Genomic DNA, 143,231 nt, shown 5'->3' on the forward strand with positions numbered 1-143,231 from the left:
AGTGCGGCCACTCTTGCTGCAAAAAATCAAAGATGACCGAGAGAATCTGAATCACAGTAGCTTGCTCTGTGTTTCTGCAGCTGTCATTGCTACGGCACAGACTGTGCTGGTCTTGCCGAACGTTTGGCTCCTTCTAGCACTAAAAAATGCTGGATTTCCTGTTCAGAACAATTAGATCCCTCAGCAGCCATCGACCGTGAAGTTGGGCAGAGCAATTCTCACTTTTGTTATTATATGCCCAAGTGCCAAAGGGTGTTTCATATAGGATACAGAAAGGTTCTGTTTCACTGCTGCTTTCTACTCAAGAAATATTATAAATAAAAAGATAGTAATATATATTAGATTTCTTTCCTTTCCAACCTGGGTTTCCAGCATTGATGCTTTTATAACCGAGCTAGTCACAAAACCGCTTTTATGTCCACTGCAGACTTGAATTACACTAGACATTTTCCACAGATAGCTGCTCTTCTTTCCTGTGCCATCTCCTGGACACTGTTTTTGACCACCTGAACAAACAGGCTTCCATGCATAGTATTCACTGGGTTTGTTTTCAGTATTTCTAATGCCTTCACTCATACCTTTGCTGAGGCAGACTCTAGTAGCTTGCAAATTAGCAGTCCCCACAAGGAGCTCATTAGTACAACACCAAGTCAGAGGTCTTTGGTTGATGGCAGCACCTGGTCCATTGGTGCACTGAAGATGCTAGTGCCCACTGTATGAAGACTTTTGGAAAATGCAAAATAAAGACACTGAAAGGGCTGACAAAGTGGAGAGTCTTGATACCTCTCTTATACTAGAAAAATCCACATGATTCTTCATGCCTCCTGTTTATGAAGATAAGCTCTTTTATTATGGACTTCAGAATAGCTGCGATTATGTGACTGTCTAGATAACAAAACCTGTAACTACTGCTTGCTGCTTTTGACAGCAGCTCCTGTCTAAACCGTACAGAATCCATTATCTATTTATCTAGACGTCTATTTATCTAAACGTCTATCTATCTAGACGTTTCAGGAGCGCTGGGAAGCCCCCTTCATGATTTTATGTACTTGTTTCCCATATACATACCTAAGAACACACTCAGATGAAACATTCAAAGAAAACCAAGGGGTGACATTAAACTGATTTTTTCAGCTCATTGTTGCAAGGTATTCTTGCACTCAATCTTCTGGCTTGGTGAAAGAAAGAGTAAGACCTTTAAAATGGACCTACAGGCTCTTGCTGAAGCGGATTGCTAACTCGGGACCTTCCTAATCCCTTAGTATAATATCCAAGAGGTGGTTGCACTTGGAGAATATTACCCTTCCTAATGGGCTCTGAGACACGGGAATATACCAGGCTAAGTGGATCATAAGCGGAGTCCTCCTTCAGCATGTTGTATTTTTTTTTTTGCCTGTATATAGCAGCCATGTGGCCTGGGAGAGAGTATGAAAGTGAAATTTCTCTCAAGATTTGTCATTTGCAAAAGGCCATATTTCCCTCTCACTCCAGCTCCCTCCAATCTTCCCTGCTGTAATGGGGATAGTTTTCATCTCCTGACATCACTAGGAGGACTGAGAGATGTTCAAAGCACATATTCTTGGAAGGAAGCATTGTATGGCAAAGGAAGTATAATTATGGTGACAGTGCAGGGAGAGCAGATACGTCTCCCTAAAAAGATTTTACAGTCTAATTTGCATTTTTAAAAAAAAGATTTTTTTGTTAGAGGCAGCAGGGAAACATCATGAGAAATTCAGCAACTCAAAATATTTCAAAGGGACAAAAAGAACAGGGGTAAAAAAAAGATGAAATCCAGTCCTACCAAATCACATCTAGCTCAAGAAGAGACAAAAATTGAGTGTAAGGGACTGACCAGCCTAGGGCTGATGCCAGAGCTCTCCCACTACAGGAAACTAGGGGGGCTGAGACCCCGTGGCTACGCAGTGTAGGAGCACTAGCACCTTCATTACATCAATGGGCCTGGAGGTGCCCTGAACAAACAACCTCTGACTTGTCCTTGTACTAAGGAGCTCCTTGTGGGGTTGTTAATTCACAAGTTAACAGAGTCTGCCCCAGAAGGGGTTGCACCAAGTAAGACCTCCCGTAGCTCCCCAGGGGGTTCAGGTAGGAGGTAGCTGGGGAGTTGGAATAAAATCCTGCACGGGTGTAAGGGTGATGGCGCCCACGCCTCCCTACCAGGCACTGCCCACCAGGGCTGCCCCCGAGCCCAGCCAAAGCCTCGCTCCCACTGTCTATACCGCCAGCGGCGGTCACAGCTGGGATCCATACGGGAGACCTGTGCAACAGCATGGCAGTGCCGCACGTGCCGAGAGTGCATGTAGCACAAGGCAGTGCTGCTCGTGCTGGGGAGGGTGTGAGGGGGTGGAAGGGAAACTTGTTTTTAAATTCATACTTGTGTGACTGGGGGGAAGGGGGGTTGGTTTACAATGAGAGTTCATCAGCACTGCCCAGGACAAGGAGAACCACCAGCATCTTTGCAAAAAAAAGGTGTGGATGATCAACTGATCAAAATGACCTAACCTGTCATTCCCCCATATGGGACAGGCTTGGTTCAGACTCTGCAGCCTAAGCGTACCGAAATCAGCTGGTTACACCATTAGATGGTGTTTGGTGTATTTCTTCCCCACCCTGAACATTAAGAGGGCATAGGAGAAGCACCAACTCTGCTAACAGTGTCTGGAAAATTTGGGGGACAGATCAGGCAGGTTTCCGCTGTCAGAAGTGCAGAAAAAAATGTTGACGAACAGGAGAATCAGTTTACCAGGTGGACCTGAGCCAGACTTCTCAGCTCTACTCACAATTTTAGCTCACTGCAAAACTACCACTGCTCATCCTCCTTCCTACAGCAAGTAATTGGGATGGAAGATGCTGGCAATATGGGTTCTAAGTGTGAAATGAGCAGAAGCAATATGTCAGCTCCTTAATCACATCTGTATGACACGCTCCCCTTTCTCCCTTTGCCAGCTGTACCTTTTTTGTATAGAGACATAAACACCTGTGGAGCAGTATTTGACCCACCTCAATATTAAGGCTGGATGCCCTGCTTGCTTTTCCAGCTGCGCAGCCTGAGGTTTCCTCCTGCTGCCATGCCCAGCTCTTGGCAGGATTTGCGCATTCCCGTCGCTGCCTGTAGCTAAGGTAAAGCACAGGGTCTCCAATGCACTGCAGCGGAGCTGAATCGGTACCAACACGGCTGGCTCAGCCGTCTCTCTGCCATCTCTGGCTGATTCATTAGGCTCAGACTGTTCAAAGGGATGGAAATCAAATTATATTTAGGTCAAAAACATATTTTGAACAAAAATACCTATTATATTTAAAGTATCTTATTCAGAGACCTTCTGTCTGCTGCCTCCAGGACGGCTGCACAAATACTCACTGTCCTTAATGCATTTTTTAATGATACAGAAGGAGCTTCCGAAATCTGATTTTTTTTAAATATAAATTGGGTTCAGTCTCTCCGTCAATTTAATTAATGCTAATAAATAAGAAGCCACCTTCTGGCAGCTCATTAGGCATCCCAAACAGGAGGGGGGAAAAAAAAATACCCAGATTTCCCTGGGTAACTTTGAAAGAGAGAAAAAAGAGCTCTGCCGTATAGAGCGACAGGGCCGCAGTCCCGGCTGGGCTCTGCTCTCTGCTGCGAGGGAGGGAGGGGACAGCAGGCAGCATTTCAGGAACACCGGTAATGGAGCATCGCTCCCTGCGCTTTGGGCTGCCACTCCTTTTAGGCAGAGGCCTCTCCGGGACACTCGGTGGCTCTGTGACACATGCGCAATCACGTCTTAAAGCGCTTCAAGCATCTGGCTATGCCTCCTATCAAGACTACATGAATGATGATCTACTGGGAGTTTATAAATATCGACCATTATTCTGGAAACAGCTCAGCAGTCAGCAGCCACTCTTCAGCCTCAGCTCCTGTGCTCCCGGAGAGGAGGCTGTGTTCACGGTCAGTACGTTTGAAACTGGAGTGGATTGTGATGCTTAGAGACCCTTGGTTGTCCATGCTTAAATTGCTACGCCAAAGCCTGCTGTGAAGAGAGTCGGGACACGTGGACCCTGCCCAGGGCTTCTGGCAGGATATGACAATACGAGGCCTGCAGTGGCCCCACAGGATCCTTGGCAGCACTTTGTGATACCCCAGCACTTGGTCCCCCTCCTCCAAGGGGCCAAGCCCACCATCTCCCTCGTTTCTGTCAGTGCATACCAGGACACACAACCTGGGCTGCTCACTAACCGCTCAGGAAAGCATTTCAGACAGCCCCGCTGGCTTGCCTTGGTCCTGAAAGGCCGCAGGTCCTTCCACCTGACCATAAACTTTCAGCTCCTGTGAGAGCTTCGTTTCCCATTTGATCCCTGAAGCAATCCTCTCGCTCCTCAGGAGAGCCCCACAGGAGACAGAGAGGCGGGCGCAGCCGCCTGCGTTCCCCCAGCAGGCCCTGTCAAACCCCTCGGCAGCCACCCAGCAGCTGCCGGCAGCGTGGAGCCAGGGCTCCTTAGAAGTCTCAGGGAGGAGGAGATGCTATTTTTCCGCCCTTCCTCCAGGGGATCTTCAATTCCCTTGGCTCTCTCTGAGCAACGGCCTGTTTAATCTGAGTCTGTTTGAAGGGTGCAGCAACACAGGAAAGAAAAATTGGATGGACAGAGGTTCCCTGCTGGAGGAAGCTGCTTCTTGGGAGCTTTGTGGAAATGATTAAAACATGCCTGTTTTCCAGCACTGAGTCTGATCTTCCCCTTCGTCAGCACCTCCACTGATCTGCTTTAGCTCGTTCTGCTGGGACTTCCCTGACCTGCGATGGCTGCGGCCCATGTGATGCTCGGTAGCTTTTATAGCTCTGGAGCAGAGACAGAGGCAGCTCTCACACAGCTGGGAGAGGCACCCGGCGCCCGGGACCTCTGGGAACAGGAATACAAGCAGCTTGAGAAAAACATTTCTCTTTTCTGTTTGAACTGCCATGCCCTGGGCTTAGGCTCACACATCAGATAAACTGCACATTAGGCTGAAAGCAGACAGAGAAACTGGTTTGAATGGGGTTAGACAAGGCATTTGCACAGGAAAGCTTCAGCTGGCCCATATGCACAGTATTATTTGATTAGAATTAGCAGAGCATATGCAGTCCAGCAGCCAGAGGAAACGGCTGGGCCTTCCTCAGGATTGATGGGCTCTAGCCCTTGCATTAGCATCAACCTGGTGGCAATTGCCGGCTGCCAGGGCTTTGCTTGCAGCAGCGACCACTCTTCCTGTTCTGGCATGTGTGCAGAGCCCTGCTTCAGTTTGAAAAAAAAAAAAAAAAACCCTCCCCCCCTCCCCCCCCAACGCTATTGAGCCTACTTCCTCCTGTTCATTGAAGCAGTGTTTGTCATGACAGGAGAGTGAACGCGTATAGCTGCCCTTCAGCAACAGTCCTGACCAGCTGGAATAGAGCAGAGCAGAGCTCCTGTCCAAGAGTCAGAAGCTGTTAAAAAAGATAGGAAACAATGACCGCATCTTCTCATGTATCCCGACCTTGGCAGTACTCCTGGGGGAGATGTAGCAGATGAAAGATGGAAGCCATGCCCAAAAAGCCACGGCACCCTTATGTGCAGGACATACCTTGCTGAATGACAAAAATCGGAACCACTGTGCAAACCACAGTTAGATGATTATGCTGGATATATATGCAATATCAGTGATCTTATAGCACAAAACAGTATGTCTTCACTTAAGCTTTAATAAGCCTACAGCTTGATACTGCAAACCAAAACCTCGATAGGAACTACTGATGAGTTACAAGCATGAATAGCTGTACAGTATTCAGGATCAGTCCTCAGTTTTTGTCTTTGGTTCCTTGTACCTACCTGCACTTCTTTAATGTTAACCTTGAATTCAACCTGATTAAATTCTATACAGACTCGGAAAAGCCCCTCTTTTTTATCAGCTGATTATTAAATCTGACTTATATTCTCTGTGGCTTGATACTAGAAGTATGATATCAGGTCTTGGAAGCCAAGCTGTGCAATAGTACCACTTTAACTGGCAACAGAGGACTCGTGACACCTCTGTCATCAGCATACACTTCCCTCAAGGATGGAGGAAAGGACCAGGAGTGCTGACGAAAGAGGCTCCCACAGCACCAGTCTAATGAAATATCCTTCCTGGAAGGGAGCGTGGAGGATTCCAGGAGGCATTCAAGGAAGCTCTGCTGAGGAGAAACAACGCAGGGTAGTGATTTAATGTGGGATTTCAAATAGTCCCTCCCTCAAAGGAGGGCCTCAGAACAGTCGTTTTCTTGAATTAAGTAAATCAAACTGATAAGCAAAACACATTTCCAACAAAACACATGACAGATTGGAAGCAGACAATGGGGAGAAGTTTCAGTTTATTTATTCCTCTTTAAAATGACTTAAAAGTAAATTTAAAACACTATTTAAAAAAAGGGGAGGGGTTTCAAAATATCAAGAAGCTGAAAACAAAACCACGAAGGAGGCATTACAAGGTCAGCAAAACATACAAAGCCTAGTTAGTATAAAATAGACCTATAGTCTCAGTGAGCAGCAAATCCACCCTGCCCATGTAAATTGAATAGCACTTGATACCAGCCCTACTTTTTGCAACACACAAGTCTTTTATCATTTTGTTTTACTGTACACTGGGGTAAGAAAACACAACAATTTAAAAAAACAATACTTTCAGTTGAAAGAGAAAACATTACAAATATGATATTGCTCTGGAGGCACTGGTACATGTTTTTCTGTGGTAAGACAGTGTGCCAAAGCAGAATTCAAAACGGCATAATTTTTTTAAAAGGATACAACCCTAGTGAGACTGAAAATAAAAATTAGCTCTGCTACTTTTCTGATACGGCTTGGCTGCAGCCCTGTCCACTGCAAACTGCCTGCAACACTGGAGTTTGGATACGGCTAGGGAGAAGCGATAGGCAGTAATGCCAGAAAATGAAGGGATCTCCTAGTAAGTCAGAGTGCTCTGACAGCTTAGGTTCCATGGAAGGCTTTTGTTACAAAGAGTGACAAAGAGTGACTGTATGTGCCTGCCAAGGCTTTCACTCTGGATGCTTCAAGTTACGTCTGACCTTGAGGGACTAAGCATTTCCCACTGAAATGCAGGAGAGCGATGCTCAACATCTCTGAAGAAGCAAGCCATGCTCTAGGTGCTGGTGTAGATGGTCCCTACAGTTACACAGCCTTGTGTGTAAAGGATGGAGCTGACAGGAGGAGGAAAATATTTGTCTTTTCAATTTGAGAAGTGAAATTCCTGAGCTCTGAAACACTGAGGCTAAAACACAGGTTGAAAATCTTGTGACCGTTCTCACAACCACCACCAAGGAACTGGTGCAGAGCTCTGCTTCCTACTCTTCCCCCATCTACAACAGACAAGTCACCCAGTTGTGCTACTGCTCCCTTGTAATTAACATCTCCAGCTGCCCTCCCCAGAGTGCTCAACAACCTGGGAAACTGATGCAGACATAACCTGGCCAGGACACAGTGCAGAGTCAGACATGGCCGTGACTGTAACCTCCCTCTGTAAGAGACCTAGAAAGGAGAAGATGGGAGCAAGAAAAATAACATGGGTTGCTGCCCACTGGGCTGATTAGAACTAACCAGCCCTGTGGCCAGTCGTGGCTGGCAAGAGGTTAGATACAAGCTTTTTGTGCCCAGGCCTGCAGACAAGCCCTGCCCAACCACATCAGCAGACAAGCACTCTCCCCTCCTCGCCCCCATTCGGCACAGGCAGCTGTAATGTAACTTACACCCTCTGCTGCAGAGCACTTTGATCAGACCACGGAGCACTCGCATCCTCTGAGGGCAGAGATGTGGAATTTCTTAGGATCTGCAACAAAAATAGATCTGGGGGAAGGCACTGGCTTAACCCAGTGCCTGTGCAGAGCACCCTAAAGCAGTTTTACCTCACAAACTTCCTCGCTTTTGAGTCTTGACCTCCCCTACCTATTTTGGCACATGCAGCCTTCCTGATGCCCCTCTTTGGTGGGCAAGATGCCTGAGATTAGGAGGTCCAAGCCCCAGTGTCCCCACGGGCAGGGGAGAAAAGATGCACTTCAGTCTGGTTTTACTAGGGAGTCTCTGGCTTAAAAATTCACGTTTTAAAAAATGCCATGGCAGGAAGCAGTTAATCAAACATGTCCTCAAACATACGTCGACCCATGGCTATATAAACCTCTTTCTCCTCTGGCGTCATCTGAGCTACCAGCTCAGGGCGCTGGCTCACTTGGCTGTAAGAGTGTGGACGCCCGGCCACCATGACGGTGGGGTCCTCTGCCACCACCTCAAACTCTTCATCTTCCTCATCATCCTCCAACCCATACGTCGTGGTGGCCATGGCGGCAGGACGAGGGGGGGATTCCTCCTCCGACTCGCTTGTCTCACTCTCGGAGTCACTGGCGTTGCCACCAGAGAGAGGCGCCGCGCCTCCAACGGTGACTGTTGAAGCAGAGGGTGTCTTCTTCTCATGGATAAGCAGGGCACGCATGACTTCCTCATTGTCATCCAGAGCTGCCCGGCCCTCCTCACGCTCCTGGAATGCATCCAGATCCCGGCCACCTGCAAAGAGACACAAAGGAATAATAGTTTCTTCTCAGAGATCAGGGTGCCAGCCCTGAAGGCTCGCTGCATCTTTATTCCTTGCTGCCACTATCCTGTCTCTAAAAGACTGCCCCGAGAGGTGTCAAACTGAGGTGTCCCCTAGTGGGACAGAAGCACTTTCATCATTATGGAGCAGAAAGCAGTCCTTAGGATCTAAATCTGGGTTTCCGAATGCCTGAACTATGCACCTAATGACGACATTTGTCAGACATCCAGCAATCTCCAAGAAGGGCTGTTTCATAGGTGAACAAGCACAAGCCGTTTCATTTTCGGCCCTTTGTTTCTAGGTTGTATGTCCACAGCCTGGAGGACCTTCAGTGATGATGAAGACCCTGGGCTGTTCCAGGAACTGACTATAAACACAGAACCAAAGACAGGTCCTGCCCTGCAGAGCCCTCAGTTTGTAAGGATTAAGAGAGAGAAGCAGATGGAACCAGACAGACAGGAAGTATAAGGGAACAACATGATAAGCCAATATCCAAAGGAGCAGTGTCTCAGAACCTCAGAGGTGCACCTACCAGGTGGGAAGGAGAAAAGTTCATTACAGGAATGTAGTGCTAGTGAGAAGCGTCTTGCACAATGCAAATGAAACTTAGGGCCTGTAGCCAAAGCGCACAGCACAGTACGGAAGGGCTGGGTTAAAACACTGTTCTCCAAGCTGAAATGCAGCCCAGCCACAAAGGTGAGACTGGTCTATTTGGTCTCCTACCTGTAACTCCTATTTGAAGGGGGCTGTGGCTTCCCAGCTGACAGATACAAGGCCTGCGTTCCTGTACAAAAGCGGGGAGGGCTTGACATGGTTTGGGTAAGCAGCATGTCTGCAGTTCACAGATTTCAAAGGTAAAATTCTATTCAAGAGGTAGCTTTCTACAGAAAACCTCTCAAAATCCTACATTTGCTGAGTACTGTGAGTCCACCCAACACTAATAAACCTACAGGCAGTATGAAAAAGAACAACAAACCAGAATAAAAAATGGAATATAGAGAACCTTATGTAAAAACATGGGATAAAAAGTAGGACAGATTCCCCATGGCAAGCTCTCTCTTGCACCAAAAGTCTCTGCATACGAACAATCTCTGGAGCTGAGGTGACGGCATTCTGCCCTCATATATTAATGCCACTGGGCCTCTCTTCTAAAACCGGGTCCCTCATGGTTTTATCACCACATCCAAGCACTTTACATCCAAGTCTTTCCCCATGGGATCAAAAATGCACTTGTTTACTTTTTCCAACTTGAGACAAAAACATGCTGAGAAACAGGTAAACTAAGGAAGTAAGTTTCACATTTAGTCCTGAAAGCCATAAGAGTTTTCAGCTAGTCCTTATCTGTGGTTAAATAAAAGTGAAAAGACCCATGCTAACTTTACTGCACTCATTTTTTTATGACAAACGAGTTTCCATGGCCAATAACAAAGGTATAGACTGAAGCGGCTAGCAATCAGCATTTGCAGGTGTTCCCTTCAGGAGTCCCCAAGTCTAAGGGCTAAGTGTCTACTCATAGTGGGACCAGCCATGGGATGTGGCACGTTGTGTGTCTAATATAAGGGAAAGGCAAGATGAGAACACACGTTGATCCACAAAATGATGCTTTAACTTCTCCACAACTGAGATGCTTTCTTGTGTGATTACGTTCCTATCTTGTCCCTGCTCTGAGGAAAATCCCCTCTTCTCCCCCTTCACATTTTCCTCATTTTTGACAGTTTTCTTCGTGTTAATAGAACCTGCTGTTAAAAAGTGATCAGCTGTCTTGGTGAAAAAAGATGTAGATCTCTTCAGATTAAGGCCAGTCCCATAAAAAGCTTGGCACACTAAGACCGTCTGGAAATAAGACTACAGAATTTGAAGTAGTGGCAACAGGACAGAGATTGCTGGATATGGGTCCATGATTTATGGCTTCATTAGTCTGGTCAAACTTGGACATCATAACTATATGGATCCGCGTGGCAACTTAATAGGAAGAAACAATCTTCTTGGCAGCTGAAAATGGGAGCAAGTAATTCTCCCATTGCAGTTCTCTCTTCAGACAGCTAACATCACTGAGGTGCTCAGGCAGGTCTCGGGTTCTTCATAAGAACTTCAGAATGACTGTGCTCGTTCAAACCAAATAACATCTAGCCCAATTCCCTTCTCCAAGAGTGGCTACAACCAAGGAGGGTATTCAGGTTTTGTTATGCATGGGCTGATGCCAGCCCCTGGGGGTACTAACATCATAGGTGAAGCAGCAGCAACCTGGGTTAGCTCTGTGAGTCTGACTTTGTGGCTGAGGAGCAGAGCTGTCTCCTGCTATAAAGCCTGTTCCTGCCAGATCCAGGCAGTGAACGTTTTCTGCCAATGACCCCACGTTTTCTTTCTTCATGCTTATGCCGTCTGAGAGCCCTGTAGACATGTTCCAACAGCAGCTTCAGGCTATGCCATAAGTTCCCTCTGTGATCTCCAGTAGTTATGGAGATTAAGCATTGATGCCACTGTGCTGTAAGCAGAGGACATACTCCCCCTCCAGGTCCTTCAGGGGCATCTGAGAAACATTTATGCTGTGTACACCAAAAGGCATCTCAAGCAGCCAGTTTAAAAGTACAAGTAAATCAAATGTCTAGCAGGAAAACTGGATGAGAAATCTGGCTGGTGAGGAACAACAACAACATCTGCAATAGACTGCAGGAGGAGGTCTTCCAATCACCTCAGTTTGGTTCAAACTATTTGGAAAATGTTTTTGGATCCATTTGTTTCAAAGGAGTTATATGTGAACAAGATCATTAGATATCCCCTGACCGTTATTTTGCATCCATTTTCTTTTCTTCACCCACTCCACTCATCTCTTCTCCTGAGGACCGCACTAGGAAAGGAAGGATTCCAGTGTCTCATGTTTATGTACGTGACTCCATTTTGCCATTTTTTTTTCCTAGGGCACCGCCAGTTTTATTCTATAATCCTCAAGTGATTTGGAAGATTGTATCTGTTGATTCACCCTCATAAAAATGATAAAAGGTCTCCATTTCCTATTTTCAGTGTTTAAGCTTAAACAGCAAACTTTCCAAAGCATAGTTTTCCTACTAGTGGGTAGAATATCTTGGCTTTGGTCTAGGGACAATTTGACCACAATATGAATGAAAATAAAAGCAAAGATAAGGAGAAACAAACGGAAAGCAATAATGAGTCACCTGCCATGGTGACAGATTCTCCTACCATACTCCCAGAAGCAATACTTCTGACATATAAAACCTTTTGAAAAATAAATGGCAAGAAGAAGGCTGGGAGTGCAAAAACACTGCTGATAGATTTGGCGAGCCTCAGAGTCATCAAATACAATTTAAATGTTATTTTCCAGCAGTGTCGCGTTGGCAGTCAGCTTTCCAGATGAAGCTGAAAGACCCTCGTCCAAAACCAAAAAAGGAGGAAGAATGCATGTTACTGAAGCTACAGGAAGAGGTAAGAGATAATTAACATTTTAGAAGCACAAACATACTTCTGTGGGCAGCTCAGCTTTACTGACCTAGATTTCAATGCTGGACCTAATAAATTAGGATTTTTTACATCTACATACACACAGGTACTTTGCACTGTAGATGGGAGCAGATAAAATCTGGAGGGCTGGGAGCAGCAGCTGTACATACACAGGAGCATACATTTTTCACCGCACTTCAAGAGCATCATATAAGCAGAGAAGCACTTCTCTGTGAACTTTCTTACCATCTTTGATTTCATCAGGGTCATAAGCCCCCTGCACTGTGCTCTCTCGCAGCCAAATTGGCCTCTCTCTGGCTGGCTTTCCTTCACTTGCAGACCGGCTGAGATCCTCTTGGTCTTCCATGCTGATGACAACGTTCTGGGTATACAAGTCCTCATATGAGGGTCCTTTTGTAGTCCATGCTTCCCGATGGTGTCCACCTGTAAGGCCAGCTGTCCCTGAACCAGCAGCAGCAGCACGTTCCTTGCTATATAAAAGTCAAAGGGATAAAAACAGTTAGACCATTCAGAGTAAGCCCTTTCCTGGCCAGCGTTGCAACACATAACTTGAACTATGATTAGTTAGCGCCTATGATCTGCATCGAGAATTTCCATTATCATTTCTTATATGTGGTGCCAGGAATTTCTATGCCAGCTTGCTGGTTTTGGGAACTTGGGGGGGAGGGGGTCCTCTAATTGGAAACCCTACATGAGGTCATGAAAACTCCTACAAAATACACACTGGAAAGCAGAGGCAACATTAAGGCACTTATGTAAAAACAAACAAATCAGCCTAGTTTCATCCCAGGCCCAGAGACCCAGCAAGCTCAGATCTGTGAATTGTTCTTAATCACAAGACTCATGAAGGAGTTAATTCACCATGAAAAACAGAGCTCAACCCCCTGCTTGAAACGCAAGTGACAATGCTCTTGCAAAAATTACCAAATGAAGCTGTATCTCCTGTGCTAGACACAAGATCTATACTATCCACAGACCCAGCCTTGGGAGGACTTAGGAATCTGAACAGAGAAAGAAGAGAAGGCACCTTCAAGCCAGACAACTAGGGCAGAGCAAAGGGTTTTGTACGGTGATGGTGTGTGGGAAGGTGCCAGACAGAACTGTCTTCACAGTGGAAAAACAGGAGAAAGAAAGGTGAGGACTGGCATGAAGGAGCCCACAGTCAGAATCTAACACTCCTATCTTTTCTGAGAGGAGTTGCAGCCTGCGTATTTTCCTCTAGGCACCCATCTAGCTCAGGAGACTGAGGAGGAAAGGAAACAGTCCTGCTTGGATCTGATAAAAAGAGGACATCAGGTGGAGTATTTTCTGCATAGTGATGGCAACAAGCCCAAAATACTCTCTGGCCTGTGCTTTTACATATGGATTAATCAGGAAAAGCAGCAGAATGGAAACTCGCTGCTTTCCCGGTAGAGGACGTCAAACACGACTATTCCTCTGTTTCCAAACCATATTTCATCTTCTCAAAGAAATAGATCCACTGAAGATTGAGCCTATTCTCAACCCGTACTAGATGCCATATAATTTCAGTCATCTGATTGTAAATGGTATCTATGGCTTCTCCTGGACCTGCCTGGACTCCTCCTCTTGTCCAGAGCAAATCAATCAAGGGTACTAACAGGGCTCCTGTTCTGCTGCCAGCTTTGAAACTGAACCAATAGTTGCTGTCAGGGAGCTCATTGTTCATTGCTATCCACTCGACAACCTTTCCTACAAAGGAGAAACTTAAAATAGGGTTGCAGTTGGAGAAGACCTCAGCAATAAGCAATTTTTTAATTCAGCAAGGACTTAACCACTGCTGGATGAGCTGAGTCTGCTGGATTTTCAGGGGTAAAGGAGGAGGGAAAAATATGCAGGTAGGTGACCATTCTCTTCCTCAGATAAAATAAAATACTGGTGTGTACAGTCTCAGTCTGGATTGAGGGCTATGGACAACCTCCTAATGGTGAGGTTTTCTGGGATCTTTTAGCAAAATACAACACCTGTGTTAGTAAGTGTCTGGTTCTCTCCCACAGTCGGCCCCACTAGGAAAGCTTCATAGCAAGCTTGAATTTCTGGCCAGAAGCAAAAGATTTATGCAGGTATATCACTTATATAACCTCAGGAACCACACAGAGCGTTATTTCACAGAGCGTTTCCTCCCAGAGCGTTATTTCAAGTGCTCATACCTTTCAGGTTTCCAAGATAGATGTGCGTTCTGTGAAAAGCACCACTCTGCTTCCCACACAATACAAATCCGTATCTAGCGTTTCCCTGACAATTTTATGTAATCCACTTTCCCCACAAGATACACAATGCAACTCTCCCTCAAGGCCTTCCTCTCCAGGACTGCAGCATGACAGCTAAATATGCAGTAGTATATTTACTCTTTTGCACACAGGTCTCCATAAGTTTATTTGAAATGGACTTTTCTCCTATACAATATCATCTAGCAGCAAAACGCTCATTCCATGATATCAAGAACATTTTAAAAAGGAAAGTAACAACTATAAGAGAAACCTACAATACAAATTACTTTAAGCCATCTATGCCAATGTGTCACATTTACCTGGAACAATCTAAGCGATTAATTCACAGATAGGGCATTTTGTGACCAAAAGCCATGGGAAGCTGCTGTCTACTCCCTGACCTCTGGTGAGCTTTGTAGGAATGTAAACAGGTCCCAGCTTATTTCACTGTTTGTGCAACTGCAGCTTCAATGATACTGTTACTAGAAGTGAGCAACCCCTCAAGGCTACCTGATCAGGGAAATACCCCTTGATTGCAAGAAATAATCTCATATTATTTGGAACCCCTCTTCCAAAACACTGCATTAAACACCACAGATCAGACACCAGCAAAAGGCCAGATGCGCAAGCTGCTTTAAAGGAGCACTCAAAGCAGAAGAAGGGAGTGAACTCTCTGAATAACCTTCCAAGACCTGTTTTTCCCCCTAGCTCTAGACTTTGTATGGCCATCCTGCAACTAGGGACTGTTCAGACAGTGGCAGCTCAGTGGCTCAGACCTTGTATTTGCATTACTACCCAATAGGTTTCTCTACCCCGATGGTCTCTTTTTAACCAGTAGTTAAGTCAGCTTTAAGGCTGACATAAATAACCCTTGACACAGCTGAGGTATGACCCACAGAAACCACACGGTGCAATGGGAAAATAACTTCAAATTTTTATCTCAATCCTGTGCAGACTGTTAATAAAAGGTCTTGCAAAATGGGGATAACTCTCTTGTGCTGTGTTTGAAATAAAGCACTTTTCATTTAGCTGCTCTTAAAACCTTCAACTCAACAGGAAAGAACCCATGGTCCTTGACAGCATGATCACAAAAGCTAATTCAGTGAAGATTTATGTTACACAAAGTCCTGCCATTTTGACAAAAGAAAATGCAGGAATATTAAAAAATATCTGCTTTAGAAAGCCACAGAGAATGGCTTTGGTAAAGCAGGTTTTTTGTGAAACCTCTGTGGGGCAAATTTATGCTCTGCCAAGATTAACAAAATCAACAGCTCCCTAGAAAGACATAAATGAAGATCTGACTGGTTTCCCATGGCAGGTGAATGACAGGCAATTTCACTGTATCCAGCTAGAGCTAAAACTCTCCTGAAAACCCATGAAGCTGCCTGTGTCTGTGCAAAGAGAAGATGCAGGAACTTTATGAGCTTTTTGTTTGTTTCATAATCATCAAATGTCAGTTTTGTCAACGATTTCACTAACTGAAGGCTCCATAAAATGGAGAGAAGAAATAACCAGGGTTTGGCACTTCTTTCAAAAATCTCAATAGCACTTTCATGCAATTAGTTGCTTTGAATTAATAAGGGATAATAAATAATTAAATCATTGTATGTGCTGAAGGAAGTTGTGTTCAAGTAAGCATTTAAAAAGCTGCCTATTTATTTTGTCATGCCTTGCACAGAGCAATTAATCATTTACAATGTTTTTCAAGTATTTAAGAGTCAACTAAGTGGGTGCTGCTGTTTAATCATGGGACTTCACCAAGCTTCTGCTGTGCTAATTTTCTGTGCACATAGATAAGGTAGCCATGGGGAAGACTGAGAAAGGACTCTCTTGTCGGTGGGGTTATCCCAGTTCTAATAGTCAAACTACAGAAAATAGTTTTTAAAGTGAAGTCTAGTGATTCAGCTTGGGAATAAAGGCTTGCTTCAAAGACACCTCGTATCAACAAAGACATGTTGCGTGACCTTGAAAGATCTGTTCCCCTTCTCTGTATTGCTTCTGTTTTTCTATCAGAATGATGAGTAACATTAGCTACATTCTTGACTAGAAAAAGTCAATGAATAGACAAAGCATTTTGATTACATGATTTAGTCTAGCATGAATAGATGAGGAACACTCTCTCTCAAGGTTAGTCTAAGAGATAAAGGAGTACCCTGCCTGCTCTCCCATGAACTAAGGCCGAGCACCCCAAGGCATTGTGGGAACGCTTTACTCTGTAGTGTGTATCTTTTTTCTTGTGTGTTTAATTACTATTTTTTTAAACAGAGAGAAGCGCATCACATTGCGCCATAGCTGACAAAACTGACAGCTCCTCGCATCTTTCTACATTATTTAAAAATCATCTGGTTTTGTACACCTAGGAATGTTCTGAAAGAAAGCGTCATTTCCCATGGGTAGGAATATTTTAAAGAGTCCTTGACTATAACATGGCCTCCCCGCAAACAAGTAGGAGAAAACCAGAAGAAAGAATGCACTTGTACAAGTAATTTCTTTGAACAAGAGTTTTGTTATATGTGGATGTGAAACACAAGGTGTAGAACGCAGACAGCTTAGTTTCAAAAACTGGGTAGGAGCAAAAGGAATAGATGAAAAGGGATTAAGAGAGAAAGACGACAGTGAAGCAGCAAACGGTAGCCACAATCCATTCTGAAGACTAGACAGTTCATACAGAACTTTGCAAAGTGGCTGCAGCTTGCAGTTCTTAAATACTAGGGCTTGGGAAACATAACGAGCTGCAGCTCAGCAAGCAGCAGATAGGTTTGAGTTCCCCATCCCAGAGAAGACACACGCTGGAGACTAGGAAGCTGCTTGTCTTAGCAAAAAATGGTTGCAGCCTTTTGCCTCCTTATAAACCACATATCGCTTACGAATTTGTCAGTTGCTTGCATAGTTAGTGCTAAACAAGTAAGTCCTTACTGCAGCCAGCAAACTGCACAAGGTCTGGGAAAGCCTCACAGAACAGCCAAGCGGGCTACAAGGAAGCAGCGCGCTCAGAGGAGACAGGGCACGTTCCCACCTCTGCTTCAGGGCAGGAATCTCCGTGGGTTCTGGCTCGAGGATTTCATAGGCTAGGTTCACGTCTTCCGTCTCCCGAAGCAGCGCATAGATAGGCTCAATCTGCTCATTAAATCTTGCTACGAGTGTCCTGGCATCCTTTTTGGGCATCGCCGACTCATCTTCTTCCACTTCAGTCTCACAGAAAGTACAGCGGAAAGTCCCTAAAACGAAAAAAATTGCTAAGCATAGGAAGAAAAGCAACAGGCGCAGCTCTTTATGCAGCATTTTTAACAGCAGTGCTTTGCTGTTTTCTTAGCTTGATGCTAAACAGCTTTTCTCACTCTGACAATTCCCTTCTCACACACAGTGCACCTGGTTATTATTTAAACAGAAAACAAAGCAAGCACTTTGATGTCATCCAGTGATACCCAGCCCGAGGTACAGTTTCTCCCTCTGAAAAGCCCTGATGGGTTGCAGTGCCACTATTGAGACATCTCCTAATCTCACACACCTGCTCCCTTGCCACACATTTTACGTTCCATCTAAAATTGGGCTGTGATGCAAAGCTTCACAATATATTCTTAGGAGTTCAAATATCATCTGTTTCAGGTGCTTGCACTGCTGTTTCCAAAGGTATGACCACACAAACGAGTTAATTTGGCAGTGAAGCAGGGTGTAGTTTTACACTGCACTAATTACTCTGCAGTAACTGCCAGTATAACCATTTTCACTCTGCAGCAAATGCAAGAAAAGATGGCTTCTCTTTCTGCTGCAGGGCCAAAGCATGCAGAATAGTCATTACTGCAGAGTAGCAAATGCCAAAGTATATCCCACCTCATCCCCACATTAACTTCCTCAAATTAAGAATGACAAGCTAAGAATGACCGGAATGGCAATTAAAAATAAGCTTGTTTTACAGAGCCCGTTTAGTTAAACTAATTAGTTAAACACAAGGCAACAACTGAACTGGTTGCACGGCAATGCAGTTACAGAAGACCTCCTGAACCCATGCACAGCAGCTTTTCGGTTTCACTGGTCCATCTGTGAGTAGGAACTTCAGGGAAGCACAATGCACAGTAGGACTTTGCCATCTGGTCCACTTGGAGGGCAGCAGCACAGTGGAATGATTTATTCCTTCCAAGTGCTGGACTGAGAAAGCGCTGCTGCCTCCCTTGAACACCTGGATCCAGAGCTATGCCCAGAGACTTGTGGATTTCTCTGGACCCTGTGTGATTTTTTTATTGATCCTTTCTGTGGCACCTCTACATATCTAGCATCATCTCTCAATATCTTAATGAAGCAGAAGATATCTTTTTGCTCACAGGGAGCCCAAGGTCAGCTCATATCAGGGAAACAGTAAGTTCATATATAAAAATCAGTACTACAATCAGTATTGGAGCCTGCTACATCATTGATGCGATGTATAAACACAATCAAAAGTATGGGGTTTGCCCAAGGCACTGGAGCACGATATAACAAAATAGGCTTGCAAGCCAGGGCTTCTGGTATCTTGTTTTGCTGCTTACCCAGATCTGCTAGTCTTGTCACTTAAAACACACACCTATCTTCGCTGTTGACTGTGAGGGCTACACAACGTTTGCACAGCGCTTGGAAAACACATAAAAGCACTGTTTATGATAGGGGGTAGAAGCTGTTGCGCCTCTCAACACAGTCTGTAGAAATGCAGTTTTCTAACTTGGCACTATCTCAATTAGTTTTTGCTTGTTGCTTCTCATAGATTAATCCAAGGGTGTTGCATACGTGGCCTGTAAAATGTACACATTTCCTGAAATAAATTGTCTCTTTAGAAAAGTTCGTTTTGTCTACGTGTAAAAGCCAGAGTGGCCAACAACAGTGGTACGCAAAGCAAAGGGTAAGTGGATAAAGTGCTCTTCTCTCCCATTCGAGCATAAAACACTGTGCTTACTTTTTCAACCTGTAAAAACTGCCACTACTGATGCAGAAACTGTACGTTATATAAGCAGTCAGGCTGGCTAAAACTGAAGCCCAAGTTTGGTCTCTTTAACCCCTATCTCAGACTATCAGTCTGACAAATCCGCACAACTTGAATCCTTTAAAAATAATTAGTGCATCTCAGTTCCCACAACAGGCTAAGCGAACAAACGCTCAGGCTGATGAGGAAAACCCTCCTCGCTTTTTACAACCCCCCTCCCCCGCTTAGCGTCCTGTTCCTGAGACAGCTCAGACTTCTCAAACTTCCGCTCAGGAGCCGCGCGAGTATTTGCAAAGGATTACAAACACAGAGAGGATGGTTCCAACTCAGAGTACCTAAAAATCAGAAATAATAAATACAGCTCTAATGAAACAGGATCCCTAAAGCTAGAGTGGATATACTGCAACTTCTACTCCTTAGCATTCCCAAGGAGCAGAAAATAAAAAGTTAATAGCTGAATTATGTAAAGAACCTGGGAATGATTGAACTGACAAGCTTCCTCTATTAATATGCTGATTTTTTTCAAGGTGACACAGCATTTCACACGAGGCACCTACGATTAGAGAAGTGAGAAGCTGCTTTGCCATGGCAGATGGCATTTATGTGTTACAAATCTCTTTTGCTGGACGTTAAGAGGTCAAAAAATGTCATTAGAGCTTTCATGATATGGCACATCACATCAGCGCTGACACATGTTCCTTCCAAAGAAGCATTGCACATGACTGACGAGAAGTGGAGGCCATCCAAAGGCTGCGACTGGCGCAATGGTCCACTCTGATGATGTATTTCTTCCTTCAGCCCTGATAGAACTGATGCTTTTCCATTCCAGTACATTGCACAAACCAGGGCAATCAGTTATCCTGAAGCAAACACACACAAGGCTTTCCGGCACCTTGGAAATACTAAAGGAGAACACATATATCCTCTTCTTCCCATGCACACTTATTCATTCCATGCTCAGGCACTCAAGAGCTTTCTCTACATGTTAAAAAAAAAAAAAGACAGCCACCTGAAAGAGGTCTCCTCATCTGCTCCTAGCCTCTCAACGAGAGATACACCAGTAAACTGGCTCCCCAAGGCATGCTAGGATTAAGCTGTAGCTCAAGCTTTGAAGCAGAGGGCCAGAATATTTAGAGATAATTCCTACTGACTTGATTTCACTCAAGAAAAGGAAAAGGTCAACTGTCCACATGCATTAGAGACACAGTGCCCAAACATGGCCGTTATACCTGCTGCAATTCTATTGTACGCAAAAAATTCTATGTTAAAAAAGTGCGAGGATACAAAGAGGCGCACTCTCAGAAGTTAGGAGATGTCAGAATTAACAGCGCCCACACTGCTTCAGTTTGGCTCATCCCAAGCGTACAGGTTTAACTGGCCACAGCAGCCTGAGTCTGAGTCCAGGATCTGCTCACAACCCTTCTCAAAGGGATCAAGCGGCATCTTCAGCCCAACAAGGTGTTTTTCCTTCCACCCTCCCCTCCGGGATACTGTCCCACAATCACATGCCTCTGATACTTAAAACCACTTTAATTTTAAACCTAAATTTATTCCCATTCATTTCAAACCTATTTACTGTTGTGCTAAAAACTGTCCCTCATTTCAGCTAGCCCCCACCCTCTTGTTAAACCCTTAGGTATTTTTACCAACTGCTGTCATATTCCCTCTTCCACCTTCATTTTGCAAGGCTAAATAAGCAATACTCCCAGATCTTTTGTCCTCCTTTGTAGTTTCTAGTTGATGAGCTCCAGCTTTAAAGGAGAAGTTTCTGTTAAAATACTAGGTGCACGACGTTATACTTCATACTACAGTCTTTCAGTCCATTTTTATTGCTCCAGCCTTCAACCTCATCCAATTCTTTATTCTTGACTACATAACAAAGCATTAAACTAATATTTTCAAAACCTCCTACAATCTTCTTTTAGAAGTAGCATTATCACCATTATCTGGAGGGTGAACTAAGGCGCAGATAGCACAATTTCAGAAGTATCTGCTGATTTGAGCAGTACTTGATTTGAGACGCCTAAGAAATGCTTTTCTGATACTTCTGTTACAGCAATGAGCACACAGCATTTTTACAAATCATCTTCCAGACTTTAGAATCAGGAACCTCAAATGAGTTAGGAACAACCGTTAATGACAAGTCTTCAAAGAGTTTAGTTTCAAATGACTAGTCCAACATAACATAGGACCTCAGCGGCCCTGGAGAATTGGACCATGTTCCTGTGGCTACCACAGCCATTTTCTTCCAGTAATTCCCTGTCTCTTACACTGAACAGCTTTCCTTCTTCTGCAGCAAACTAGACAAGAGCCCATTAGACGTTCACAGCTCATCTCTCTCACTAAGCGAATGACAAGTTTTGTGGAAAAAAATCTATGTGGTAGAGAACAAGTTACACGATGCATACGCAATACGCAGCGCTTCCTAACCTGGGGTGCTTCATTTGACATAAAAAAAAAAAAAAAAAGGCACTATGAAGATTCTGAGAAAAGGTCAAGAGTGTCCTAGGTTCTTACCAACGGGAAACCAGAAAAATACAAATCACCATGTGATGTTCTGCCAACGCCCATATGGTTAACCAGCAGATTCGGAGCCTTCAGTTCCACACAGACCTCTGTCATTTGACTGGATGAACTAACAGAGAAGACGACAGCCTGCTAGTGCTATATGGATCAGCTGTAGGGGGAAGCAGGCTGCCTTGCCGGCTTGCTTGCTGGCAACAAAGGGAGGATGAGTGAAGGACTTCGGGTTCTGCTCCAGCTTCCTGAAGGAAATGTGTTTTGTGGGCTCCAACTTTTCTACCGGCTAGCCCCAAGCCTCGTATTGCCTACCCAGCATCTCCCATCTGCTCCTGTCCCAGTTCCTGGCTTTTCCCCACTCTGACATGTTGATGGTCCTATTCTCCTTACTAGCAAGCCCTAGTCTCCCTAGTCCTGCTTTTGCGTGCCTGCTTTCTCAGCCTGAACTTTAGAGCCTCTCACTTCCTCAGCCTTCCCTGTCCAACCTTCTTTTCTTGGGCTCCTTTTTCCAATCTCAACTTCTTCCTCCTCCTGTGGCACTCTTACACGTGCTTTTTGATCTGCTAGTCCTATTTCTTAATTTGAGCCCCAGCCTGTCATCAGATCAATCTCCTGTTTCAAACCAGAGAGATAAAACAACCTTTCACAACAAAACCTGTCATTCAGAACATTATAATATAGGCAAAGGGTTACATTTCTCCTGTCTCCTCATCTGCTTTCTTAGCCCCATTCTTCAAAACGGCCATGCTATTTTTTGGCAACGTTTTCCAAAGCAATTTAAACTTAGGTGGATACAAAGAATGGAAAAACTCCGCAGCTTTGACAAAGTTATGAACAAAACAAGAAAATCAGAGCAGTTTTTACCCCTTCCCCTCGCAAACAACCCAAGATCATATAATGGAAATACTTAGCAACCTAAGTAATAGGCAGTGCTGTCAGTACAGCCTATAATTAACTTCCTTTCATTTCTCATTGATTTTTCGAGATTTAGAGGACCACTTATGAAAGCAGCTGAAGGAATTTCTCTCCTGAATCATTAAAGACAGAAACAGTAGGCCAAGTGGCTACAACAGATCTGGGTCATTACTAACCACAACACACTGCATGTGAGGATACAGGGATACTCACCGACTAGAAGTAGCCACCTGATGGTTAAACTGAAGCAAAGACACTTTTAATGACCTTAATGGACCATGCTAGTAACAGAGCTAATTGTTAATTACAGCTGAATTGTTTGTTGATTGTTAACTGGATTATCGATAATGCAGATTAGACTTTAGGAGCTGTTGATCTTTAGTGACTCTCAGGCTTAAATGGACTTCTCAGCCTTCATTAAATGGCCCTTGGCATCTCAATGAGAAAGCAACCCAGTGTGTCTGAGTGAGAAACAGGCTCCTGCCCCGTGGAAAGATGAGTCTCCTATCAATTTTATCTTGTAGCCTTCCCCTGCCTTAACTCTCTCCTCTCCCTATATTTGAGACCTATAGTCCCAAGCCCCTTTATACTCATGCTTGACTTCCAAAAACCCAGTTGCTTTAGGCAAAAAATAGACAAACTCACCAAATAAACTTGTCTCTTACATGTCACAGCAATACCACCCTCTCTGCAAGTAATTCAGTATTCCTCTACGTGCATTAAAAAGCTAATTACAGAGCACACTGTGTTACATAAAACCTAATCATGCCACATCTCATCTTTCTGAGACAGGTTTCATGGTCCACCAGATCTCAAGCTCTTGAGGACATTCTGTCGCCCAAAGCTGACTGCAGTGCTTGAAACGTGACACAGAACATGTATGTTTTTATATTAGTCTGGAACGCCAGATAGTCCAACGCACATGCTACTATAAAGAGGTCCTTACGATACAAGGACACACACACTGGACCTTGTGCAGGGAAAGTCAGCATTTATGAAAGATTTAGTAGCCTAAATTCTGGAATAAAACATCCAGCTTTGCCATTCAAACCTAAAATGCATCAGGTTTTACCCCGGCATTCTGGAAAAGCTCGCTTTAAAATTCTCAGTTATCCAGAAAACAAGTTATATTGCAACTGAGATGCATAACGTTGGCCAGAAACAGTGACAGAGCAAAGCCAAAACAGCCTGGTGATATCTGAAAGTACAGAACCGAAAATTACACAGGAAGGTGCTGCCCAGAAAACATGATCAGCACACATCTGTTAACAGGTTTGGGAGGGTGCCTATGCACTTTTACTACACAACCCTCTGAATCAGCCTTCAAAGAAGGCTTATTTTGTGACTTCAGTAAGTGCAAAAGCCAGCGTTCCATCATACAATTAAACACCATTTCATAATACCCGCACACCAAGGCATAGCTTCTGACTTCCGAGTATCTGATTTTGAGCCTTAATAATGCTTCTTTAACATTTTTCTTGTCAAATATAGATTCTATAGAACACAGAACTGCCCACCAGGTATTAAACAGAGAGTAAACATTTCATTTGGGATGAACATCAATTTCTTTTCAAAGCTTCTATTATTGAAATACTTATGCAGCAGACAGCATTTAAGGGCATTTATGCAGTAGCACTGTTTCTGATTCAAATGAGGTAATACTGCCAGAAACATGTGTTCAAGAGAGTTCAAAACTGCAATTCTTCACCATAAGAAAAAAAATCAAAACAACTTGTTTAAAAAATAAAAATAAGATGGCAAATCAAATGCAACAAAGAAAGAGAGAAAGGCATACTCTTAAAACACACAGCAGTATTAGCAAATGGTGACAGAAACATATTCTATAATTGCCATTAACCAGTGTCTTACTATAATCAGAGGGAAATTTCACTTAGCCAGTGCATATGTTCATGTATTATTTACTCTCTCTGAGAGCAGTCTGCAGATGTATAAAAATTGAGGGACTGGCAGTCCTGGAAACAGAGGTCTCTCTGTTAAGCTGCAGAGTGCATCTTTACTCAAGCAGTTACATTATCCTAGAGATAATCTGGAAAAATGATGGCATGAGAGTGTTATTACAGATGGCCAAAACCAGCATCCAGCACTTCCTCTGGACCCTCTCAGCACACAATGAACCCCTCGGTTAACAGTACAGTAGGAAATGGTATGGTAAAACACCCTCGGCAACACCACCTTCATTCAGAATACATAAGGATATTTTTATTTCTCTCTCCTTGAAAATCCCAAGTATTTAGGGACAGAGAAACAAAAGCAGAGAGGTGTCCAGAGACTTGACCAAGATCCCCCTCTTTCAGCCAAGGGCAAACAAGAAATAACTCCCATGTCTGAGGTCAGTTTGCTAAACTACATCAGGTACTTCTGATTTTCTGGAAGAGATTTATTCTTCCTTGTTTGCTACAACTACCGAACCCCTTTAGTAGCATACAGCGGATTCCCTGAGGAGAGGGATTTACCGTTCTGACACACCTACTGTGTTACTTGTAGTCAAAAAGGGTTTCCACTTCCACAGAAGATGGCTCAGAAATGCCAACAACAAAAAGCCTTTGCTTTCAAATTCTCTTCAGAACTGCTGTGTGGCAAGAAAAACTCCCCATTGCATGAGCTTCCTCCCCAAAGCTGCTAGGGTTGCCAACAGAGAACAATGGATATTAATGAAAGAATTTACAAATGTGAGTTTTCTCATTATAATAACCTCCAGTTAAAAGGAAGGTTACATAGGGGGACATGCTGTGGCCTGCTGAGGCTTCGGGTTTCATGCAAATCTGCTCATGTACACCCAAGACTTCTATTTAAGACCAAAGAGCAAGAACGAAATGCTTAAACCATAGTCCCGAGGCACTATCTGAAAGGCCACCAGGCCAATGTCAAAAGCATGCATTTCCATACCGGTGCTTCAAACAGTGGCAGGCCTTGAAAGCCTGATGGCAGCTGCTGGCAACAGCAGGACTCCGGAGGAGGAAGCAAGGCAGCGACCTCCGGGGCAGCCTGTTGTTCCTAGCGTTCTACTTAACAGCATTGCAAAACTGGCCAACGCAATGAGGACAAGCTGCTCGTCAGTCTACTTTTGCCTTCTCGTTTTATGGGAGGCTTTGGAGGCCTTTCGCAACGAACGACACAGGTTTTCCAGGTGCCAGTTACTTAATATCAGAGACAGTCCAGTATCAGAACAGATGTTGAGTTATCCTCCCTCGCAGAGGTCTGGAACAGCTGAGGGGCAACACTCATAAAATCTGCTGTTTCCTGGTGTAACAGATCCCGCTCCAGCCTGCAGTTTTTGAAAGATGCCCTAGCACGGCCAGTATACGCAGCAGTAGGTGACAGGAATGGGTATTTCTCTCCAACTGACTTCTTGGGATTCACATTCTGCTAGGAATATGAAGGATGATGCAAGTTAGTATTTTCTAATTGATTAAATTGTATTCTCCGTTACATGAAAGGTAACAGACCCCTTCCTGAGACTTACTTGCGTACATACCCTCCAGCTGGGAGTCTCACAAGCTGTGTTGCGTTACCAAGTATTTTTATAAATCTACTAAACTTTTTCATACATTCATATTTCTCACATTTTAACTCATGAGACCTCATTTGTTAGCTGCAATCAAGAAAACTGGAATATCCAGTACTCTTTCTTGTGCCTTCAGCTATTCTGTACAGTCATGGCCCTCCCTGTTCTCTTCCCTTAACGCGATGCCTTTTCAAAAAGCCTTCGTGCAGAAGTCCTTCTTTCCTCTCAAAAGAATCAACTGTCACCCCTTCCTTGCAAAAACTGGATGCGCCAAATGAGACACCCACAACTGGGCTAAGTAATGAAGGGTCGCTTGCCATGGCCAGGAAAGGATTACAGCTGAGCCAGAGCCCACCTGTGGGGCCCCGCTGTGCATAATCCAGGGCTCAGTGCTGCAGCCAGAGCCAGCAGAAGGAAGTGAAAAGTGTAAAAAGAAGCAAAACTGGAAAGTTTCCTCCAAAGATGGTGCACTCAGTAGGCTAAGCTCACGGTCTGCCTGCCCTTTGTGCCTCCCTTTCCATACAGAGCCATTAGAGGTATCGCGGAGATACTGAAAACTCTGACAGAGGCGGTGACTGGCAGGAAGGACCCTGTTTTATCTTCAGATGGGAAAGAGAGAGCAAATGGAAAGGGAGGCTCCAAGCAACTCAGCTGAGCTCCAAACCGCAGGCGGCAGTTTCAAAAAGGCAGACAGGCACAAATACCAGCATGTTACCTGGAGCACAGAGGGAACCTAACAAACTCAAGGCCTACAGAAATGTAAGAAAACAAAAATTGGGAGGGGGATAATAGGGCACCAGGAGAAGCGCACAGAAGAGACTGCTGAGGCCACGCGCAGAACAAAAGCCAGGCCTGTGAGACTGGGCAGGGTGTCTAGTGAAGCCTGGACTAAGGTCTGGGTACATCCTTCCCCACGCTGTCTCAAGCAAAGAAACAGCAGTGAGGGTTTTTCATTTTACCTTTCCACGGAGTGATCTTACTTATTCCTTTTGTTTTGACACATGCAGTGAGAACCACATGGGCTTGCAGAGATGGGAGAAAAAAACTAAAACGATAGCACAGCCTAGTAAGACGATAGCAAGTATGACACACCTTAAAAATAAGTGTTTCTGCTGATAACTGTGCAAAGACAAAATTTCTGGCACTCTTACTTATACTCCCTACTTGGAAAGGAGGTGCTGTTTTCAATTACTGCTCCTTTTAGAGGGAAAAACTTTTGCAGTTAAGGGCAATTTTTGCCTTCTGCACTGCAATCTCTATCACAAGTTCCAGGGTAAAAATGAGTAATGCTAACCAATGGAAAGAGGAACCTCCTCACTACAAGGTTTGAATATACCCCACTGTTACCAGCGTCCAATTACGTGAAAAGATTGCAAGGGCAAGCCACAATTCACACAGCATCCCCCGAGCGCGTAACTCTCTTTAAACTGTTGCCTCACTCCAGCAACTTGCGTGCCAAAAAAAATCAGCACGGAAGGGTAGAGGACGCGTGAAACAAACTTGATTCCTGAAAAAGTGAAAAATAAATGCCACGGGAAAATGCAGGTGCTAGAGGTGTAAAATACTAAGAGTCTGGCCCTCCTGCAGTGGCACAAAGTAGAAAGGCAGAAAGACTAGTCTTCCAGTTCAGCCTGACCTACCTATAACAAGAAGCAAGCCAGTAACGTACTTCATTTCCAGTCTCATCACCTCCAACACCAGCAACAGGGAAAGGACTTGTTCATACCAGGAGTGTTTAGGTCAGGAGTCTGACCACAAGGTTGTTGCTGTCACAGGTACCTGCTGGTGATTTGCCATCTCACTCGTGGAGCTGCTAAGAGATACACTGATGAAGCTCATAGGAAAGCCGGACAAAGCAATAAAAAGCCATCTGGGCATTTGCAAATTTTGAGAGCACAGAGGGACCACCTCCCTTCACACCATTCTATCTTATTTCTGCTCTAAGTGAATCTCCTCTTACTGATAACGTCTCACATTTGATAACCTGAAAAAAGAAGAGCTGAAGAAGCTTGATTCAGCCTTGAATTGCAGTCTACTCACTGCTACATACGGACAAAGCCCTCAGATTATTTGGCAGGGGAAGTGTCTCTTTAGCATCCTAACACAGGACTACCATTTAAAAAGAAAGTATAAAAGGAAAGACGAGTGGTTCAAAAAGAAAAGTGAAGAATGAGAAAACTGAATCCCTCTTTTATATCCCACAATGCATGTCTGTAGAGGATGTGATATCTATGGCAGACTGTACACGCCTGACAGCCTTGGGTAATAAAGTATTTAATGCATCACCTAAAATATCTTTAGAAACAATAACACAAGCTTTCTATAAATCACACTGCACCAAAATGTATTTTTGGAGGTCAGATTTAAAGTATACTGAAAGGATATGCCATGACAGACAGCCTGGAAAATAGAAGCTGAGGACACAAAATAACAAATTTAGTTTAACAAATTTTATCAGGTTAATAAAAAATAGACTGACAGTTTAGCTAAGTGGACTAAGTGATCTAAATTTACTGTGATTCACATTACAAAAATGGTAACCAAAAATGTGCTCCCTATTTTATTTTTTAATTTCATTAAGTAAAACATGGTTTCTGTTAATGGTTGTACCATTTCATTAACCTATTTAATTAAATAGTAAAAAAGAAAAAAAAAGAAAAAAAAAGGTAAACTACTGTTCAGATCCCTAAAGTGCAAGAACTCCTGAGCTGTACCTCTGATACTGCCTTTTAGGTCACTGGGTTGAGTCAGCTTTAGCTTATTTCAGTCCTAGTCCATTTTGCAGGAGTATAGAGAATTAATGTTTGCAAAGTGTTTTGAAAATAGCAAGTGTTAAGTCCTTTCCTGTGACACAGATCACAAACGCAAACAGGCATATCCATGGATAGTATTTCATTACTGTCCATACAGATAGCACTCCTAGAGGTCCTATAAACCTCTTAAACAGTTTTATTCCAGATGTTCCATAATTGCAGTAAGATAAAACCAAGAAGAAAATGACCAAATCTCTCCAGCTGCTTTTAGGAGCTAGGCATACCTGCAGCTATAGAAGAGGAAGGATCATGCATACATAGGAAAACAAAAGCCTCCAAATGTGCTTGTTTTTCTTTTTAAACAGTCTTTTCTCCATGGGAAGCTTCTCCTATCTTGGAAAACAAAGTGCATCTCTGATAAATCACTCACAGAGCTGCTTCTCTCCTCTTCCTTCCCTTTTCCCAGGGGGAGCAATGGTTTCACTGATCATGTGCCACAACAGTTCCTGATTAATTCTGATAGACAACCAGCAGTTAGCTGGCACATCATCATCATCATCGCCCTAGGATGAACAATAATCTGCCTCACCATCTGCTTTCAAATTTATTTTTAACCAGTGGCAGCTCCCTCCAGTGCAGTGAGCACGGCAGGACCGGCACCCTGCCCCCCTGGCACCGCTCTGCTGCGTGGCAGGGGCAGGGGCGAGGGTCCAGCTGCGTGCCACCGAGCATCACAGCAGAGAGGAAACAGATGGATAAATGCAGGATCAAAGGAAAGAAGAACTGCTTCTCCTCCATGTGGGCAGGCAGTTGCCTGTTTGCCTCTGGCAGATACAGAGCACTCTACTGTTCTGCAGTTCTTTGGGCAGTCCTGATAACGTTTAACAGTCCAAGGTGGTGGCACAAATAGGGGGAGGTGATATATGCTGACTACCTGCTAATGGGAATATACGTCCCTGCTTTAACTGAGGCCCCTACAAAATTTCAACATAAAATCTTTTCTCATCGCTTTGGTTCACCTCTGAAAGTGGCTGATGCTTAAAACCGTACAATGCTTAGACAGGCACCGTCCCAAAGGAGCACTCACGTTGTACCAGTTAAGTCTTGACCTACGAAATTCCATATGTAGCTTGGACTTGATTCATTAACTGCCTTTGAAGAGCAGAACCAAGACCTCCCCCTCCCATCAGCCTTAGAAGTTAGCTGGGAACCAGTGCATAGGCTTGGTGAAGGCATAAGGCAGTGAGAAGGTGCGTTTGGTAGCTGCAGGAGCCTGCTCGTTGCCTTCACACTCACTTTCTGGTACAGTAGCATGGTCCAGGAGGTGACAATTACAGAGTCACTGTGGCTATTCCACTGCTGAGAAGAAGCAGTAATGTCACCAGGAAACTGTGGGTAGAAGATGGCACTTTGCAAAACTGATGGCACACTGTACTACACTGTAGACTTTGCAGTGAATCAAGTAGAGCCTAAGGCTTTGTACAAGTGGCAAAATGAGCTATACTCTTTGATATCAGCAAGATCTCATGAGTACCCAACAGAAAAAAAAGGGCGTCCTTATGATGAAAGCAATCTCTGGGGCATGAACAAGACTTCTCAACTTCTCAGAAGGGAAAAAAATCAGAGGGCAAGAAGAAAAGCTATAAGGGATGTAAGAAGCAGGAAAATCATAGGATCGTTCAGATTGAAAGGGACCTCAGGAGGTCTCTCGTCCATCCTCTTGCTCAAAGCAGAGCCAGCTGAGATCAGACCAGGCTGCTCGTGACTTTATCCAGGCAGCTCTTGAAAATTTCCAAGGATGGATACTGCACAACCTCTCCGGGTAACATGCTGCATGGCTTGACCATCCTCATGGTGAAAAGGTTTCTCTTATACCCCGTTGGAACCTCTCTTGCTTCAATTTACACCCATTGTCTACCCTGCACCACTGTGAAGATCCTGGCTTTGTCTTCTTGGTAACCTCCTTGTAAGTGCTAAAAGGCTGCTATTAGATGTGACACAATTTGATTCTAGTAAGACTTCTGAGCCTGTCCTGCATAATAACATCCTCATAAGCAAACCAGGGAAAAAGGCTGAAGATAAATTGACAATAAGGAGGATGCATACTTGAAAAAACATAAGTAGATATAATTAATATATTAAAAAAAAAGAGTAGGTATAATTCAGTAGTAGCTGGGGCAGCCCTATGAAGTGAGGCCCTACAAAGGACTGTTCAAGGTCTGTCGATAGCATTTTCTAGTGATGGGCTGATGAATAAATTATGTGAACAAAACCAGGCCAGAGGGGTTACAAATGCTTTGGAATTCCAGGTGATCTTGATAAACGGAAAAATACCTGCTGTCAGTTTTATGAAATCCAATAGGGACTGGTATAAAAGGAAGGAGTAACTGTCCAGGTAGGACACTGCAAGAAGATCTCAGGCTTACAATGAAGGACAAATTGCACAGAAATTTAAAGTGTTTTGCTGCAAAAAGTAAATGAAAATCTGGTTGCTTCGCATGTTAACAAGGGCATGTGAAAAACATGAGATTAGTATGTTAAGCTGTTTTATTCAGCTCTACCAAGACCTCAGCTGATAAACTAGGTGCAGCTTTGGATCTCTTTAAGATGGACACAAACAGTAACGACTCCAAATGAAAGCAACAAAATGAGGGTTTAATGCATATGTTTCATTAAGGAAAAATTGGAAAGGCTTAGACTTGTTTAGTTTGAAGAAAATGGGGGGCAGCAAACTTTGGATATTTAGTATGTTCTGGTAATGAAAATTAATGAACTTCAGTTTCACACAAAAAAAGGATTACTTATAGCTTTACTTTGGGGTAGGAGTACTTACAGCTAGGGTATTAAGAAAAACTGATGATAATAAGCACTGGACTACACTGGCCTTGGAGGTTAAATTTATCCTGCTTCAGAATAGGATGATGGGCTATCTCTTCCAGCCCTGCACTGTAACTGAGAACAGTTTTCAACTTATTCTAACACACAAATATAGTTCTTATATTGTATATTCCTTCCCTACTTTTTATTTAATTTTCAAAGTAGAAACAAACATAATATTTTATAAATAAATACAAAATTTCTTACTGTATAAGAAAAAATCCAAGAAAACTACTCTCCCACTACTGAGGGTTGTTAGATAAATAAGGGCTGCTAACAACAGCTTCCCTTGGAAAAGTTCTGATTCTGTTTCAGCATTCTGGTTCACAAACAAAATGCTTTATCTCTTGTTTTAGGATTTTCTTCTGTAAGTTTTAATCAACAGAGTTCCAATTTTAGCATATGCATTCCAGTGGATTTGTGAACAGTCAGTAAGCGAGGGTCACAGTACTTGAAGATCACCTCCGGCTCTGTGCACTCTTTATTTCACTGAAACTAGCCCAATATTGTTACCAGAACAGTATCCAGGAAGGACTGGTTCAATATGCAAACTCCATGTTTAACATATATGTTGACTGCCCATATGTGCATATGGACAGTAAATCTTGCACTTCCAGGGGGTACTGGAATCACTGCAAATGATCGAGTCAACTGCTCTATGACAACACAAGAGCTCTAGTCATTGGAGAGCTGCAAAATACACCTCCCCCTTGCTACAGGAAGAAACAGTACAGCCTGCACAGGCTGAACAGTTGCAGACTGTAGTGATCCTAACCAGAAAACTATTGTACATTGAGGAGTTAGATGACTGACATTACAGTTAACCTGAGCAGGTGCAGACCTGTGCTGTGCTGTGCCATGCTGTAGCGCACACAGCACGTGGCCTTCAGGTCTCTGCGGTGCTGCACAGATCCTGCGGCTGCAGGATAAACTCGGTCAGCCAAACCATAACAGAGGAGCCTGTAGGCAGCTCCCACTTGGCATCGTGATTATACCACCTGTGTGTCCTTGTCTTTATCTTAAAGTGAAGCAGCAAGTACTCATGTGAACACTCCTTGGCTTGACAGAAGAGAACAATTCTATTCATCATTTCTGCCAAGAGAATCCTGTAAGAGCTCTAAAGGCCATAACACCAGTGAGCCTCTCCACAGATGGGATCGGCACAGCATGCTGTGCCAAGCGGAGGTCCAAACAACGCTGCACAACTCAGGGTTCCCAGCATCTGAGGAGACGGCAGATTATCTTTTTTTCCTTCTTCTATTAGCTCCAATAAATGGCATTTTAATCAATAACTTACAGAATCTGAGCTCCTGCACTAGTGCGTTGCACGTGCCACTGATATAGACCATCTGCTAAATCGTTCAAGTGAAAGCCACAGCAGCATTCTTGACCTTAACACAAGAGTTTGCATCTGACTGCCGCAGAGAACATCTCATGATGCTCCTGCCCTGTTTTCCCAGACTCCAACAGATGCAGGCTGAAAATTACAGGTTACTTTCAATGAGAAATTCTCAATCCTGACATTCTTTTCCACTGCTCCTAACAGAGGTTCACTTAGAAGGTATGCTGCAAAGGCTAATATTTACCCTTTCAGGGACTGGATAGAGTGAACTTGCTGATTTAAAAGTGGGCTGGAAGAGAACTTATCTCTCCGAGTTCATTTGACTAAGCATAGTGATCACTACTCAAAAAACAAAACAAAACAAAAAAAAAAATCAAACTTCTTGATCCTTTGCACTTCTAAGCAGTTTCAGGAGTAAAGACAAATTTGCAGATGTAGAAGGTTGCCAAAAATCACCTTCCCAGTCAAAATGCTGACCAGAACCTGGGTCAAAGTGTTTGTGGTCTCATTTTGTTACAAGTTGTTTTTACAAATCAAAATAAAGCAAAATAGAATACCACCAATTGGCATAAATACTATTCAGGATAAGATAGTGAGTTTTGGGGTTTTTTTGTTGTTTTTTTTAATAGAACAGGTCTTCAAATGAACAGTTTTCTTTTTAATGAAAACCAAACCCTATTATTTTTATACAACAGCTCAGTGCCTCTCCTAGATTGAACTGCCCTACACAAAAGAGAAGTTTGACATGCATCTAAACATATGTGAGCTTAATTTTTAACATGCACCATTTCAATAGGCTCTCCAGAGTCTTAGAATAAAATTGGCATGCTTAGCATTCACACAGTACGTATGACATCCAGAGGGGATTCTTCCTACTGAACTTCAGACACTTACAACACAGGCATTAACATATGGACTACCACTCGGCTCCCTTTACAGGCAAAGGAGCCCTGTTACACAACACTTCTCTTCGTTTTAACTGTCTGCCTCATTATGAGCCAAACTATTTGAAAACTGCTTCTCTAACTCTGCTGACTTAAGGAAGCCTAGATAACAAGCTCAGGTGTAGATGTCCAGTCTGTGAACATTAAGTTAGGAGAGGTAAATACCTTTTTTAGTATGAATGCCCATGTGTGGAAGGAAACTGTCTATATATCTCATTCATCCTTACTGAATATCTTTTAAGGTCCTGCAAACATACTTTAAAACAAAACCAGTGCTCAGACTAACGTTGGCTTCCTTCCACAGTCTTCAAAATAGCATAAGTGTTAGTTGCATCAGCTTCCTAAGCTGCCTTTTATTCTTATTTTAGTAGTATTAACTCATGAAGAGTGCCACTCTGTTATTTTGCACCAGAGGCAGACAAGAGGATTTACAGTTTCAGACTGTGACTTGAAAGAGAAAATAATAATGCCCCAACCTTTCAGGTCTTCTCTGAGGATGAGAGTTTGGCAGTCTGAACTCAGAGAGCCTATTCTTAGCTTTGTTACCAAGTTATTTCCAATTATGAACACATACGTTTATATACGTGTAAGACTTTGCCAGAACTCACCATAACAATGAACGTCAGTTATTGTCATTAGAGAAGAACATTGACACACTCATTAGTTCTTTTTAATAATTAATTCTGCTGCCAGTAAGTGCCAGAACATTTCAATGTCATACATGAAAATATAGTTTAGTGCAAGCATACACTGTCAAATACAGTTGACAAGGCAGTAAACTCATAATGGAAAAATATATTGCATTGCTTTTCATAACAAAGGGCTTTTGCACATTGTGTTACATGCATACACACAGAAGAAAAAGTTGCAATACCACCTTAACATTGCCAGTTTCCTCATGTTTGAATACCTATTGTCCACAGTTATCAAAGACAGAAAGTGCTGTTTAGATCTTACGTGTTCATTACTGCCATAATTGAATGTCTTCTGGAGTCCAACATGTCAGTAAATTTTCCTCTGTACTGCCTAGCCTCCTAGAAAGGACATGTTTTTGAGAAGCTAATAGTAAAAGGTATTCGAGTTACTACTTTCTTCTCCTGTGAAACATACTTTGCTCTTCAGAGCGAATTTCTAGCAAAAAATTTCTCTTCCCACTCAGATCAGAGGTCTTTCCCTATATAGGCTGCAAGATCCTCTTTACACTTTTGCATCAGTTTTCCTTTTAACAAAACTGACTTTTCTAAATATTTTCAAATTAGTTTTACCTCATTCACAACAATCTGGGGAATGAAGCAATTTGTTTCGGTTCTACTTGAACACACAGAGACCAGGGGATGTTTTGCCCTAGAGCCACAATTTTGTTTTTATTCTGTTCACCTCACTTAACTAAAACCCAAAATCACCTAACCTAGCTCTGTGAGCACCTGCACCAGTCACTTGCTGCACTGTGAAAAGCAGATTTCTGAACAGGAAGCAGGCACAAAAGCAATCACTTGTTATCACTGCAACTCCAAACCAAAATGCTCACAATTCTCCTTGGACACAAGATGAAGAACAGCACTATGAAGTTACATGGTATCCTCTTCTGTGTGGTCCAAGGACTCCCTTTCAGCTAGCTCATCATTTAAAAAGTCACATCCATCCTCATTTAATGTTTGTTGTCTGCCTGATGAACATCCAAAGAGATTCACAAAAAGATGGCAACACAGGTCAAAAATTCAGAGAAGTGTCTCTCCCTTTCCCAAGAAAGTAGGCAGCACTTAGAAGGATTTACTTCGGGGTCAAAGAAAGCCAGATAAACGATTACAGTGAAAATAAGAAAAAATATTCAGATTTTTGACAAAGATGGTCAGCAAAATACTGAAGTACTTCATTAAAAAACAATATAAGTCTTCTAAAGACCACAAAACACTGCCTTTCAAATTCATAAGCAAATCCAGTGTCCAATTTAATCCTTAAATAAAAAAAAAAGATAGTGTTTTGTGTTAAAGAAAAAAAATATATCCATGAGAGGTGATAACAGACTAAGAAAAAGAAAAGCAAGCTTCAACATATTCAGAAAACTAGCATGTAAAGTTAAGTGAGAAGATGATTCAAGGCAAAGATCTTGACACTAGGCAAGAGACTGGAAGGGAGGAGAGGAGAAGTTCCAAGAATCCTCCTCCCAAAAGGTTGAGAAAAGGCTATGTATTCCCTGGCAACGCAGCAATGAATATCATCTACCTTGAGCCAATGCAGAGAAACAACTAGGAAGGCAGTGAACTGCAAGTGGCCTGCAGGGTTTGGGGAAGGGTGGACGAAAATGAGGACTCATGGTTCGTTCTGCTGGGGATTACACTCCGTGATACGCTCAAGGAAAATGAGAAGTTGGTGGACGCCAGAGGAGAATTTACTGATATGGATGGGACTGAATAGGAATAGGAGTAGTTACAGAAAACAAAGTGAGCCCAGTTTAAAGTTTTGGAGATGCCAGCAAATAACGGGGGAAAAACAACAGCAGAAATGCATATTGACCGTGGGGTGGGGGGCTGGGGGGGGAGAAGGGTTCCAACTGTCTTATATGGTCATCAGCAAACTAAAGAAATATAGTCCAGATGAATTCATCATAAAATAATTGCATAACTGGTGAAGAACAACGCTTATGGAATAGGTCATGGTTTGCTGTCAGTCTGAGAGGGCATTTCAAGGGTCTGTCCTGATTCACTTCTATTTAATACTTTCCATTAAAGATGTTGATTGTGGACTGGTATACGTGCATGCAATGTACTAGTGACCAAAAAAATTGGAACAAGCTGCAAATCCTTGCTGGAGGACAGAATTGGAATTCAAACTTGTCTTAATAAATTACAGAAATTGCCAGAAGACAATAAGATGAAGTTTAATAAAGTCCAAAGCATCACACTTTTTATATTATTCACCCGTACCAGCACTTTAGCTTCTACCCTGCACAGTGAAGACTATTGTGAGTCTTAGGATTGGCAGAATAAGGATGAAAACAAAATATCCTAACTCCATTCCTCAGAGTTTATACACTGCAATATTGGTGCCCTTGTAAGGGCCTACACAGACAAGATCAAAGTGAGCGCCTGTGCTTGATAGTGATATTGTCTAATGAGATAACTTCTGAGCAAAAGCAACAACGCCAAGCTTTAACTGCTATACCTTGAACAGGAAAAGCATATCACACAGAACTTATGGAAGGATTTCACATCACAGCTGACAACAGTTCTTAAATGAAGAGTCATTAAGAGTCAAAGAGTCTGCGTTCTAACGCTGAGAAATTGTATAGCATACATGCATGCAAACACTAGCATTAAAAAAAGTGATTTCATACAGCCAAAAAAAAAAGCAAATGCACATTTGAGATTCTTGTCACACATTCTCATTCAGGCAGTGATCTGAGAAGAAATAAAAAAAAAATTCGAGTGTATCCTTTGACACAGATTTCCAAAACTGATGTTCCTGACTCTCAACATTCAGGAGCTTGCAGTGTCTTAAGGTTCCTCTTAAAATCCATTATAAACAAACAGACTGATGTTAATTGCAAACCTCTCAGCTCTCACAAGGGGTTTCAAATAGAAGGCCCACAGTGCTGTTTATTTCCTTTTGCCTTAAGTATGTACTCATATTTGGTACCAAAAATGCTTCTGTCAGATCAAGAAGAGTTAGCACAAGTGGAAAGAAGGCAATTTACTTGCCTCCTTGCTTTAGAAACGCACTCTGTGCAATGACTTCACTAGTATTCTATCTTATTTGGTATAGATTAACTAATATCTGAAAATAAAATAAAAAGGAGTTAAGAAATAAGCTGTTATTCTTTTCCTTCACAGGTGGAATAGCAGCAGTACAATGAACCTGAATGTGTGATAAAACTCATCATCTGTACTCTGAAGAGAGAAGTAGAGTATAAAAGACTCATTTTTGCCAAAGATAACAGAATCTCTTTAATCCAAGAGAAGAAAGGTAGAAAGAAATCCCAAATATCTGAAAACATCTTGTTTATAATTTTCTCTTCTAGTTAAATAAAAGTTTTAAAGATAAATATTTAGAACAGTGCTAAACACTACGAGAGGCTCATTAGTATTTCTAAGGCGTTACTCGTATTTATTGTTTATATCCAGTGGGATCTATAAGCTCAGAGTCACACAGAATTTGACACTTGCACAGAAACACCTAGCGAAACAAATTCTGCCTCTAAAGCTTCAAGTCTAACCAGACAAATCAAGCAAGTGCAAAGAAAAGGTGCTATATATTTTCCATTTTGAAGACAGAGAACCAAAGTACTAAGTCATCAAGCCATATATGAAATAGGTGGTAGAAGGGGATCTCTTGAATTCATGCCCAGCATTTCAACCTGCAAGTTGCTACAGTGGTATCTTAAATGCCAAGCAGTCACCCAATGAACGTTTAGGAGGATCCAAAACTTGCACGTTGAGGTGGGCCTGGGTCAAGTTCAGGCTCAGCCACATCTGGAGTTCCACAACTGAAGCTGTTTGCTTCAGTCTAATGCTCCCTGCATTAGACTGCAGGCTTGACAATGCATAAACAGGTAAATCCTTAATACTCAAACTGATGAGGGTACTACAGATTCAGATGATGATTAGGATTTCATTTTGGAAGCTAATATTAAACTAGTGAGGAGCACAGCGGCCTTCATTACCTGAGAGCAGCAAGTTCCTGCCCTGTTGTGCAAGTTGCTGCTTCTGCATATTACTAACTTTCAAATTCAGGTAAATCAAGATGAAACATCAAAGCATTTCGCAGACAAAGCCCTTTGCTGAGAGGTAGGACTAGACACAGATGAACACATTTCCTCAGCCAAAACATTCAAATCAGGACGTCTGACAGTCAGTTCTCATATAAGTAGTATCTGGATGCTAGAAATCAGCTTGACTGTGTGTGCTCATCTGAGTTTAATGCTTCAATATCTCAAAAAAGATGAGGCTAAACACAGAAGTAGCCCAAATTGTCCTGAAAATTTTAGCTTATATAAGTCAAACACAGCAGGTGAGGATTATGTCCTTCTCCTCTTCATTAGCTTCTTTCAGATATTCTGAAGATTTTATATCAATATTTTTATTCATATGTATCAACCACTAATCAGACATTTAAAGACTTCTCATATGAAGGAAATAGGGGTTAATTGACAGGGTCCCTTCTCAACAATAAGCGTCATATACGCCTGTGATCTTGATCACAAAGCAGGGATAACCATTACGTGAGACAGCCATCTCTGTTTCAGCTCGACTGAGGTAAACATCACCTCATCCCTCGTCTTTTATGGTAAAGCTGCACCCTTGTCCTCCACTCGCTCCACGTTCCTACATCTGCTGCTTCTTACGCTTGAGGGCAGGCAAGCGAACACCTTTTTTATCAGTGTCACAGCTCAGTGAAACTACTATGGAAATGTAAAAAGGTCTCTCTCTCAACTCCAGTGAATAATATAAGTTAGCTAATCATTTGTTTGCAACTTAAAACTACATGGCTCAAGTATTACCATAATCACAGACAGCAGCATTTATTCTCAGTCCTGCAGCCGAACCACTAAATGCGTCTTACCTTCTTGTCAGTAAGAGTGTTTTCAGAGCCAGAAAAATTTAACCTTTTTTCCCCTCAGCCTGAACTCAGCAAGTTAGATCATGCAATTTCAGACTAAACAGCAGAGGAAAGGCAGTCTGCCTTAGCTCCAACCGTAAGCACAACCAACAAACTTCTACTAGGCACATTTAGTCCACAGGAACAAGCAGGAGAGTAAAAATAAGACTTAACATCCTAGGAGGAAGAAAATTTTTGACTGAAGAGGGGAAATAATTCTTCCATGATGCAATTTTAGATTGGCTTTATCGGGTATTACTGAGCCTTCTCTTGTTACACTAAAGCAGCTTCCTATTTCCTTCCTACACCAGATTTCCTTTAATCACTGAAGACAGGATGCTGCGTTCTGACTTCTGACGAAACGCCTTTCCCTGCCATCCCTGGTGGAGGGAAGTAATAGCTCTGCCAATCCTTTTGAAATGCAAATCTTCACCAAATGGGTTTCATGCTACTTCATATTGCAGCCTCTCCCTGAGAAATCGGTTAAGTAGAAAAGGAGACTGCTTGCTTATCTTCTTATAAAATGAATATTGTCTTGAGCTTGCGATCCCTTAATCTCCCTTTTTTCCCCCCTGTTTTTTCCTTCCCAAATCTTGTATTTTTCAAGCACGAAAGCTTGTTACCTCTAGACGACAAAAAAGCTGATCCTCCAGCAGTGCAAATCAGTAATTCCCTTATCTGCATACCACCACAGTGCCACAGAATTTCTCCCTTCAAGTATTACCTATTTCTGTTAACTGGTGAGACTTTAACAGATTAAACATTCAGCCTGCTTTATTTTTTTTTTTAAATAATGTGAAAAGAAACAAGAAAAAAAAAAATCTTCTTCCCCTGCCCCTCTTTGAGGAGTGCTGACAGGGGAATAGCATTTTAATTGAAAAGGAGGAGTACAATTAGAAGCACACAGACCAGTAATCTAATACAGCACAGGAGAAAAGAAAACTACTGAACATTACACTCCCTGGGAGCAAGTGTCAGTACGGAGACTCCCGGCACAGCTTTGCTCTTCTGGTTCAATTTCAGCCCACAGTCGTGGGGGATGATGAAGAGAGAAGGATAATTACTTCCCAAAGTGAAAGGTAAATGTTTTTGCAACAGGACAAAGTGCTCCAGAGTAAGACCTTGTATGCTGTAGGATATTCTCCTGAAGGCAGTGATAAAGGCTATACTGAATTACTAGATGGTTAAAGCAAGACTAAAACGCTCTGAAAATATGTATTTATGTGCAACTCTAGGACGAAGGACGTTGAATTCAGAGGTATTTTCCCTATTTTAGAAATAGGGATTTAAAAATGTATACTATATGACAATGCTTATAAGTTAATACAGTCATGACTTAATGAATGTAATATCAGACTTTCAAATTCAGCCAGAAATTTTCTTTCAAAAATTACACTGTGATTAGCAGCATGCTCAACAACACACACCCTATCTTATTTGTAGCTTTATTTTTTAATGGTACTCAAGAAAAAAAGAAAGCAATGAATATTCCTACACACATTCCCAGTCGCACCTACTCCTCAGAAAACACAGTTAGCAAGAAACAAAAAACAGCATTGCTTGTTGAACTTTTCTGTCCCTTCAAATATTTTAAAAGCATTATCTGCCTAACACTGGCATATACTGCGGGTTCTTCATTTCAGTTGTGTAAGTTATAGATGTACTCGAGGCTGTCTGCTGCACTGCTGATCAAAGAAAACAATAACAACCAACATCCAGGCTGTGAGCAAGAAAGGAATCTCTAAAACAACTTGCACTTGTACTCCCTCCCTGAGGGCTTTGCCATGGGCATGCAGAATGGGCTGCACTTAAATGGAAGAACCAAAGTATAAGCTCCTTGAGTCAGCTGTCAGTAGGCCACATGCCCAGGTTCAGAGAGGATATTTCTGAGACAAGTTTCTCCAATTCATACATCTATCTTCATGAAATTGCTTCAGAAACTGTGGAAGATTAAGCTCTTGTAGTTCAGGAGAAGGCTAACAGAAACAAAGAACATTTGGTTCTATTCGTAACTTCGTCATCCACTCTAAAAGCTCTGGACAAGCCTCAAATGCTGTGCGCCCATGCTTCTCCATATACTACACTGACATTACAATTATCCAAAATGCTGAAGTGTACACAATTTCCCTGCAGTCTGCTGCTTTTTCAGAAACCCAGTTGTCAAACTTCTTGTACCAAGATGTTACACAAGGTACAAGGACCCAGCATTTTCTATTAAAATGAACTCAAATATTGCTTTCAACTCAAGGTTGCTGTTGCTAACCTCAACTCCATATGCCACATTCAAGGCCCAGATTGAATCTGGCTGGGGACATAAATAGTTCTCGTTCTTATAAATGAAACGAAGCAGATTGTGTGAGCTGGCATGGCACATGGGGATGGCAACTGCAAAAAAGTGCATGTTTGGCATGTACGGTGGTGGCATCATTGCCAGATATCAAGCATCTCCATCAGGGCACCTGCTGCAGTTTCGTTTGGCATCCTCCTGCAAGCAACTTCGGCTCACAATACTTAGCAATTTTGAAAACTGGCTAGCAGAAATTATATTCTCATTGCCTCACTGCAACCCCTGTAGCACAATTGATTAGATCACTATGGAAACCCCAGGTTTCTAACTCTCATTCATACAGCTGATATTTCTTCACAAGCTGGAACATCCATTAGGCCTGAACTAACATGATAACAGAAAGAAGAGCTTGAATGTTGCCAGAGGGGAAGTTGCTAATTTTTCAGGCAATGTAATGGATTAGTGGAAAAGGGTATTTGCCCAAGTCCACAAATCAAGGTTCAAATGTATATAACTTGAGTACAGATTAAGTAGCAATATGGACCAACTTTGACCTTTTAAGCACACATGACAAAAAGAATCTATGCCTTTAAAGCATAAAGAGTTGGTGGGGGAAATAAAAAACAAGGAAACTAAAAGCTCTTTACCAGACTAGCAAGAGAACAGCTCTTTCCATCTCTTCCTACCCCAGTTTCCATTGCTAAAGACTACAAGACTTCACCCTTGCACCATAACTACTTTTCCTATGGTTATTTTCCAAATTCAGGCATGGAAAAAGTATGAAAGAACAGAAAAGTACTTCACTAGAAATACTGCAAATTAGGCCCTCCTGAGAAGACAGTGCTCCTTTAACAAGTGACCGAACTAGATGTTACAATTTCTACTTCTATTTGTGGAGGACCTACTTTTCATCCTCAAAAGATGGGAAAGTTCTTTTCATGACTCCAAACATTTGAAACAAATAAGTAAGAACTCCTCAAATCATGGAACTGGCTTTAGGAAGCCATTCTGGGCATCCTTCATTTGTCTTCTAGAGGCCAAGTACAGTTTAGTAATGTTTTCAAGACTATTTCTGCATCCACAGTTGTTTAAACCACATCTTGCTCAGAGCTCCTAAAGAGATGCCTTCAGAACAAGCTGGCAGAACGGCAAGAGTTTTCTGTCAAACAACTCTGGCACATCTGAGAGGTACAGGTACAAAACTCAAAAAAAAAAAAAAAAAATCCTCGAGTCAAATACTTCCCCTTGAAGAAACACCAGGTGGCCGTAACTTTGCCTTTCCACTTCACTTTCTAGAATTTATGAATAGTTGAACTAAAGCTGATCAAAGCTATATAACAAAGCATTTCATGGTAAAGGCCCAGCTACTACATAATTCCCAATATTATAAGATTTATTTATAGACTCATTACAGTATCATACAGGTGCCTATTATATTTCCCTTGTTACTGCACTATGAATTATCATTTTTGACCATCATAAATAAAACATGGCTGATATCTCACCACCCATCAGAGAACACTAATAATGCATTAGCATCACACCTGGCCTGCACTGCACACTGCAAGATATATTTCAGTACAGCATGCACACACTTGGGCCTCTAACTTCTATCCTGATAACAGCACTTCGGGAGAAAACATACCATGCTGTATTACTCTGATGCTTAATTGAAAAACAAAAACACACTAGCTTTTTCAGGCCAAGGACTATGTACAGCTACGCAAAGACAGTCCAAGGGCCCAGTCAGCAGTTTGAAGCACATTTCTCTAGAGCACAGTGGTAAAGTATGCTATCAGAAAACGGAAGGCATGGTATGAGATGCAAGCTAATAAGCTCTGCAAGGAGGCCACAGCAGGGATCGGGGGGGAATGAGGCATGCAGGGTGCTTTAAGGCTATAACAGTTGTGAAATGGCAACTTGATCACAAACTGCAATGTATACAAAGAAAGGTCCGTATGTATTTATTTCTTGGGCATAGTTTAGGTAGCAAACCCCAGAGAATTCACAAGATGCATCAACAAAATCTGCCTTTGCGTTACACAGAAGTGACATTAATCTAGGTTTCATGCTACAGCTTTCCCTTCCTGCTGACTTGAGTTTGTAATTAGAGAACGGAAGCAATTTAACATTTCATGTCTTAAAAAGGAAAAAAACCCTCAGAACCACTTGATATTACCTAGACAAGCCCCATGAGTTACTCATTCATCTCAGCATGCTGGCCAATTTTAGCCCAATAAATTAAAAATGCTGTAACAACAGAATTTTTGAGCATCCAAAAACACTTCTTGAAAAGGTAAATTAAAAGTTCCAAAACAAAAGGCTGCATGAAACACAGGTCAAGTTACTGATAGTTAGGAAGTGCCAGATGATTTCATCTGTATTCAGTATAAGAATGGAAAAGAAAGGAATCCTTTCCTCTTCCCAGTAGGAACTCTTTTTGCTTCAGCTCATATGCACCATCCAGCTGCTCTGACCTGATAAGGAGTTTTTCCTCCTGTTCTACTATGGATAAGCAGAGAAAGCTGTAGTTGGACACAGAGAATATTCAGAGGAAGTTCATTAGGAATTAATAACTTGACTTACTTTTTTTTTTTTTTTTTAAAAAAACTTCAACCAAAAAGACCAGGCCAAAATACCAGCCGTGCCACTTAAATTGCACCCATCAGTACAAGCAACACCACCACAAGTAAAAGGATCCTAGATGTACTCCTGATCTGACTTAAACAGATATCCATGGCTAAAGGGATGACACACTTGGCGGATGGTATTACCAGGCATGCAGCTTCAAAAGAACAGCAAGTTAATAGAGTAAAAGATAGGGATGCTGCAGGTCCAGCTTTCAGGAGATCACTGGAAATGATTTAGCAAAGTTCACAGCAAATCAGAGATCTTACTGTTATCTATTTGGATTTGCAAAGCCAAGAGAAGCGTTGAAGTGATATTCCTTATGTGAAGGGCAAATATTTTCCTCCACTTGTAATAGTTAGCGTTCCCTAGACAGAAACGGTATCAATACTGTAAGTCAGGGCACGCATTAATCAGATATTTTATCTGGAAGGCACAGCAAGAGGTCAATTTAGAAGACCAGAGGTGGCCAGCTAGCACTCTATAGGCAACAGCTCTAAGTCACTGATTTTGCCTCAAAAGAGGCCCTTACAATCCTCCAGCCTGATATTCTGCATAGCACAGGCTCTAACATTACCTTGAGCAATTTCTTCATCAGGCTCAGGAATTTGTAGCTGGACTAGATCTTTCAGAATGGTATTTAATCCGGACTAAGTGAGTTCAAGTCACAGATAATGCACACATCCCTCCTAACTCATCCTAAAGAGTATTCTTATTTTTAGAAAAGCATTCATTAATTCTCATATGTATTGCTCAGTTTTTCCTTCCCTGTAGCTCCAGCCCTTATCAAGCTGAAGCAGAGCAAAGCTGACAAGAATCTCTTGCAGCTTTTGCCAGAAGTTTGAATAGAAACAGAAAAACTGAGCAAAGTATGGGCAGTTTCTCTCTGTTGATGTTTGCCAAGAGTTCTGCGTGGCAGCACAGACAAACAAAATATGTCTGTAAAGTCAAGAAAAAAAAAAATCACACTGATGGGTTTACATACACTGGGAAAGCTAAAGATAAAGAAGAAAAAACACCTTCACAGAATTTGAAGTTGTTTGAAATGGAATTGCTTCAGACCCTTTCTTTTTCATGGCAAGTCTCTGGACATTGTGTAAACTGCCATTCTTTTAGGTCCTGATTTTGCCTGGTAAAGCCTTTAAATTGTAGTAAGACTAAATAGCATATACATAGTTGTGCACAGTAGACAAAGCCATCCAGAATGCCTATTCTGCAATTCATCAAACGTTAAGGTCAAGAATCAACAGCATAAAGAGCAAATAGGAGTGACTACATAGCTCAAATCATGGAATAAATGGCTCTAAGTGATTAGTGTTCGATAACTGAAAGCAGGACAGAAAAAGGAATGTATTAGAAATGGACATAAGAGCTGCAGAAGAGGCAAGGGAACAGGGAGAAGGAAAAGCATAAGAAAAAAATTAACAGGCTCAGAAGTAATTTGAATCAGAGAAGGAAGATTTGAAGCTAGTGCAGAATTTGCCTGAGGAAGTGGAAATTCAAAACAGCAAGAGAAGACAGATGTGCTCTGAATAGCTCATTGGGGAAGAAGCGAGAAGCTCAGCACTAAGACAAGACAGTGACTCCAGAAGTCAACACAAGATCAAGGCACAAGCCAAAGACTGGTCAAATTTCTAACATCCATAACAGGGCCCAAACCATACAGAAGTTCAGCTGTATAGATGTTGCCTGATGTAATCTAAGCTGCCTCGTGACAGGTACAGAAAAATTGCCTTTAAGCACGTTATGTGCAATTCTGCCATGAAGTACACAAATAACATGAGTGGGACTGAAGGTAAAGCAACTGGGGTTAAAAATGAAATTCAAGGTGTTGTTGCCCTTTCTATAAAAGGGTTATTTCCACCTTCAACCCCTTCTTCCCAGCTTATAATATCAGCACAGAATAAGAAAGGGTTTCAAATACACAGCATGCTAACTATTATCATGCATCTTTGGGAACAGTAGGATAGCAGTATCCAGAACCATTTGCCAAAGCAGGAGCAAACTGTAGGAAGGGAAAGAGGCAGCAGACAGTTAGCTGCTATGATTTCCAATAACAAAAAGATCCAGTGATTATAACCACAATTAAGAACATCCTAACATCATCAATTTCCTGATTCATGTCACCTATATACACATTCCATCCTCTTCTTTCCACTATTATTCATGTCTTAACTGAATGTTATGCCAAGTGCACTTACTGTATGGATGTACGCAAGAAAAACCAACTGTAGTTACAATTCACCATTAACATCTACGTTTTCCTCCACAGTAACAGAAATGAAAGAAAATGCAAGACCGCAGGAAAATTACATTGAGAAGGTAAAAGAGGAGAACAGAGAAGAGAAATTACTACATCTGTCCTTATATTTGCTTTCTAACACCAAGTTCCTTTGCTACCCTGGTAAATATCCTTAGGCAGTTTAGTATTTAGAATACTTAATGAAGGAAATCCACTCTGAGAAAACAAAAGCAAAAAACTCCAAACTACAGAGCTTAACACTAGTCAGTATAATTCACTGTGGGATCTCGTTTCTCTCACTCCTTCACTTCAACCCCACGCTCCTTTGCGGTTTCTAGTCACGTAGTTTCTTTCAAATTGACCTTGAATTTGACAATCAATTCTAGCACTACACTAGATTTACAAATGTGATTAGGGTATGAAAACAGGATACATCAGAAAGACCTGCCCCAACCAGACCCAATCAATCATGCTACAGAACACAAATGCATGAAAATAATTTCCAATTCGGTAACGTTTAACACATCCATCAGCCCAAACCTGTATACATAGTGGAAAGAGGGCAGCACCCTCTACTGGATAAGAAAACGCAGCTTCTCATGTCCCTCCTCTCTGCCCTCCACTGAACACATTTAATTCTCCAAGTATCTTAAAAATAAATTCCATCTACATGATGGCATTGAGTTATTTAGATCGCGCTATACTTGCGGGAATTGGCCAACAGAAACTACATTTCTGTAGTTTCTGCATTTAAAAGCACAGAGAACAAAATTCTTCCCATAGGTCTCCATAAGAGACAGATGAAGTAACATCTGTGTCTAGACGAGACACCTGAAAACCCAGTGTCCCTTATATTCTGTTGTCAGCCAAGGTCTGGAAATAGCTAGAGTTCAGCAGTTTTATTCACAGCGTGCATTTAACATCTGACTTTTCATACGGCCATTCAATTAAATTCTTTCTTGTACATCTCTGCCTCAAGAGATGGCCCTTACCTTGCTTAAAGGAACAGCTGCAGCTTTCCACCTGCATGAGGCTTCAGCACAATGGCAACTGCAAACAATTGCTAGCATGTGTGCAGAACAAAGAACAGAGTGGTGAAATATTAGAGCACAGGTCAGACAGCAGATGATGACACAAATCAAAGGCAATGATCAGTATTTTAACCGTCTATAATAGGGTCTTCCGGGAAGATCACAATCTGTTTCCTTTCTCAGTCAATCCATCAAATACCAGACTAAAAGTAACATTTTTCACTCACGTAGCATTATAGTTTTTTCCTTCCGTAAATCTTAAAACATTCACAAAGGTGGGTAAGAACTGTCAGCTCAGTGTAACAATTCAGTTTGCAGCAGTTCCTATGAAAGGCATTGCCAGGTCAATAGATATGATGCAAATGCACAAACTCAGGAATCAGAAAGCTCTTCTTAGCTTTGCTCCAGGCTTCTGAAGTAAACATAGGCAAAATAAAAGCACACTATGTTCTAGTTACTCATCTTTAAAAGCAGAGGACAACGGTACTGCTTCCAGAGAGGCAGCAGTAAAAGCTTCCACTAAAGAGAAAGCATGAAATCTGGGGATCTGTTTAAGCTCGTCAGTTAGAATAGATGCGTTCAAAACTCACGACCTGGGCACATTGTGCTCAGAGCTGGAAGGCACGCATTGGTCATATAACAAAATGACTCCTCCAACACGCTGCATATTTCTTTTCACTTTATTTTAAAGATTCCTTTGTGAGCTGAAGCAACAGCAAAATTCTAGGTTTCCCACCTTCACTTTCACCAACTCATATTTTCTTTAACATCCTATCATTCCTGTCTTGAACTTTCTAAAAGTACCAGACAATGTATTTGTTCAAACTTTGACTACCTAATAATTTTTCAGAGCTTTTTTTTGCATTGAGATGTTCAGTGGCAGGAAAAAGGGATAAAAAAGTATCATAAAGTTATTTTTAAAACTAGGAGGTCACACTCTGAAAGAGACATTAATTATACCATTTTAAATCTACATTTAAAATTACTTTAGTGACATTCAACCTAAAATTTGTGATCCTTCATCATTTCTTCCCCCACTCACCCCTTCCTTTAGTGACTCAAAGACGACTATAACTTGACTTATGCAACAGCATCCTGACAACTAATTTCTATGATTTGGACTACCAAGAAGCTTCAACCTGTTTGTAATAAACCATGTACGTGCATAGTTCCAGAACAAGGTTTTTCATTTGCGCCTGAAGAAAAAGACCTCTGCTTCTGGAAACCTACCACACAAATCTACATGGTTCTTAAATGCAATTAGCCGAGTGAAAGAAAGGTCATCTCACATACACAGAAAGACTACAGGACATTCACCTTGCTTAGGAAAAGCCCCGGAAGATAGATGCAACTTTTAAATCACCACTGCGGGCCTCTACAGTAAAGCCTAACTCTACTGTATAAAGGCCACTAGTTACATCTCAGAATTTCAGTAAGAGAACTTTATCCAAGAGAAAGCTTTAAATATATCTTTTGTTAACTTTTATCACCATTTCTCCAAGTCAGAATAGCAGCACAAAACTTCTTCTAGGCCAAATGGCTTAAGCAATGTAGAAGATTATAAACGCTCAAAGTTTTTAACTTTAAATTCCAAGAGGGCAAAAGGAAAGGCAGAGAGAAAAGAATACGGCTAGAGGATTTCAGACAAAAAAAAGTTCCCAACATCAAGATATAGAGAAGGTAGAAAACTAGCATCAGTACAACACATAGCACTTCCCAGTGAAGGATAGAAACAATCTGATTAGGGAAAAGATTACCTTCTGCAGCTCCTTAAAAAAAAGTTATTGTAGGGGCCAAAAAAAAAAAACCCATCCAAAAAAAACAAACCAAACTCACACACACACCCTTAACAAAACGCTGCCTCTCGCCCATGTTCAGGGAATATAATAAATCAACTTATTTTCCTTTGTTCAAGGCAGATCATAGGTAATTAACTTTTTTTGACGTTTCACAAGTGTTCATTTCTCACCCCTACTTCTTCCCAGTCACATAATTTTCTAATTAAGATACATCAACACTAAGAGGACAAGTACACTTGTTTATCTGTTCAAAAATATCTTAATAAATTGGATGAACAGTAACCAAAGTATGTCTCTGCGTGCCCTGAAAACCTGCCCTTCTTACCACAAGTTATTTTCTCTCAGCAGACACACTTCCACCCTTCAAATACTCCAACAACAATGACTTCTGGGGAAAAGCAAGCACCTCAGTTTATTTCACAACTACTCACAAATGGAGTAAAACAAAGAGCTGAAAAAAACCCTCTACTTGGCAGCCTATATGAAGCAGACCTGCTAAAGTCAAGACAGACAGATATTGCGTAAACAATTAAAGAGCACTGCAAATCCAAGTCATAGACAGACTTCACAAGCGCTCTAAATTCACAAATGGCTATAGAATATTTACAGGCATGGACAGGTGTCAGAAACTTCTTTATTATTACTGATAAGGAAGGGAAATCAGGATAACCCTTCCCCTGACCCAGCCCTTCCTTCATTCTACAAGGATTGGTCAGAGATTGCTTTTGAGTTAAGTAAGAGGAAAGATGCGGAAGAAACGAGGAAACCTTTACTATCCCCAGCTCTATGAGACAACGGCATGGAAGAAGCCAAGAGGCATGTAACAAAATAGGATGTCCTTTAACAACAGATTGCCAGTTTACATGCAGCCTAGTCTAGACTAGCGCAAGATGATGGTTTCCCTGCTCTACCTGTTCTGCGGACTAAAGGACTTTAGCCCTGCAGACATTTTAATTCACAAAATTTTATCAACATAGCTGCAGTCCGGGAACAGCTCAGGTCAACCATGACTGAAATTCATATGGCTTTCAGCTACCCTTAGTGGCTGGACTGCCATGAGTTTCAGTGAGAGAGAGAGGTTTATGCATAGCACTGATAAGGGCAAGAGGTCCTTGGAAAACGATGGCTACTCACTGCCCCAAAACCTCTGGCTCTTCTAGATGTCTCATCCACAAGTTCTCCCTGGGAGAGACCTTAAACATCTTAAGTTCTTTACTAAGATAGAATTCCAGAGGAGCAGAAAATCCATGTGGACAACAACCCACTGCAACAGAAAGCAGCCATTTTCACCATAAAAATAGCCCACTGAGTTACCCGGAGTGGAAACGACAAGCAGATATCTCATTGTTCAGAGGGAATGACTGTGATCCCTTATCCAAACTGGCATTCCATGCAAAAGTTCCTGAGAATCAACAGCATCATGCACTATCTAGATGAAGTTGTTACTGACCTGAAAGTTACACAGGGAGAAACAGAGGCTACATAAATTCTAGACAGATATGTTCTCACCAACATTAAATAAAGTGTAAACTGGCTATCTCATTATTTGTTTTAATACAGACGGAAACCTACTGACACTTGCTGAGAAAACAGCACCTGACTCTTCCTTCCAACAGCGTAACTGCAAGAACTGTGTGCCACTGAACGATTTTGCATTGTGAAGGTAGTAAGACAGTGGTTGACCTGGTCTTGCTGTCAAACTCAGTTCCCAGCATTACTATCTTCTGCATGTTTTTCCAGAGCTGGTTCTTTTCTCTTGGAACTCAGTGCCAACACAGGCCTCGAGAAATAGTCTGTGGAGGTGTTACAGATCCTCACAGGATGACTGTCTCACTCCCAACTACACAGGATGGCTGTTTAACAAGCCCAACTACTTTTGTGCTCCGCACAGGCTCTACTCTTTCCTTACCGAAGCAAACAGCGTAAGCACTGTTCCCCTCAGAACATGGGAAATACCCATGACTGCAGGTGCCACTGTAAAGAACATGTAGTACAGTGGTCAGTATAGAAAAATCTCTGCTGACACTGCTGGTTTCAGTGCTCCACCAGGCAACACTTTCTGTTCAGAGAGCTGCACTGAGTTACAGCAACAAAGGATATTTGACTGGGTGGATCACTTTTCTCTAGCACCAAATATCCTTTTCAGGGCTGTTCAAGTAATAGAAGTTGCACAGTTCTTGATCTTTGGAAGTGGGCATGTTTCCTTCCCCAAAACAGATTAGACATCTGCTGCAAGTCTAGATTAAAAGCTTCAAGTCCACTACACAATGAATTTATATAGTTTCTCACTATAACAACTGGCACAAAGCACCACGCTCCAATATTTTTTTGGACTCTGACTTTTGCTTTTTTTTCCCCCCGAAACAGTAAAATCAGACAAAATACAAAAGAAAAAACTTAAGAAACTAATGCAGAAGGTGGACATTCGGCTCCTAACCTCCATCTTCCCACCCAAAATAATCCCAGACTAGGGTAGTAGAGCAAGAACTCACTGGGTCATGTCTCTTTGCTTTGGGTAGTCAGTGGAAACAAAGGGAATTTTGTAACTGCTCTTTCCCCCCCCCCCTTGTCAGAGAAGACGAAGTATCTGGACTGCCTCAGAGGGTACCAATCAGAAAAAATTCGGGTTTCATATGCATGAGGCACCCTCCACTGAGGGACATACTCAAAAAAAAACTTGTTTATTCCCAATCATGACCAAGATTGTAATTAACTTCTTTTAACTTTCAAGAGTGCGCTGTACACTGAGGAAACAAGGTTGTGCAGTATAATGAAACAGCTCAAAGAAAATTAAACAGTAACAATTTACTCCTTGCACGCCTATGTTTAAATTACAGATTTTCTACATACCACAGTCAACTATACATACGTCCTTTCTGCAAACTACCAATAAGCCACACAGTTTACAGGGAAGATCAGGTTATATTGAAAAGCTGTAAACTGACAAGAATGACAGACTGCTTGATTCTGCCTTGAATTTGATCGTGACAACAAACCTCCATTTCTCTATTGCCTGCCACTCAAGCATTTCTACATGCACTTTACCAATATCACTAATTGCCTGTATAGGCTACATAAGAACTACTGCATCCATCACCAAAACTCAAAACGCGACAGCTGTTTATTAGGTCACGGCAGTGATGTGAGGTACCCGCTTTGCATTTTCCTCAAACATTTGGCACCTGCAGAAACACAGCACCCCCTAGCTCCCACAGGACTCATGAGAACTATCAGTGCTGAATAAGACTGCATTTCCTGCAAGTCTGACACCTACATGACAGGGATAGCAAAAGCGTTGTGTTACCTGAGCACTTACCTGTCCTGGGGTCAAACAGCTGATTGGCCTCCAAGTCTGTGAAAGTGCTGAAGCAAATGGGACATTTAAAAGAGGCGCGATTGGTGGAGTCTCTTTCATCAGTCTCAATCCTCCTCCTCATGTGGTCCAGCTTGTACTTCACCACATTAACCAGAAGGCGGTAGTTGATAAAGTAATAGTTATGACGGGTGGTTTTGCCATCTGGAGCTGTCTCTACCCTCATCCTGCATTTGATGAACTTGTCACCCTTGAGGGTGTTGAGGACAGCCCGCAACTGCTTCCTGTCAAACTTCAGGAGCTCCAACATGTCCTCTTCCTTCACACAGGGGTTCCGGATGAGAATGTCCAGAGCCAAAGCATGTTCAATGCCATAAAAACCACGAACCACGTATTTGGCAAGGCGTTTGAGTGCTGCTGGAACCTCAGTGAGGACATCTGGGTCAGTCATATCAGGTTCAGATCCTGAGTTTCATGTAAACTGCAATGAAAAAAGGTATATGGATTTTTAGCTAGTTTTAGCAGTTTTGATTCAATTACTTATAGACAAGGAAAAAGGTTGTTTTCCATTTCTCTTTCCTCAGCCCTGAAAGCTCTCTTTAGGCGTTAAGAATGCCAACACTACAAAAATAAAATTAGAAACCTTTTTAATTAGGCACCTTTCATTCATAACAAAATGGTGGAAATTTAAGAAAGCAAAGAAATTGCAACCTTAACACTTGGTAGATTTCTGTTCTACCCATCAAGAACCAATGGAGCTGGAACAAGAAATCCATCTTGAAGCTAGAGCTCCAGTAGATGGCTTGATGACCTGCTGAGACTTGTAGCTAGGGAGAAGAAAAACACTACAAGAACAAAGGTCCTAAGACAGTCCAAAAGAGCAGTCTCATCCCCATTTCATGTCACTAGATCATATCAAAAATATGCCTGCCTGCTTCTACTCCTCAGACATCACCAGACAGAGATCTTCTACGAGGACAGCTTGCTACTACAGACTGGTATGCATTCAGCAACGGCTCCCCAGATGTGCTGTAAGAAAGATGGGCTTGTTCCTTACTTTTTAATAAATAGATCATAGTCAGCTGTCTGCAGCATGGCAGCTACTAGCACCATCAATTACTACATCACAAAGAGCTGCAGCCTTGATCCTAGATGAGCAAATTATTTCCTTCCAGAAGACTGATCCCTCATTTAAAGTGTTTCATATTCAGGCCTTAGAATCCCAAATATAATATAAGAGAATAAACAAAGATCAAGGCTTGGTAAACATGAAGGGATGGATCTGTTTAGAAAAAAAAAAGTATGAAGTAATGATAGAAGTATAAGAAAGGTCAATGACATATCTTTTGAGTTACTCACGAAAACTTACTACGCTGTCTGTGACAAGGCAATATCTTCTAAAGAAAATGTATTTCCACTTCATTTTTCTTCAGTTTCAAATACAGTGGCATAAATGGTCATGGCAATTATGTTTCCTTGTATGCCACAGAAGCATTTATGCATCATGCAAGGAATTCATCATTAGTATTGTCACATCTCACATAGATATAAGAAACTAGCTGAGAACCAGATCCAACTCACCGCTGCGACCCTTCTAAAGCAATCATTTTTGTCTAATGGAAAAGGAAAGCGACTCAACACAGTACAGAGCAAAGGTTTATTATGATCTCACAAGGTGGCTTTGTGCATTTTCCCCTCTACTCTTTCAAGACTACCCATCTGTAAGCAACAATAAAATTCCCTTCCACTCATAACGCACTTTGACTTCAGGGTACGAAAGGTTCAAGATAAATGTGGATTATTATAGCTGTTTTTGAAGCACTGATACAGAGGTTAGTATTTCCAGTTACTTTCACACAAAACTGAATAGTCTCCCATTTTATTATGCAACTTATGCTCCTTTAGGATATGAATAGCCATTTCTTCAGCAAAAGGTTCCTTCAACTGGAGGAGAAAAAAAAAAGACCTGAAGTTTTGTTTGTTCTTCAACACTAAGCAATTTCTATCAGTGAACTAATATAAATAGTGAAATCCTGCCACTCTCAATTTTTACTTCTGTTAGGTGTTTCACACACTGAATACGTACCTCCCCAGCAATCCAGTCTCAAATAAAGGAATGAAGAGATTGACAGCAGAAAAAAGAATCCAGATAGAAGTCCCATTTTCTTCACCACTGCCATAAAACACCCAATACTCCTTCGGACAAACCACCACAGAAGCTTTCTGTGCTCTCCAAACTAATAATACATCCCCCTGGAATCACCAAGCTCTAGGTGCAACTAAGCAGCTGCTGACTCACTTCTGCTACAACTACTTAAAACTTTCTAACCATTTATGCCAATAACCTGCTTTGATTTCATTTTTTTTGTGCAAGAATACCGCACCCCACTTAAAACCTTCAATCCATCAACATCACCCCCTGAGGCTTCATGTTTCTTGAATCCCCACCCTCTTCTCTCACTCCTCTTCTGCAGCTGGGGAGGTACGGTTCTCTCAAGGGTTAGGGTCAGTGCAATTACAAAGCCTAGTTGTTTTGCATTGTGGAGCTCAATGGTTAAGTAAATTAAAGCTGTCTGATATGTCCTTGCCACCTTTCAATTAGAAAAATTGCTTTTATTCCTTTCTTCTAAAACCCTTTCTCTTTTAAATGTTCCCTTTAAACTTAAGGCCAAAGGCTTGGCAGGCTGAGAAGGGCTTGGGGAAAGCAATGCTTGTACATCTATTTCCAATTTCTCTGAAAAAGAAATCAAACTAAGATGTGCTCATCATAGCATGAACTAGCCATGAAATAAGTACTTCTAGAGTCATTTAACTGTTTCTCCTACATGTCACAATGGCTCATCTACAACATAAAGAACATTTTTTTTGGAGCTTCCTGTTAAAAGATAAAAGTGTTGGCAATAAATGGTATCCTGCAGAACAGCCATACAGTATTTTTAAAACTCTTAGATTCAATCTGTATATAGTCACAGAACACTATAAAAACACCAGCAGAATGAAATTGATTTTCAGGGACAATCTTACTGTCACTTAAAGCTAAATTTTGGTTTTGACTGAATCTGCCAGGAACCTGCTGATACTATAAAAGACAATGTGAATGCAGAATCTGGCCAGAGGCCTTTATTTACTCACATTCGTTAATTGTATCTCTTCAGAGTGAAATCACTGTATAGAATTAATGTAAACACAACAACTTAAAATATAAAGTATGGGACCCCAAATCAGACTAAAGAAGTCAAATTTTGAAAGATAAGATGCTTTAAAAAAAAAAAATGTTGATCTCAAAAAAAATCTTCTCCCGACCAATCTTTTGTCCCCTAAAAAATCATTGCAGAAAAGTCAGGGAAAAGATCTTGTAGGAGATGCCGTGACCTTCAAAATATCACTTGTTATGAAAAAAGGGGAAGAGCACTTTCAGACAGGAACATTTCACCCTGGATACCTCACCTGAGAGCACAGGTGGAAAGCATTTTCTCTGCAAGACTTTCACTAATAAGAGAGTTACAGACTTCCATACAAGGTGCAGCTTTCAGAACACAGTTAAGGTACAATTCCCTGAACAATGCACTTGAACTGCTCAAACTTAAGACCTACAAAGGACTAATAATCAAAACTTAAGTTTATGCAATTTGATTTCCAGCAATAGTTAGAAATTTAATAATATTTCTTAGTGTCAGATACTGGAAACAATATTACTAGCTCGTGGGGCCAGGAGTTTTTACACAATTGCTATTTCTTCTCTTCCACTGGAGAATTTTAGTCCCATCCAAGTCCTCTATGTTCTCAGGTAATATCGGACACCTTCTTTCAGTTCAGCACTTTTTTCTTCTAGGCACGGACGTATGCAAAGAAACCCCAACTCTGAAAAGTGGATTAACAAGGAATAAATTCTAAATTCTGCAGAAGACAGCCTTTGGGCTAGACAACTAATTGACCAGTATCAGTTCTAGGGAAAAAAAAGGCAAGCAAGGCACCAGAGAACACCCCAGTCAAGCTTCGCTGCATGAGTTTCAACAGTGCAAGATAACTAATTTTGCTCTGAAAATCAGTATGGATACTTGTTCTACAATTACCAAGCTTTTTATTATATTGAGGCCTTAATGCCAAACTGACCAAAAGCTCGGGCTTGAACAAGATTTTTATGATGCAGGTTGTATTTTACAAAAGCCTTCTCGATAATCACGTTCTCAGGCAAGTTATGCAATACAGAAAAACACCATGAGCAAGAACATACACTGTTATAAGAACTCACTGGGGCAGGGTCCATTTCTCTAGGAGAGTTTGACATCCTGTTGTTCTCCCACAAAGAATCCCAGGTTATAGCACAGAATCTCACTTGTACCTTTCACCAGCCAAGGAGAGGGATCCAGGTCACAAGTGGCAGTGCAACACCACAAGAATATCAATTTAAATTTAAGAGCACAGGTCTTTCCATCGTAACCTTGAGCATTGATTTCCTCTTCCATGGAAGCAGTAAGCCAAGCTTGAATTAATTAGGCGTGCAAAGAAATATAGTAACATTTCCTATCAAGCTTTTAATGCATGTGGATCTGTTTCATAATAACGTATGAACAGCAGGGCACTGTCAAGAAAAGAACAGAAAACAACAGCCAAGATAAACCACCATGGGTTAAGCACCTGAAGCACCACTAATAAACCACACTAGATAGGAGGATATTCAGAAATATCCAACTGAAAGATTTCAAAGTTTAAACATAAGCTTTCCTAAGAGACACAGCTGTTTGGGAATTGTTCTGGGTAATTAAGTGAATCCAATTCATTATTAGGGATACATGCAGAAGGCAGACCTGCCTACATTTTAAGAGTAGGATGATAACACTAAATATATGTCTTCCCCCCCCCCCCCAATTGCTCTAAATGGAAGCTAAAATATTGATTTCGCTATGAGAGACACTACTGAGAAGAAAGAACTATAGCTACAAATCCAACTAGATCTGTGGGGTGAAGAAACTCAGGGTCCAATATGCATAACGGAAATTGTACCTCAGGTTGAGTAAAATGCATGAGGCACAGTTCTTGAGAGAGCATACCCAGAGATGCCAGAAAGCAAATAGAGGAGAGCAAGCCACTGCGACCATGAGAGCAAACACACATTTGTTAATGCGGGGACCAGAGAACATATGGTAGCCAGAAATTCAACTGTGCGAGCATCTCCAATGGTCAGGACTTTGTTGACGCAACACCAAAGCAAATGAACTCTTCCTCTCCATATACAGAGATTTCAAGAATTCTTTCATAAATTAACAGGAATTGTGCTAAGGATGTTTGATCTGCTTTTCTTTCTGCTTTTCCAGACTAAAGCTGTGACAAGAGACGACAAATGTTAGAAAGACAATACTTAGCAGCCACAACATGCATGAAAATGTAAGTTGACCAATCAGTTAACCTGAACTTTCATCCAATGCAGCACACAAGCACCATCTTGTTCTAACATATAACTTTGAGGCTTACATTGATTCCACCAGTAACTTCACCAAAAGTTTTAATTTACTAAGTCTCACTGTTCATATATTTGATAAGGTAAACACTTCACAGCAGGATCTTGAAACAGGATGCAGACTACTCTTCAGACTCATTTGGGTAAGGAAACCCTCTATAAAACTCCAGATCTCTTTTAGAGAGAAACTCAGAGCTGCAGGATTGGCAAGGAACCTGGGTCTATCTTCATGCTTGGAAAGGGGAAGGTACTTCTATTCATCCTCCTCGCCCATCTAATCTGTTAGTGCTCTTTCAGCTAAACCTTTCAGCACCAGGCTTTACTGATTTGTTTGGAAAAAGTTTCTGTAGGCTCATGCTGTAAGGTTAAAAAGAAAATTAGGTTAAAAAAAAAAAAAAAGACTTACACTGCTAAGTTACTTGGAAACAAAATACTTTTTGTTCTGTCTGCAGTTTTTACACATGAATTCTGGAAAACTAGTGATCAGCCCATTACTTGATTCACATTAATTTAGCTAAATCATTCACCGTAACTTTTCCTTATTGACTCTCTGTGTTTCTCACATTCATTTTTCAGGCTTGACAAATTCAGATAAAGATAGAGCCCCTCACCCTTAAAGGAGGGTCTCCAAGTATGACAGGCTTCTGTGAGTCAGTGTGTACAGTATCTCACTTTAGCAACCACTTGCAAGTCCCAGATCCTGCTTTTTTAATCTCTTACTCTAATAAAATTTAGAGTTCTGTCTTCCAGAAGATGATGAAGTAAAGCTGACAGGACTGATTCTGAATCCTTCCAAACAAAAGGAGAGAAGGCACAATCTTCTGAACTATGGTGTGGAAATATGCCACCAAGATGCTAAATGTTTATGCAGGCTAACCTCAAACACTAACAGCTATTTGAGCATTTCAAAAAACGGCACAAATCTCCTCCATTCTGAAGTCTTCTGTTGTTCCCTTTCTCTGTAAGGGAGGAGGATCTATGCAATACATTCTTATCATTCAGAATTGCCTTTATTCCAGGTCAGTTTCAAATCTAATGTCTTCTGACATACATCCAAAAGGTTACTGAATTCCATCCCCTGGAGACTTCAGGAACCCTGCTGACCCATCTGCACTAAATCTTGATGGGAGATCTTTTATTTTCATTGCAAGACCTGCCCTGAGGTATTAAAAGAGAGAGAAGCGATCTGTTTTCATGAAAATTCTACCTTCTTTTTCGTGTTCTATAAAGTGAAACCAGGTAGGAACAAGGTAATAGAGGATGATTTTAAGAAGCAGAATTGTGCTGCTGCACACAGAAAGGCTAGGAACGTGCTGAAGTGCCCTGTTGGAATGAAGACATTTTCATTTCATTCCACTAGTAAAAACATATGGAACCTCACACGATAAGGCAACAAAGCCTGACCTTGCAAGGCAGAAGCTGAAAAATGCAAGCTCAGGATGTAATTCTCATTCACCTTCATAGTCTAAACATCCTGTAACAAGACCGAGACTTAGGTAAAGGAATGTATATGTTTGTATACACACAAATGTGATATTCAGAAGTACTTCAAATGCACACACCATTAACAAACAGTTCACAGCTGTAGGACAGCTAGGGATGTGGAAGAGTGAGCTTTCTCCGTGTGGTGACAGAGGTGTTAAATTGACTTAGCTGTACTGTGAAGCCCTAGAATATTTTAACAGTGGATATCAGGATATCAGAAACCCATACAATTCACAATGCCATTTAAGTACATACCAGGGGAAGCACAACCACTATTTTGGAGACTTCTCAGCATTGGTCTGCACATAGCAAAGTGCTAGGGTTCTTTAGGTGGGCTTTTTTTTCCTCCCCCCCCCTTCCTTTTTTTTTTTTTGAAGGGAAAAAGATAAAGGTATTCTCAAACATATCAAGCCTAAGTCATGATTTCAGTATAGTTGACTTAACCCACCATCCCTCTTGAAGTTTCTCAGGGGAAGGAAGCAATAATCCTTCTTAGCATCCTGGGTTCAATGAGAACTGGCACATCATGCTTGGTACCAAAGACTATACGCCCAGAAAGAAAGTGTCTGACTTTAAGGAATTCAGGAAAAAAGTAACACAAACAATTAAGGAACGTGTTTGGAAAAGACTTAGCTCATCAGGATATAGCAAGCTAATAACTCTAATGTACCTACTGGGGATGTAAGCGATAAAGAAATAGAAAATTAAGGAATTAGAGAATATCTGATTAGCTTTAATTTCATATAATTTCTCCATTAGAAGAGCCTTAGGCATCCTGTGTGAGAGCGTGCTGTAAATAGTATCTGAAAGGAGATGGAGGGTAGGACTGAAACTCCCATCAGCCCTTGCTGCTGCTGGAAGGGAACTGGTACACTCTCAAGCACATGGCTCTGCCCATTCTCTTGCACCAGTTCTGACACTCACAAGACCCTTCTGCGCTCCAAATTAACCAACTACCATAGCAGAAGAAAATTTTTTTTAAACTAGATTTGTTCTCTGACATTGTAATCAGTTGAATCAGCTAATGGAAAGGTCTGATAAGCAACAGAAACAGCAGATGCAAGAGAATGCCACTGCAGGGGAAGAAATGAGAGGCAACTCCACCTTTCAGAGGTGGAAAAAAAATCTTAAGTTACCTGTATTTCATGGAATTGTATCTTAACTGGGCAATGCTGAACACTTCTTTCATAAGACACACTTTCCTCACGTATCCTGAGCCACTTGAAATGATACCATTAAATGAACCTACTTAACAGCTCACTCCTGTTGTGAGATGCTCACCTGCCCTTCAGGGAACCATCAACCTTGCTAAGCCAAGAGAAGACCAAAGTAAGAAAACCTTGCAGGCCTAGAGAGCTGAACGGCTTCATTGTGGGGGCTCAGACAATGGTCACACTTGACACAGGGGGATGAGGTTAAAGATATCCCCTTTAACAGTAGCAGGCTGTTGTCTCAATACATCCATCTCATTTCACTGCACCCCAGGCCTCTTGCAGTGCTAATTACTCCTTGGAGTCTATAATCCAGCAGCTCCCCTCAAATTACAAGTCACACAGACTTCCTAAAGTATACTAGGCCTTAGCATTGGCCTAAGCTTTTACACCCATGCTAACCAGAGAAGCCCTTATACTATATGCCCAGCTTCCTACCCTCTACACACTTCTGCGTGTTGAGTTTTTAAACGGCCGGCTCTGTAGGTTCCTCTACGACCGGAGACTCGAGGGGCTCAACAGTATCTCATAAAGGGCGGGGGGGGGAGGGGAATACAAGAAAAGAGGCAGCCGCCGGTTTGGGGCCGAGGGCGCTGGGGAGCAGCACGGAGCCCCGCGGGCGGCACCGGCGTGCACCAACCCCACCAACGGCACCTAAAACAGGCGGGGGGGAGGGGGGACCCCGGAGCGGGGGGAGGGGGAGCGAGGCGGGCTCGCCCCCGCCGCCCGGCCACTCCCCGGTGCGCCGCCGCGTGAGCCCTCGCCCGGGACCGCCACCCGCTCCGGGGAGCCGCGGGCGGGCACCGGGGACGGGGCGAGGGCGGCCCGCTGTCGGCCGGGGCCGGGGCCGGGGCCGGCACTGACCTGCCGCCGCCGCTCCGAGCTCTCCCCTCTCCGGGCGGCGCTTCCGGTGACTGCGCGAGGGCGCGTCACAACCGCGCGCACGCCTGTGACGTCACAAGGCGCCAGGCCCCTGCCCAACGGCGCTGCCCGCGGGGCGCATGCGCACTACGACGTGCTGCCCGTGGCCGGGGCAGAAACCGGTACTAAGCCCGCTGAGCGACAAGGGAAAGAGCCAATCACAGAGCTCCAGGGCGTCCTAGTCGCTCGGGTAAGCAGCCAATGGGCTGAGAAAAATGAGGGCAGTGTGAGTTATGATTGGGGGCGTCGGGAGAGGGCGGGACGCTCAGGGGCTGTTGCTAGGTAGAGTAAGATGGCAGCTTTGGACCGGGTCAAGGTGCTGGTGCTAGGCGACTCCGGTGAGTGTCCCTCCCCCTCCCGCACAGTACGCGCGCGCACAGCGAGGGCGGGGGGACGGGACAGTTACACTCCCCCTCCCCCCCAGGCTCCTTCCCAGGGGGAGGGGGCCCCCCTTCCCCGGTGCCGGGGGGCGCGGCCGCTGCTTCCCGCCGCCCTCCCGCCCAGCGCCGCCGCCTCGCCCTGACGAGAAACCGGCCTCGCTCCACCCGCCCGCGGCCCTTCTCCCGGCCCGCCTGCGTCTCCGGAGACGAGCGGTGCCAGCCGAGCTTCGGCGCTTTGCTCCTCCGTTTGCCCCCCCTCGCCCCGGCTCTGTGCCGCGGCCGTTGGGCACTGACCGTTGGCCGTTAACGGGCGCCTGGCGCGGCGGCCTCGGACTCGCCTTCGAGTCAGGAGGGACTGACGGCGGTGCCCTGGCCGCGCGTTGCACAAACGCGGTGGTTCGTTGAGGGCTTCTGTCGGTTATCTCGCCGCCTTTTTAGCTGTTTTTATCCCAGACACGTCCACTGATCGGGTGTTGTTCTCTACATGCGTTTGCAGGTGTTGGGAAGTCTTCACTAGTTCACCTCTTATGCCAAAACCAGGTGTTGGGGAATCCATCTTGGACAGTGGGCTGCTCGGTGGATGTTCGAGTAGGTGATATTCCAGGCGTTTTTTTTTTTTTTTTTTTAAGTACACATAATTTAAAATGCGAAAGAGGAAATCGACCTTGTTTCCCAGTGTTGTGGGCTTTTTGTTACAAGCTCAACTCTCAGCTGGGCTGATTCAGACTTTCATTCTTCTAAGGGATGTAAATGAGCTTGAACTTAAATAAGCTTGAAAGCAAGATTCTTAGATTTTTGGAATTTGATTCCAGTCTTTAGTTAATTTGTTGTTTTCATTACTTTGCCCCACAGAAAGAGGTGTGTTTCAGTGTTTTGTAAAGTTGAAAACTGTTAGAAGAAAAAGTATCAAATATGTGCAGAGCACTTGTGTGAGCAAATTGTGACTTTACAAGATTGCTAACTAAAGAAGCAAAGATTCTTGTCATTCATAGAGCCTCCTTATCGCAGTGACCACTGAAGTGTTATAAGTTGATGAGCAGCCCATTTAAATCAGAGGATACAGAACTTGCACTACGCTTCCCTGAGAAACAGTCAGTGCACAATTAAATTGTCAGCCAAACATTGGAGAACAGAATTGGCTGTTTGTTTGATTTGAGGATTTCTAGCATGACCATGGGATTGCTTCTGTTGCAGTCTACTCATCACGGCGCCTAGTATCGGGGGACTGTGAGTTTACTCATCTGGTAGTTTTTGGCCTACCTGCAGTCCTTTTGGGATAGTGATAAATGCTTCCTTCCTTCCTTGTATGCAACATTCTCCCTAAAATGCTTTGCGGTAGCTTAGGAATGATCCTGTCCTATTGTCTAGGAGTTTTATCTCAAAGAATGCCAAATTATATTCCCAAAATTTTGGGAAAGAAATGTTGCAGTTGTATTTGACTGTGGAGCAAAACTACGCAGCAAATCCTGGGAGGAAAATTGCTATTTGATTAATTCACTTGACATGTCGATGAGAATTTAGGAGTAAAAAGATGTGGTCAGTCTAAATCTGGTGTAGTCAGCCATGCTAATATTCTTAATTATGCAGTATTGTCATGTGATTTTTAACAACTGCGAGAAATCACAACCTCATCTTTTCACCTGCTTTAGCAGCACATTGTGTCCAAGCACTCCATGAGTCATTAGGTTTGCTAGTGTTTAGGAGGAAAGAATGTTCCCTGCTGACTCACCAAGCTTCATCTCTTGTAGGAACTGCAGTGACCGCCGTGGTCGTTGCCTGACTCAATCCAGTCAGTCCTCTTCTACTTGAGAGATTTCAAATGATGTCAGTGTTAGAATTTACGAATTTCTGTCCAAATGCAGTAGTCATTGCAGCTGAATGTTTAAGTGTTGTGTGGATTAACTCCTGCAAGGTAATGCTGTGATTACGTATGGTCTGAATTTTCCATCAGATTCATGACTACAAAGAAGGGACTCCAGAAGAGAAGACCTACTATATTGAGCTGTGGGATGTTGGCGGTTCAGTGGGCAGTGCCACTAGCGTGAAAAGCACACGAGCAGTATTTTATAACTTGCTGAATGGTAAGTTTGCTTGGAGTAAATCTGTTTTTGTCACTTTCTGCTGTAAGCTGTCTCTTGGCTTTGGAGCAGGATTCCTTGAGTCTGGCTGAGGGCTGTGTTGTTCTCTGTACTCATTCCAGTACATTTATACAGGAACGAGTGATACCATTCTTCAGCAGAATTTTATGGACTCAGTTTTGAACTGGAAAACTATTTCAGGCAAGCCTGTGCAAATGAGCTTCATCCAGCATTTTACTTTGTGTCACTATCCCAGCCTTGTGCAACGGGCACGACAGGGGATGTTTGAAGTTGCAGTGGTGTCCCTTCCAGCTATCCTTGTAGATGTGAGAGCTGGTTTCACCTTTCCAGGTCTAATTCAGAGACTTAATTTATGTTTTCCTTGTCTGTTTGGTTCCAAAATCTAAACCAAGGAAAAGTTTACTGCCCATAAAGCACGTACATGAACTTTGATGGTTATGTCCCACCCTGGCAAGTTTGAACAGATCTCCCATAACATTGCAAGAATCTGATGACCGTCTTGCCCTCTGTTCGCTTAATTTGGCAAGTGATTTTTAGTAATTAATTCTTGCAACTTGCTGTTAATAGAAAGATAGATTTTATGCCTTGGAAAATATGGCATCCCTTCTTTTGAAATAGTGACCTGTAGGTCTAGTAGTTCATCTGGAACACAGAAGTAGCGTATAAGATATTATGAATATAGTATTTAAAATGCAGTATCTCATTAGATACTATCTAGATACTAACAGGTACTATCTATTTGACATGCAAGGACAGTTCACTGAAAATAAGAGTATGCTAGGTTAATGACTACTTCAGAAAACTTAGTCCCGGATGTTCTATTTCGATTCTCATTTCTTGGTCATCATCATCTGAGGGCCCTTCATAATTATGATTATTTCCCCTTTCCCAGGAGAAAAATTGTGCGTAGGTGCCTTTTGCTTACATTATACAACAAGACCCCTCTAAGTAAGGCTGAGCTGAATTGTGCCCTCAAAGCAGAGGCCTTAAAGCAAGCTGCTTTGGTGTATAGAAGAAGTGGATTTCTTTTTGGCACCAAATCCACAATATTACAGTTCGTGTTGGTCAGACTTGGAAATATCCTAGAGCAGCACATGAGGAGATGAAGTTTTGAACTTTTGTATCTGACTTCTAATTGATGGAATTATGAAAATTGGGTTGCTTTATTACCACTGCCCGAAAGACATTAGCCAGTTCACATATGAAAATTGTAGTCTCTGGTAGTTAGCCTTGGCTCTAGTTTCTTTCATTAGATACATTTCTTCATTAGAGCTTGTCTCACAAATTGCCTCTCTTTGACCTGATGCGAGAAGAGGAGCGCATTACTTCTGCCTGACTGCTTGTCCTTTCTGGGCTTGCAGTGATCTGAGAAGTCTGAGATCAAAAGACAGTTAATGTTTGGTTATAGCAGCATCTGTGCAGACTGTCAGGGAGACTTGGTTGCTGAGGAGGTGAGGTATCATTCACTTTTGGTATGGCCACAGATCATCAGCTTTCATGAGCCTGCATCTGTTTTGTGCACGGTGATAGTCCGAGACAGTGAACAGGTAGCAAGGCTGTGGTTTTCAGACATTTATGTAGCAGGAACAATAGTCCTTGGTCTTGTCTGCTCTTTATTGATGTTGACACAGTCTTTTCCGCCGGTCCAACTACTTGTGTAGTTTTGAGCGAGGCAAGTAAGGAAACTGACCAACGAAAAGTGTAAATAGGGGAGAGAGGTCGTTATTTAGGTCAAGGATGCCTGAAAGAGGAGGAATTTTCTTGCAAGTTATGCAGCAGTGCCTCTGAATCTGTTGCCATAAGCCAATTTTTTTTGCATCAGGCTTTCTCTCTCTGTACTGGGGGGTGGACGCAAGGTCAAGTTGCTCTTTTTCTGCTAGTACTGAGATAAAGGCTTTGAAAGAGTGATACTGTTGTGACATGTTGGGGGAGGTGCTCGTTTTCTTGTAGAGTTCTCATAGGAGTCTCTGTGCAAAGTAGTGTGGGGTAGTGGAGAATGCGGCTATGTGGTTTGCTCTTAGTGTTTACAGTGGGTGGCATCTTTGGGAGGTAACCGATGAAAGATTAAATGAAATAAATTTTGTACACCTGTGGGCTGTGAAATGTGTATTGAGAACAAATCCCGATAGCGATGAGAGGTATAATTGCATCTTATCCTTGAATAAGTGATGGTTTAAAGTCTGGAGAAAGTGGGAGCATTCCACAGGTGGCAGAAGGTGTGAATAAATAGAAGATATTTGCTAGCAGGAGTTGATAATTGAGTTAGGAACTCTGGTTATCAGAAGTGGGTGTCTGTTAACAGCACAGCTAGAAAGTTTGGCTGGCAATTTTCCTATCTCAGGATTTACATTTTGAAGGCTCACGGTAATGAAAAATGCTAGAAGCTTTTTCTTGACTACATGGAATCGTATTAGCGCGTGTTCTTACCAAGCGTTTGGTGGACTGTGAAAGTTCATCAGAGCCTATTTCCCCTTTGGATACCTCCACAAGTGCATGGCATTAGTTCTTGAAACTGTGGGAAGGTAATAGTGCTCTGTAAACCCTTCAGAACCCACCCAGCCCCAAAACAGCCTTTCTGTTTCTTAGATTGTGTGACAAGAAAAGAGTTGTGTGTTTACCAGCTAGGTAGAACAGTGAAAGGCTGAATTCTCTGCTGTGTTAATACAGAGTTTCAGTATCATTAGGATTACATTATTAGAGGATTAGAACAGAATTGGGGAATGCCTGCCAGCCTGTTGCAAATTAAAACCTAAGATGGATGTTCTGTTCCTCCTTTCCTGGGTTTTTCTTCTTATCCAACTCCTGAGAAGGAGCTTTAAAAAACTGCTGCATTTTCGTATTTTCACCTTAACTCATTCCCTGTAGTTCAACGAGTTATCTTTCCCTGTCTTAGTTCCCAGACGTCTGGGAACCTGCAGGTGCCATTTTGATAGGAAAAGGAAAAACTGTATATCATGAAATAGCATCTTGCTGCCTGCTCTTTTACTTTAGGGATAATTTTAGTGCATGATTTAACCAACAAGAAGTCATCCCAGAATCTGTATCGCTGGTCTTTGGAAGCACTCAACAGAGATGTCGCTCCAACGGGAGTTCTAGTGACAAACGGGTGAGTGAAAAGCATACTTGTGCTCTATGACACAATGATTCTAGGCTGTTTTAGAAGTATTCGGTCTTCCCTAAGCTACTTGAAATCCATAGGAAATTAGAGAGGGCTAGACTCGTAAGGAAGAAAGAAGAAAACGGGATACGAAAGAAAAATGTTCTTTTTTTCACACTGCTGAGCAGGTCATTCTGCATCTAGATTCCCAAATTATTTGACTGTAGTCAAACGTGGTTTAAGCGAAAAGATCTTTACTGTGTCCTTTATTTGTCTGAGGCCTGTGTGAGAGTGGGTCCATTTCCTGATACCCAAAGACTTGTATACGTCTTTTTCTGAGACATGCGAAGCCATTTTACAGGAAGTGTTATGTAGCATCTCTGTTCCAACAGGCTTTCCCTCACTGCACCAGGAGCAAGAAAGCTTGCTCAAATTTAAGCCAGGAGTCTGGCTTAGAAATCTGCTTAAAGATCATGGTCATAATTAGCTTCCCACTGTATTGTCAAGTATTTCCTGCTATATCTTCATGCTGCTGTTATCCATACAAGCAAGGAGGTTTTCAGATAATGGATAAATCACATGCATGAGCACTTCACACAAGGGGGGGAAAGCCACAATTGTTTATCTGTCTGTGCTGGTGTACGGGTGCTTTTTTAGAAACATGTGAAAAGGAAGAGGGAGTGCATTACATGAGCTGCAATTTTCTTCTGTTTTCTCCACATAAAAACTCCTTATGACTGTTTTAATTTTTGAAGGCTTCACTTCTGTCAGGGACACATGCCTAGTCTGTGGCAATTGCTGGACTAAGTTCTCAGTGTTAATCTTGGCTTAAATAAAAAGGAAAGACAATTGAGCATCCTAGTTGAGGGGAATGATTGGTGCTTGTATTTGTAATGACATATTTTATTACAATATTATTTATCTTGTGTAGGGCATCTTTACTAATTGTTTGTATCTGAATCAAGGCTTGTTGGAATTCAGCTTACAGTAGCTATCTTTACCTGAATGTGGACAACTTAGTAACTTGACACCTCAAAAATATTATTGCAACTATCCTTGGTATAACATGGAAACAGGTAGTGTTTCACAGTGGCAATTTATTTCCTCGTCCCTCCTTAAAAATATTTGTAGGAACTTTTGACGTTCAGAGATGCCAGCTCCCTGAGCTGTGCCGCTTAGATGGCCATCAGTCCATCCACGATTTGTATTTGTTTTCTTCAACAGTGACTATGACCGTGAACAGTTTGCTGATAACCAGATTCCACTGCTGGTAATAGGAACTAAACTGGATCAGATCCCAGAAACTAAGCGGAATGAAGTTTTAACCAGAACAGCTTTCCTGGCTGAGGATTTCAATGCTGAAGAGATCAATTTGGTTAGTATTTTTGCCACCAGCGTTATTTCTCTTTCATGTAGCAGTGATTCTGTTTTTCAGTAGGCAAATGTCTTGTTAGAAAAAGTGGGCTTCTGGAGAATTTCTCAGTAATGCTGGAGTCATGCACATTTTGATTGGCAGTCCCCCTTGCTTGAAGAAGTGATAGGCTGTCTTTCATTATAGGGATATGTAGGGGGGATAGATAAGCTGGTCTGAGTTTAGAATTGATGGCTGCGAGTTAAGTTTTCTCTTTCCTGTTCTTAGTTCTGACACAGACTATATTTGAATGAAATGTCAAGACCCCATGTTACTTATTTTGATGCATATTTATGTGTGTGTATGCTGTATGAATGCCTGTATGCACACACAAACTTGTATGCAGCCTATAAAAATCATTAGCTGGCTGTATAGCTGGTGGCCAAAGGCAAATGTGAAGAGCAGAGGGAGAGTCTTGGAATCTTCAGGTTGCTTCCTTCACAGCAGGGAAACAGGCCTTTGCTCCAGTGCGAGGAGCCTAACCTCAAGGCAGGCTGGAGATATGGGACAGTGTTAAGGAAGGTTGCTGCTTCTACTTCTTTCAAGAAAAGTCAGTTTATTGTGCAGGTCAGGCTAGTATCTGCTCAGTATCTGGCTAGGGTTATATCTATATCATCTCCTGATATTATACCTCGAAAACCATTTGGCTACTGTTTGTCTTGAGGAACTAAGTTTAGATTTTGTGTTCAAACCTCCCATCTCCAAAACTCTGTAGCAAAGGAAACATTCTTCTATATCTAAATTTAAAAGGCTAACACTTGGTTATCCCTTCCCAACCACTTTGGTCCACTTTATTTACAAATCATTGTTTTTCTCTCAAAGGACTATGAAGCTGAGATCAGAGCAGGTATACTGTATTTGCCTTAAATGATTGCATGTGCCTTTTTCAGGGAAAGGGGTTTGATTTCCCCTGTGTATGGCTTCCTTGTGTTGATTTCCTTGTGCTGAGTATGTTGTTGTCTTTTGTATGTTCTAGGATTGCACCAATCCTCGTTATCTGGCTGCAGGCTCATCCAATGCTGTCAAGCTAAGCAGGTTTTTTGATAAGGTAAGTCAAGTCAATTAAGTTTTACTGTTCCGTGTATTGAACCCTGTCTGTGCTTTGAGCATGGAAAGAATTACCTACTCTTTTCACTTTCCACTTTTTGAGCTGGTTCAGGTCAGGTATGGGGAGGCCAAAGATTACTCTGCTCTTGGAAACCTGATTCTTGATCTGCATAGAGCAGTGAAAAAGAATTCACAAATGTGCAAAAACTCTGCATACACTTTTGGAATCGATTGGCAGGCCAGAGGGTTTGCAGCATGCTAGGGTAGTAGCGCAGGGCATTGTAAAGCTATGGTTAGCACTGTTGCTCCTGTTAAAGCAAGCCTCAGGAATGAAAAAATGTGTTATTCTCCCTCCGGCACAGGAGAGCACATCAAGGCGTACTGTGAAAATGACAGAAGAAATGCTCTGATTTAAGCCGCTTTTTATCCCCTGGACAGAGTGATCGTAACAGGTTGTGCTTTAGAAAAGAGGAAATTTGTCATGAATTTCCTTTGGAGGAGGGAACAGATTGTACAGAGTGATGCAAATTACTTTTGATTCTTAGACTGACAGTATTGCCTCCACAGGTATCCTTCAGCATAGAGAGTGTGGGGGTCATTCCTGGAGAGCGAGTCAGGCTACCTGAAATATACCTGATGCCTGGGGGGCTCCTCAGAACCATTGAAGTTGTTATGGCACCTGCAGAATTTCCCAAGTATGAGCTTTGGCAGGTGCCCAGAACCACCCTGCCTGCACAGAGAGGTGGGAATAACATTGACTCTGATGCAGTAAGGAGACACCCAGAACTGAAGACCTCCATTACTAAAAGGGGCTAATTACATTAAGTGTGTAGAACTTGAGGATAATGCAGCTTTTCTAAGGATGCTGGAGATGTCAACTCCTTTTATATGCAATAGCCTAGCGCTTAGAGCAATAAGCCTTGAGCAGGAGACTTGGGTTCAGATCCCTCTTCCCCTCACTTAGCCATGAATTTCAGTGCTCATGTGTGAAGCGCTGATTGGAGTCCGAGGTTATGAATGTGTTGTGCCTGCTAAGATCATTCTCTGATTGTTTTTCCCAGGTCATAGAGAAGAGATACTTTTTAAGAGATGGCAATCAGGTTTGTTATGTTTTACTCCTTTTTTGTTTTGTTTCTCCCAGTGTAATGCTGTCTGCTGATAGAGTTCTGTTTAAGATACGGGCTTTGTGTGACTTGAATGCTAATTCGTGCTGGTAGCTGACTTTTTAAATCTGTGGGAGCACAACTGCTTTGCATGGGCAGAAAATTGGCCGACTTTTGTCAGTGAAATTATGATTGGCAGTGAAATAATTAAAAATGCTAACGCAGTGGAATTTGCAAGACTGAGATAAAAGGGGAAAATAGTATCTCTTTGATCTCGCAGCTTCACTCTGATCTGTTGCAGATTTAGGCCAGAGATGCTGTCTTGAATGTCAATCAAAAGGCCATTTTCACAGCTGGACCCAGCATTTTATGTTTTCTGCAGGTAGTTTTTGTAGAACAAGTGGAGCCACCAGAAGAATGGCAGTATGATACCAGCTGTAATTCATTCCTAAATGGTTGAATTACCTGGTTTCAGTGAAGTTGGTGAAGAACTAGCAAAATGGCTCTCTTGGTTTGGACAGGTCACTTCAGCTTTCTTCTGCCCCTCGTTTTCCCATCTGCAGTCTACCCTGCAGAGGATAGTGAGGTTTTGCTGATCATAATTGCAAGGTGCTTGCAAATTACAGCAAATAGCACCACTGAAATACAATCAAAAGTATAACTAAATATAGCTGTGCTGAAAATGCCTTAGGGAGAGTGGGGAAAAAAAAGAATCAGGGATTACATAATGCTTACTTTTCATGAGGATTTTCTTCTGCCTTTTAAAAACAAATTTACTTTTTCCCATTTCAATTCTGCAAGATGCCTTTTTCTGCCCCCGCCTCCACGTTCTAGTAGAAGGAAGTCTCACTTTCATAGAGATAATAGCTTAATGCAGAAATCTGCTGGTATGTTGGCTGTCTTTGATTCATGATGTAAGATTTTTATTTATCTTATTTGATCACTTTTAGTGATTAACCAGAGATTATATTCATTCTGGTCATGTGCCAGAGATTACAGCTTGCTGATGACTTCTTTGATCTGCTTAACTGTCAACAGCTCAAAAGCTTAAAATGAATTTTAAATAGTGGACAGTCGCATTTAAAGAGACAAAATCCAAATGGGAACTGAAAATTTCAGTGTAACCTCTTAATGTTATTATTTGAAATGATCTATTTAATGTAAATTTTATAAATGCATTTCTGGGTATTCTACAACAGGTCTCTTCCATGATTCATGTTTTAGGTCATTTTTATTATAGAATTCTTCAGAGTGAAGAGCATGATAAGTTCTAAATTGCTTGCGGCTATGATATCAGTCAGATCTAAGATAAAGAGATAATAGTTCCTCTTAATTAGTGACTTTAATGTTAGAAGTGCTAAAAGAGAGAAATTTTTTGCAAGAGTATCCTGCTACTTCTGAGTTATAATGATTACATTTTTCTTTCCTGAATTCCCAAAGCAGTTTTGATTAGACAAACTGTTGTGTGAAATTGCCGAGTTTTCCCCTGGGGATAGTTGCTTTTTAGAGTTGAACAAAATAATTCTTTGATGAATACATTGCATATCTGTTTGAGTCTTGGGCCTGAAAACCCTTATGAAATTTAAATTACGTAATCACAGAACAGTTGAGGTTGGAAGGGACCTCTGGAGATCATCTAGTCTAACCTCCCTCTTTAAGCAGGGTCGCCTAGAGCAGGTTGCCCAGTACCCTGTCCAGACAACTTTTGAATATCTCCCAAGAAGGAGACGCTCAACCTTTCGGGGCAGCCTGTTCCAGCGCTCAGTCACCCTCACAGTCAAGAAGGTTTTAGGTTCATATGGAACTTCCTGTGTTTCAGTCTGTGCCCGTTGCTTCTCGTCCTATCGCTGGGCACCACTGAGAAGAGTCTGGCCCCATCCTCTTTAATTTAAATTTTTAATTTAATCTTTAATATATAAATTGTGTTTCTTCAGTGCACTTTCATTTTGGGTAAGCTCTTTAGCTTTTTTGATTTGCCAATCAGGTGTGTATCTTAAGCAGTCTGCTTTGTACTGTAAATTGCATTCTCTTTGCATGCTATCCGTACATGCCCACATTCTCCTGGCTTTGGGCAACTGTTTGATCTGTAGTGCTTGGCTGACACCTTCCTTCTTAGTATACTGTATTTGCTATGAAAACATGGGATTGCTTTTGGAATGCGTTTACTTAGTCTCTGATTTCTATTTATGTATAGTTAGAATTACTTCTAGACTGTAATCACATCATTTCATGCTGTCACCAGTAGGACAACCCTCTAATACAGTATTAGAGATCATTGAGTCTCTTTTATGGGATTCATGAGTGCATAGAATTGCAAATCTGTTTGCAATACCATTAAGCCAGAGAAGCTTGTGATGGTTTGGAGTAGATTTTCTTTGTAAGCACTGATTGTCACAAAGTAAGTAAGCTGCGTCTGTGCAAAAGCAGAAGTGATAATCCTTTGCATTGTTTGCAGCCTTTTCTCTTCTGACGGTTTTCTTAAAGCTTTTCACCAACTGTCCTTTCAACTTCACTAGGAGTGAAGTGCTGCTGTCTCAGGGTAGGAGGGATTAAGTCTCAACAGCCATTTATTACAACATGCTAACACTATTTTGTAGTTTTAAAAATTAGGGGAAGAAAGATTCCTGTATGCAATTGAAACTGGGATAAACAGGGACTTGGAAATTTCTAATGAATTTCTGATGGTTTAGCATTTGCCTGAGAAATTAAGGCTTTCGTTGCAACCCTTGCCAAAAGCCTTAGGGAACTCTGAAGCACAAATGATCCAGGCTTCAGTTTTATATTGTGTTTTATAGATGTTGCTCCTCTAGCAGTAGGCTGAAGCATTTCTTCAGTCCTGATTCAGGAGCCCGCATGGAAGAGGAAGGCATTGTTGCAGTTGGCTTGGTAACAGGCACACTAATGAGGGCTGGAGGGAGTTCATGCTGATTCTGATGTGACATCTTTTCCATCTCTAGATTCCTGGCTTCACAGAAAGGAAGAGGTTTGGAGGAGGAGCGCTAAAGAGCCTTCATTATGACTGAACATTGAGAATAAGTTGAAGATGGATTTTTCTCAGTGTCTAACTACGTTCCCATTGGATGCTTAAAGACAATAATGCTTGTGTCGGGCAGAATGAAATGAAATCATGCTTTGGCTAGGTAGACTGCTGAAGCTACTTCTGCTGCAAAAGACTTGGGGAAGAATGTCCAGAATCTAATTTGAGATCTGGACTTGCAGGCCTTCTGGATATATGGGAACTTTTGGAGGATGTGTGCAATAAATTCAGTGCCTCCCACATTGCTGTGGGAAATGTTATCATGCACGGCATGTATATTTGATGTCTTTTTCTCCATTCTGGAAGATTTATGAACAATCTTTGCAATGAATTACATTCATCTTACCTCCAGCAGAAAGATGACACTGAGTGGGCTTCTCATTTTCAGTAAAGTGAAAGAAAAACAAGAGAGCAAAATGTAGAGATGAGTAAGGAATGGTCTGGAAAATACAGAATGCTATTACTAAATGAATGCTGTTGTCTCACCTGGAACACACTGTTCAGCTCCACTCAGAAGTGATAAAAGAGAAATAGACAAGAAATGAAAAAGATTTGAAGCCCCAAAAATTATGGGTGGAAAACAAATGGTATTAATTCTGCTGCTTTAATTAAAATTGTTTACTTTGGAGAGGACAGAGAAAGTGAATCGGGTACTCCCGTTTATCTTCTCATTATTGAAACTCCTTGCTCTTATATCAAGTTAAAAAGGCAATGCATTGAAAGTTGATGGGAAAAGTATATTTTTATACCATGCTTATGTGGACCTCAATGTGAAACGGTCTTACTGAGTCTGAGAGCTTAGTAGGTTCAGAAAACATGAAATATAAGAACATCCACTGTTGAATTAGAATGGATAGAAATTTTAAAAGGATATAAAGCCCTGTAAAGAGTAGGAACCAAGTAAGCATGCTTAGAAAGAATGAACTGTGATAGGGCAGTTTTGTTGACACATCTAGCGCTAAAGATGCGGCAGACTTGACAAAGAGGCCTGCTGGTCTGATCTGCAGTGCCAGCTATTGGCTTTCTAAATATCCTTGTCTCTGTATAATTTCTCATCTCCCCAAAACTATAAGGAGAGGTAAAAGCTAAGTTCATGGCAGTTTCTTCTTTTCCCTTCTGTCCTTCCTTCCTCATAGTTACCTCTAATGGTTAAAGCCTCTGGCAGAGGCTGACTAAGAGCTGGAGTTAGATGTAAATACAGATTAATAATAAATGGGAGTAGAAGAAAGTAAATGCTGGTGTGAAATTGACATTGAGCTGAGTTCTGCAGTCTCCAGATTACATCTGCCTGCAGCTCTTCTCTAGCAGCTGCCTGGAATTAAATGGGAAACTGCCTATTGCCACTAATCAGGCACAAAAATGACAGCTAGGTGTGCTAGTCAAACTTATTAAAATTAAAAATATGACTGCTTTGCTTTTCCTTTCTTCAGGCCATTTCCTAAAGGGTCTCGGAGCGTTTGCAAACGTTAGTGGCCTACATTTTTAGATGGCAGTATGAAATAGGATATTAGTTTACATTTACTTTATGACCAGGGAAAATAAGGTTTTGAAATATTCATACCAGATAACCCACGCCCAAGTTATGCAGCTCATGACAGCACCAAGTCTGTCTCAGCTCCTTTGACAATGAAAGCTGGAATTATTTTCCCAAGGTCAGACAGTATTTTAGGGTAATCAGATCTGGGCTCCCTCTTGTTACCAAGGAGCTGCAGAAAAAAACAAGAAAGCTAGGCCTATTTTCTCTTTCACCTTATGGCTTCGTTAAGAGAATTGAAAGTGTTGCGGAGTAAGGGAAGTCAAGAGCACCCGTTTAGACTAAGATATTGCACTACCTAATGACAAGACAAGTCTTCGATTTCAAGGAAGAAACTTTCCAAACTAGCCTTATTCAATTAATCAAAAAAGGAATGTTGTGCAGTATGGTGTAAAGTGGCCTAAGCCCTAGTCAGGACTTAACTGTATTTGTGCATTTCACTGCAGAGGCTCCACAAAGAAACTCTCTTAGTATGAGAAATCTTACAGAAGTGAATTCATGCTCCAGGAATAGGTCTAGTGCATCAGTGGGATGGAAGCTAATGGCAGTCAGGATTTTGGGACAAATTAAAAAAAATACTGTCATGATAGGAGGGAAAGATGATAAAGGGAACAAGAGCTAAGGAGGAGTAGCGTACATCAGCAAGCTGTAGAAAGGCAATGCTAGCAGATTGAGAGGGCAGTTTGTTCAAGGCTCTGGCTCCTGCTCTAGGCCCAGCTAAGTCTATCAGCATGCTGTCATCCACTTGTGAGCTGTGAAAACTTGTCCCAGGATATTTCCATCCCCTACTGAATTGACTTGCTGCATGGCCTGACAAGTGACTTCGCTGGTCAGTCTCACTGTTTCCATCTGCAAAGTGAAAGATGCTTCCCTGGAGGCATAGTCCTGATGTATCTGTCTGTCAAACTCCTGTGCTTTCAACACATTGCGAATTAAAGAGTCCGTATTTTTGTTATTTCAGTCTTGATCATTTACCTTGAAGAAAATGAGGACCAAAGGTGTACCAAGCTGTTTGTATTGTAACAATACTTAGTCTGATATGACCACCTTTAACTCTGTCCTGCCATAAACTCTTTTAACTTCACTACAGTTAGTTTTAAGGCACTGAAATCCTCTATATAGCCGTCATGGTTATATTTCTGACAGTTAAAGGCTGAATTTCTGTGCTGTTCTCCATCAGTAGCCCTTAAAAATGACTGCAGACCCATCTGACCATGATCAGTGTTTTAGCATTTGTGGTCACAGATTAAATTTCTATGTAAAATATCCATGCATTTTCCCCCTATATATTTTTGCCTGCTTTTCTTTTTGTAGCATTCCAGCAGGGCCAAGTTAAAGTTAATAACACATTTTGAATTTTCTTTAACTAAAATCCTGAAATTTCGTGGTTTTCCCATGCTTGGTGTTAGGATGATTGCAGTATCCCCATTTTGTGCTTCATCTCTGTGACCACCACGTGCTCTCCGTTTTAGCTCTGTTTAAATGCTTCCATACTGTTTTTGCTTGGAATAGTGGCTTCTGTTTTCCTAAAGGTGATACAGAGGAAAGCTATGCAGAATGGGCAGAGAGAATAATAAATTAGACAAATGGGAACTGGCATAAGCCCTGCCAGACACCCTTAGCCTGCTGAGTAGGTGTAGTGTGGAATTAGGTGCATCTGTCTCTTTATTTTAATCAGCATGGGTGGCTCCATACACAAGGGCTACCAGTTTCACATAGTGCCTTGGTTATACCCATATTGCTGTTGTGTAGATTCAAGAATACCTTGCGCCTCCTATGATGATCAAATGATCAGGATCCAGCGGGCAACTTGGAATGACCATCCCTTTTCCCAGATCTTTTTTCATCCATTTTCCTCTTCCTTGCTGCCCCATCCCTTCCATGCTTCTGCCTTACACCTATTTTAAAATCTCTGAACAGCTATGTTGAATTGTCACTAATAAAGCTGTGTTCATCTTTTTCCCACATATTCAGTGCCCTGCCCAATCCAAACCATTTGTGTTTTTTTATGTCACAGGCAAGAGCGTAGTGATTGTTTCTTACCTGTGTTAATACAATATATTATAAGTCCAGCATCTTAGGTATTTTAATATAAGTAGATCTCCAATCCAGATAAAGAATCTTATTTGTTTAGACCTCAGCAGGTAACCACAGTAAGGCGTAGTCTTTCTTTTTAGGATAAGAAATGAGTAATGGAGTCATGTATTCTGGTGATGTTACGGTTATTTTTAAAGGACGTGCTAAGTTCCCCTTTTTTGAAAATAGGAGCTACCAGAGGCAGTTTGATTGCTCTTTGCACCTCACCTTTTTCAGCTGCCGACAAAATGCTTCAGCTCCAGGCTTGGGGCCGTGCTACCAAGTGCTCTCCCTGTGTCACGCTTCACTCCTCCTTCTATATGTGTTTCAACTTTCTCTTCTTTGTCCCCCTCTCCCTTTCTGTCCCCCCACCTCATCTTCTCATGCCCTCTGTGATGCTTTGTCTACCCAGCCTCTGTTTACCCCATCGCCCTTTCTCTGGCCCCAGTTTCTATCCTCCTTCCTGTCCCCCCTCCACTGGCCCCTCATATGACCCCTTTGTGTCCCCACTCTCTTTGTGTTTCCTCCCACTTCTCCCACTGGCCTGCCCTTTCTCCCCATCTCTTTCTCTCACCTTCCATCTCTGTCTCTCTCCTTCTGTCTCGTTCTCTGTCTTTCCCTGGCTCTGTCTGGCAGTTTCTGTATCTTGCTGTTTCTGTCTCTTGCCATTTCCCTCTCTCACTGGCTCATGTCTTGCTGTTTCTATTTTCTCTTTTTTTTTCTCTCTTTCTATCCTTCCTTTTGTCTGTCTCTGTCCCTCTGCTCTGTCTCAGTTTCTCTCTTTGCTTCTGATTTCTCTTTCCCTGTTTCTCTCCGTGTCTCCTTCTGTCTCGCTCTCCCTCCCTTCATCTCTCTCCCTCCCTCTCTCCCTTCCTCTCCCTCTCCTTCTGTCTCTGTCTCTGTCACACACACACACACACACACATCACACCTCAAAACCTTTTCACTCATTTCCCTTAAATTGGACCTACTCTGTCTATTTCCTCAGCGGAAATATATGCCCAGACACTGTGTACCTAATGTCCCGTCAGTCTGAGTTGTCAGTGAAGGTGGTTCCTGCATACACTTTTGAGATGTGTTAGGCTTTCCATGCACATACAGGTCAAATGTACAGCAAATGAACAACAAGCCTCCCCTCTTCTCAAAAGGTTTGGCACAGCTTTCTGGTCGATTTATGACCAAATTGATGACTGTGGGCACAGTCAGAAGTATGGATATGTCCAAAATATGGAAAATCCCCCAAATATGCCTTCTGATTTCCAAACAGAAAAATAGACAACCCATGAGCACTTAAGTTCCTGAGTATACATTTTTGTTTTAGGAGCAACAGGATTGCTTGCTTCTTGCAGCAATCTTGAGCAAAGATGCCAGTGGCTTTAGGGATGTAAAACCCATCCAGCTGGGTTTTGGGTGCAACTGTAATGCAAGTGTTCATTATTGATAATAATATTTGCAAAGGCAGCTGCACTATGCGCCATTTATCACAAATGAGTTACAAAGTGCTGTTTCTTAATCAGCAGTCAATAGATTTTTTCAGTTAGGTACAGTGAAGTCAGTGCTTGCATCATTTCTCAGTTGATAAGGAGGTGATAGACTTTACTGTAGGAAAAGCGGCATCTTTTTTCAGCAAAGGGAGCTTTATCCTTCCATTTCTTCTTCTTTTGTTACCCAGCACTTCCTATTAGAAGTCGTGTTCCTGCCTGGCTTTCCTTATTAGGATGCTGGTTACTTTGATTTCTTTATAGGGCTGAGCATATCTATGGCTTAGTGCACTAGTTTTCTTTGACATAAAGCCATTATCATTATTGATGAACCTGTCACTAGCTGGCAAGTTACCAGCAAGTGCGCAGAGGTAAAGCTTTTCTAAGGCTGTGCTTTGCTACAGCACTGCGCACTAGGGCTTCAGATGAACATGTGTTTTTGGAAAAAATACTGGATAGATGTTAGATGGAAGAGGGGAAGGAGAACAAAACCAGTGCCAATCCTGTTTAATTTCAAATGCCTAATCAACTGCAGAACTCTTTTTACCAGGTGATGAAAACATTGGCCTTACAAACTAAAGCATTGCTCTTAGTATTATCTACTTGCATTCGTGCGGGTTTATCAGAAAAAGGGGGAAGTGGGATATGGGATCCCTCTGTGTTTCTTTATGGTACATGAGAATATCCAGTGAAAGAGAAGTTGCTGGATAAAGTCTTCATCACTAAGCTTGAGTACTTACACATGGAAAAATGATAAGCAGAGTAAGGGCTTTCCAGCTGAGCATGCAAAGTTGCAATAAACTGTGATTCCCAAAAACTGAAGCCTAACAGATCTTGAAATAAGATGTAGTTTCCTGACAATGAGGGTGATGACACTTGAAATAGTGTATGGAAGAAAGCAGAAGATTTATCATTACTTCGAATTTTTCAGGTAGAATTGGGTGGCTTTCCGGAGGACGTGCTTTAACATAGCTTTGAAGAGACGTCCTCCAGCTTGTTCACGCATGAAATTGCTTTAGATGATCAGAGCTCTCCATGCTCTCCAAAGAGTCTGTGAAATCTAACTTCTAATAGGCTGCTTAGCCTATTTCTGCTGCAAATACTATTAAATATAGATATGTGCTTTCTTTTTCCTGCTTTGGTTTTATACCAGTGAAATAAAGCTTGTTGCACCCCTTGGGCTCATCAGTACACAGAAACTCTAGTTCCAAACCTAGTAAAATTGCATGGACAAATTCTGATATACCAGAAGGCTGCGCTGCCATTCAGAGGGACCTGGACAGGCTGTAGAGTTGGGTGGAGAGGAACCTCCTGAAGTTCAACAAAGGCAAGTGCAGGGTCCTGCACCTAGGGAGGAATAACCCCATGCTCCAGGACAGGCTAGGGTTTGACCTGCTGGAAAGCAGCTCTGCAGAGAAGGACCCAGGAGTCCTGGTGAACAAGTTAAGCATGAGGCAGCAATGTGCCCTTGTGGCCAAGGAGGCCAGGGGTGTCCTGGGGGTGCGTTAGGAAGAGTGTTACTAGCAGGACAAGGGATGTAATCCTCCTCCTCTGCTCAGCCCGGATGAGGCCTCACCTGGAGTACTGTGTCCAGTTCTGGGCTCCCCAGTGCAGGAGAGACATGGCGCTCCTGGAGTGAGTCCAGTGAAGGGCTACGCAGATAATGAAGGGACTGGAGCATCTCTGCTAGGAGGAAAGGCTGAGAGAGCCGGGCCTGTTGAGCCTGGAGAAGAGAAGACTGAGGGGTGATCTTATCAGCGTGTATAAGTATCTGAATGGAGGCTGTCAAGAGGATGGGGCCAGACTCTTCTCCGTGGTGCCCAGCGACAGGACAAGAGGCAACGGGCACAAACTGAAGCACAGGAAGTTCTGTCTGAACATGTGGAAAAACTTCTTTGCTGTGAGGGTGACTGAGCCCTGGAACAGGTTGCCCAGCGAGGTTATGGAATCTCCTTCCTTGGAGATATTCAAAAGCTGTCTGTGTGCAATCCTGTGCAGTGTGCTCCAGAGGACCCTGCTTGAGCAGGGGGGTTGGACTAGATGATCTCCAGAGGTCCCTTCCTACCTCAACCATTCTGTGAGTCTGTGATTCTGTGAATTCCTACTGAGCATACTACTGCAGACTTCCTCAGAAAGATGTCTACTACAAGACAAACTCCAGCTCTTTCTTGACTAAATTAACCATCCCAGAGTCAGTGCAGTGTGGGAAATCCAGCTGAAAGATCATAGTTATTTCTTTTGACTAGGAGAAGGAGCATGAAGTAAAGTAGTGTGTGAATACCCCACGCACATCTACACTACCTTTGACCTGAAAGTTAACATTTACAAAGTAGAAATGCACTGCTAGTTTTGGGTTAAAGATTTATTAATGGACAAGGAGGCCTAGTAGCTTTGGAGGTTAGGACTAAGTTCAGAGTTTTTATTTTGCTGTTTGACACTCTCTTTTCTTCCTGAGGCTTGTTCTGCAGTGGCTGACGTGGGCTTGGTGGGCAGCCCTACCTAGGTGAAACTAAAACATCAGATCACAAAATTTAATGACTATCCAAAATTAGCTCCCTCCTTGCCAGTTGCACCAGAGAGGGAAGGGCAGAACCGGTCAAAGTGACTAATTTTGTTCCTGACTCCTAAAAGTGGTTCTTCCAGCCTGAAGGCAGAAGCATCACAGCAAGGTGCAGTGAGCAGGTGGCTTCTACAGCCTCCATCCATACAGCATCTGCTTTTTGCCTAAAAGGCATGTGTGCTCTCTACTGCAGACAACTCTAATGACCTTTCCTACACAAATAAATAGTAATAATTAACCTGTCTGGCATCTGCTGCTGAATGGCCCTAGAAAAATGACAAGGACATATTTCATAACAGCCACTCTACAAAAATGTGCATGTTATTCAAAAAGCCTGGTTCTGCTGCAAAGCTGCTGGTAGTGACAGAAAAGTACAAATATTGCTTTATTGTCTTCTTATATTATGACCAAAGGTTACAAAAAGGGATTCAAATGAGCTAGTACTAAGTGGTATACTAGCAAATAAGCAAAAGAGCTGCTCTAGAGAGCTCCTGTAGGATTTGGCAGTGCATAATGGGTTAACATAGAATAGATGAGAGTTAGGGAGGATGAGATCATAGAGACAGGTGGGAATGAATATATTAATAAATATGTACCTTAATGAATGCATTTTATCTGGACAGTGATAGGCAGGAGATGAGAACTGTCCTTTTAGAAACAAGATACATTACTATGAAAAGCAACAGTCCATTGCAACAGCAGGACCATGACCCCACCAGGAAGGATTCCTGTCTCAGTCGCCTCTTGCGCACATTGCACACGTGTGCCGAGTCTGGCAGTTTACCTGAGTAAAATTGCCAGATGTTTCAAATCTTTTGCTCTGGGATAACATCCACTGTGGTTTCCAGTATTCTGTGACATATGGTAGAAGATGGCACACTGGATTTCTAGCAGGGCTTGTTGCCTGCACCAATGACAAAAACCATTGCTACTGCTCCGTGCTGCTGTGTTAGTGCATGCCTGGCTAGTCCTGTTCATAGGTGCCTAATAGGTAAGTACCCAGGTGAGAGGACAAGGAGGAATGTACAGCCAGGCCTCTGTCACGCATAAGGAAGCACACATCGCGTAGGAGGATGCTAATGGAGAGCATAGTGAAGCAAAGGGGCTGCTATTGCCTTATTTCTCCTCCTCTTTTCTCCAAGGAACCCAGATCATTCACCCCCACATTGTGCCACCACCTGAACTTGCAAGTGATATGTCAAGAAACAAAAAGGCTTTTAACACACATGCAAAGAAGTCTAGTTATTTGAGTCCCCTTTGTCTACTGGATCAAATACAAGCTGCCTCATCTTCACTTTCAAAGGCTTTTCCCATTCTCCTTCTCATCTTTCATTCGCTATTGAGATGTTGAACAGTGGATGCCATTTTGCAGTTGATAAATTTTCAAACAAGCTCCTGGTGTTTTCTCTCATTCTAACTTTCTGATTTAGATGAAGTCCTTGTAAATTTCCACAAAGCTGCCTCAAGATGCTTGTGAAAATGGTTCATACGTGGTAAGCTGCTGATGTGCAGGTACCATACAGGTGCATACACATCATGGGATAGCTAATACTGGTGCATTGCCTTCTCAGGCTTTTTTAGGATTTCTCTCTTGGGTCTTGTCATGTATTTCAGCTGGAATCCTTTTAGGGTAAAGACCACATTAAGCCTTGCACTGGACAGATGTCATAAACTCTGAAGAGTAGCTGAGAAGATGCTACACTTCTTTACCTTTAATTAATTATGCTTATGAATCATGTTTATATGATAACAAAGTTGCTATAATATTAATGAAGTTCATGTATTCTGATTGGCTGGTAAGATCTATATTTAAGAGCTGCTGCAACTAACTAAAGGGGTCAAAAACACCATGTAAGGACATAAGGAAAACTTGCTGACCAGGAGGACAATCAAGCAGTAGAATGCACTGCCAGTGAAGCTGTGCAGTCTCTGTCCTTGGAAGTTTTCAAGACCAGACTGGAAAAAGTCATGCGCAGTCTAGTCTGATCTCAGACCTGACCTTGCTTTAGGTAGGAGGTTGGACTAGAGACCTCCTGAGGTCCTTTCCAACATGAATTATCCTATGGTCCTGCGATCCTAAGACCAGGGTTGACAGCCAAGGAAAGCTAAGATGGAATTTGGTCACAACATACGGCTCTGGAAAGGGCCAGCTCTACCCCTCCACCGTCAAAAAGCAGAGAATACAGCTGCTTTAGGCAAATGTCTGTGCGTAGCGCTGGGACTGAGCAACGGCAGACCCCCCCCCCCCCGCAGACCTTAAAAACTGGCAGCTCTCTGTGTGGCTGAAGTGTTACTCAGGGTTCTTTAGAGAAGAAAAAATTTCGAGACCTGCCGCTCTTGGAGCCAGAGCTCCGTCTGACTGCCAGTGGGCCCCGCTAGCTGGTGACTGCTGTGGGGAGTGAAGGCTTGGCTTCCAGGGTGTTTTAGGAGAGGACCAGACATTAACAACAGGGTTACATTCAGGTTTCAGCGTGTTTCTCCGAGATTTCGTCCTGACAAGACCCATAGAAGAGTAAGCCAAAGAAAGGAGAAAATATTACTTTTTTTTTTTTTGAGGAGAGAGGGGAATTCAAAGTAAAAAAAAAAAATCAATCTTTTTTTCTACAGCTTGTAGAAATGCAAAGTTATTTTTATTAGTATTCTATAGCTACTTGCTTGCTTCTGCTCCTGTCCATATTCTTGAAAATGTAAATATTTCAGAATTTTAAAAGCCCTCTTCACAAGCTCTAATCACTGGGATACAGAATCCTCCTTTGCTTTTGGCCTCAAACTGCTGTGTAATGTTGCTGTGCAGGGTTTCACAAATATCACTATCTTCACCAGAACTGAGATGTGATCCTTTCTACCCCTCAGGTACATAATGTACATAATGTAACATGGCTCAGAAGCATAATGAACAAATATTTGTTACACATTTAGAGTACCATATATGAAAATTCCTAGAAGTATAATTTTCAAAAAAGGCTTATAAAACAGTGGCGAAAAATGGCTTTTCTTTGCTCTTATGTGTTCTTTAAGTACCTTCTGTTTTTCCCCATATGTAAGAACTACAGCTCCATTTTTAACAGCTAAGGGGAAAAAGAAGCAGTGAGGGAGCTGTGTCCCTCCACCCCCCATTTATTATCTTTAAATCAGTCCCTGGATTGGTTCAATGGAGAAAGGCCTGTATTTGGTTAAATGCAGACTAGACTGAGTAAACAGTCTGAAAATTCCTTTGGACTTTCTTACTTACAGCACAGTCAGTTTGCAATCAGCCCTGCTTGGTCCATGCAGCCCCTGTCACCCGAAAAGTATCAGCTGGCAGGATTTATTTGAAGACGGCAGTGACGGATCATTTTGGCCGAATACCTGCTTGGGGTTTGCATCTTCTCAGAGTGACAAAGGAAGCAGGAGAAGATGCCTGGGCTGAAGGTAAGGGACAGGACACCTGTGAGCTTTGAATGGCGGATGTGGAAAACACCCCTTCTCGGCACCTCTGTACCTCTGCTTCGTTGCTGGAGGGCAGTTATGTTTCCACCGAGCTCTTTGGGTGTTTGCTGGAATTTGCCTGCGGTGAGGCACCGAATGTGTGGAAGGGAAGTGATCCCTGTAGAGGGAGATTGGTGAGAATGAGGTGGCAGCAAACTGTCAAGCTGAAAGTGAGGTGTGGGGTTCGGGTTTGGGCTGGTATAATTTTTTTGGCCAGACTATAGCATGACTATTTCATTTAGTTTTAATGTGCCTCTCTTCTGTGTTTAAAGGTGTGTATTAAAGCTCTCTTGGGATAAAGGCTTTTGCTGAATTTCATTTGAATAGGTTTTTAAATCTCTCTTCCCATCCTTTTGAAATCATTCTTGATCAGGCTGTCCCAGCTCACGAACTTTTCAGCACGATATTTGTTCTCCCTTCCCTCCATATACCCTCCTCCTCCTGCTCTGGCTGCCAGGGGGGTGTTTCCCCCTCAGCCTATGAGATCTGGCTTGTAACATCTGCCCAGCTTTTGCAATCTTCACTGTGAACTTCCCCAGCAACCCCAGGCACCAGCACTTGCTTGGCTGTGGGAATTCCCGGTATTCTTGGAAATGCGTTGCCAGGGCATTAGAGCAGGCCAGGACACCTGGGCTCCAAATTCAGCTCTAGCACAAGCTCCCTCCACCAAGTCATGCCTTCTCCTCTGAGCTCCAGCGCTCCCAGTTTGTGCAACAGGGCAGCCAACGGGAACTTTCCCCTCAGCGTTTTGTCAGAGTCTACTGTCAGGCGTGGGAGAGTTTTAGAACAAGGGCAGGAGGTTATTGTTTTATTATTTATTCATAAAGAATAAAGATTGCCATCCTGAATCTCATCAGCGCCTTGCTGGCTTAGCAGTGGGGGTCAGTCACCCCTGTGTCATAGGGACGCATGAATAATGCCGTAGCAGGCAGTAACGGCACTGTCTCCTCCCACGACTGCTACAGGTGTCAAGAGCTGGTACAGCGCTGCCCATGTTCTTCCCCAGACTTTGGAATTGCCATTGTTTTTAAGCCCTTGTCAAGTTCTGGATGTTCATGATACATATGCATGTGTATATATATAAATGCATGTGTGGTTGTATGGATAAGTACACACACACACACACACACACACACATATATATATATATGTATGTATAAACACACACACACATATATATACACACATATGTATATACATACACACACAAAAAGGCTCGGTTTCCCTGAGCTTTTCAAAGAAGCAAGTTCCCTCTACCAACTGGAAACTCAAATGCTAAAACAGCCCAAGATCAGCTTGTTAATGGTGATCTACCCACTTCCTCCTCTCCCAGCAGTTAAGTGTGTGTTGGCTTCTGCCAGCGACGTTCATAAGCTCTGCAATACCATGACAGCCACAGCCAATGGCCATAGGCCTGACCCGGAGTCCTGCAATCCCGTGGGGGCAGAGCTAAGGTTGGGGCGCAGTGCCTGTCGTCAGTGCTTTTTTCCTGTGTTATTAGATGACTGCGGAGCCCCTCACAGGCCTGCCCTGTCTGTGGCCTTGTATTTTCATTTCCTTGGTTTTGTGGGTTGTGTTAGATGCTCCTGTGCTGACTAGTCTGAGCTGACACAAAGTGCTGTGCTTTCCTGTATGAAGCTGTTGTTTTTCTGTAACCCGCAGCAGTAGCTGATAGAGAAACATAGTATGTAGTGTTTGAGGAAGGGCCTCAATAATAGAGTCTGTGTGTTCAGACTTCAAATGCATTTTTCCCGTGCCTGCTTTCTAATCTGGTGAGCAAAAGGTTATGGATTATAGGTCAGAGCACGACACCCATTGAGACCACTCTGCTTTGCATCTCAGTTATTTAAATCGATGAGTGTTGCTGAGTTTTTTACACTGTGCTGGGCTTTTCTCTCTCCCATTTTATTGAAAAATAAAATGCAAAACAAATGCAAAGTGGAATCAGATGAATTCCTTAGATCCTATTTACATAAAAAGCTACAGGATCACAAACAAAATATTAGCAATGGTAATTAAAAGCAGAAGTAAAAACAAAGGACTATAGGGAACTTTTTGTTTTACAGAGAAAGCATCTGTTCAGTTACCCAAAATAGTCCCTCATCAACCTAGCTGACCTGGAGCTGCTCAGAATATTGCTGAGGAGTCGTGGAGATGAAACAGGGACCTAGAGGGAGGTCACTTTGGACTAAAAATCCTGTTTCATTTAATGGAAAAGAAGGGTTAGTTTTCATCTTTCTAGCTCTTTTTACCTTAGACAGATGCTCCAGTGTGGGTGCCAGTCCCACCAGCAAACCTGGGCGGGCAGAGCTCCCCGTGTCTACTGGGGCCCACCAAAGGGAGGAGGCCTCCTGGAACCTGGCTCAGGATCACGGTGTGCAAAGTGAGTGGAGAGCTGGGGTGCGTGTGCTCAGAGGGCCACCAGGGAGAAGGCACATGGGGCACTTGCTCCTCGTGCCATTGCTCCAGACTGGCCTACAACAGCAGAGGTCATGTGAGAACCTGGGAGAACATCCTAGAGAGTGAAGTGCCACCAGGACAAATGATCAAGCACTGGGCCCCAGCACCTCCCAGCGCCCCCTCCTGCTGACATGGGGAGAGGACGGCTGGCCCGGCAGCCATGCCTGCTCTGTGGAGCCAGCAAATGAGAAAAGTTATTTGTTAGGACCAGGTGAACCTACCAGCTTTGCTGGAAAAGCCCCCCCTTACAGCAGTCACACGATGGACATCATTTTAGTCACGGTCTGCGTGAGCTGGATTCAGAGCTGTAGCTGAGCATTGGCTCAGCATCTGAGTCCTTTCACATTTGTATCATCTCCCAACACTGATTTTTGAAAAAACAAAAAACAAACACACACAACCCCCCCAGCCATAACATGAACATTCAAATAAGTCTTGAACTCGCCAGCTCTATGTTTATACAGGAGTGCTGGTGTGGGATTTTTTTTTGGCAGATTAAGTAGTATTTTAAACTGACCCTTAAGGGATTAAAGAAGAGATGAGTCTTTCTGAGGTCTCTCATAGGGAAAGACAAAATATAGCAAGTGAGTGAGAAAACCCACACCAAACAACCAAGTGAAAACTTGGAGCCCAACTCAGTCTAATAAATCACTGGTAGGACAACGTCTCCTCTCCCTCAGCTACAACCCTGCCAATGAGAGGGAAGTGCCTTTTTTTCAACCTTCAGTGTAGTTACCTGAGGATATTTTTTTTCGTAGCAGGAAAAAATGATTTGACCAAATAGTGATGCAGCAGCTTCCCCCTAGCCCGGTTCCCAGCGGTGAGGTGGGGACAGCAGTGCAGAGCTCCTGCAGCACGAGATGTGACCCTCCCTCCCAAAAGCCAGCTCCTCCTTGGCTCAGCTCGCTGAGTCACCTAAAGCCCCTGCAGCTCCCTCCCTGCAGCTGTCCATCCAGCCTGGTGGGAACCTGTCTGCAGCCTGGAGATCCTGAGAGCCACCTGCTCCAGGCTGCACAAGGTGCAGTGCAGCACCAACGTCCTGCATGGAGGAGCTGCCAGGATGAACCACTTGCTGCTGGGTTTTTTTTTTCTTTTTTTTTTTTTCTTTTTTCCTTCCCCTGTTGCAACAAGCAGTAGCAAAGGGGCTCTGGGGGGAGGCTAATTGGGATGCAGTGCATGGGACAGGTCAGCTGTGCAGATCGCTGGCTTTTTAGCCTGAAGGCTGGGTGATGGGTTTTTCACAGCACAAACTTGGTGCAGCGTGAAGCCTCCGTCCCCCTGGACTCCTCCCGCGCTGCTCTTGCTCTTAGCACGGTGGCACGGGGTGGCTGTGGCGCATACCCAAGGTACCAGATACGCAAACTGACCGTGTTGCTGAAGAAACACACACTGTGCCCTTCCCCCTCTCCACCAGCTTTAATTCAGAACATTTTGCAGGTATGCATGATATCTGGCAAAGCAGCAGGAGTGTTGCATTAACCCTCTCCCTGCTGTGCCAGTGGCAGAGCCTGCCAGGCCTTGCTGGCTGGGCCCTGAGAAAATAAGAATAACCCTCCTTCTCTTCTTCCCCCTTTCCTCCCCCTGCTGTTTTGCCAAGGCTGTCGTGCAGGCTAATGCTGCCACCACCCGTACGTTGTCAGCAAAGGTGAATGCAGCCAGGAGGACTTGGTTAATGCTGGAACTGCTGCAGTCCCATCAGATATTGCTGCATTTCCGTTTAAAAGAAAAAAAAAAAAAGAAAAAAAAAGAAAAAAAAAGAAAAAAAAAGGGAAAAAAAAGAACAAAGGAAAGAAAGCAAGGAAGAAATGCTCCAGTACAGTATACTTGCCAAGGCTGCTTAGGTGACCTGCTGCTTTGCATACCAATATGCTTCTTGCAGAACCCAGTAGAGAACAGAGTCCTAGCAATGTATGTTCATTTGTAAGAAGAAGTAGAGAAATATCCTCCTTTAGCCTACCGAAACTAAGATGCTTTCAGGTTCAGGTCAAGTAGGGCTTCAGCCAGTCTCGGTCTCTCTGGGAATACATAGACTTTTCTAACAAAGTTCAGTCTGCAGGCAAGACCCCTTCAGTGTTTTTCAGCCCCAAAGGGCAGCTGCCCAACCCAACACGCAAGCACTGGAGGCCTTGGCGTGGTGCTGAACCTCCCTCACCCCCATTTACATGACGTCTTTCCCCCCTTCACGTTACAGCACACCAATCTGAGGGTGACTGGCATTTGCTGTGGTTTGTCAGTGCTTGAACCTGGGGTTAGCTGCATTGATGCAGGAGTATGGCAGAGGTGCAGCTTCGTTGGTGTAGCTGTAGGTACCACGTGAGTAGGGTGCATGAGTGTATATAAGCCCGAGTGTTGGGGCTCCTGGGCTTTGTCATCCCAGCTCTGCTGTGTTGAGTCGGACGAGCAGCCTAGACACTCTTGCAATTGATAGAGGGGAACATTAATATTTAACTCTCTCTCCTGGCCTTGACGCTGAACCCATGGATCACTGCCAAAGCACCTCCGCATTCATGCGGAGTTCAATGGAGTTGTTTCACGTCTTTCTGTAGGGTGTGAAGGGACTGTATTTACATTTCTGTCAATGCAAAGTTGAGCTCTCTGTTACACCTTCTTCCCTCCTATGTCTCAGGCTTGCTGTGGGGCTTTTCTCAACAACACAAAGGTGGGGGCTGCAGTCTCTGGGGTCCTTGCAGCTTTTAGCCTGCTTTCCCATAGCAGATGTAAGCAGAGCAGGCCTAGGAGAGTGCACAGGTCTGTTCCTTCTACGTACATGTCTCTTGGGTGGGCCCTGCCTTAGAAGATTGAATTATAACCTGTTAATGGTTTGATTCTTGCTTGCTGCCGTAGTGGATGGTAACAGAGTTCAAGCCCAATTGGGTGACATTCATTTAGGGCAAATCGGTGACATAGTTTAAGTCCCAGTAGAGTTTCCTTCCCCCCTCATTCCAACAAAGTCCTGATCTTTTTCTTGGTGGTCATGGGGATGTATCACAAGACGTATCACAAGGACCCTACAGCCAGATGACTCCTAGTTTCAGTCCCTAAGTATCTGAGGGCCATGACTCAGTGCACTCATTTACAAGACAGTCTGTAGACTTTAGAACGTTAAAGAAATTCACTTTCAAATTGGTATCAGTTTTAACTTTGACAGTGGCTACCATGCCTCCATAACATTGGTGTGTACTTCTTTCTCCCGTACATCACTCTGCTGTTCTTGAGTCATATCGTATATTTGTTATTTGGCATGCTTCTAAAGTGGTGCAAAATGTGATCAAAACATACCTGCAGGTTTAACAGAATAGGAAATCCTGCCTGTTTTTCCCAGTCAAACACATGGTTAGCTAATGAAGGCAGTCTCACACTGAGGAGCTGTGAAAATGGTCCATGGAGATAAACAAGTAGGTCACTTGAGAAAGTCTTAGTACATACAAAGGGTTTGGAAAAAAACTTGGGGAAGGGCTGGATTACTTGGGGAGGTTTTGCTTCATGTTTTAAATCACTGGTGTGTTTATGGGGTTTATTTTACAGTACATGACGGGATTTGGAAATGAACATGTTTCTGAGGATCCGCGCTGCCCTGGAGCTTTACCAGAGGGACAGGTACCAAGTTCTTTAATGTGATTTTTTTTACTGTCATGGAGAGGAGTGGCTATCTGCTCCCTGTGTTTCTTTTGTCTGAAAACATTTCCATTCTTTTCTCTGCCACCACAAAAACGTTCAGGAGCCTTTTTTTATGCAGGACTAGAATATTAAGATGCTGGCAAAAATCAGAATTAAAGATTTCTGTTCAGACTCTATTCTCAAGTTCCTTGTGATCTTCCCAGTCTCACCTTGGGGTTTGAGGCTATCCTGACTTACTTCTGCTCAATAGCATTTTTTTTCAGAAAGGAGTTTGGAGTAAAAATGACTCAGCCATGTTAGGAATGAAGCAATTGGCTCTAGCACTGGAATAAATTGGAGTAGAAGCGTGAAGCTTGGCAGAGAGATGGTGCTCACACAGAGGACTTGACTTTCAGGATTTCTATAGAACTGATTTTGAATAAGCTGGGGGATAAGCCTGTGACAGGACAGCAGCTTTGCTGTAAGGAGGGGACAGGAACGCATGCAGCAATAAACTGACAGTTTTATTGCTAAGAGTGAATAATTGTAAACGTGTTAGATTACGATAAATTAGGTTGGTTTGCTTAGTTTTAAAGAAAGGAATCACCACCCCTGTGATGCTGTCCACTCAGTCCACAGATCTGAGAACAAATCACTGAAGAACTGAAATTCTCTCACCCCCTTTATGTTGGTCTCCCTTATAACAGCATAAATTCTGTGAGGCTGATTGTGCCCCTGCCTTGGCTCTCATGTAATCCCTTAGATTTGGATGGCAGCATTTTGTGCTCACTTAAGGATTTCCCTTGGTGCAAGTCAGCTCTTCTTCATCATCTGTGCAAACATGCATGCAGAACGAAGCTTGAACAGGGAACTTCACCCACAGCATTTCCTGAGTTTTTGGATCTCCCCACTTCTGATGTTTTACATGAAGTGTGCCGGATGGATATTAACACACAAGACCGGGATGAGTGAAATGTATTTATAGGTCCCCTAAGTCTGCATTACAGCCTACGGTATACTCACAAGAAAGAGAAATTGCTATGGATCAGGATCAGCCTGACTGATGGTTCAGCTAGCGTAGTATCTCGTTTCTGAGAATGGCTTTAGCAGATGGGTAGAGAAAAAAATGTTTAAAAGAGGAACCTTGTAACCGGGAGATCGATAGCAGTGACTACCACTCTGAACAGGCAGCGCTCCAGCCTCCGGCCAAAGCATGCTCCCTGCCTGCAGGCTGCAATCTGTAATTTCCCATGGCAACACCGTTCTCTTCAGGGCAAGGACATTCGAAATTCATACCAGTGCGTGTAAATTAAATGCAGCCCTCCAGCTCCTGGCTGAGGTACCCTCATCTGGACGGGCTTTGGACTCAGAGTCAAAAGAGTTAAAAGAAAATCTGAGAATGAGTGCGACCAAAAAAAAAATCTCCAGTCCCGAGTGTGGATCCTTTCCCCTCTGCAGTATTTATAAGGCTGGCATCTGCAGTAGCACTGGCTAAGATCAAAATGACAAGGGCTATTGATCCCCCTGCTTCACTGTGTACCCACACTGACAAGATAAAAGTTGGAGGGCCGGAAAGCTGCGCGCGTTACGAGGGTTTTACCTCTTCCTTATGCTCGCCTGCCAGGGCAGTGTTTGATACCGCATGAGTGTCTGATCTGCTCAGCCACAGCAGGATGGCAGGATGCTAAACTGGGCCCTGTAAGGGGCAGCTGGGACAGCAAGTGCCAGATGGCTGTCCCACCGGGGCATTTCCCCTGTACTCAGATGCCTTTGCTTCTTGCTGATCTCAAACAAATAGCTACTGGCCTACTGAGATCAAAATGTTTAGCTGCTCTTCTCTGAGAAGTCATAGACTCATAGGAGCTGTTAAACCTGTGCTAGGTCATACCCATGGCTCTGCAAAGGGGAAAGCGCGTCCTTGGCGCTGCAGAGAAGGAACGTCATTGCCCAGAAGCCCTTCAGAAAAGCAAAGACTCTCCCACAAATCACTCCCGCTCGTGGGTAACCAGCAGCATTGGCAGAAGGCAGCGTTACACCATGGACACATCTGCTCTGGGCACCCCTCCTCTAGGCAGAGGGCAGAGGGGGAAGGGGAGGCTCAGTGCAAACATGCAGCTTCTGCAGGGTGGGCGTCCTTATCAGCTCTCAGCCAAGGCCGCAGAAATGTGATGCTTCCCCACGCTGGGGCAGCCCTTCTGGATATCTGGTCTCTAAAAGGTGTGATTATTTTCTTAATAACCTGCTTTGTATCCTGTCAGCTTTGTTATTAATTCCCTTTGCCCACATGGTCTTTTCACAGATGCTCCCAAACGCTGCCCTTTACGGATAGCTCCAGCAGCTGGTGTATCTGCCCCTGGCTCTGCCGATTCCTCAGGGCACCGCTTGAGGCTCTTGCGCGTGAGAAGAAGTTTCAGGGTCTGGCTGATACCTGCTGGGTATCTAAGCCTCATGAAAGCAGGAAAAAATCGCTGCCCGGTCGCACGGATGCTGGCATCAGGCTGCCAGGCGTCTAGTGCAGTTTCCTGAGAGTTGACCCCTGGGCCGGTGCGTCTCACTCTCTGTTTTTCTTTCCAATTCAGAATAACCCGCAAGTCTGCCCATACGGCCTGTATGCAGAACAGCTCTCGGGCTCTGCTTTCACCTGTCCCCGGCCCACAAATAAGAGAAGGTACGGTAACACTGACCCCCGGCAGCGACCAGGTGATGTGTGTGCATGTGTGTGTGTGTGGAGGGAGCAAGCAGCAGGGAGTGATGGATGGGCTGGCTCTGTGCAACCAGCCTTTTCAGCCGTGGTCCGTCGGGGACACGGAGAGGACACATTCAAAAGCTTCACCACTGGAGCTGGCATTTGTAAGCACCTGATGGACAGTGTCAGAAATACGCCTCGACGCACGGATCTTCTCTCACCCTGGGAGCAGCCCCTGCTCTCTGGCCAGGGCTGGCGAGGGCTCGCACCTGTTTTGCAACTGCCAGAGCCTGCCCCCGGCCGCTACTCACTGCCTTGCCGTCCCAGCAGATGCTGGAGACAGCTTGTTCCACCCCGAAGCAAATGTCCTGCAGCGCTCCATTTCGGACACCTCGCGCTGCCCGTTATCTGATTGCAGAAGATAGTTTTATCGTTTTGCTTCTCCCACAGAGGCTTTTCCATCCCTTCTGTTGTTCCTTCAAGTGAAAGGCGAATGCATCATCTGGGCTGCCTAGCAGTGCTCCGCTCACCGCCCTGGTGCCAGCTCTCACCGTGCGTGGGAAAGGGGATGAATCATTGTTTGCTGCACGAAAATGTCCTTGGTGGCAATTTTCCAGCTCTCCAGAGAGAGCTGCCTCCTCCCACCCAAACTGCAGCCAACACACATCAGAGGCTTTGGCAGCCCTGCCTAGCTCAGGCTTTCGAGCTTACCTCTGCTCTCCTGCCTGGTTAAAAGCCCTTCTTCTGGCTTGGCTGTGGGTGTACACGAAGCGTGTGTGCTGGCTGTGATGCCCGGTGCAGAGGGGAAGCAGGGGCTGCAGCAACAGGCACAAGGAACAGAAAGGAAGGAGAAGCGACAGCGCAGAAATCCACGTTCGCTGGCCCGAGGCATTGCTGCATTTCTCTCTTTAGAGGGGTGGCAGAGTAGCCCAGGCCATTTCCCCTCGCTTTGACCCTTGCTGCAGGATAGCGAATGGCTCCGGGATGGCTGGTGACCCAGACCAACAGGGCCAGGAGGCCACGGTGGCTCTGCTGCCGCACTCTGCCTCAAGGGAAAGTGGCCCAAGCTCATCGACAGGCCACTCAGCAAACCCTGCAGCTAAATCACACAGGGCCAGCGGCTCGCAGTTCCCACGGCCTGAGCAGGGCCAGTGCTTGCACAGAGACCTCTAGAAACAATCCCGGAGAGTGATGGAGACACAGGGGGCCCATAGGAAGTGTCATACATAAAACATCCGTCTTGACTGCCTGGGCTCACTGACGATCCTATGGGCGCAATCAGCCAAGCATAGGATGCTGCTTTCAGTAACCCATCCAAATGCAAGTGCTGGCTGCGATCTGCTGTCTCCTGAAAGCTCCTCTGAGCTTTCAGTTAGACACTGTGCTCTTCCCTGCCTTCTCTGAACAGCTTTGTAGCTCTGGTTAAATAGCCCTTGTCCTCCACCCCAGAGAGAGCTGTGTTTCAGCCACAGATAAAGCTTTATCTTTTTATTTTATACGTATACACACATTTATGTGTGTTTGTGTGTATGTATATATGTGTGTGCGTGTGTGTGTATATATATATGTATATTATATGTCTATGTGTACGTATGTAGTTATATATAAATACACATGTAGACATCTACCTATATGTAACAGCAGGTTTTCCTGTGTGTATTCAGAGCCTAGAAAAAATCCTTATCTTTCTGGAAGTCTCTAGCTGCGAAGTATGTTTGATATTTAACATTCCCTTTGGTTCAGTTGCTGCGAATGTGAATTTCATTCATGTCTTGAGGAGTTAAATCAGCTAGCAGTCATTCAGAGAGTTTAATCTCCTCCCTAGCCTAATTCAAGTCTTTCTTTTCCTTCTTTCTAGCTGGCTGTATCGGATCCTCCCATCTGTGTGCCACAAACCCTTCCAACCTCTTGAAGAAGGCCACTTGACACACAACTGGGATGACGTTGAGCCTGACCCCACCCAGGTAACCACGTCGAAAAGTGCCCTGGCCTGCCCTGTTGAACTCTGCCATGGGTTTTACAGCTAACATGCAGTAGGAAAATGCACCATGTGTGTGGTTGTGAGCATCTATCTGCTCTAGCCAAATTCTAGTTGAGTTAAATCCCCAAAGTGGATTTAATAGCTGCACCCTCTCCATGTCCCATTTGCCCCATGAGAAGTTCATCATGCTCCAGCCCGGCAGGCAGAGCAGCAGTGTGTTTCTGCTCTCTGTCCCCTCCCTTACCAGGCTTTCGGAGAGGCTGCTGGCTTCCAGCCTGCTTCTCTGCAGCCCTCGTGGGAAATCAAGCTTCATTCTAGAGAGTCACACAGGGACATGGCATTTGTCTTCCTCTCTTATGGCCTTGCCATCATCTTTAATTATGATTTCTTCCCTGCCAGCCCCAGAACATTTGGCTTTACTAATGTGGCTCTTTCCTCCTGCCATTCTTCTCTCATCATAATCTCGCGTTTGTTGGTTTTAGCTCCTCTCAGGTTTTGTCCTTTGATACATCATTATTAGCTAATTTCCAGCTTTCTGGCAGCCTTGCCATTTGTCTAAATATTTTCCCACTTCTGCTGGAATATGTTTTCCAGTCACTCACCAAGGAGTGGTGACAGGCTCATATTCAGGTGACTTTGGTGCTCCTTCTTAAATGAAGCTCCAACGACTTCTGTTATCACTTCATCTGTCCCTGATGCCCTTTCATAACCCACATCTAAGATTATGGTTATTTGTGATTACGGTATTTCTAAGGTGCCCATCTCTCAGGCATTGCAGGCTATTTACATGCAGTACACCTGCTTCCTGAGGGACCAGCCGTGGTGGGGGCGGGGGGGAAGGGACACTCATACAACAATTGCTGAAGCAGGAGAAAGCTCCCCAGCCAGCAAAAGAGATGACTGAGGGAAGCTATGCCTGAGGGGCAGAAGGAAAGTGAATAGCCCTGACTAATGGCAAATTCAAAAAACACAGGACATTGTCAATGCTAAGGGTTTAAGTGGGTTCAGAAAGTAATTGGACAAACTTGGAGAGAGAAAGCCTATTAAGTAATACTAAACATGGAGATACTATGTCTCAGGAGGGCCACAGATCACTGGAGTCCGGCAGAATATACCAGGGAAATAACAATATAAGCTTCCCCATTTAAAGCACCCACTGCCAACTGCTATTGGAAATTATGGACTTTTTTACCAACTCAGTGCCCTCATTCTTGTATTCTTACATCTGAGAGAGCCAAATACAACAGAGATGCACCAGACAAACGGAGCACGAAGCCCAGCAGCGACCCAGCAGCTTGCAAGCCCTTTGGAGGAGAGGGAGCAAGATACCATTTTCTGCTATGATCAATCATCTAGGTTATACACTGATTTCCCACTATCCTTGTTCAGCAGTAATGAGGACTGAGGAGGTCTCCAGAGAGACCAAAGTGAAAATGAAGCTGTTATGTGGGAACTGCACTACACTTGTTATTTAATCTGTAGATTTACTGTCATCTTTGATATTCCTCAGTGAGAAAAATTTGCTCCCCTTTAGGCCAGCTTTATAGCTGACATTTATTTTTCTTCTTTTCTCTGTTCTCTTTGTCTCTCTACTGTCTTCTGGGTCTTCTCTCTCCTTCCTTCTGTGTGTCCTTTCTGCCAGTGGTTCTCAAATCCCAGACCTGAAAGCTTACAGCAATCAGCAGATGAATAGTTCATATTGACATGTCATCATTGGCCTTTGCAGCCGTCACAGCCGTCAGGAGACAAGGAAGTTTACACTGCTGAGTCCTTGCTTCAGGCTGGCAGCAGACTCAGGAACATATTCTGGCTATGCTTTCCATTTACACTAGGTTCATATTTGGGCAGTTGTCTGGGCAGACACAAAAACAAAGGAAGCCATGCTTTGAAGAAGTTAAAAAGCCAAAATTGAGGTTCATTGCTATTTTACTGGCTCATCTGGTATGTGTAAATACCTCACAAGGGTCACATCTGACCTACTGGCAGATGCAGTTGGCCTCCCCTTCCAGAACAAGCAACTTTTCCAGCAGCCTCTTCCTCTCTGCCTGACATTGGAGCAGTTTGACCCGGAGCAAACACCAGTACTGAGCTGCTCAGGTCTCTTCATGAGGCAAACATGCTGTTTTCATGCGACTTAGGGGAATTTAGTACATCTTTAAACCCCTCTCAACTTTAGCTGAAATTTTTCCACAGCGTTCAAAACCATTAGGTAGGGCAGGCGCATAAAGACACAGTTCAGTAAGCCTTGTTTTCTTAGGAAATCAGCCTAAAAACATTGCAAGAGCTCCCAGGCCACGTAGCTAAAAGTAAGAAAGAATTCCTGTGGATACTCTGAGTTGGAGACACTTTAATCTGGGGTAAATCATATAAATGCAGGAGATGCTTCTCCTGGCTGCTGGCAATGTGATCTGAGACCCAAACACATCCTGATGACTGCAGGTGTTTGGGCTGGTTTGCACTGAAATGCTTCCCATGGTAGGTGCTCGGCTGCAGTACTTTGTTCCCAACAGCCGTGAAGAGGTACTGATGATGATATTAACAGTAATAAATACTTTGGACTCCTCTGACACCTTCTGTCTGAGAATCTCTACAGGCTTTGCAGGAATTAATAGGCAGCTCACAGCTACCTGTCACGTATCGCTACGTGTGCTTCAGATATGGGGAAAATAAGGTGGAGCAAGAAGAAGTGTTATGTTCAGGTCATGAAGGGAACGAATCATCCAGCACAGAATAAAGCACAGGCCCATGGAAATGTGGTTGTGGAAAGCCAGCTCCTTTGAAATTCTTTGCTCTCAAGAGTGTTGTTAGTAATAGAGGAAGAGATAGTTTTTTTCTTTTTTAACCTTGACACCGCACAGGCCAGCTAATTATTTTACAAAATCATGCTTCAAAAGGAAAAAGCTGCATAAATCAAAATACACTTGTAAAGAGGAAAGAGAAAGCCACCTGAACTAGCAGGGGGTAGGAAAGCAGGGGGATGAGGTCTGCTTTCTTCTCACTCTTCATCATTCATGCTATAACCACTGCCGTTTCTTTCTTGCTTTTGGTTCGCTGGAATCTAGCTGAGGTGGAAACCTTTCGAGATCCCGAAAGCTTCCCAGAACAAGCTGGATTTTGTGAACGTAAGTCAGGGGGCCTGAACTTCCCAGCATCCTCCACCTTCATTCCTCCCCAGGGTTTAGATGTGAATACTGCAAAGTTTGCCGAGGGGAAACTGAGGCTGGGACATGCCCAGGGTCATAGAAAGGGTTAATGGCATTGCTGAGGGCTGTGCAAGGGTGATAACGAAGAGTTATCCCAGCTCGCATTGGCGCAGGCACAGAGGTACTGTCCAACCTCATACGCCAGAGCGGGTGGGGTGCTCCAGCCTCTGGCAACTGAGTACCCAACCTCGGGAGGAGGGTGCACGCTCCTCTCCTTCCCGCAAGTCCCTAACTCTTTACGCTTCCACGTAGTTTTGCGCATTCGCACCATCACAGGGAACCCTAAAAAAAGCAACATATTCTGGCAGCAGGTGCACTTTGGAGGATGCTCGAAGTTCGGTCGTCAGCAGTGGTTTTACACCTCTTGATTTGCAGCACATTCACAGGAGGGGAGCTGGGAGGAGAATCCCAGATTTCAACCAGCTGACAGTGGATTTGACTTTTTCTTTACCTTTCAAAATAGCCCCAAAGCCCAGCTCTTCCCAGACCGTGGGCTGAAAATCATCAGCTTACAGGGATTTCTAAGAATCCCTTAAGAAGTTAAAGAAAAGCCAACAACATATTCGGACAAAGGCCGAATGTGGAAAGGCAGGAAGTGGGGAGAGGGGGGTAAGACCCAGCTAAGTAGTGGGCTGAGGGTAGGAAAGGGAGCTGCCCTCTGCCCAGCTGTGTGTCACTCACTCCAGATGTTGTGGGTTGATCCCTAGGGACTGCACACTTTGTGTGGTGCTGGCGAGCCGCGAGGACGCAATGGCATCGCCGTCCATATCTTTGTCTGCAACACCTCCATGCTTGACAGGTCAGTGACTGGTATGTCAGAGGCTCAGGCTTCCCCGGGCTGGTGCCTGCATGCGTACAGGCCAGGAAAATGGACTGCCCATGGACAGTGCGTGCTGGCTGCTCTGCTGGCAGCACTCGCTCTGCGTCCCTGTGCTCTTGTGCACACAGGTGACGCACTTGGCTGGCAGGCATTCGTACAGCAGGTCATGCTCCAGTGCTAAGCATTGGGTGAATGGGTGGGGAGCCACGGAGAGAGGGAGAGAGTTGGATGTGGGGAGGCATCAAGAAAGGATGAGCTAGATGGAGGCGCTCTTGCCCCAGGGTCCAGAGTTGTCCTGGAGAGATGAAGAGCACTGAGTATGCCGGCAACATCTCAGGGGCATCACTAGCTCCTTGCAGCACTTGGCGAGGGAGTCAGCCCTATTCCCCAGTTTACAAAGGCTGATTCACCCAAGCTCACAAAGACAACGAGCTAGCAGAGCTCGGAGGAGATCCAGCTTCAGGCCGTGCCCATTAAACCTCCCTGCTTCCTTTGCACCTGCCCATACATTGCATTCACTGGCCATTTCTGCTGCTGAAGGGGACACCTCTGCCGTGCCAGTCTCTCAGCCCCAAAGACTCTCTGTGATAATCTGCAGAGTGTGCAGTGCCTGGGGTTTATGAGACCTTGAACTCCCCATTCTTCTTTCTCTTTAGATGCTTTTATAATTCAGATGGTGACTTCCTGATTGGTAAGTAGATGCTTTGGCTTTTCATTCCCCCAGGAGGGTGGGAACGTGGGTATGTGGGTTGCCACCTGCCTGCCTTTTTTTTCCTCCAGAATTTGGCCCCTACAGCCAGCTGCAAGGGTTTGGAGAAGAGGATTGGCTTCACTCTTGTGCCATCCAAATTCGATGGTTTGGCACAAGCTGAGCTGTTGGACCTGTTCGTCTCTCTCACACAGCTCAGAGGCTGTATGTCTAAGCCAGGACTCAACTTTGTTTTTGAAAAGTGACCTCGGTTCCTTGGCAAGGTGTTCAGAGATTTTTTCTAGTGTTGCGGATTGGTACTGGACACACTGTGGAGGTTTTCTGGAAAACATAAGCCTTAGGATTACAAAACAGCTCACAGCTAGGTTTCTTCATTGCTTCAATCCAAGACTATTTGGCAAGGCAGCTTAGCTCCTGCATTCCCCTAGCCTCAGGCAACTGTGATAAGTGCCGTGGAAAGTCTTGAGGTTGGCACATGAAATGCAAACATGCTGAAAAAATATTCTGACCAGTGTTAGGAGACTGAGAGTCTGATTTTTCCTTGTTTCTTTCTTGACTGATGGACAGAAATACCTTGGGCTCCCTAGTAAAAAACATTTCTCCCATAACATAACATAACATAACTCTTTGATTGTGCTTGTTCACCTCTCTCACTACCACGAGGTAAAAGCACTAGGACAGGTTTTGCAAATCTGCTGGGTTGTCAAGTCAAAATGTGAGCTGTCCTGTACCAGGGCGGTCATGGAAAAATAATGTGGACATAAGTAAGTGGAGTACAATTTCTACCCTCAGGTGGCAAAAAGAATTAGTTATTCCCAGACATCTCACACTACTGCAACATGGCAAGGACAGGTACATGCACCATTTTATGTGAAGATTGTGAGATGGACAGGTATGGCCACAAATATATCAAGTCCCATTTATCTGGGGTTCATATCACTAAGCTATTGCTCAGGACTGTGCCTTCTAGCAAGGCATTCCCCCAGATGCAGAAAAACACCAGAGCTTCTGTTCTGGTCACCCACGAGGTACGTGGAGCGGGTTGATCCACTAGCTGGCTGGGTCTGGCACACAAGGTCCTGGAGCAGAATAGATGCTACAGCACCGCATTGCAGAGGAGAAACACTACAACAAGGGAGCACAAGGTGAGGGAGGGCCGGTCCTCATGCTTGGTGTGGCAGGTCTGGGTACAGGGGACATTTTGCAGTGGAACAAAGGAGAGAGAGGTGCCTGCTGTGAATGGAGGACCATGGAGCCAGTCTAAATGCCCTCTGCACAGCGCAGGCACCTCTGCTGAAAGGCCATGCACGAGAGAGCTCAGGGAGCAACCCTTCCTGACCTTGTGCTGCTCTAAAGCGGGGCAGAAAGGGCCAGCAGCACTTCCAGCAGATGCTGCCCGGGGCCCTGCTTGCGCTGTGGGCAGAGGGAGGATGGCATTCAAGCTGCCGCTTCCAGCCCCAGAAACGCCAGCCAGAAACCCCTTGCCCGTGCATCTGTCACTTCAATTTCCTTTACCTACGTTTTGTCCCTACAGTGCCTCAGCAAGGGAAACTGCTCATCACAACCGAGTTTGGGAAGCTGCTAGTGGAGCCCAATGAGATCTGCGTAATCCAGGTGAGGGCACAGCCTCGCCTGTGGCTTTGGAGCCTGATTTTGGAGCAAGCTGCTGAAACCTGAGTTTTGAACAGCCTCTGGTGAGCTCTGAGGGCTGGACAAATGCAGCTCTGGGGTGATCTGAGAGCTGCCTGCTTAGGTCAGTCCCTGCATCTGGCTCACAAAGCCACAGCGTGTCTAGCTCCTGCATGCAGCTCTTCTTGATTTATCAGCCAAGTCCTGAGATGATCCTGGTGCCTGCTTTATTTTTCTCGTTACTCCAGCAAGGAATGCGTTTTAACGTGGAGGTGTTTGGTGAGACCAGAGGCTACATCCTGGAGGTGTACGGCGCACACTTTGAGCTGCCTGACCTGGGACCCATCGGTAACGATCTCCCATCAGACCTACAGCGAATTTCACAAGGATAGAGTGAGGAACTGCAAGCCAAAAACTGAAAAAACATGGTGGTCTGGTCATCCCTAGATTCCCCTGGGACTGAAGGCACCATTTCTCTTCCACCAACATTTCCACTTTCTCCCTTCTAGTTTGGGAGTCCCAGTCTGCTGGCTCTGAACCTGCTCATACCAAAAGAAACTCCAAAAGCCCGTCATTGATGCTTCTGATTTATGGGTAGAACATAACTTGGAGTAATTGGAGAGCATTTACCTGGCAAAAGGAAAGGCAGAGTTCAGAGGCAACATTCTCGAAGACCCATTTTAGACTTTATCAAGTGTTTTTTTCTCACTTCTGTTCACATCCGTCTCAGAACCTCACTGCTCCAATGGCTGGACTCTGCTTTCTAAAGCACAGCCTGAGTCTCAGTGCAATGGGGAAGCCACGTAAAATGCCAGAGAAAAAATGCCCTCCTGTGTGCACAAGCAGTGTTAGCCTGTGCAACCCTGTGCTGCTGTCCACAGAGGGACCATATCTGATTAATGTAAATGCTTGGTCAAAAACCACAATAGTGTATGAAACTTTCCTTTCTGGAAGGGAACTTGAAAAAAATACTAAACTATCTATCTGTAGTTTAGTACCATGTTTTCCTTTATATTCTGCTCTATTATAAACAAGGGGAGGAAGAGGAGGAGGACGTGCCAGCTGCTTTTCCCTCTGGAAAATTAGAGATCAATAAAGTGAGCAGCATAGACTCAGATCAGCAACACATTCATATCTCCATGTTCGGCGCTGGCAGAGTGAATCTGTTTTCGATGACCACAGGTCCAACTCCCTCATAAATCATAGCTCCTCTCTGCCAGCAGCTTTCCCTTCTGTGCGCTGTCACTGATTGGGAAGAGACCGTCTATTGCTGCCACAACAGAGGTTTTGCAACAGTGAAAGGCACCTGAACTTCATCTGAGGGTCTCCCACCCTCACTGATGTGATTTCCCAGCCAACACTGAGGTGTTCAGCTCTGAAGTTTTTTTCACCTTCCTCGTCCCCAAAGTGCTCATCTCCATACACCTCTTGCTGAGGAAACACCTCCTACTTCATTGTCCTGGTTACTGCTACTAAGATAGTATCAATCAGTGAAGTTTCACTTCTCTTAAAACAGCTAAAAATACCTGCCACACTAACTGATATTTCTTTACTTTCAGATCAGTGTTTTGGGGAGATTTTTTTGTTTTCATTTCTATTTCTTTCTGCCCTAGACTGAGCTTGTTTGGTAGCCCTCAGTGAGATCTAAAAGACTGGCCATGCTTGAAGGAAATTGAATAAACATTACAAATCAGTAACACGTTTGGCGTGGCCCATCCGCATTCAGAGGGTTTTGCAAATGTCTCTTAGCAGTAGTGAACCCAAAGCTGGCCGTTCTTCCAGTTAGAAATGGGCCCAAGTAATTTAATTGGGCCCTGCTCAACTACCTCTCCTGGGAAAACAGTGCTCTCCCTTTCCGCACTGAGTCAACAGTGATTTTTCAGCAGCTTTCCTTTTAGCAAGCTGAGATACCCACTCTTCGCCCTGCCTGCTCCACTTGATTATTGATATTGTTCCATCTCTCTATTTGTAAGAAGTTTTCCCATTAGCCAGTTTTTCAGGCACCCTTGGGGGGGAGGGGGTTGTTTTGGTTTGGTTTTTTTCAGCCTCCACGAGGCAGGAATCTATTATAACATTTACTTTCTGGAGAAAAGAAAATGAGTGCACTTGCCAGTAAACCTTTTCAGGAGCTGGTATTCATAAGAGCTCCTCTCCACCTACCCATCTTCCTCTCAGAGACCAAGATCCTTTGTATTTCATTCTTACTTTATTCTAACTTCACTTTCTACTTGAAAAATGACAGCTGGCGGAAAGTATTGACTGTTAAACCTTAGCAGCAGGTAGTAATGTCTTGCATTTTTATCCGAGAAATTCAAAGCACTTTTTAACAATAATACTAATGAAAAGAAGAATGCTTTAGCACCCATATGGTGCTTTGCACTTTGAAAATGCACTCCTCACACTAACCAGCCCCACAATATGACAGGCCTCTGTAAGTATCACCAGCTTTTATTTTATTACTTTCTTCCAAGCATATAGAAATGTATTAGGCCCCCTCATGACATGTCTCACAACTTCTGCATGGCTAAATGTCCAACCAGCAGGTTGTTCAAGAATAGAGAGCAATTCCTCCTTCATTTTTTTGATTACTTCCCAATTGTTACACACCTTTAATTGAGGATGAAGTATTAAGCTTGTTCAGAAAGGAACTAGGGGACACCAGTCTTAGCCACATGAGGGGAACATGGTCTTAAATTCTAGGCTGTATTATAATTACCTACTCATAGTGGCTAAAGCACATGAATGTTTTAGGTTTCATGGTGGGCTGAGAAGCAATGAGAACATCATTCAAAACACAGAAGGACGCCCACAAAGCCAGGAAATTGCAACAGCCTCTCCCTTTGTCAGCAGGTGGCCCAAAGACCTTTTTTTTCTCTCTCCTAGGAGCCAATGGTCTGGCTAACCCTCGTGACTTCTTGGTGCCTGTTGCATGGTACGAGGATCGCCAAGTGCCAGGGGGCTACACAGTGATCAGCAAGTACCACGGCAAGCTGTTTGCGGCCCAGCAGGTAAGGACATCAGGGAAGACAGGTAACACTAAAGCACAGTGACTGGCACAGCCTGATGTAGGATAAAATTCCACTGGTTTGCACAGTCTTAGTAACTGGCCTGACCTGCTGCTGCTGAAGGGAGTGATCTAGCAGCACTGAGCCCATGCCTTGTTGGCTTATTTATCTTTCCAGCTGTGGCTCCTCAGCCTGGAAAAGATGTTTGTAAAAGCTTAACTGATCTAAAGACTCAGTGCAAGTCTTTGCCTCATACTTTCCACATCTTTCCAGTGGCAGAGTAGAGAAGAGCTGGAGCTGCTAGGAAAAGCCACGGTTTCGTTACTAGAGAGACAGTGATGCAGTTGGCCTTGTTCATGCACAGTCTGTACAGTCAACAGCCTTTGGAGACTGAACCTGCTCTCCATCTCTAGAGGGAGGACTGAGGCTCATTGGGTGGGAAACCACGGTGAGGAAAACCATGTCCTCGCAGTGCTGGGCTGTGGCTAACTGGCTTCACGCTGCAAGCTGTCAGTGTGCTTCTTACCAGCACTAAACCTATTTTAATCTGAGAAAGAGGAGTGCCCTGTATATGTGCAACATGTTGGAGAGGCCTGTATGGTAATCCTCTCTCTCTGTTCTTATTGTTTTGATAGGATTTCTCCCCCTTCAATGTTGTAGCCTGGCACGGGAACTACACACCATACAAATACAATCTGCATAACTTTATGGTCATTAATGCCATTGCTTTTGACCATGCGGTAAGTTCTGGAGCTGTGCAAAGCAGGGCAATGCTTTGTGGATACCATATGATAAACACTCGTCCTGAGCTCCAACGGCTCATTACCTGTTAAAAAATATATTGTCCTGTAAGAAATTGTGTGAAAGCTCTTGAGCTTGTTTCTCTGGGCTGATCCAAGCTCTTTTAGGTTAATACATCCTCCTAAATTGACATAACTGGAGGTGAATCAGCTTATTAAATAGCTTTATGCAGCTCAGCACAGAGTTTCTTTGCCCTCAAGGAGGGCTGAACGCTGAAGCCAACATACACCAAGCAACTCAGATGTCTCTGAGTTCTCAGTTTCTCTGAGACTTTTTGCTTCAAATTCTTGTCTTGATTTATCTCTTACAACCGTACAAATTCCTTCCCATGGTTCCTGTGAGCCCAGGAATGGAACTGTTTTGAAGAACTGGCAGCTTTGAGTGCAATAATTTCTAGATCTCATGGAAAATAACAAAAGCCATAATCAATGTGAACAGCTCTCCTAATGTGGAAACCAGCCCAGTAGGAGATGTTCCGACAGCTACGCCATCTCTTGGCATTGCTCCTGCAAGGGGATGTGCAAGGAGACTGAAGCATTTCTAGTGAGACAACCAACAGAAACTGTTGTTCAAACTCCAGAAAAGCCTGCCGGGAGGAGGGTTTTGGAATCAAAGTCCAGAAAATCAGTTTACTGGACAATAGACCTCACAGGGTCTATGAGGCTAAATTCATTAAATGGGATACTCCTGTCCTCTATAACATGCTAAGAAAGAGGTATCACCTCAGAGGAGTGCTGAAGACCATGCTCCTGCAACTACAATATCTCACTCTTCAGTCCCAAGCAAGTCTCATTTGCTCTGTCTTTCAGCTTCCTCCTCTGCTCAAGGAAGAAGTAATTTTGACCTGTTCAGAGGAGAAAAGGGAGGGAAAGCAAACTGACTTGAGCCCCTCAGAATGAAAAAAAGTAGGGAAAGGCCAAGGACTACTATTACTGCACATCATGTGCTTCATACCCTGACACTTTCTCTCTGCCCCCCTCCATCAGTAGTATCCAGATCCAAAACAGGTGCCAAGCCCATCTGAAGATCCCACACTCACCACCTCCCCACAAATGCCCTGAGTGGGCCCCCTTCCCAGTGTGACTCCAGGGCACAGACATGCCAGGCTTCTGGCCAGTGCTGCTCTCTGGGCTGCATCTGGCCACAGAATCACAGGACACTTGCCAAGGTTGGCAGGGACCTCTGGAGATCATCCAGTCCAACAACTCAGAGCGGGGTCAACTAGAGCTGTTTGCTCAGGGCCGTGTCCAGATGGCTTATGAATATCTCCAAGGACGGAGACTCCACAACCTCCAGCGTTTGACTACCCTCACAGTAAAAAGGTTTTTTCTTGTCTTTAAGTAGAATATCCTTTTTTCTAGCTGGTGCCCTTTGCCTCTTGTCCTGACAGAGCTGGCATAGAGAGATCTTTCCACCATTTATACCCTCTGTTCTCCTGTCTGTGAGTCTCACTCTCTCCCAGCTGGTCTCTCCAGTGTGGGAAGGAGAGGAGAGGAGTTGCAAGGCTGATGTCAGCATCTTCCTTGGGCAAGGAGGAGGGAGAAATTCAGGGTGCAGGGCAGTCCCTCACCTGTGTTTCTGCCTTGGACTCTGAGGGTCAAGGCCAGGTGCAGAGAAGACTCTCTGAAGGCAGCCAGAGGAAGAACCAGATAGTTTCATCTCTTGCCCCCCTGTTCAGCATGGGATCAAGGTGCTGAGTGGTCTCACACACAGTTACAAGTCTCACCCACACCCTCAGGTGGAGGGGGTAAAAGTATTTCGGCAAGGGAGAGGCTGCGTTATTCAGGTTTACCAGCAGGACAACCTGAGCAGACAGTTCTGAGCCCTTCTCTCTTTCATGCTTTTCACTTTGTTTTTTTTCAGGATCCTTCTATTTTCACTGTCCTGACAGCCAAGTCTACCCGTCCTGGAGTGGCACTTGCTGACTTTGTCATATTCCCCCCACGATGGGGAGTAGCTAACAACACCTTCCGGCCACCCTACTACCACAGTACGTCTGCTGTTTATTGTTTTTGTTTGAGTACAGGCATGTAGAAAAAACAAGCCTCCATTTTTTTATGAAGATGCACAGAGAAGACGCTGTTTGTTGCCCTTGGCACAGTTAAACTCAGTTTCTTGGAGTCAGTGCGTCTTCCTTGGAAAAGGAACAAAACTAAAGCCATTCCTATTTACAGTGTCTTAGGAAAACTGAGAGGTGATGGGCTGTTTGTGGCTACATAGACTGATGTGTCTGTACTCAAGGGGCTCCCACTGAGATCAGGTGCATATTGAACTTTGCATTGCACAAACACATCAGAAATTGTCCTATCATCCAGCCATATATTTCTTAGTATCCCGTTAGAATATGTAGATACAGAACAGGAGAAAGGAAAATACTACATCACAGGTCGAGAGAAGGACAGAGAGCAAGGGTGAGATCATTTACAGCAAAAAGGACTGAACTGGATCTCCTGAGCCCTTCTCCCACTGTCACCTGGTGCACAGTGGTGCACTTCGGTGCACTCAGAGTCACGGTTTTTCGTGTTGCTTTAGCTTTGCCCCAAGTGTGAATAAGTATAGAGTCGTGGTGTTCCGAAAATTTCCCAAGCTGGTTTCTTGTTGACCAGATGATTCTTCCTAAGCGATATTATGAGTCATACGACATACCTTTACCATGGTAGGCACACTGGTAATCAAGCTCTTACGGTCTGCTCCTCATTCTGAGTGCTCCAAGCACAGTACATGAGCGAGTTCAATGAAAAAATCCATAACAACCCAATCTTACATGAGATGCTGACAGTTTAGGACGAAAATTAATGATTGTTTGCATACATATATAGGGCAACTGTGCTTTGAGCTAAATTAGTTTTGTTGCTAAAGATTTCAGACCCTGAATTATACTTAATGAAGACTGAACTAGTGGTGAAAAAGGCCTATATTTAACATAGCTACAAACGCATGTCCTGATTTTGCAAAAAAAAATGACCACTAAGCATAAAGTTGCCATATTGTTTAGTCACATCAGGTCTACCAAGGCTGAAAGATTGAGATGGCAGTTGTTAAAGCGTTTCCTCTACAAGGAGCATAACTTAATAAGAACTGGATGATTAGATTTAGCCATCCCTAGCCAACTTAGTGGTATATTACTCCATTGGTTTCAGTGGGCTTATTTTTCCTCAGGGAAGGACATAATTTGGCTCCCTGTCATTGGACGTAGAGTGGCTCTTGAGAACAAAGTAGATAATGGGAGAATCTAAATCATAAGATACTAAAGTGCCTGGTTGGACTGGAGGTGGAAGGAAAGTATGGAGCAAAACAATTTCACACCTAGGAGTTGGGGCAGCAGACCAGCAGATTGCTAGCTAGGCCGCAGCCTTTCACTTCTCCGTTTTGTGCCTCAGCGCCTGTAACACAGAGGAATTATACTGAACTTCCTTTCCAGAGCTTTAGGAACTCAAATCAAAGCCTATAAATATCAGGTCAGGCTATGCAGCCTATGTGTAGTTTTGATACTTACATAGCTCCAGGTAGCAGGAAAAGCACAGGTTGACCAACACCAGTGCATCTTCATTAGGGAAGCTCCCGTTTTCTGAATCCAGATAATTAAGAGTGGAATAAAACCTGTATGCAGCCCAGCTTTGCAAGCATTGCCCATAGGGTGACCAATATCTTCCCTTGTGATACATTGTTAGGAGCCTCCACTCCATACACCGCCCTCTCCGTATACTGTGAGCTACAAGCTCATGGCCCAGCTGCAATGCCTCCAAACCGCACCACGTTGCAACTTCTCTTTGCCTGCTCCCACAGGGAACTGCATGAGTGAGTTCATGGGGCTCATCAGAGGCCACTACGAAGCAAAGGAAGAAGGCTTTCATCCTGGAGGGGCTAGCTTGCACAGCATGATGACTCCTCATGGGCCGGATGCTGACTGTTTTGAGAAGGCAAGCAAAGCCAAGCTGGAGCCTGAGAGGGTTGCAGAAGGGACTATGGTAAGAACCCGAGGAAGACAGCAAGGTTTTGTATACAGCACGACCTACTGCCACTGTGGGACTCTCAAAGTATAGCTGAGCTTCTTGCAGGCAAGCTGGATAAGTACTGGGATCAAACTGTTGCAGTACTCACACCCCTTACTGATCAGCACTGTTCAGTTCCCAGGACTGTCCTTGGAGATATGAGACACTAGGCAGCTTTGATCATCTGCCCACATCAATTGATGTCTGAGCAGGGAGCTAGGAATTTTCATGCTGACTGAGTTAATTTTTGCCTTAGCCTATGGACAAAGTGAAACCCCTGGCTCTCCTCCTCTCCTGAACCCCTAACGCATAATAATGATGATCATCAACAGGCCCTGTGCCAGAGCTCTTGGAACAACACGGCCTTACTAGATGTGGAGAGAGTCCAAAGTCACATCAGAGACCTAATTGATATCAGTATTACAATGCCAGCTCTCAAGAGCTTTCATAATCTCTGCTGGGAATTGCTTTCCCCCCCTGGGCTGAGCAGGTTAGAGGCAGAGCCACCTTGCCTGAAATCGAACCCTCTCTCTCTCTCCTGCCCTAATGTACCTTCCTTTTCCTAACAGGCCTTCATGTTTGAGTCTTCCTTCAGTTTGGCTGTTACCAAATGGGGCCTCAAGACCTCCAACTGCCTGGATAAAAACTACTACAAGTGCTGGGAACCTCTGAAAAGCCATTTCAATCCTAATTGCAAGTAAAGAAATTGTTGCTTGCAATACACGAAGGAAGACAGGGAAATCCAGTACGCCTGCGTGTGCTGGGGTAGTCAACTCAGGCAACACAGAGTGATCCAGTACAGAATGGTAATTCCAGCAGCCACTGAGTCACTGAAAAGACCGTGCCTATGTAACTTGGGAAATGCCATAAAACAACACCACTATTCTTAGTTTTCATGTATCCAATTAAAGCTTTCCTTGTGACACATCGAAGCTGAAATGCTTGTATGGCCCTCACTATGTGAAGTTGCTGTGAATGCTGTATATCGTGTGGTTATGAGGTGACAGTTCCATTCCACAGGGGCCTCCTGGAAATATGACATGAGGTGTCCTCCACAGGATGGGTAGCCAAGGATCAGCAAAGCGTTACGCTGTCTGTAAGGGAAGAACTTTCAAAATAAGAGCTGAAGACTCTGCCAGGCCTACCTTCTATCAGAGCAGGGCATTTCAAGCTGCTTTTCTGTGGTTGCCAAGAAAAGCCTTTATTGTCAGGAGAGTATTCTGCAGATTGGAAGAGATTAGAGAATCCTAAATGCTTCACTGCTAATTGAGGGAACATTACCTTTCCAATCCCACATCCTAGCCATCTTTCTACACCAGCTTGTTTGTCAGCACTCAACAATGTTTTTCCCAGTTATGTGCTAATTTGCACCTTAGAGAGAGGGCTTGGCTGACCAGCCTGAACATTTGTTCCTGTGAAGAAAAGTCGAGGGCAGATAGCTTTGAGGAGGACCTCAAAAACCATTGGAATATTCAAGCCACCTACTCTTCGTACACGGTGATTTCAAATCACCCTCCTATCCCACAGGATGGAGGCAGAAAGGGAAGCCCCCAGTAGGATAGGAACCAGGTGCGTGGCCCAGGAATCCCAGCCCTCAGGCCTCGGCTGTAGCCACATACCCACTTTGTCGTCATGTCAAAAATAGGATTTGGAGGGATCAAGTTTAGTAAGACAGTGAGGTAGTAAATGTTGCTGTCAAGCCATTTGTCTGTCTCATTTGCATATGTGCTAAACTATCCAGTTGGCTTACAACACACGCTCATTTATCTTCTGTGTGGACCTGATTTCTTCTACTGAGCCCACCAAGACTAAAAAGAAATTTGGATAACAGTCTAGGATATGAATTGGGTAAGTTTGGTCCATCAGGATCTATGCTTCTTACTCCCAAAGAGAGACAAACTTGTTTACCAACAAAGGGAGGAAATTTGGACCTGGAACAGCTAACTTCAATCAGACACCTCCATCAGTGGATTTGGACCTGCACCGGATTCTCAGGGAGCAAAAAAGCATAGGCTTTCAGCTAAGTATTACATTATAAAATCCACAGGGAGATGTTTACTTTAAAATAACCAACTTAGAAGACCACAATCAAGAGAATCAATTTGCCAGAGAAGTTGATTTTATCAGACTGATCCAGGGACAAATACTTCACTGGCAGAGGGGAAAAGCTTGTTTTCAGTTTGGGACATAAATTATTATCCAGTGATCTGCATGCTTGAGTTTCCCTCGCTATAGACTCATCGCCGAAATAGACATGGGTGGTAATACACCAGTCAAGGGTAAAATTCTGTGAGGCACTATCACTCTCTGTCTTCGCCCCACATTTCTGAATTGAAACACCTCTTTGATTCCTCTAAGCATCCAGTCCTACTGCCTCAAACCACCAACCCGACCTCCAGGAGCGTGATACGCTCCTTCCAAAAAACGGCTTGGAGAGTTCTGCAAATAACAAGAGAGAAAAGTAGGGCAGCCTTTCTCCAGGAACCGCACTCAGATCTGCAGGGACATAGCATCAGACAATTTTGTCTGCAAAGGAAAGGGCTGTGGCAGGTGCAGCGAGCCAATCAAAGGCTGACCTAAAAGACTAGAGGCGCTGTACTCATCTACAATCCATCCCGAACAATTTGTTCAACCGGCCTGAAACAAATATAGCTGCAAGGGAAATTTTACATGTGTGGCAACTCAAGTTCCAATTAACTAAGGAAATGGGTCCTGGGAGATCAAATTAGTTTGTGGCTGCAGGAAGATAGTTAATTTAGCATGCTGAGACAAGCAATTATTTCTTTCCCTAAATACCACTTTCTCCATGCATTGCTGCCTCTCTCTCTCTCCATTGACCCACAGCCATATCTTGTAATATCATTTGTGACAGTCTTTTAGAAGCAGTTCTGCAAAGAGAATAATCTGGGTTTGTTTTAGTTAAGCTAGCAGAAGAGCAAATTGCAGACGGGCCCAAAAGGGTTGCTGAGAACACATATGGAATTTGAAATGCAGGGCACAACCTTGAACAGCTGCTGTACACAGAATTAGTGCCAAGCCCCCCACTGCCTGAAAGTTTCAAGACTCAGACAGGAAGAGGGAAAACTACAAGTTTATCAATTCACTTTCAAGGAAGACTGCAAACATCCCATCCTTACACCCTAATCACGCAGGAAACGAACTTATCAGAGCTGGCTTTGCTTACTTCACTATCCGAAAAGTAGGTTGCTTTCACAACACACACAGGCTAGTTTTCAACCTCTGCAAAAAAGCACTAGGGCTTGACATTGACCTCAACACTTGGAGAGAAACCTCTTCTTTCTCACATCTGACAAACAAGGAAAAGGTTTTGTTGTTGGGATCATGATGGCACCTAGAGGCCAACTGAAAATTCAAGTCTGAATGAAAATCTTTCGCTCCCACTCAAAAGTTTCACTCTTCTGACAACAATGACTCCAGAACCCTCCTCAACCAGATATCCTGGATAGAAATGACTTGTGTTCTTATAGAAAATTAGTCGAGAAGACACCTTTGCAGGTACAAAGTTCACATGTACACAGCTGTACATAGTGGGCTTTTAATCGTGCCCCATTTCCAAAGGTAAAATCGAATTCTCCTAGACCATAAAGGAATCCACGTCAGAACAAAATGCCTTATCTTTTTACTTTTTGTTCTACACTCACAGGAATCAGAGAAGTAGTGGAAGTGCTATTAATCAGATATAATATGACAACATTCAGCTCAGTATTTCCAAAGCTGGTTCAGTAATTTTATCCAGAAGTTTACTGCAATAAAATACAAGCCTAAATCCTGTATTTGTTTATTAGGGAAAAGAAAAATTAACTCAACTTAGAGGAAGAAGTCAGGCAGGCTCCTAAACAGCTACTCAAAATGTACCATAGCGGTTCCCTATTATTTGATTCAGGCAAGCTACATAGCCAAATTGACACCAGGAAGAAGTAACTAGTACTCAAGCAACACAGTTCTTCAGAGATCAGCCTTGCGCTCACTGAACATTTTAGCCTGCTATGAATTTTAAACTTCAGTTCAAGCTGTTCTTTGTCAGCAGCAACTTCCACAGTTTAAAAGGAGCTTCTCTGTGTAGACCCAAAGGAATAAATTGCTGAGTTCAAGACACCCACTATATATCTGCATTAGATATGAATATTCTGTACTGTTGCACTTCCTGTAACTGTTAAAGATATAAGACAACAAAGGGGTAATTAAGATTTATTCTTAGGAAGGAGAAATGACAGCGTACAATACATCTTATTTATTTTATTTATGCCCCAACAGCAGCACTGCTCGATTCCAGCACTGATTCCAGGAACTTAAAAAAGACTGAGTGGCCGCTTGTATTTACCTTCTTTGATAAGCTTCTCTTTACGATCCTGTGGAGAGAAAAAAAAAAGTTCACCATTACCCTACTAAAGACGACATTTAAAATCAGCCTAGGATAAGAAAAAAGCAACTCTAGGATTTCAGCATAGAAAAGAGGAAGATGGCATCACAAAAGTACAGATTCTGACAGCCATTGTAGTTAAAAAGTAAAAGACAAAACCAAAACAAACAAACAAGACATTTAGCTTCACCTATCAGCTAGGAAAGCAGTGCTCAGATTGATCTCTTTGCACATCTACACGTTCTAACAGGCCAGCAGGGTCCAACTCCTGTGACGTATTTTTCACCAAACTAGTTATTTCCAATTCATTTATAAAATCAGTTTCTACTTCCTCCTTCTGGGTGAGTAATCCACAGCTTAAGAGGTTTCTTCACAATGAAATCTTAAATAACTTGCCTAAATGCTCCTTTGTTCGCATTCACCCCGTTTGTATCTCATTCTGCAATCACGTGCCCTTCTACTGATAGGTAGAGCGATAGTACCTAAAACTTGCAGATATTGCCAAGATTCCTTCTGCTGCGCAAAACCAAAAAACGATTCCTATTTAAGGACTTAAGTTTAAACAATTTAAATTTATTTCGCGCTTCCCTAGGACACTTCTTAGAGAAAAGAATGTAATAACCACCTTGCTTTATATAATATTGCAAAACAAACAAAGAAATCCCTCTGAACATCAGTAAAGGAACTGGAATAAGGAAAAGGAATTGTCCTGTAAACTGCATCAAAGATTTCAGCTTAAATTTTCCCAGGCATGTTTAGATTTCACTTTCATTCATTCAACTTTATTTTCAAGAATTTATATGCTTAGCCACCCAGCCACCCAAGTGTCACAGAACCAGCACGACAAAATGCTGTAGAGATGCTAAGTTTCAAAGACATTTATGTCAACGTGTTCTGTAAGTTTCCTAAAACCTGTATTTTTGATTTATCTGAGAAAACAGCATTCCTTACAAATATTTTAACTTTAACTGAAGTTTGTACTTCCTGGTCTGTGATTTGATCTAACAAAAGAAAAAAAAGTTACTTTTTGCAAAAGAGGGAAATAAAACTGTTTGACAACAGCCTCAAATTCAGTATTAAAAAAACCTACTGTCTGCCAGTCAGCTATTATTTTCTTATGTGTATAGCTGAGCATTTTAGGAACGATCTACCGGCGCTTAGACTACGACATACACATTTCAGGAGCTTGAGGTAAAGCAGGATAAACCTTCCAAAAGCTTAAAAATTCAAGTGAGATCAGGAAGAGTAATCAGGGTTAGTACTCCTCATCTACTTTATGAGGCTGGAGAATGGTCACAAAGACCTTGCCAGCCTGTTGTTCATAAGCTGTCTACTTATTTACTAGAAAAACCAGCTACTGCGTGTCAACAGCTCAAAATAATATGCTATGAACCATTTACACAGTGCTAGGGAGAACTTTGCTACAACCAAATATCTCAGGGAGACTGTGACTCACGATATCTATAGGTACAAGGCAGGACCCTTAGCACAGCTGGACTCTGCAACTAGTCACAAGGCAGAAAGCTCAGCACTAGCCTTCCTCCCCTCATTGCTTTCCTGGGGTTAAGCACCCTTGGGAGCAAGGGTCTCCTGTTAACTACGTCTCCAGGCAGAGCTCCACGCCACGGCCCAGCTTTCGCTGAGGTCCCGTTTCGCGAACGAACTCACCCTGTCAGCCTTAAAGACAGAAATCCAGAAGAGGATGGGCCCGATTGCGAACACGGCCCCCAGGAAGGACGTCTTGGGCGTGGGGCGGAAGGTGGGGTACACGTTCTGCGTCCTCGCGTAGGCCCAGCGGATCAAGGCAGGGTCTTCCTGCGGGGCGAGAGAGAAAGCGGCAGTGAACCCCGGCCCCGGCCCCGGCCCCGGCAGGCCGCGGGGAGGCCCCGGCCACCCCCGCCGCCAAGGTCGCCGCGAGGGCAGCGCCACCCGCCGCACTCACGATAACGGCCGGCCGGTGCGGGTCGTTGAGCTGCAGCTGGTACTGCCGCTTGAGCTGCGAGCGGATGGCCAGGCGCTCGGCCTCGGCTCGCCGTTTCTCCGGCGACGCGTCGTACGCGGCGGGGTCGAGCTCGGCCGGCAGCGAGACGTAGCGGTTGGGCCGGTACGCCTCCGCCGCCGACCGGCCCCCCGCACCCGCCGCCATCTTGCGCAGCCCGCCGGCCCCCTGCCAAGCAGCACTGCGCAGGCGCGCGAGGGACGTTCACCGCGCCGCCCGCAGCAGCAGCGCCCCCCGCCGGCCGCGCCGGGCAGCGCCGCTCCCGCCTCCGCCGCCGCTGAGGCGGAGCGGGGCCCGTCCCCGCCGCCCGCCCTTCGCCCGGCGGGGACTGGTCGCGCTGGCCTCGGCCTTTCGGTCAAGCGACAACCTGCTCCCGCCCGGCTGGCGGCAGGCAGCTCCTGGGGGGGCAGGTAGTCGCCTGAGGCGGCCCAGGCGACCGTTAGCGGCGACCGTTACTGGTGGCCGTTACTGGTGGCCGTTACTGGCGGCCGTTACTGGCGGCCGTTAGCGGAGCGGCCCCGGCGGAGGCAGAGCGCCCCAGGGCGCTGCGGGCGCCGGCTGGCCCTTAAGGCCTGCGGGGAGGGCTCAGTGCCCCGGGTTAGCTCGCCGTCGGGAAGCTGTGGGTAGTAGGTGCTGCCATATGCTGTTTTCTGCCTCTTGGGCATCTCGACGTTTGGATGTCAGTGGAAGGTCGTTTGACAACTGAATGGCTTTTGCCACTCTCATTTCGCGCCTCAGAGCTGAGGAACCTGACAGTTCCCAGCACTCGACTCCCAGCCTCGCAAAATTTCTTCTTTAAGGTAGGTAGGTAACCACTTTCCGCGGCAGGGAAGAAGAGCTGCTGACAGGGGATGTGATTTTCTACAACAGCGTGAGAAGTGAGCAGCCCAGCTCCACCAGAAGCCAGCTAGGGCTGTGCAGTGACCCACGGGAATGTGCTCTGTTTCAGTGTCGCGTGTTCGCGCCATGGGGCTATGAACAGTCTTCTTGTGAAAAACCTGAGATGGCAGGTGGGAAACAGCTGCTAGTGTGGCTTCTAGGTCTGCCATTTCTCTTAGCTGTTTTATATCTGTAAGTACTTCCAGTTGTATACTCTGCGCTCTTGTCGATGGAATTGAGCTTTCATTGTTATGTTGGACAACACCTACAGCTACTGGAAGAATAATCTTGGTGAAATTAGAAACATGCAGAGCCAGTCACAGAGAGAGGAGCACAAAGATTAGCGGAGAGCAGAGCCTCTTGCTTTTCTCTTGCTCTCTGAATCCAACACAGACTGATACAGATGTAATCTTTTTCTCCTGTAACAGTTCTTGGGGGGGGGGGGGGGCTCACATGAACTGATTTTTAGCAAATAGATATTCACATCAAAGGCAAGTTGATCCCTTGTTGACAACAGTTTCAGGTTGAATGGACTCTGCCTTCCCTCCTGAAAAAGGGACTTCCAGGGCAGAGCTGAGGTGTAAGGAATGTTGTGCTGGTATATTTGTTGTGTGACCAAGCACAAACCCAGATAATGTGTTGTCTTTCACAGCAGTACACTATGCGCATTTAAACAAAATACTCAGGTTCTTGTTACATAGAAGTTATATCACAGGCAGGTTGAAAGTTGTAAAATCTCATTGTCATTGATTTTTATCTTCAAATCATCTCTTTGATTCTTTGAGCAAGGCCAGGTTGCTTAGATATTGCTGCCAGATAACCTTCAAAATTATCTTGTGATGACTCACTGCTCTGATAAACTTTATTGACAGGCTCACAAATCAATGCCTGCCGATTAACACAAGATGAAGAAAGAAAGCCCTGTCCTGCAAGTTTTGGCTTTAGGAAGTTTCTGTTTTGTCAGTATTATGAGCTTTTTGTTCTGCAGAGATGTAAAAGCTATATGCAAATTGTCTTTCCCTTTCTGGAATTAAACTTAACCAGTTTTTCTACTTTCTGTATACAGAAAGAAGCAGTGATGGTAGTTACACTGACTGGAACCAAGTAAAGTTATGGCTGTATATATATCTTTATGATCTCTTTTACACTGGGGTAACTCTTCAGACTCAGGTAATGTTGGATGAGGGATTACAGTTTGCTCCTAAGCACACACAAAATAATATTGCTGACTTTATTTCAGAGGCTGTATTTTGACACCACAGTAATAGAGCAGGCGCTTGCCTCATACCATATGATTTCACTCTTTTTTTTTTTTACCTGAGCACTTGCAAAAATAGATGATCTCCTCTTGCTCTGAGCAGCTAATTAGGAGTTGAGCTTTGGGACTTGCTTCCAACAGGAAGATATCTGAGTTGGATGTTTCTTCGGTTTTTGATATCTTGAGCACACCAGCACAGCAGGATGTACTTTTCCCTGTCTCAAGCACAAGCCTGCAGTGTTCCCAGAAGCTTGCTCTCAGCTTCCTCTCAGTGTTTCTGTGGCTTTTCCACCTTAATTTTCTTCACAGACACATAGCCACAAATCCAAGTGAGAATTTCAGCTGCTTCATTTGCAGTCAGCTCCCAAGGAGGTATTTCCTACATGCCCAATTCTGTTGTGTCCTAGGGCTTTCAGCATGGCCAGTGCTTTGGGCAGCGACTTCTATTACATGAACAAATTTACTCCCTTTACTTTCCCATTTCATGACATAACAGGACAATTTAATGAGCTCCATGATTGTCTCTAGCTCCACGATTGTCTCTCTCCATAACTGACATGTATGCTGGCAGCTACTGAGATACTTGAGCAGCACAGTATGCATACCAGCAGCACTGCCATGTGGCACTCCTGTGGTGCTTTTTCTCTCAAAGGATTCCCAAACACTTTTGCAGCCTGTGTTACCCTGCCAGTACAGTTCTTTCACCAGCATTTAAAAGCTATTCCTCCCTGCGCTGCATTATTTCTGAGTAACTGGGCACTTGCAGCCTTGAAACAGAGGGAATGCTGGCAGGAATAGAGGTGTGGGTTACAGCTAGGAAAGAAGATTAGCATACTGGAAGGGATAGCGGCTCCTGTGTGAAATGGTGGGTGTTTTTTCCCCTCTCTGCTGCATCACAGAGTAGAACAGGAAACTTCTATCCCTGCAAATCTCCGAAAGGACTCCAGAACAACCAAACACTTTTCCCCTAGTCTGTTGGCTCCTGAGGTCTGCAATGGTGTGGGACAGTTCCTGTGGACAAGAGCAAAGATGATCTTGTAGTGAAGTCACTTGGCAAAGGCAGTGGGTTGAGTTCCCAGCTTTGTTACAGACACTATGTGATCTTATCACATAGTGCGAGTGCAAGCTGTGCCTTCTCCCTCTCTCCAGAGCTCACAGCTGTGAGTTTGCATGCTTGGCATGCAAACAGTGCTGAATTAATTCTACTGGGAGAAAAACAGAAGGTGAAAAGCTACATTTCCTTTAACCGTGTAATGTACTGTATTAGAAAATCGAACAGCCAGCCACTGTGCTGAAAACACCTTTGCATTTCATCTGTAATCACTAACTCATGCTCCCTCCCAAAGGATCAAGTTCCCTACAAGGAGCCTTTTTTGAGAGATGCCACTTATTTCATGGGGTAAGAAAATAACTAAATCACTTCCAGAGATGCATGTTCTCTGACTTCAGGCCTCTGCATTGCAAATTGCCATAGTCATTCCTCCTGGTGTGATATTGTGCGTTTTCTGTGTTTGATAGCACACATCTCTAACTTTCAAATACCATCCTTCAGCAAAAGCCCGAATTATCGGGCTAAAATTTGCAAGACAAAGAGAAAATACTGCAGTCAAAACTCTTAACAGAAGTCAGTGATAGTTTTTTTCCTGGCTGACAGGAACTGCTCTGCATAGTGGAAACCGCTACAGCAACAGACTGAACTCTAACCAGTCCCTATGCAGACTTCCAGTATTATCCACTCGTTCTGAGTTACCCTGTGGCAGATTGGAAATATAGCATGAGTGCTACAGCAAACCATCTTTGAAAAAAAACATTTTGCAAGAAAGAAAAAGGCCCATCTTGCCCCTCTCTTTGCCAGCCAGGGCACAGCTTTGCATTTCTAGCACAGTCTCACCTTTGGGGGCATCACTGTGGTGCTGCCAGTCTCCAACCTACGCTTAACCTGGCTACAGCTGTTGGGATGTCTTGCGCTACACAGCAGCCTTTTCTCCAGGTCAGCTGCAAGTCTTTTAAACCCTGTGCTCCCAACACAGTCTCCTAAAGTGCTGGACTGTTGCAGCGCTTTCTAAAATAGGGCAGCTCAAGCACAGGCCTGGGAGATGGGCCTACAGCATGATACCAGCAACAAGATAAGTCCTGCTGCAAGCCTATCTATGAGGGAGAAGGGACAGCAAAACTAATTGGCGTCCTACCCACAAGGCTAAGAAGAAAGATCCATGAGTGCCCAACACTATTCCTAGAAATATGGTCGTATGCCAGCCAAAATGCAACTGACTTCTCTGATAAGTAATCCAAAATCAACCATGCTGGATGTAGGCACAAATTTTATTTAAAGCCCAGAGGGTAACAAGGAGGATACAACCCAGAGGAGATATTAGGATATAATTTGAAAAAGCAGGTTTAGAAAAAGGGCTAAGGGAATTGTAGTCCCCCTCCTCACCTTCCTCTCTATCCCTTCAGTTTATATTGTCCAGACAGAAGCAGACAGTATTCAGGGGGGCTCTGTCCTTCTCCCCATTGCTCTGATCACTGCCATCTTTGACCTTGTTCAAAATCAGATATTGTCCCAACCTGTCAGCATTGATGTCGCTTTGACTTCGGCACAAACTCTACAACGTTTGTTTTTAAGCATTAGTCACCTTTCTCTAAGTAAAATAAATACATCTCTAGCTCTCAGGGTTCCAGAGAAAACCTTGAAAATATGGCCCAAGGACAGTGTGACTGAAGGCATGGCTTCACGTCACATCTAGTCTAAATCTAACTGTGGTCCTGCTCTTCTCTGTGTTGGATTACATTTGGATAGCAAATGGATAGCAAATGCATAACTGCAGAATGACTCAGATCAGTTGTCTCATCCACTGAAAAACTAGTCTTCTTGAGTTTCCTTTGTCAGGCATCTTTCTAGTGGTCCATCAGAATAACCCAAATTCCTATGCAGGTTCATGCTCAGTTAAGCCAATTTAATGTAGGGTTCCTGTCTCGTCTCTGTCAGCACAAGCTGATCCTGAGGACTGCTAACCTTTGTTCGTGGTAGGTTTTCAGCCAGATCATGAAACTCTTAACTCTCTTCTTGGCTGCACAGTAACTTGTGTTGACCTAAGACAAGCAGCAGGAATGTACAACGGACACTAGCGAGAGTCTGTTACCACTCTCACAAGGGCAACAGTCTTGAACTAGATTAGGCTTATCATAAAGTACATGCTAGTGGGCTCAAGCACCGAAACTTAAAAGACAAGACCCTAAGTGCTTTTTTGTGTTTTAATTAGGGCTGTTGGTTATTGAATGTTTGAGGTTGGCAGTACTGAACCAACCTGAGAGTTCGCCTATGAAAGTGCCTTTGAAGGCATCATCTATTTTCTTTGTGATCAGAGGTATCCAAATTGAGTGAATCGATCAGAAAAATTAATCTTTGTGTGGAACGCGCCTTGAAAATTCAGTCGTAAACACACCTGAATTCTGAGACTGTTCTGATCCAAATTAGAAATCTGAAATCAGAGACACTTCTGTGACAGATTGTTTTGTTGAAGCTGCACCTACCTTTCAGCTTGAGTTTTAAGTAACCCAAGATAACAACATTAATTTTAGACCCATGTGATTTTGTCGGTAGCTTTTCAGTCATGTTCCAAAATATACACAAATTAAATTTGTTCAACGATATATACAAAAGTCATGTCTTTTCAGAACGGCCAGGCTGAGTGGCTGTGTTTCGAGTGAATGAAAGGAAAATTAAACCAAATCACAGACCTGAGTACCTGCAGGATGACTGTGCATCACACTTTCTTAGAAGAGACAGGATAAATCTGTTGTTATCTCCAAAAATACTTGTCTCTGTCAAACTTCTGCTGAATGCTAATGGCTGCCCCGTTTGCATTAGTTGTCAGATTGGGTCAGAATGTTGCTGGGCTCTGTTTTGAATTCTCACTGATCTTTTTCAAAGAAAGCAAGGTGAAAAACGGGGCAGAAGCTGACAAGATCACTCATATCGCAGAAAGGTTCCCAAACAAAGTCCCTTGCTTCTAATTCCTACCAGAAATGGACAAGAAGGGTCATTTGGTTCCTGCTCCAATTCCATATGGATGAATGAATACTGATGTGTGTTTCCTGCCTTCTTCTGAGGGGAATCAGTATCAGCCATCCACCTGCACAAATAAATCCATGATAAAAAGCGTACTTGAGTAAGAAGGGGAGCAGTGTAAAAGGTATTAGGATGCAGCTTATCTAGGCTCAGATCTAAGGTCTGTAATTGCAGTATGTATCTATACTAATTAATTGTCTAGATAAACGTAATTCATTCTGTGTTAAGAAACGAAGATCCTAGTATCTTTATCTTACAGTTGTTTAAGGAAAAGCTGGCACACAAAGGAAGGAGTTAACATGGTTAGGGGAGTTATGAATAGTTCGATTGTTATTGCAGCCAGCAGGCCGCCCATAAATATATATCAAATGTGGAGCTCAGCAGGAGTTAGTTACAAAACTAGGACACTTAATGAGTCATAAAGTGCCAGGAATAATGAGAAACGGCATTAAACAAACCATTTCTGCCTCTCCTGAGTTGGTGACAAGAATCCCTCTGCTGTCTCAGCTCTTCCTACTGAAATAAAATTTTAGACTTACCCTGAATTATAGCTCTGGCTGAGTTGCCCAAGCCAGGGAGCTGGTGCTGTTGAGAAGCTCTGGTGGAAAAAGAGAAGCTGGCAGTGAACATCTCTTCTCCGCTCATTTGCAGGACATCGATTGTAGCACTTCCTAGTATAACTTGTTTTCTTAGCTCTCCCTCTGCTTCCAACTCCTTGCAAGAGAGACTATTAATAGTCATGTAATGTTGGGGGAAAGCTAGAGTGGGAGCGGAGGAGATCTTAGAACGAAGCATGCCAGCAATTAAAAAGCTGAATATCTGAGGATGAGTCATGTTACTGGCTATGACTATATATGTGCTAGGCGTGTGTAACCAGTCCAGGGACAGCATTATTTCTGGACTTCCCCTTGCTATAGCAGTCGGTACCCTGAGTATACCAAAAAGCCCTCGCTACCCAGACCAGCCACACCTGGGCCCTCCACTTACGCACCCTTCGTCCACTGGCCCAAGAGCTGCATTTAAGCTCAGACCCTTTGCCTTGGCTCTTGCCTAAGCTACGTTGTCTGTAGCCTCGGACCTTATTGACCTGACTTTCCAGCTTGACCTCAGACCTGCCTTTTTACTTTGGCCTTTTCTGGCAATGACTGCAGCTGATCCTGGTTACTGTCACTGGACTTGTCCTGCTCATCTTATCTGGGCACTGTGGGGTGGGCCCTTGTCAGTGAGATCAGTGCCCTGCCTGCCTCTGTCACCCTTGGCACCCAGCTCACCTTCCGTTGTGGAGCAGCGCATTCTTGCTGTTCTCTGATTGCATCATCGCTTAGGAGGTAGTGCTCAGTTAATCCCATGACTATAGGGGTTGTCTCCGGTGCCAGTGGGTGAAGTTATATTGACTCCCGTAAAAATTCAGAAAGTTGACTCCCAGTACAGGCAGCGAGAGGAAACTCAAGTGTTGCAGGAAATGTCTCTTACACTATGCAAAGAGGAAAATCTTTTCTGACCTGCTGCTCCTGACACATCACTGCCAGCAGCTGACATTTTCCCCCCTTTTCTCCCCAGCTGTTTTGCTCTGTTCACATCAGAAAAGGTGGATCTGTCTGCTTTAGTTACAGCATCTGAAAGGTAGAGGTGCCCACTGTGAACTCTGTCTGCTTCTATCTAACAGGATGGAGGGAGCTCAAGATCATGAGGCATCCTGTCTTGAGACGTGGCTAAGAGGCTGTGAGCCATCCCCTAGGGAAGCTTGTCTTTCTTCATGGACTGGAGTGAGTCTAGTTTAGCCTAGACACTTCTAAAGGCCTAAAATTAGAGGGGGTGAATTCTTCTACCTTCCCAACCCCCAGAACACCCAAAGTGTGTCAGAGTGCCATGGCTTTTGTAGCTTGAGGCCAAATGCTACACGGCCTTTATTTTACCTGGAGGATGTTCCTTTAAATTCTGCCTAGAACCACAGGTAAAATCTTCACCTTGCTGACAGCAAAAGAAAGCTCTGCAACAAGTAGTTCAGGCACACAAAGCCGTCAAATTATCTGCAATGCTTGCTGGAAGTTAGTTAGTGGGTTTAGCTGTTTTTCCCTTCCCAAACAAAATCGGAGTTTGAAGAAAATGCCAGTGCTATGTGTGGAAAGGTCCAACCAAGAGGGCCAGTGAGACCAATCCTTAACAGACATGGCCACTCCTCCTAAAGACAGAAATACAGTGCCCCAGGGGTTAGTTTGTGTGGTGGAAGACTTACGTGTCCTGCTGAGGACCACCTGTTGAGCACAGTCTTGAAGGAAGACTCACTTTGTGGGATCATCCACTCCAAAGCTTCTCCACAGCTTGAAAATCATTTTTTAATTGGAAAAGGAGTAGCCGTTAATAACAGTTTAGGAAGTCAAAAAATTTCTTATTTGTGTAGGAAGACGTTGAAGCCCTCTGTGGGGAAAAAACAGCCTGGAATCTGTGATGGATCAGCCTTGAAGGAGAGCAGTTCCATTGTACAGTTATGCAGAGAAAGAAACTCACTTTATTTTGCTTTATATGTTTGTGAAAAGTCTGGAGCTTAAAATTTAAGGCAAGGCTAAGCAGACCATCAGTATGAATAAAATATGTTAGCAGGGACACGCTGAATTTAGTGTGACTGTTTGGGAATCTCTGTATCGCAGTAGGGAAGTACTTCGTTGTGGCAATGCAGAGTGGTTTTTTTTGCTCAAGTAAAATACAGAATACAAATGAGGCTGTTTCTGCAGAATGCCAGCTAGAGGGAAAGATATACAATGTCCAGCCTGGGTATTTTAGTGTTATAAGAAATTGTGGCAATACTAAAATCTTAAACTTCTGACCTATAGAGATGGCAGAGCTGTGCTTTCCTTGGGCTCTTGTTATCATTTTATAAATTGGGAACATTCGGTGAAAAAAAAATCCTTTACATTGCAGAACCCTGTCTCTATCAGGTTTCACCTGCCTAATTGAGGATATTGGCTAAGGCAGCTGCCAAGGTTAAAATTTGCCTCCTAAATTGGTGTCTCTTACATCTCTAGATAACCTCCTAGTAGAGAAGTTTGCTCTCCGGATAAGCCACTTCTGCTTACAGTAGCATGTGCCTCTAGCCTAGCCAGTGTAACTGTGATTTGCAAACCCAAAGTAAAGATTTTTACCTCTGATGTGGCCCTTGCAGGGCCCCTTTACCAAAAAGGAATAGTGTTTGCCACACTCTCCTCATGCCACTTGTTCCATCCCCTCCTCTGCATCTGCTGCTCTGCTACTCACCTGCAGATGCTTCTCCATTGCCCAGCCCTCTCTTCCCACAACTGCTGATGTGCTCTTTGCTGTTTGAACATATGCCTGGCTTCCTCTGCCTCTTTTGTTTGCTGCTCAGTCTTCTCCCTGCTCTCTCCTGGCCATATCTAACTCACTTTCTTCCAAACATCCCTTCGTCACCAAAGCTCCAGTCCTTGTGGCAGCCTTTTGCAAGATGCTGTCAGCAGTTGGCAACTGCCAGCCTTGTGGTACTCTGCTGCCTGTTTCTTCTCCTCCTCTGTGCATCACGCAACCTGTACAGGAGGCATCAGGAGTATTCATGCTCTTCCTGCCTTGTTTTCATTTACTTTAAAGGCTTCCTGTGGCCTGAAGCCAGTGGAAGTACAAGCAGCCATCATATTGTTTGTTGATTCTCTGAAGACCATGAGAACGGGTGGCCTGGTGTACCTCGAGTTTCTGCAGCCATCTCTTAGTTTTAAAGGCCAGTGTCATGGTAAAGGTTATGGAAAAAGACCTACCCATTCCTATATGAATGCTCTGCCTGGTTAATTCTTCCTTTCTTTGTGTGTCATTGTACTGTCAGGAATGAGCTTGGTTTTGCGCAGGCATGGGTATGGCCTTCTCCATCATCATTTGCTGCGTGGGCCTTGCTGGAAGCTGCTCCAGTGAGGCAGCTCCCTCTTGCTTGTGACATGCTCCGCCAGTCGGTGCGGAGTGACCAGAGCTGCCCACACTGCATAGTAACAAACTGAACGAGCCCAAGGGAATTGGCAAAGCCTGGTGCTGATGCGTCTACATTGGTCTTTCACAGCTGGGTGAGTTGGCTCTTCTGTTGGACCAATTAATGGCGAGGTTGCATTTCTCCAGAAGTCATTTGGGAGCTGAACACATCCCATCAGGTAAGGGAACAAGAGTAGTAACTTACCTCTCAGCCTGCCTGATTCTTTCCTCCCTTCTTGTTTCGGTGTTTCTAGCTCTCTAGGGCGTTTTCTGTGGGACTCTTGTATGAATCTGTGTTTTCGGACAATTTTGGTGTTTTTTTTTCCCTTCATTCAGTCTAAGAGATGGACAAACAGGATGGTCCTTCCCACCAAGAACTGAGAATATCTTTGAAATATCCTGCTATGAGAGTTGTGTGCAGACCAGGGGACTTAGCACACGGGAGAATCTGATATGCTGAAATCTGTTTGTCTCAAATCCAAATGAAAATTTGAAACGTGAAAAGTCACTCTGCACAACGCTCACCAAAACTTCAGTTCAGAAAAGGCAAAGTGTTTTTTCTTTGCAGTTGTAGGCCTCCTCCCCAGCACAGAGCAAGACTCCATTTGATTGTCCATCCTTCCGCTTTGCCCATTTCCCAAGACATTGCTGAGGCTAGAGCAAGACTACCTCGATTCCTTGATCATTACTATTTTTGCTTCACTGTAAAAGCTTGGGCAACATGGGAGAACTGAGCCCCTGATCTTAAAAATCTCATGCGCATTCAGTGACTGTATCTAGATTTGTGAAAAGGTTCAGGACAAATGCTTTTGACCTGCTGTTCATGTGGTAGCTTATACAATCTTATCACATGTCTTGTGTGTGATGCACAGATACACAAATGCAAGCTGTGATAGCGTGGAGAGAGATTCTTTCCCTGGGACCTCTTGGAGAGAGCTGTCACTCAGCACGTTCTCTTGACCTTGTTCAGAGGGAAAGGTGCAGAAGCCTTGCTTGGTCCTAGAGTCTAGACAGCCACAACTTTGATTGGTGTGACCACACTGAGTTTAAGCAGTTTTCCGCAGAGGGTATTGGCCCGTACCCTGAGGAGACCTTCAGACACTATGTGCAGCCCAGGTTCCTGCAGGGGGAGATCTCTTGCGATTTAAGGCTGACAGATATTGTTTGCATCGCCTCGTCCTTGCCTGCTACCTTATCCTTTGAGAAAAGGAAAAGTCATGGATTGGGTGAGATCTCCCTTGGTCAGAGCATTAATTGATCAGAGCATTAATGCTCAGAGGTGGCTTCTTCTTGCAAAGGCTTACAGTCTTGTTTGAGAGTTGCTGGTGGTTTGCGCTCTGTGGTAGTGAAAGACAAAGATGTGACCAGCAAAGATAAGCGTTCGTCCGGTGTGACTGGAGCAGTGAATTGCCAGCTCTACAGCTGGAATCACCCTTGCAGCATTGCTTGAAATGCCCTCCTGCTTTTATCACCTGACCCTGACTCAGGAGTTGCGGTCCCTGGATCCACTCCAGGATTTCTGAAATTGTCAGTGTTACCTCGCAGTGGGAGAGAGTACTGAAAGCATAGTGGGTTAATTGTGATGGTGGTGAAGATACTGTGTCAAAAATAATTGGACAAAATTTCCCCCCAACACCATTTCCACAGATTTTCTATTTTGATGCAATGTTTCTGTTTTATTTGGCAGAAACAGAAACAGACTCTCTCCCTGCTATGAAAAAAATATTTTGTTTTGTTTATTTTCATCTACTTTTCTCCTCCTTATATCAGTTGTTGAAGAAAATGAAGGAGTAAATAAGAGGGGAGAGTGAGAGGGATAAGGGAGAATGAAACAAGTCAGATATTGTTATTTTGGAGCTGTTTTTTCATCTGAAAACAGAAACACCATCCTCATAAAAATAAGGAAAAACTCCCTTCAGCAGAAGGTATCTGTTCTCCACCCTCCCTCAAATCAATTCCTGCTGCATTGTGTGTCTCTGAATGTAGCGAAGGCAGACTAACATAAGGTATCTGGAAAACGTTGGCCTCTGATAACATCCTCGATTCAGTTTTAGAAGTGCAGAAAAGCAATGGGAAATAGCTAATCCTATTTATTGCCTTAACAGTTATCCATAACTGCTACTTCACTCTTTACGGTAACTCTGAGTTGCTTCTTTCTGCACTAATAGTGAAAGGCTTTTAAGACTCTACATATGCTGATCTGTAGATATGCTCTAGTTTAGCCTCGTTTGCTGGAGCACGCTTCAGTCCTACTCTAAGAGGATTGTTATCAATCTGAAATTTCTGTTGCCTAGTCTGAGTCAAAATCAGTGAAGCTCTACAGAAAGTAAGAGGTTAATAGCAGTGACACAGCAAAACTGTTGACTGGAAAAGGGGATCTCTTCTACAAGTGTTCACAACTACCCTGTGGAGACCAAAAAAGAATCAAACCCTTTCTGCAATTGTACAGGTCATATCAGAAATTTTGTAGCAAAACTAGTGTTCTTTAAACTTCAGAATACTTTTCTATTAGGGCATCTTCTCTGGAGGTAAAAAATATGCGCAGCTGAATGGAGTTTTGAGCGATACAGACAGAGTCTCAAACTAGTAAAATAGTGGAAGGGTTCAAAACGGAAGGGAACGTTGGTCTAATTCAAAACTCAGTGTATGTTTTCAAGATGCATCTCTGCTGCAACAGTAAAAGGTAATAAGGATCAACAGTAATTCTGGCCAGTTTTATGTGTTTCAATTCAGTTTTATGTGTGGGTCTCAACCCAAAGCAAAATTCCTAGAGGGAGAAAATAAAGGTTTATAGTAGAAACGCTGACCAGACTGGAGCTGTGATCAGTAATGCTGCATCTACAGCTTCATTCTGAACCCTGGGCTGCTTTCTGCTGGTAAAAATGGCTGCTGCCAAAATACCAGTTACTTTAAAGGAGCTGCACTGTTATCACTTCTAGAGGACCTCCCTATTGTTTCTGTGTGCAGCATTAAAATAAGTTGCTGCTTCAGAAGATAATATTAGGATTGCAGTAGAGCTCTTCCAGATGCTATTTAGTTTTCACAAAGAAAACAACATAGGGAAAATTTGAAATACAAGATCCTTGCTTAAACAGAGCCCTCTCATCACTGTAGGCAAAACTGGCCACATAAAATCCTGAGCTGACCTCGGGCCCTGAGGTTCTCATTCAGAGCGGTCCCTGACAGACAGCTTTGCTGGGTTTCGATGACAGAGGGAGGCTGGAATCTCAGCAGGAATACAGTGAAGCTAAGGACTCTGCCTCTTCAACAGAAAAGAGGCTTTTTCCTTGACCCTAAAAAAAGGCATACAGGGAGAAGGACAAACAATCTCTCTCCACTTGCTCCTGTAGACAAACCCTGTCGTAAAGATACAGTGTGTAGGAGGGCTGGAAAGAGACTGAAATACATTTCCAGGCCCTGGTCTTTTGGATTATTAAATGTCAAAGCACGCTGCTATCTGGTGATGGGGTCAGCACTCTTCCTTAGGGCTGCTTTAAAAGGTTCATGCACAACATGCCATCCTTCAAAGAGGTGAGCAGGAGCCGTGTAGCCTTTCTTTGCCTCTCTCCAAGTAGAGGCAGAAGAGCTCTCTTCAGGGCAGGACTGTGCACGCCTGCTGCCCACTGGGGAAGGCCAAGAGGCTTTATGCATTATGATTTCCCACCAGGGATGTGGAATTTACTATCAGCCTGCACTAAGGGTGTTGCCTGTGATGTGCAGCCTGGCCCACGGCCCCACTAGCCATTATAATTGGGGCGATCATGTTCAAAGATGTATGTAGTTCTTATCCATTAAACTGAAGTGACTGATGTGCATTTACAGTGATGAGGGTTCATCTCTTCTGTTTATCCATTTTATTTATCCATTTTTGTCAGGAGTTTGGGGAATTATAAGTGCAGCACATCCTGTCTGCTGGAACTTCTTAATGTAAATTGTGCATTCAGTTTTGCAAGGAATCCAGGAGTTCTCTGGAACATTTAGTGTGTCATGGTTGCTCCGTAATTATCTTGAGGTTTAGCTCTGCTGTCGCAGGTGAGATAGTTATAGACCAATGTCTAAGAGCTGGAGCAAAAACGTATGTGTAGAAGGTTCAAAAAAGAATCCCCTCTAATCATTGCAAAGGTACCGTTAGGACAGGTTCCACCTTACTGAAAGCCTAGATAGGAAAGAGAATTCTGCACCTGTGATATCTAGTGTTTGGCTGCTGAGGTCAGGAGACGGTGAGCTTTTTCTGAGTTCCTAATTCAGAAGTTTTGCCCAGGGACGTTTCAGATTACTCACATTGCCTAATATTTGGAAGTACGTATAGAGCCATTTATAGCACCAGGCATCTTCATCCAGGATTAATGCAGTGGAATCTCAGTGTTGCCAGAACAAAGTCCTCAAGTACCATCTATATAGTATTTTTGGCAGAGAAAACATGGAGACATTTGGCAACTACAGGATATAGGATTGAAAGCGGACAGAGATAATGTTTTTAGCTGCCTCACGTTAGGCAGGAGATATCAAAAGAAATCATGGGTCACGTCACAGGGGTTTCTGACGTGATGAAGATGTGTTCTCATTGCTACTGCCTCTGGTGGAGGAACTGCAGCCCTCAAGCCAGAGATCTACTGGCGGAGTGCGAGGACTGGCTGTACCACGTCGTGGGTGTTCTGCCCGCAGCATCTGCAGGACCCTGCCTTGAGTTTTTGCAGAGCTTTTGCAGCCCTCAGTTTTAGTGCCCGAATTTCACGAGCCCTTTGGGAAGAATTCCAGCAAGCCTCTGGGAAGATGCCCCTCAGTTGTGTGCTTCTCGTCACTGATAATAATTGCCTTTCCCTTTTTCACTTTCCAGGGGTGGTTACCTGGCAGCTCCGTATTCTCAACAACAGCCAGTGTGGATGGAGAGACAACTTATCAGGGAGAGAGGAAGAAAATAGTTGTTTAAGACACCACTGAAGACCTGCTGATGCCTTACAGTAAGCTTTCATGAAGTGCTGATTTGTAGACATTTCTGCTTATATAAAGCAGATCCTCTCAGTTTCTTTACTTCTCCTAGTATTTTTAGTAGCCTGAACATTTGCATGGAAATACGATCTTGGTTGCCTGGGCAATCTGTAGATCATAAGTCACCACTTGCACACGCCTAATCCTTTCCATCACAACAGGCTCTGATAACTGGCACTTGGATGTAGTAATGACTTAGAGTGTCTTTTATTTTTATTCTTAACCATTGAATTGCCAGAATCCAATTCATATCCTTGGTGTCTGCAAAAGTGCAACAATGTTTACTTGTGTTCTTCCCTATTATTAAATGACTGCTTTGGTAAGAACTGTTTCTGTCTTTTGCATGGATTTTTGTTCATGTGGATGGAAAATTACTGTTCTTTATAACTCCATATATATTTGCTTCTGAACAATTATATTGATCGTGACCAAAATTATTAGTAGCTAGTATAAAAGGACTCTTAGTTCATCAAACTAAAAGAAGAATATTTCACTAATTCAGTTTTGTTTAAATGAAAAGTTTTTACGTTTAAATTAAAACGTTCATTCATTCTAATGAAGAAGCCAAAAAAAGTGATGATGCCACTGTGGGATACCAGTCATACGTGTCTTATAAGGAACAGCGAACGATTTGCCCACACCTCACAACCTGAAATGTATTTGCATAAATTCTTGGATGAACACTCATGAGTGAGAAATATATCTAGAAAATTAGTACCAAGTACTCAAAGAGCATAAAAAAGCCCATGCTGGTTTGGAAATGCATTTGTTGAAGGAAACACGGCCAGCTTTGCTGCAAGCTGAAGTTTGTGCTCCCCAATGGCTCTTAGAAAGCCGTATTGTAAACCGAGTAGAACTGAGCCTCCGTCTAGTGCAAATTACCATCCACACAGTGTTTCTTCTGTGCTTTGTTCTCACTGTTACTGAATTCACCTTATTCTGACTTCCCAGTGACATCACTAAAATCCTATATTTTAGCCTATATTTTTGAGGCATTTTTTATTTGAGATAATATTTAGGATAAAAAATGAATAAGACAAAAATGGTTCAAATCCCACATCACTCTGGTTAGATTTATCTCAAAGCAGAGGTCCTACTGACCATCACACTGTGCTGGAAGTGTTTGCTAAACAAGAAATAAAATCAAACTTGCTATTTTCCAGATGTTATTTGCAAAGATGGTCACTGTGCTATTACTCTCTGCCCTACGTGCTGCTTTTTGAAATGGCCATGAGGGCAAATCAGTACCTGGTTGCTTCTTGCAGTCAAGAGCTGCAGAAAGCCCCACACACTCGGTCTTGATCTTTATCTTGCCTTTGAAGCCCCAGCACCTGCCTACCAGTGTTCATCGGTGTCCTGGGGTTTGAGGCAGAGGATTATGACTTGAAACAGAAAATAAGCAGCAAAGAAGTGGCCAGTGCTGTCTTATATGTAAAAGCCCATTTCGAAGGGGAGATGGCCTGGGGCCCCTTTGTTCCCTGGGGAATACAGAGGGGGATCCACTGACTGGGGCTCTCCTTATTCTTCAACCTGCTGTAACAAGCCTTTTAAGTCCTACAGTTGCATCTTTCCTTTGCCTCAAAAAGGGACCAACCCTGACACTGAAAACATAGCAGTGCAGGCTAGCATAATTTTAGGTTGAGCTGGTCCTTTGTCTTTCTGAACAGCCCTTTCAAGGTCTTTACAGTAAGGAGGAGCAAAAGGAAATGGCTTGGTAGGAAATGCCCTTAGCCTGTGAACTCCTCAAAGCGGGGAATTGCTTTCTAATGGATCTGTCAAATGCACAGCTTGTCCTGTGGTGGCAAGAGATACCGCTGACATTGAAGTAGAGCTCCTGATGCCTCACAAACCTGCAGCACGGTGCAAACAGGGCCAAGCAGAAACAGCAGACATGGCCTGTTGGCAGAACTGTTCCTAAATGGGATCCATTCTGATTTTCTAAGCAGTATCAGATGCTCTTTCAAATAATGCAAAGTGATGGTTGGCTTTATTCCCTTTTGTCTCACAAGCTGCCAGGTCTCTAGTAGCAAGGAGTCTGGTGAGGAAAATGACTATCAACAGTCAATAGTGGGTATGTTTTGTTCCCCCGTTCCTTCTGAAAGTGTTCCCTTACGAGAGCTGTCTTAACAACACGCATCTTCTGCCCAGACTATGTTGGCTCTGTGTTACAGAGCCAGATAACTCCTTCCACTTATGTGGGTAGTGTGGGACTTTTGTTGGTGTACAGAGACCAGGAATGCTGCCATCTCGGAGGTATATGCCTTCCCGTCCTTCCCTCACGGCAATCTCTGTGGGCTCTTTGGGGCTTTCCAGCTCAGAGATGGATCCAGGCTCTCTGTGGGAATTTTGCAGCATCACCCTCTGTACCTTGGGATTTCTTTTTCTCAGAAAGATTTTTAGATCTTTAGGTATTTTTTTTTTTTTTAGGTACAGCCAAAGGGCTGCAGCCTGAAAAGTATGGATGGAGAAAGGTTAATAAATGAGACCAGACTTTCATAGCAGGCAAACGTCTGGAATTCATAGCTGTAACTTTTCTGCTTTTCAGGAGAGTGAGCCCTGCCCTCTGGTGGCAAAACGAGGAAGAAATAATTAAGTTAAAAACCTTTCAGACTCTCCAGTCCTCATTGCAGCACCAACAGGACAAGATCTCCGCACTGTGACCCTGGCTAAAGCACAGTGTTGGGCCCACAGCTGGGATCTTATTGTTCTTAAATTTCAAGCAATTCTCATGTTAGGTGGACTCCCCAGCTTCCGTCAAAATTTCCTTGCTGTGGTCAGAGGAAGATATCTTTGGTTTTCTTAGACACGCTGTCTTTCAGCCAGAACAGTATGATTATTTGTATGATACCTGAAGCAGCTTGTTCAGAACATGCCCTGTTTCAGAGTTCAGTTACTTTGGCTCCTAGATATGTGGCCATGGCTATTAGCATTTGAGAGCTTCCATTACTGCCTCTGTTTCTCAGAGCTTTTTAACAAGCCCTTCCTACAGCACAGTTAGGAAGTTTTTAACTATCCATGGTGAAAGATTAATATGTGGGCAAAAAGCAAGCAGAGAAAGAAGCTTTGCTGTTTGAAAGGAGAGTTTGGACCAAATGGGATTTGCTAACAACACCTGACCTATGATTAGCGTGTCTGAGTTGTCTGTGGCCACGAAACTGTGAAGGTTTTTGTGTTCTGTGCACGGAAAAAGGCATGCTTCTAAAACAATCTCCTTTTGGCCAGCAGCTACTTTGTTCGTGACATTGGTGGTAGTTGTTCCACAGGGGACCGTGTCCTCACACTAACACTAATTCCCGGGTGCTTTCCTTTTGTCGTTACTTGCTTCTTTCAGTGTGAACTGAAAGACACTGAAAAATGAGTCTCTTTTGGTTGCTTTTCACCTAAAGGAATAGAGCAAAATGTTTAACATGTTTAAAGCCCTTGTTTCTCACTGATGTATGTGGTAGAAAGCTGTTGCAGACGGGTGTCTTCCATCTGTTTATACTGCTTTCTGTGCTATTCCTACAGTGGAATTGGTGAGTGCCACACATGGAGTCAATGACTTGAGCACTGAGGAAGAGTGCATGGAAATACAGTTATAGTTGCTCCAGCTATCAGTAGTATCTTCTCTGCTGTCTTTATGGTTTTGTGCCACAGCTGCACAAGACACAGCCTTTCATGTGTTCTCAAATTTAAAACCATTATGTGTGAAGTACCTCAGTGCAGTATTTGAATGTCACTTGAGCAACTGACCATCTGCTTCCTCTCACAGATGCAGCATGGCACAGCACAGACAGGAGCCACTGCTCTTGCAGCTGCTGTTGCTGATGTGACCTAGCAGCCTAAGTTTGGGGGATCTTTAGTCTGCCGACTGCTTGCATCTTGGATGAAACAACATTGCTGTTCATAGGCACTCAGAGCATCAAGAGGACCCTGACAACTCCTGATTCCTGTAAGCTTTGCCACTAAAGGAGATCAGCAGTGCCCTTTCTCCCTCCTCAGAGCCGCAAAGCTAAGACTGCTGCACGTTCCCCTCCCTGCACTTTTCTTTGCACAGACAAGTGAGTACAGACCGCACAGGCTCATACCGGTGCGATTAGAGAGCGTGATACTTGGGGTTAGGAAGGGACAGAGAGAACAAAGTAATTTTGTTCCTTGTTCCCTCTTGTCCCCATTGCTGTGGCTATAACAACCAGTCAGTGGGTGATATTACTGCAGCATTATTTGGTGCCTTTCCTTTGTGGGTCCATAGCTGTGAACAAAGGAACTTTCTATGCAGTTGACCAGATCTGTTTTCTGGTCAATACAGTGGTACAGTATTACTAGCTGTAGTTGAATACTCAACCTCTTGACTTTGAAACGTTAACAAGAAGCATAAGAGAGGAACAGACTTTCCAAGTGAAAATACCCACTTTCCTGCTATCTGCCTAACCCTCAGCATTACAGCAGTTTGGAGCGACAGAGCAATGATAGCAAAGACATGAGATTTCTGTAACTTGGTTTTGGATTTCTACTTGAGCAGGCCCGGGGCTTGGTTCTTGATGCAAATATAATACTGGCCTAATGCTGGAGGGACATGGAGCATGTTAGTAGATATCTGAAGAGGGTTGCTCATCACTGTGGTTGCAAAGATAACTTGTTAAGGAGAGCTGTCTGTGCTTAGGTATTATAGTTATGTGGTTATTAGGATGTTCTGATGTGAAGTCACACTCAGGAGAGTTTAGGTATAGCATTTATAGCAGTCTTTGAAAGAATTCAAGCAGCTCATCTGAGAAGACTATATGGTCAGTCACAACCAAAATTAATCACTAGAGAGGGCTGGTGCAATAGTCTGTTTGTTAGCTGAGAAATGATTTCTCTAGCTCCATGCAGAGTGGGCTGCTCAGCCTGCTAAACCCAGTGGACCTGGGAAGATTGGTTCCAAATGGTAGAATAATAAATTGAAATTTATTTTTAAAGATGTCCCACAAACAGGAAAAGAGTGCAGAATTGGACACTTTTGATTTCTTCACAGAATATATTCGGAGCCTAAAACTGTTGACTTGTTGTTTTAATTTTTTTTTCTGCTTAATTTGTGCTTTCAGATAGGAATGCCAAGCCTGATATTCCATTAATATTGTGGAGGTTTTACTGAAGCTCCAGCAGTGAAATTGGATTTTTGTCAGGTCTGAACTGAAAGGCTAGACACTGGAAAGATATTTGTTCACCTAATTGTTTGTCTGCCATTTGACCTAAATTATTTTTAACATAAAGCGAACAAATCTCGTTTTAATAGATTAATAGGAATAGAAATTAATTCTCAATTAAAATTTGCACTCAGTAGTGTATTATCTTTGTGATAATACTGCTAATTCTTCTGTTACTTGTAGAAAGTTCCAAGAAAAATAAGAGTACGAAATTCAGAATATATAACATAAGCAACCAACAGGACAAAAAAAAGTCATTATTTGGAAGAGGACTTTCAGCTTCTCTTTTTGTATGATAAGTGAAAGTTATTCTTGCCCTTTGAAGGCAATTTTTAAGGATTCTAGATTACCTGAAGAAATAGAAAGGAGTACTTTCAGCTTCCGTTCTACCCTTTGGTTTTGCATAGATTTTTCTTGTTTGGGGACTGTATTTTTGTCACATGCACTCAGAGTAATAATTCCTTGAATTATTTATATATTGCAGGATGGATCTAGAGCCAGTGTTTTGGACCCAGATACACATCTGGCCTATGTAGTTTCAGACTGCAAAGGGTTTTTTATAGCTAGATGTTAAAATATTGTCTCAACTCACTGGTCCCTGTGGAATCATAGCAACAATGTGGAAAGTCTGTGTTTCCCTTTAGCTAATGGGGAAATAGGTGATTTTGCAGAAGATACTCCTTTTCTATGCAGTGGAGAACTGCAGGCAGCAGCCTTCTGCTAGAAGATTTTTTATCTGAGAGGTAGCATGGTTGGTGGTTCTAATTTCTTTACTTGCTTTAATACTTCTTTAACAACAGAGAAATATTTGTGTATAATACTGCAACAGTGATTTCAAAATGGTATTAGTAATCAGACACACAAAAACACCCCTTATAGTGCCAGACTAGTCACTTAGGGGTAGTCCGTTGCATATGATAAACAACACCAGGCCTTCCAGGGAAGACACAGAATCTCCTGTGTTTCATTGTGTGTGCCCTCATTAGCTGTGCCCAGATAGCAAGAAACAAAATGCAAAAGTCCTCATCTGAGGTAGGTATAATTCCATGTTATTTAGCATAGGTTGTAATGTTGAATCATTTTCTCATTCTAGAAGAACGCTCTCAAGCTTTAAAGGAAACTTCATGCTTCTTTCTGGCCGTTTTCATCTGCTTTAGCTGTGAGGAACATCTCATGCAAAGATTAGATCGGAAAGATCAGGTTCAGTTCCCTGCTCTTCTGTAAATTCCCTGCATGGTCTTTGACAAATCACTTGCTCTTGCCATGGCTTAGCTCCTGAGCTGTAACAGGGAAATAGAATATTACTAACCAGTCTCCTGTGGGGGCAGAACTACCTGGCTCACAATTACTATAACAATGAGACCATGAATTGAGGTATATACTTTCTACCCACTGTGCTAGACATCCAGGACAGTATTTGGTGGTCCACAAAGCTCTGCCTCTTTTGCTCCCTTTTGTTTCTCCCCTTTCCTCATTATACCCTGCCTGCTGGCAGTTGTGTATGCAATGCAGCCAGCTGCTTTCTAGGCACATCAGGTTGTGCAAGGGCAAGATGTCTAGAGGTCTAACTAAGCTCTTCCTGCTCAAGACACACAGAATAGGATGGGACAGGGTGGAGGAGACCGCAGAGAGAGGCTTTGGCCTGAGAGAAAAAGAAGGGGTTTCTTTGTTTTTTGTTTTTTTTTTAAAGCAAAAAGCTCAATAGGGAGAGAACAGAAGGAGGTCAAAGGGGAAAGAGGTAAGAAAGAAATGGAAAAGACCCTGCGTTTGTTTTTAAGCAGAGCCAAGCCTCCCTTTGAGGCCCTCCTCCCCCCACCCCCTCACCCCCCCCGGCAGGTATTCCCAGTCCATCCCGTGCTGCGATGGGAATGCCACCAGGTTTCTGTGAAAGGGGTTGACAGCAGAAAGTTCCCTTCGGACTTGCATGTGAGTTTAGTATTAGCCACCAGGTGCACCTGGGGAAGGGAAGAGAACCCACCTTGGTTGCTCAGCCACTTGCTTGCTGAACGTTTCCCTTCTCTGCCTTCTGCAAGCAGGTGCTGACACAAGAGCCTCCGGGGAGCATGCAGCCATCTGGCTAGACTGTCACATCTACACAGGCAGGCTTGCTTGTCTTTATGAGTAATACAAGTCTTCCTGCAAGGCTCCCTCTTGCAGTATAACAGAATGATAATGAGAGGAAGACAGTATCTGGAGAATCCTGCCTGCAAATGCCTGCTGCCAGGCATTGCAGACTGCCTCTCTTCTAGACTGCTTGGCCTGAGGAAAGTCAAAAGATGTGGGGCCACTCTGCTAAGCTTTCCACTCTGCAAGGGGGCATTCACATCTGGAGGAGATCACTGGTGGCTTGGGTTGTGGGGTGAGTCTCACCAGTACCAGTGTTTTCTCTGTTACTCAGGCTGGCATGTTTTGTCTCTCTCTGCTCTGGAGAGATTGACTTAGCAAAAGTGCATCAGCAGAGGTTGGTGAAGGAGCTCTGCTTCTCCTATGCCTCTCCCCGAGCAACTGTTCACCTCCCTGAGAGGAGCGCTACTCCCCAGAATGACGGAAGCACTTCCTTTGTTTGAACAGACTGCACTGGCTGGGAGGGAAAAGATAAAATTTGAAGGAAAAAGAAATGTTTCTGGAGAAGTTTCTTACTTCAAATACGCCGGTCTGCTTCCAGTCTTAAACAATCCCTTTGTTCACAAGGGTGGGACATTGCTCTTGGCCAGGGAGCAGAGACACTTCAGTTTGCAGCTAGCACTTGGCACATACTTTTGCTATAGGCTGCAGAAGAACGAATAAAATGAGCTTTGGGCTTCCAGGAGATCTCATGGCCTCACAGTGTGGGATATTTATTATGTCTCCCTTGTACTGAGCATTCCTTGTTGGCATGCACACAACTCTACTTTTTAGGTTCTGAGAAGGCAAATTCTTTTCTTTGTTGTTTTTTGCAAGAAAAAATTATTGTTATGACCTTTCTTTCAGGGGCTGTGTTTTGCTCTTTGCTGGTTACATTGGGCTAACATTTAGTCACAGCTCACACAAAAGTACACCAAGTTTGTTTCACTGTATTAGCAGTTATTTTGTTTATACTAGTAAATCTAAACATGATCTCAAGCACCAGTCTACCATTATCTATACTATTTAATTGTTAGTGCGCTCCCTGGCTGTATTTTGGCCTGTGCCAACTAGCTCTAAGCTAGAAAAGGCCCAGACACAGCTTAAATGAGAGTTTGTGCCACAGACTGTTCCCATTAGTTCTTTAGGAACTAATTAAAATGAACTCTGAGTCTTGTCCCAGAATTCTGTTCATTTCAAAGCCCTCTGTACTGGTCTGGCATAAAGCCCAGGATTCACTTTTAAGGCTCAATACTCATTGTATGGGTATAGCACCTTTTCTGGTGTTCGGCAGTATCTCCAGGTCTACAGACATATCTGCAGGTGAGAGAGGTTTGGACACAGCTGTCCTGTTTTGGTGGAGAATTTGGGTGGGTGAATACAAGTCATGCTGTGCCCTTCAGCCGGAGGGCCTCTAGTCCTGTTTTATTTAGTAGTATAGATGTAATCAGTCATGGAATGGACCAACACTTGGCTTGAACAGTGCCAGGCAAAAACAACTGCCAGGTAGTCCTTTGGCTTCCCAAGGCACAACTGCTCTGATTCCCAGATGGACGGTGCTTGTGGGGATTGAAGCACGAACCTTGTGTGTAGTGAAGCAAGATTATTTATTTCACATTTCATCCTCTCTTATATACCGGACCCTTATTATGTGAGAATACAGCTGTGTTTACAGATTAAAGTCGCTTTGCTACATTACTACAAGCCGCGTTCTGCATTAAGGTTATCTTCCCGCTCTCACGTCCTTGCCCTAGTTTCAGTATCTGCACTCGGATAGCTCACAGGCACCTGCCCGTCTTGGCACTGACACAAGTCTTCATATTATGCGCACTTTCCCAGGGCTTCTGGCACTGAGAAAATACTTTGTTGCTGCTCCTAGTCCTCTTCTGGTACACATCGCCCTGACAGGTGCTTTCCTTCAGTCACCAGTGCAGAGGCAAAGCTAGGGGCTATGCAGGGAACTCATCTGCCTGCTGTGCAGCGTGTAGCAGGTTCCTCCAAGATCCAGTTCACTCTGTAGTTATGGGCTGACAGCTTTTGTAATGATTCTTGGAAGATATTTCTTTTACACTTCTGGTTTGGCCTTCCCAGTACCTGTGCAAGTCTCCATGATCCAGCTTTAGCATGGCCTGAACAGAGATAAGTTTATACGAGTGTCAGTTTAACACACAAGAAATCCGAAAATCCAACTCTGCTATTGAAGTGCCACTGCTGAAAATACAGCAGAATGTATATGGTCCCTGGCTATGAGAGATTTGGAGCAAACTACACCCTGAGATTGATGCTAGCTCCTGTCAACATCTAAATCCTCTGTGAAAACCTGGTATAAAGCCCAGGATCCACTCCAGATTGAGAAAAATTCACCATATTGATTGTAGCACTTTTCCTTGCGTTGGATGGTATTTCCAAGCTTACCAGTGTGTAAGTAAGGGAAAACAGCTCTGGCGTCAACCAGCTCCTGACTTTGTTATGCAGGCCATAGTTGTTTTGCTACAACAAACCAATCTGGATACCAGAGTTTGTTTTGCCCAGCTAGAAAAATGAAGCTAAGTAAGCCTGTGAGTATGGCAAAGGGTTCACACATAATGAACCTTGACTACCTTGACTTCAGTAAGACTTTTGACACTGTCTCCCATAAGATCTTCATAGGCAAGCTCAGGAAGTGCAGGCTAGATGGGAGGACGGTGACGTGGATTGAGATAACTGGCTGAATGGTGAAGGTTGAATGGTGAATGTGCTCAGAGGGTTGTGATCAGTGGCACAAGTCTAGTTGGAGGCCTATAGCCAGCGGTGTTCCCCAGGGGCCAATACTGGGTCCAGTATTGTTTAACTTATTCGTGAGTGACCCGGACAAAGGGACAGAGAGCCTCCTCAGCAAGTTTGCTGATGATACAAAACTGGGAGGAGTTGCTGATACACCAGAGGGCTGTGCTGCCATTCAGAGGGACCTCGACAGGCTGGAGAGCTGGGCAGAGAGGAACCTCATGACATTCATCAAAGGGAAGTGCAGGGTCCTGCACCTAGGGAGGAATACAGGCTGGGGGTTGACCTGCTGGAAAGCAGCTCTGCAGAGAAGGACCCAGGAGTCCTGGTGAACAAGTTAAGCATGAGGCAGCAATGTGCCCTTGTGGCCAAGGAGGCCAGGGGTGTCCTGGGGGTGCGTTAGGAAGAGTGTTACTAGCAGGACAAGGGATGTAATCCTCCTCCTCTGCTCAGCTCGGATGAGGCCTCACCTGGAGTACTGTGTCCAGTTCTGGGCTCCCCAGTGCAGGAGAGACATGGCGCTCCTGGAGTGAGTCCAGTGAAGGGCTACGCAGATAATGAAGGGAGTGGAGCATCTCTGCTAGGAGGAAAGGCTGAGAGAGCCGGGCCTGTTGAGCCTGGAGAAGAGAAGACTGAGGGGTGATCTTATCAGCGTGTATAAGTATCTGAATGGAGGCTGTCAAGAGGATGGGACCAGACTCTTCTCCGTGGTGCCCAGCGACAGGACAAGAGGCAACGGGCACAAACTGAAGCACAGGAAGTTCTGTCTGAACATGTGGAAAAACTTCTTTGCTGTGAGGGTGACTGAGCCCTGGAACAGGTTGCCCAGCGAGGTTATGGAATCTCCTTCCTTGGAGATATTCAAAAGCTGTCTGTGTGCAATCCTGTGCAGTGTGCTCCAGAGGACCCTGCTTGAGCAGGGGGGTTGGACTAGATGATCTCCAGAGGTCCCTTCCTACCTCAACCATTCTGTGAGTCTGTGAATGATCTTGCTATCAGCTGGCCTCAGATCACTGTATGCTTAGTAAATAGTGCAGCCTGGAGAAGAGGCTGGTGACAAGGAATAGAGGCAGGTGTTGTAGTTAATGATCTGCCAGCTCCAACAAAGAAGTTAGGTTTTTCAGTCAGTGGTATGAAGGCAGGTGGGAGGGAGAGGTGTGGGGAGAGCTGCCCTGGTAAGAGAGACAAGCTATTAAGTGCAACAGACGTAATCGCTATTTATGCAATTCTAATAAAGTTTCTTGCCTGGGATTTGAGGCTGATGAAACAGTTCTTTAGAGCGTCAGAAGAGGATATGCTACAAACTGCAGGACAGTTTGTAGCAGTGCCTTGCCTGCTCCTGTTTCACCACTGGCAGCTGCATCAGACCTAGAGATCAACTAAAAGCTGGTGCATCTTG

General features: G+C 43.8%; 4 protein-coding genes across 5 annotated transcripts; 2 read left to right on the forward strand and 2 right to left on the reverse strand.

Moving 5' to 3' along the window:
- Nucleotides 1-6,345: 6,345 nt before the first annotated feature.
- GTF2E1 (general transcription factor IIE subunit 1) lies at nucleotides 6,346-63,030 on the reverse strand. Of its 2 annotated transcripts, none has more exons than XM_009689645.2 (5): nucleotides 62,759-63,030; nucleotides 53,013-53,490; nucleotides 17,303-17,504; nucleotides 12,284-12,528; nucleotides 6,346-8,553 (listed from the first exon to the last, which is right to left on the reverse strand). In XM_009689645.2, the coding sequence occupies exons 2-5, from the start codon at nucleotides 53,458-53,460 to the stop codon at nucleotides 8,123-8,125; spliced, it is 1,326 nt and encodes a 441-aa protein (XP_009687940.1). In that variant the 5' UTR covers nucleotides 53,461-53,490; nucleotides 62,759-63,030; the 3' UTR covers nucleotides 6,346-8,122. The 2 variants fall into 2 exon arrangements, with proteins under 2 accessions (XP_009687940.1, XP_068814078.1); XM_068957977.1 differs by lacking the exon at nucleotides 62,759-63,030 and adding an exon at nucleotides 62,028-62,138.
- On the forward strand, nucleotides 62,302-76,747 carry RABL3 (RAB, member of RAS oncogene family like 3). The gene is made up of 8 exons (XM_068957999.1): nucleotides 62,302-62,422; nucleotides 62,961-63,052; nucleotides 64,416-64,545; nucleotides 67,555-67,669; nucleotides 68,885-69,035; nucleotides 70,048-70,119; nucleotides 71,180-71,218; nucleotides 74,179-76,747. The coding sequence occupies exons 1-8, from the start codon at nucleotides 62,377-62,379 to the stop codon at nucleotides 74,242-74,244; spliced, it is 711 nt and encodes a 236-aa protein (XP_068814100.1). The 5' UTR covers nucleotides 62,302-62,376; the 3' UTR covers nucleotides 74,245-76,747.
- An 8,295-nt stretch (nucleotides 76,748-85,042) lies between these two features.
- Nucleotides 85,043-111,192, forward strand: HGD (homogentisate 1,2-dioxygenase). The gene is made up of 14 exons (XM_009689646.2): nucleotides 85,043-85,320; nucleotides 91,363-91,434; nucleotides 94,014-94,102; nucleotides 95,979-96,084; nucleotides 99,164-99,223; nucleotides 100,012-100,103; nucleotides 100,781-100,815; nucleotides 102,368-102,447; nucleotides 102,711-102,810; nucleotides 105,346-105,470; nucleotides 106,103-106,207; nucleotides 108,132-108,258; nucleotides 110,055-110,236; nucleotides 110,830-111,192. The coding sequence occupies exons 1-14, from the start codon at nucleotides 85,306-85,308 to the stop codon at nucleotides 110,959-110,961; spliced, it is 1,320 nt and encodes a 439-aa protein (XP_009687941.1). The 5' UTR covers nucleotides 85,043-85,305; the 3' UTR covers nucleotides 110,962-111,192.
- A 3,261-nt stretch (nucleotides 111,193-114,453) lies between these two features.
- Nucleotides 114,454-116,910, reverse strand: NDUFB4 (NADH:ubiquinone oxidoreductase subunit B4). Its single transcript, XM_068958023.1, has 3 exons — nucleotides 116,584-116,910; nucleotides 116,310-116,456; nucleotides 114,454-114,630 (listed from the first exon to the last, which is right to left on the reverse strand). Exons 1-3 carry the CDS (start codon nucleotides 116,785-116,787, stop codon nucleotides 114,571-114,573), a joined length of 411 nt encoding a protein of 136 aa, XP_068814124.1. The 5' UTR covers nucleotides 116,788-116,910; the 3' UTR covers nucleotides 114,454-114,570.
- Nucleotides 116,911-143,231: the final 26,321 nt, after the last annotated feature.

Source organism: Struthio camelus, chromosome 1, assembly GCF_040807025.1.
Source record: "Struthio camelus isolate bStrCam1 chromosome 1, bStrCam1.hap1, whole genome shotgun sequence".
Classification (NCBI taxonomy): Eukaryota; Metazoa; Chordata; class Aves; order Struthioniformes; family Struthionidae; genus Struthio; species Struthio camelus.

Coding starts and splice junctions, on each gene's coding strand:
- GTF2E1 (XM_009689645.2), bottom strand. CDS start 53,460: ATGACTGACCCAGATGTCCTCACTGAGGTTCCAGCAGCACTCAAACGC. Junction 12,529..17,302: donor ATTCCTGCCCTGAAGCAGAG/GTGGGAACGTGC, acceptor ACTTTTATATAG/CAAGGAACGTGCTGCTGCTG. Junction 8,554..12,283: donor CCCTGATGAAATCAAAGATG/GTAAGAAAGTTC, acceptor GTCTCTTTGCAG/GTGGCCGGGATCTGGATGCA.
- RABL3 (XM_068957999.1), top strand. CDS start 62,377: ATGGCAGCTTTGGACCGGGTCAAGGTGCTGGTGCTAGGCGACTCCG. Junction 62,423..62,960: donor GCTGGTGCTAGGCGACTCCG/GTGAGTGTCCCT, acceptor ATGCGTTTGCAG/GTGTTGGGAAGTCTTCACTA. Junction 70,120..71,179: donor TAAGCAGGTTTTTTGATAAG/GTAAGTCAAGTC, acceptor TGTTTTTCCCAG/GTCATAGAGAAGAGATACTT.
- HGD (XM_009689646.2), top strand. Junction 99,224..100,011: donor ACAAGCTGGATTTTGTGAAC/GTAAGTCAGGGG, acceptor GTTGATCCCTAG/GGACTGCACACTTTGTGTGG. Junction 105,471..106,102: donor AGCTGTTTGCGGCCCAGCAG/GTAAGGACATCA, acceptor TTGTTTTGATAG/GATTTCTCCCCCTTCAATGT.
- NDUFB4 (XM_068958023.1), bottom strand. CDS start 116,787: ATGGCGGCGGGTGCGGGGGGCCGGTCGGCGGCGGAGGCGTACCGGCCC. Junction 116,457..116,583: donor CGCACCGGCCGGCCGTTATC/GTGAGTGCGGCG, acceptor CTCGCCCCGCAG/GAAGACCCTGCCTTGATCCG. Junction 114,631..116,309: donor CTGTCTTTAAGGCTGACAGG/GTGAGTTCGTTC, acceptor TTCTCTCCACAG/GATCGTAAAGAGAAGCTTAT.